Genomic DNA, 144,179 nt, shown 5'->3' with positions numbered 1-144,179 from the left:
CTACATAATGGAACATTATTTTTGTTTCCCAAATGAGTCAAACTTTTTCTAGACATGGGCCTATGCATATGCTAATATGTGGCTGCAAAACTCATATTTTCTACTGTCCTTTAGCCATAAAAATTCTACTTATCTTTCAAATATCAGCTCAAACTTCATTTCCTTAGACTTCTTCTCTGTATCCTGAGTCTAACCTCGACACATCCTACTATTCTTTCTCAGGGCACCCTATTATTATCAATGATGTACTTATTATTTATCAGTTATTTATTTTACATAGGAATCCCTCAGAAGACTATGAACTTAATAGTTCTTTATTATATACTTGGAAGCTATCACAGTGTCTAGTATAATGTTCCTGAAACATATCAATTTAATAAATATATGGAAAAATGACCAAAAAATTGTAAAAAATGAGTAATAAAAACTATTAAGGGTTATATGAAAATGGAAAGCTGGTACTATTGTTGGAACCATATTTCCCTTCATTTTTAAGGATGCACATATATTTGTGTGTGTGTGTGAAGGAACTCTAGGTTTGTTTTTTTTTTCTTTTGAGTTGATTTTTTTTTTAACATCTTTATTGGAGTATAATTACTTTAAAATGGTGTGTCAGTTTCTGCTTTATAACAAAGTGAATCAGCTATACCTATACATATGTTCCCATATCTCTTCCTTCTTGTGTCTCCCTCCCTCCCTCCCTCCCTATACCACCCCTCTAGGTGGTCACAAACCACCTAGCTGATCTCCCTGTGCTATGCAGCTACTTCCCACTAGCCATCTATTTTACGTTTGGTATTGTATATATGTCCATGCCACTCTCTCACTTTGTCACAGCTTACCCTTCACCCTCCCCATATCCTCAAGTCCATGCTCTAGTAGATCTGTGTCTTTATTCCCATCTTACCCCTAGGTTCTTCAATACCTTTTTTTTTTCTTAGATTCCATATATATGTGTTAGCATAGGGTATTTGTTTTTCTCTTTCTGACTTACTTCACTCTGTATGACAGACTCTAGGTCCATCCACCTCACTACAAATAACTCAATTTTGTTTCTTTTTATGGCTGAGTAATATTCCATTGTATATATGTGCCACATCTTCTTTATCCATTCATCTGTCAATGGACACTTAGGTTGCTTCCATGTCCTTACTATTGTAAATAGAACTGCAATGAACATTTTGGTACATGACCCTTTAAATTATGGTTTTCTCAGGGTATATGCCCAGTAGTGGGATTGCTAGTCATATGGTAGTTCTATTTTTAGTTTTTTAAGGAACCTCCATACTGTTCTCCATAGTGGCTGTATCAATTTACATTCCCACTAACATTGCAGAGTGTTCCCTTTTCTCCACAGCCTCTGCAGCATTTATTGTTTCTAGATTTTTTGATAATGGCCATTCTGACCGGTATGAGATGATATCTCATTGTAGTTTTGATTTGCATTTCTCTAATGATTAGTGATGTAGAACATTCTTTCATGTGTTTTTTGGCAATCTGCATATCTTCTTTGGAGAAATATCTATTTAGGTCTTCTGCCCATTTTTTGATTGAGTTGTTTATTTTTTTGTTATTGAGCGGCATGAGCTGTGTGTAAATTTTGGAGATTAATCTTTTGCCAGTGGCTTCATTTGCAAATAATTTCTCCCATTCTGAGGGTTGTCTTTTGGTCTTGTTTATGGTTTCCTTTGCTGTGCAATATATATATATATATATTTTTTTTTTTTTTTTTTTTTTTTTTTTTTGCGGTACGCAGGGCTCTCACTGTTGTGGCCTCTCCCGTTGTGGAGCACAGGCTCTGGACGCGCATGTTCAGCAGCCATGGCTTATGGGCCTAGCCACTGCATGGCGTGTGGGAACTTCCTGGACTGGGGCATGAACCCGTTTCCCCTGCATCGGCAGGTGGACTCTCAACCACTGAGCCACCAGGGAAGCACTGTGGAAAGGCTTTTAAGTTTCATTAGGTCCCATTTGTTTATTTTTATTTCCATTTCTCTAGGAGGTGGGTCAAAAAGGATATTGCTGTGATTTATGTCATAGAGCGTTCTGCCTATGTTTTCCTCTAAGAGTTTGACAGTGTCTGACCTTACATTTAGGTCTTTAATACATTTTGAGTTTTATATTTGTGTGTGCTGTTAGGGAATGTTCTAATTTCATACTTTTACATGTACTTGTCCAGTTTTCCCAGCACCACTTATTGAAGAGGCTGTCTTTTCTCCACTGTATATTCTTGCCTCCTTTATCAAAGATAAGGTGAACATATGTGTGTGGGTTTATCTCTGGGCTTTCTATCCTGTTGCATTGATCTATCTTTCTGTTTTTGTACCAGTACCATACTGTCTTGATTACTCTAGCTTTGTAGTATAGTCTGAAGTCAGGGAGCCTGATTTCTCCAGCTCCGTTTTTCGTTCTCAAGATTTCTTTGGCTATTCGGGGTCTTTTGTGTTTTCATACAAATTGTGAAATTTTTTGTTCTAGTTCTGTGAAAAATGCCAGTGGTAGTTTGATAGGGATTGCATTGAATCTGTAGATTGCTTTGGGTAGTAGAGTCATTTTCACAATGTTGATTCTTCCAATCCAAGAACATGGTATATCTCTTCATCTCTTTGTGTCATCTTTAATTTCTTTCATCAGTATCTTATAATTTTCTGCATACAGGTCTTTCATCTCCTTATGTAAGTTTATTCCTAGATGTTTTATTCTTTTTCTTGCAATGGTAAATGGGAGTGTTTTCTTGATTTCACTTTCAGATTTTTCAGCACTAGTGTATAAGAAAGCCAGAGATTTCTGTGCATTAATTTTGTATCCTGCTACTTTATCAAATTAATTGATTAGCGCTAGTAGTTTTCTGGTAGCATCTTTAGGATTCTCTATGTATAGTATCATGTCATCTGAAAATAGTGACAGCTTTACTTCTTCTTTTCTGATTTGGATTATTTTATTTCTTTTTCTTCTCTGATTTCTGTGGCTAAAACTTCCAAAACTATGTTGAATGAGAGTGGTGAGAGTGGACAACCTTGTCTTGTTCCTGATCTTAGTGGGAATGGTTTCAGTTTTTCACCATTGAGGACAATGTTGGCTGTGGGTTTGTCATATATGTCCTTTATTATGTTGAGGAAAGTTCCTTCTATGCCTACTTTCTGCAGGTTTTTTTTTAAATTTTTTTTATCATAAATGGGTGTTGAATTGTGTCAAATGTTTTCTCTGCATCTATTGAGATGATCATAAGGTTTTTCTCCTTCAATTTGTTAATATGGTGTATCACGTTGATTGATTTGCATTTATTGAGGAATCCTTGCATTCCTGGAATAAACCCCACTTGATCATGGTGTATGATCCTTTTAATGTGCTGTTGGATTCTGTTTGCTAGTATTTTGTTAAGGGTTTTTACATCTATGTTCATCAGTGATCTTGGCCTGTAGTTCTCTTTCTTTGTGACATCCTTGCCTGGTTTTGGTATCAGGGTGATGGTGGCCATGTAGAATGAGTTTCGGAGTGTTCCTCCCTCTGCTATATTTTGGAAGAGTTTGAGAAGGATAGGTGTTAGCTCTTCTCTAAGTGTTTGATAGAATTCGCCTGTGAAGCCATCTGGTCCTGGGCTTTTGTTTGTTGGAAGATTTTTAATCACAGTTTCAATTTCACTGCTTGTGATTGGTCTGTTCATATTTTCTATTTCTTCCTGATTCAGTCTCAGCAGGTTGTGCATTTCTAAGAATTTGTCCATTTATTCCAGGTTATCCATTTTACTGGCATATAGTTGCTTGTAGTTATCGCTCATGATCTTTTGTATTTCTGCAGTGTCAGTTGTTACTTCTACTTTTTCATCTAATTCTATTGATTTGAGTCTTCTCCCTTTTTTTCTTGATGAGTCTGGCTAATGGTTTATCAATTTTGTTTATATTCTCAAAGAACAAGCTTTTTATTTTATTGATCTCTGCTATCATTTCCTTCACTTCTTTTTCATTTATTTCTGATCTGATCTTTATGATTTCTTTCCTTCTGCTAACTTTGGGTTTTTTTTTGTTGTTGTTCTTCTTTCTCTAATTGCTTTAGGTGCAAGGTTAGGTTATTTGAAGTGTTTCCTGTTTCTTAAGGTAGGATTGTATTGCTCTTCCCTCTTAGAACTGCTTTTGCTGAACCCCATAGGTTTTGGGTGGTCATGTCTCCATTGTCATTTGTTTCTAGGTATTTTTTTATTTCTTCTTTGATTTCTTCAGTGACCACTTCGTTATTAAGTAGTGTATTGTTTAGCCTCCATGTGTTTGTATTTTTTACAGATCTTTTCCTGTAATTGATATCTAGTCTCATAGAGTTGTCATCGTAAAAGATACTTGATAAAATATCAATTTTATTAAATTTACCAAGGCTTGATTTGTGACCCAAATATGATCTATCCTGGAGAATGTTCCATGAGCACTTGAGACAATGTGTATTATGTTGTTTTTGGATGGAATGTCCTATAAATATCAATTAAGTCCATCTTGTTTAATGTATCATTTAAAGCTTATGTTTCCTTATTTATTTTCATTTTGGATGATCTGTCCATTAGTGAAAGTGGGGTGTTAAAGTCCCCTACTATGATTGTGTTACTTTCAATTTCCCCTCTTATGGCTGTTAGCATTTGCCTTATATATTGAGGTGCTCCTATGTTGGGTGCATAAATATTTACAATTGTTATATCTTCTTCTTGGATCGATCCCTTGATCATTATGTAGTGTCCTTCTTTGTCTCTTCTAATAGTCTTTATTTTAAAGTCTATTTTGTCTGATATGAGAATTGCTACTCCAGCTTTCTTCTGATTTCCATTTGCATGCAATATCTTTCTCCATCCCCTCACTTTCTGCCTGTATGTGTCCCTAGGTCTGAAGTTGGTCTCCTGTAATCACCACATATATGGGTCTTGTTTTTGTGTCCATTCAGACAGTCTATGTCTTTTGGTGGGAGCATTTAATCCATTTACATTTAAGGTAGATATCGATATGTATGTTCCTATTCCTATTTTCTTAATTTTTGGGGGTTTGTTATTGTAGCTCTTTTTCTTCTCTTGTGTTTCTTGCCTAGAAATGTTCCTTTCACATTTGCTGTAAAACTGGTTTGGTGGTGCTGAACTCTCTCAGCTTTTGCTTGTCTGTAAAGATTTTAATTTCTCCATCAAATCTGAATGAGATCCTTGCTGGGTAGACTAATCTTGGTTGTAGGTTTTTCTCCTTCATCACTTTAGATATGTCCTGCTACTCCCTTCTGGCTTGCAGAGTTTCTGCTGAAAGATCAGCTGTTAACCTTATGGGGATTCCCTTGTGTGTTATTTGTTGTTTTTCCCTTGCTGCTTTTAATATGCTTTCTTTGTATTTACTTTTTGATAGTTTGATTAATATGTGTCTTGTCGTGTTTCTCCTTGGATTTATCCTGTATGGGACTCTCTCTGCTTCCTGGACTTGATTAAATATTTCCTTTCCCATATTAGGGAAGTTTTCAACTATAATCTCTTCAAATATTTTCTCAGTCCCTTAATTTTTCTCTTCTTCTGGAACCCCTATAATTCGAATGTTGGTGCATTTAATGTTGTCCCAGAGGTCTCTGAGACTGTCCTCAGTTCTTTCATTCTTTTTTCTTTATTCTGCTCTGCAGTAGTTATTTCCAGTATTTTATCTTCCAGGTCACTTATCCGTTTTTCTGCCTCTGTTATTCTGCTATTGATCCCTTCAAGAGAATTTTTAATTTCATTTATTGTGTTCTTCATCATTGCTTGTTTCCTCTTTAGTTCTTCTAGGTCCTTGTTAAATGTTTCTTGCATTTTCTCTATTCTATTTCCAAGATTTTGGATCATCTTTACTATCATTATTCTGAATTCTTTTTCAGGTAGACTGCCTATTTCCTCTTCATTTGTTAGTATGGTGGGTTTTGACCTTGCTCCTTCATCTGCTGTGTGTTTTTCTGTCTTTTCATTTTTCTTATCTTACTGTGTTTGCAGTCTCCTTTTTACAGGCTGCACATTCATAGTTCCCGTTGTTTTTGGTGTCTGTCCCCAGTGGCTAAGGTTGGTTCAGTGGGTTGTGTAGGCTTCCTTGTGGAGGGGACTAGTTCCTGTGTTCTGGTGGATGAGGCTGGATCTTGTCTTTCTGGTGGGCAGGTCCACGTCTGGTGGTGTGTTTTGGGGTGTCTGTGGCCTTATTATGATTTTAGGCAGCCTCTCTGCTAATGGATGGGGCTGTGTTCCTGTCTTGCTAGTTGTTTGGCATTGCGTGTCCAGCACTGTAGTTTGCTGGTCGTTGAGTGCAGCTGGGTGTTGGTGTTGAGATGGACATCTCTGGGTGATTTTTGCTGTTGATATTACATGGAGCTTTGAGGTCTCTTGTGGACCAGTATCCTGAAGCTGGCTCTCCCACCTCAGTGGCACAGCTCTGATGCCTGGCTGGAGCACCAAGAGACTGTCCTCCACATGGCTCAGAATGAAAGAGAGAAAAAATGAAAGAAAGAAAGAAAGAAAGAAAGAAAGAAAGAAAGAAAGAAAGAAAGAAAGAAAGGAAGGAAGGAAGGAAGGAAGAAAGAAAGAAGAAAGAAAGAAAGAAAGAGGATAAAATAAAGTAAGAAAAAATAAAATAAAGTTATTAAAATAAAAAATAATTATTAAGAAAAAAATTTTAAAATGTAAAAACAAACAAACAAATGGATGGACGGAACCCTAGGAACAATGGTGAAAGCAAAGCTATACAGACAAAATCTTACACAGAAGCATACACATACACACTCACAAAAAGACGAAAAGGGGAAAAAATCATAGATATTGCTCTCAAAGTCCACCTCCTCAATTTGGGATGATTTGTTGTCTATTCATGTATTCCACAGATGCAGGGTACATCAAGTTGATTGTGGAGATTTAATCCACTGCTTCTGAGGCTGCTGGGAGAAATTTCCCTTTCTCTTCTTTGTTCGCACAGCTCCCGTGGTTCAGCTTTGGATTTGGCCCTGCCTCTGCGTGTAGGTCGCCTGAGGGTGTCTGTTCTTCGCTCAGACAGGAGGGGGTTAAAGGAGCAGCAGATTCGGGGGCTCTGGATCACACAGGCCCGGGGGAGGAAGGGGTATGGATGCAGGGCAAGCCTGTGGCAGCAGGGGCCGGCGTGACGTTGCACCAGCCTGAGGTGTGCTGTGTGTTTTCCTGGGGAAGTTGTCCCTGGATCACGGGACCCTGGCAGTGGCGGGCTGCACAGACTCCAGGGAGGGGATGTGGGGATAGTGACCTGTGCTCGCACACAGGCTTCTTGGTGGCTGCAGCAGCAGCCTTAGCGTCTCATGCCCGTCTCTGGGGTCCGCGCTGATAGCCGTGGCTCACGCCAGTCTCTGGAGCTCCTTTAAGCAGCGCTCTTAATCCCCTCTCCTCGTGCACTCGGAAACAAAGAGGGAAGAAAAAGTCTCTTGTCTCTTCGGCAGCTCTAGACTTTACCCAGACCCCCTCCCGGGTAGCCGTGGCACATTAACCCCTTCAGGCTGTGTTCACGCCACCAACCCCAGTCCTCTCCCTGGGAACCGACCTCCGAAGCCCAAGCCTCAGCTCCCAGCCCCCGCCCGTCCCAGAGGGTGAGCAGAGAAGCCTCTCGGGCTGGTGAGTGCCAGTCGGCACCGATCCTCTGTGCGAGAATCTCTCCGCTTTGCCCTCTGCACCCCTGTTGCTGTGCTCTCCTCCATGGCTCTGAAGCTTCCCTCCTCCGCCACCCGCAGTCTCCGCCCGCAAAGGGGCTTCTAGTGTGTGGAAACCTTTCCTCCTTCACAGCTCCCTCCCACTGGTGCAGGTCCCATCCCTATCCTTTTTTCTCTGTTTATTCTTTTTTTTTTTTTTTTGCCCTACCCAGGTACGTGGGGGGGTTCTTGCCTTTTGGGAGGTCTGAGGTTTTCTGCCAGTGTTCAGTAGGTGTTCTGTAGGAGTTGTTCCACGTGTAGATGTATTTCTGATGTATTTGTGGGGAGGAAGGTGATCTCCCCATCCTTCTCTTCCACCATCTGTCCTTTCTCCCCCTGAGCTCTAGGTTTTTTGTTTGGTTGTTTGTTACCAGTTTATGTTAGGGCCACACTCTCCTTTCATCTCGTATGTCCCAGCTTCTCTCCACAGCTCCTCAAAATATGTCTCTAGAAATGTCTCTGAGAAATGCTCCAACTGTTGAGGAAATAATTTTCAAAGCAAGGAAAATAATATCAAACCTGAAAAAAAAGAAAAACTTCCTCTGAACTGCCTCACTTGTCTCCTCCAAAAGGTCCCAAACAGAGTTAGTGTCTCAAAATGAATTTTTCTACTTTTGGAAAATAAAATGTCTGGTCTATGCTGGCAGGATATTTTAACCATCTTCCAAGTATTACTTTCAATAAATATACAAGAGAAAAATAAGGAAGGCTAATACGAATCTCCTTGTATATGAACATGTATCAAGGCCTCTGATACTGAAGCAGTAAGCTTGTAATAGGCTGGAATGGTGGTTTCCAGTCTTCTCCAAACAGGCCCCATTAATTGAAATTCCAGGGAAGGAGGAAGGACAAATTTTTGCAGGAAGTGAAATACTATATTCCTTGGATATCCAGAATACAGATTAGCATTTTACAAGCTTTATAAATTCTATTGTAAATGAAACCCTTTATCAATTCTAATATTTCTCAAACTTTTTTGACAAAATAATTCCCTGGCTTTGTTTCTTAGTAATAACTTTTAATAGACGATATTATTAGCTCATGTTAATAGCTCATAATTTCATAAAATAATTTGGGAATTGCTATGCTTAAGTTTTGATCCTCTTGTGCTTGTATGCAGAGTATTGATCTTAGAGTAACAATAATTTGCATAATCATGAATAATCGTAAGCTCATTTTTAATAAAAACATGTTCCTAATCTGACATCAATGGATTTATCAGAAATTTTGTTCTTTTGTGCACTAGTAAAGCTGCCATGATATTTAGGATACTAATATTCTGGTAGGTTGACAGAAACACCTTGCTGAAGGCCTATATTGTTCATCTTACCCCCACTATGTATTTTTCATTGCACCTTATAGTGAAGTTATATTGTAAAACATCTGTCACTTGGAAATTCTTTGTAAAGAAGATTCTATTTGTGAGAGAAAAACAATACCCCATATTTTCTCAGAACTTACAAACTTAACTATAGCTAAGATAGAATATTCCAGGTGCAGTTTTTCACCTGGTTGGTTTCTACTAGAGTGACATTTTTCCTTTCACTGTCTAATATGTATGTGATATTTTAGGTAACATATAAAGGTATAAATATTAAGAAGTCCCTGGGTTGTCTTCTTATGATAAGGTCAATTTTTTAAAACTTGCTTAAGGCCTATTTTGTTATTGAAGGTAATATTTTCTGTCAAATGTGGCACAAAATTTTCAAGTATGTATCATGCATTCATTAGCACATCTCAAATATGAAACAATTTTAAGGGAAATATGTAAAAATTGCCTAATAAGCAATGCACAATGTATTTAAGACATTTTGTTGGATAGTTTCATGGCAAGGTATTGGAACCATGATAGTTTTTAATAAAGTGTGAATAGTTTTAAAACTGTCATTATCGAAAATTACCATTATTATTTTCACACCATTCACTACCTCAGTGATATACAGCTTGTCAAAAGCTCCCCATTTAGGTTAAATTTAGTTGCATATCAATTGAAGAACTTCAGAGAAATTAGGATAAATGTACCCTATTATATAAAAGCACAAACCGTCCTTTTTTAGTAATAAGGTATTTTTATTCTTTATCTTGGCATAAAAATCTTATTTAAATAATGAATACTTTAGAAGATGATATAACATAACAATTGGGCTCCAAATCTATAATAAAAATGTTAGTTTAGTACTGAAAAATCTAGAAATTGTTTTGATTTTGAAATTTCCCTGAAACTATATATATTGTTGATAAAAAATATATATAGTAGAAAGCAAGAACTGAGGAAGGTCCCTCAGGTGGCTCAGAGAGGCCAAAAATCTTTCTTGAAGGGAGCCAGCCATGATCAAATGATGACAAATGCCCTGTTTTATAAAGAAGGCATTGGAAGATTCTAGAGTAAACCAGTTAGAATAATTTTGATCTAAGATAGTGATACTCTCCTTTTAATTCTGAATTTAAGTTTTTTGCTTCCAGTAATAGGAGCCCAAATCCACTACTAGGAAAATTTTGAAAAGGTATAATTTTATATATATATATATATATATATATATATATATAATCTTTTTGAAGGTATTGGGAGCAAACAAGAAAGTATTGATGATGTATCGGAAATAAGCCTTAGGAAAGGCAGCAATTTAGCAATAAATCATCTTAGTCCCTGATATTGGATTAAGGTTACCCTTGATTCCAGGAATCTACAAGCAGCAAATATATACCTTCATTGAAAGAAGCCATTATCCTAGCTAGCAACCTTTTTAATTCTTTTTTTACTAACAATTTGGCATTAATAATTTCTGGCAAACAAGCAAGCAAACAAGTCAGTCACATGAAAAGTGAAGATAATATGAGGTAATAATAAAAGAAGCAAAGTAACAGAAGCAGATGCACAGGAGTCTTGCCAGTAATCAATCAGTTTTATCAGTCTTTTCAAAAGAGTCAACTTTAGGCTACATTAGTCCCTTCAGTATTATATTGGCTTTTTATTTCATTAATTTCTGCTTTTTATTAATTCCATTTTTCTAAATTTTTGTATTTAATTTGTTCTAAATTAAATTGTTTTGTATTTACTTTGTTTAATGTTCTAAAGTCTATTGTCCACAGGAATATTGGAGATACTAGACAGAGACATTAAAATAACTATGAATAAGACCTTTAGCAGATAACTAAAAATTCAAAAATAGAGGTAGCAAATATATCTTAGAGCTAAAAATTAAAATCCTCCAAATTAAGAATTTAGTGTATGATCTAGATGTAGATTAGAGAAAACTGAAGAATTATTGAACTGAAAATTAGATAAAGTAAAAGAGAGAAATTTAGTAAGAGAGTATGAGAGACATAAAGTATATGAAAAGAAGATTTAAGAAAAGTAAAATTGAAGTCCCAGAAGGAAAGGAGAGATGGTACAAAAGCAATATTCACACTGATATGGACTTGGAAATTTACAAATGAGCAATACATTAAACTGTGCATTTCAGGAGTCTTAGGAATTCTAAATAATGAAAACAAGGAACTCTTTCTAAACATATCAGTACAAATGCTGAAAACCAAATAAAGGTAAGAATCTTAAAAGTAGTAAGAGAAATAAAGACTAATTTTTTTCAAAGAAACAAGGATGACAGCTAAATTCTACAGAAACAATGGAAATCAGAAACCTGTATCTTTACATGCTAGAAGAATATACTTAACAAACTGGAATCCTATATCCAGTCAATATTTCCAGCAGCAAAAAAAGTGAAATAAAATCAACCTCAGAAAAACAAAACTAAGAGAATTCATTACTTTGAGATTGGTAAAAAATAAAATTAAAATGGATGATCTCTTGGCAAGAGGAAAATATCTCAGATTGAAAATAAATCTAACTGAACATTGAACGTAAACATTATTTTACTTACAAGACTTCCCTGGTGGTCCAGTGGTTAAGACCCCACACTCCCAAAGCAGGGGTCCCAGGTTCAAGGCCTGGTCAGGGAACTATTACAGATTCTGCATGCTGCAACTAAGAGCCCATATGCCACAGCTAAAGATCCCACATACCTCAACCAAAGAGCCTGCATGCTGCAACAAATGTCCCACATACTGTAACTAAGACCTGGTGCAACCAAATAAATAAATACAAATAAATAAATATTTAAAACAATATTTTGTTTACTATTTATATGATTGATATATGAAACAAAAGTGCTATATAATTTGTGAGGTAAGATAAAAACAGTTATCATTTATAAAATGACCATGTGCTAGTCCATCAAGAAACTCTTAACAAATAGCAAAGGATGGAATCATACAAATGGCTTTCTCTGATCACAACACATTGAAGGCACAAATCAATTTAAAAAAATTAGATAATACTCATATATTTTAAAATAAATAATGTGTAGGTCTAAATAAGTTGTAAGTAACCAATCATAGACTTTAGAAAACATATCAGATGAAACACAAATAAATTAAAAGAAAGAAAATAATAAAAAGCAGAAGTTAATGAAATAGAAAAGCAATATAATATTAAAAGGAACAACTTAACACAGAGTTGGTTCTTTGAAAAATATAATAAAATTGGTTAATTGCTGGCAAGAAGAATCCATAAAAAAGAGAGGACAACAATAATCATTATAAGTAATATATATATATATATCTTTTAGAGATTTTAAAAGGATCGTAAAGATAATTTAAGTATCACAAACAACTTTATTCCAGTAAGTTTGATTATTAAACATAACAGACAAATTCTTAGAGAAATGAAACATAACAAAACAGACACAAGAGATATGGGAACATATGTATATGTATAACTGATTCACTTTGTTATAAAGCAGAAACTAACACACCATTGTAAAGCAATTATACTCCAATAAAGAAGTTTAAAAAAAAAAAGAAAACCTGATTTTTCTTATAACTATGTAATAAACAAAATCTGTAATCAAAATCTTTTCCTTGAGAAAACTCCAGGCCTCGATGGCTGGCTATCCCAGTGAATTCCACCAACAGTTAAGGAAAATATTTATACAAACTCTTCAGGAGGAAAGAAAAAGAGTAATAAGTATCCGAAAATTTATTCTGTGAGTCAAGTATAACCATGATATCAAAAATTTAAGAAGAATGTTAGGAGAATGAAAAAACTATAGGTTTTCCACACTTAGGAACATGGGTACAAAACCCATTAAAAAGCTAACAAGGCACTTCCCTGGTGGTCCAGTGGTTAAGAACCCACCTACCAATGCAGGGGACATGGGTTCGACCCCTGGTTGGGGAACTAAGATGCCACATGCCACAGGGAAACTAAGCCCGCTTGCCACAACTACTGAGTCCACACTCTTTGGAGCCTGAGTGCCAAACTAGAGGGCCCGCACATGCACTGCAACTACTGAATCCATGCTCTCTGGAGTCCACACACCACAACTAGAGAGAAGTGCATGCGCTGCAACGAAAGATCCACGTGCTGCAATGAAGACCCCACATGCCGCAACTAAGACCCAACACAGCCAAAAAAAAAAAAAAAGGGAGCCAACAAGATTAATGTGGAATATATAAAAATGATAATACATCACAGACAAGCTGTTCCAGTAATTTACATCCTACCAGATTACATTTGTAATATTTCAATGCACCATTTCTTATGAAGTGTGGAAAACATGGCAGAAAAGATTTGGAACACAAGTAACTTTTTAAAACTGTTCACACTTAGATTAAGGAAAATTGATAAGAAGAAGCTCCCAGGTGTTCTTGATATTAGTGACTCATTAATTAATTTCTTATTATGCTGTTAATCTCTAAATCTTATTGTAAGGTATTAAATGCACTGTTGAGTTTTCTAATAAAAATGTTTGGAATTATCAAGGGAGTTCAATTATTCTCCTACTTTGGCATAAAATTATGCAATATAAAGGATATTAAATTGACCAAAAAGTCTATCCTCTTGTCACCTGACATATGGAAAATTTCCATTCATAACATAATGAGTAATTTCTTTATACCCATACTTCTTTCTTGGGCCCTAGCTGTGTGCTTATTCAATCAACAAATAATAATTGAGTGAATTATGATTTTTTTCTCTTGAAACTACTCTAGTCTTGATAGGAAGCATGTGAAAATACAAAAATAACAGTAATAGATAATAGAAAATGAGAAGTGCCATTAGAAGGGAACAGCGAAAGGAAGAAATGTGTTCAAGCAATGAGACATTTCCTCTGGTAAAGGGATGAGTCAGGGTTTGTTAAGAACACTATGTTTAGCATATATTTCATATTTCATTTACAATTTTTGTACTGCTCAATGAAAGTGGGAACAAGATAGTCTTAATCAACTTATGTAATGTGTCTTTTCCTTGATCTGCTTTATTTAATAATTTATTTTCTCTCAGATAAATATAAGTATATTCCACTAGACAAAATGTATGTGTTTCAGAAAGTTCATATATAGAATACAGTTTCATTACTTTATAACTTGAATGTTTTTAAAATGTTCTCAGTCTTTTAGGATCATTTGGCATGACCTCAGGGACCATCTTCAGTGGGCAAGAGGGAAGTACTATGTCTTCAGGGCTCCAGGCTGCTCCCTTCACACAAGAAACCTACTCAACTTTCATCTCTTTAATATATCAATAGTCTTCATAAGATTTCATTTCATTTTGGACAAAGGTTCCCATCAAAAAAGAAAGAAAAAAGAATTGCATTAACTTGCCACTTGAAGCAGATGTAATGAATATCCTGGTTACCCAGAAAATTGACACATTGTATTCAATGTGCTTTTTCTGTTTCACCTGTGAGTTCTACTTGAATTCCAATACTTGGAAACCTGCTTGACCTTCCCAGCATTAGTGAAATATCTATCAGTAGTCTCCCACTTCCAGCACGTACACATTTCATTATTCAATTATTCATTCAACAAAAAGTTTATTCCTACTTTGTGGCAGGTACAGAAAATACATTGATGGGGGAAAAAGACACCCTCCTTTGTCTTAACTTTCTCCCTGGTTTCAAACATTTGTTTTCACACTAAAACTGATCTTTGCCTCTGGCCGTACCTGGCTATGACTTTGTACCTTGTTTTTCTTGCCTTATTATGTCTTTTTTTTTTTTAACCTCACCCTTCTCACTTCAGCCTTCTCACTGCCTGTGATTGACATTTTCTGTGCTCCAGGCACACAAAATCTTATTACTCTCCCATTTCTTAAGGTGTTTTAACTAGTTCAAGCTTACACTGCCCTCCCCCCCAACCCAATAATCTGCTTCTGCCTCACCTGCCATTAAAATTTTTTTGAAAGACATGTCAGGATTGTCTGGTTCAACATCCTCATTTTCCTTTATTTCTTCAATCCACTTTAATCAGATGTCACTAAATCACTTTGGTCAAATATGCCAGTTCCATCTTGAGAAACCCAGCTGTGAAGAATTAGTTAACTTCTCTGTGACATTTTCACCGTTTATCACTCTTTTTCCTTAAGAGACTTTCTTCAGTTTCCTTTTGGGACAGTGCAATCTTTACATGATATTCCTACTTTGCTATCCATGTTCAGTGTCCTTTACTGGATGGATACTCCTCAATATTGCAATGTTGGAGTCTCAGTGCTCAGTCCTATTCTTATACCACTGTCTACCTGCACAAAATGTGCTGTGATCTCCTCCAGTCTCATGGATTTAATATCACTGATCACTCACAAATTTACATGTCTGAGCGTGATATTTCCACTGAGAAACAGACCGATACATGGAACTGTCTGCTGGATATCGCCTCATAAACTGATGTCTAAAACTTAGTATGTTCAAGACAAAATTTTCATTCTCTCATCTACACCACACATGTAAACAAACACACATGTACATACACACAATCATGCATATTCCTGATTCTTTTTACTGAAAGATTCTGTGTCAGAGTAAGTGATACCATTTCACTCAGTTCGCATGCTAAGACCTAATGGTCATTCTTGATTTCTCTTTTCTCATGGAGGTCTCTTCAGAGCTGCCTTAAATAGCCCCTCTCCTCGTCTTTTGTCTCACTCTACTCATTTATTTTGATTTATCATTATAACATGTCATTATCTGAAATGATATTACATATTTAACAGTTTACTGATTTATTTTCTGTCTCTGCTACTGGAATATAAAAAGAATGAAAGCAGGGACATTGTTTATGATTTCCAAATGGGTTCTCAGAACCTAGTTCTGGCACACTATAGGAACTAAAGAAGTATTCATTGAATGAATACATGGGTGGACAATAGATTGGATATAAGCCTGTAACTTTGTTGTTACTATCCATTCTGCTGGTAATGTTCTCCTTAACTTCTCCCATTTAAAGAGTAAAATATTGCTTCATCTTTGGTACTAAAATTGCTTCTTCTGAAGCTTTTCTTGATTTTTCCAGGAGGATTTACCCTGCTTACCCTGCTAGGCTTCCATAAAAGCCCTGTACAAATCTCAACTGCAGCAGTGTCAGGATATGTTACAGTTTTGTGATTCTATATCTTTATCACCACTAGCTTATATGTTCTTGCAGGGTAGAAGTTTGGTTTTTGTTTTGTTTTGTTTTTTTATTTTCCTGGCATATAAAAGACCCTGATGGATATATGTGGTGAACAGATAAAATTTAAATATTTTTCATTAAGATTTATTAGAGGGACACATCAGAATCTCACTCCATACAGAGGTTACTTCTAAAGGTTTTTATTTCCTCTCAGTAGGCTCTGATGGCCATATATTATTTGGCTCTGAAACAAGGGTTCAACATTCCAGTAAAGGCTTGTTCCATACTCTGTTGACAGAGGGACATCTTCATACTTTCTAAGTGTTAGTTTCTGTCTAGATATGATTGTAAATAGGATAAATAGTGTACTTTGGGGGAAAGCAATATAATAAGAGCTCTACTGTCTGAAAATAAGAATAGAGTTGTCCAGTGGGTTGGTCTATTCTCCCAACATCGTACCCCTAATCTACATGTGTAATGTTCATTGATAATTCATCCATAGCTTAATAGGTATTTAGCAATACTATAGGAACAATTATAATATTTGCAATATTGCATATGCAATATTTTATAAAAAATGCATGAGTATATTTCCTTGTTATAAAATACAGAATGTAGAAATCTCTATCGAATGATGTGAAAGTTTCAGTTGTAGTGTAACAGAAGGGAAATTTCAAACAAGATTTTAGGAAAAGGGTGACAATTATTACTTCATTCCTTATATTTCTATTGAAGGATGTGTATTTTACTATACTTAGTGAATGCCTTCATTCTCTTCTACAGTCTTTCTTTCCCCTAAAAAAGAATGAGTGAGTTACCGAATAGGTAACAATGAGTTTAAAAAAACAAAACAAAACTATATACATTTAGGTCAAACGATTGGCTCAATCTTGCATATCTTGCATACTACATTGACCAGTAAAGGGACATTTACCCTCACATGATAAACATAGTTGTAACTGAACCCAGATCTGCCCCTCAAGACAAGACTGAAATGTTATTTCCTTCTTGTAATCTTATTTTCAGACCTGATAAGGTTTGAGACTGGCAGTTGGTACTCTATCATTCCCCAAAAGATTCTGCAGACCCATTTCACTTAGATGTGGGAGTCAAGGTCTATTTTGTATGAAAAGTGAGTAGGTGGCTGGAAAAAGAATAGAAAGTTCAAGTTTTGGTTATGATCCATACTGATTTCCCTATTCCGATACTTACCACTAATAAAGTGGAAACATTATTTTAATGCTTATTTGTCTTCTTATTGTCTCCTCTTATCCAACATTGTCCAGGAAACATATATGAAGATCATGATCTGAAGCCATGTTTGGTTACTGGGATTCTAAATAAAGAAAATTCCATTTACCAGATTAGGAGAAGACAGTCATAGCTGTGGGATAATTAAGATAAAAGAGCAGATTGCAAAAGCCAGAAATGTTCCAACACCTGTGAGGTAGTCTAACACTGATGTCTACAGCTCCATTTTTGCAAAGGGGACACACTTGGTGGAGAACACACCTAGAACCAGAAACGAAACACTAGAACAAATCCAGAACATCTTCCACTCCTTCCCCTCCCCAAGTATAACTATGTTTCTAACTTTGAACACCATAGAGTAGGTTTTCTGTTGTTTGTGTTTTGCTTTGTTTTGTTTTGGCTTACACTTACTTTTCTCTTTAGCATCTTAGAAATGTTCCCTTGAAAGGGACAGTTATGTGAATATATTTCCCATCCTTCTTTGGTTAAACTGACTCTGTTCAATGGATACAAATTAACTACCTTGGATTTTTGGGTTGCAGAGCTTGCTCAGGTTTGTTAGAAAAAAAAATATTTGAATAATATTAAAGAGATATCTTGAAATATTAGAAATATATCCTGGGACATATTTGCTTTAAAAAGATAATATGGTGTAACAGAAAAAAAAAAAAGCATTACAAATGAAGTTTGTGAACTGTTGGTCAGATTACTTAATCTCTGAATTTTGGTTTCTCATCTGTAAAATGGATTTAATGATACAAAAAGAAATAAGAGATTATTGTGAGAAATAAATAAGAAAACCCATGTGAAATCTCCTTGATTACTTGATTTATTCAGGGAGATTTATTTGAACCTAAATGTTATTTGAATAATGTTGATGGCTCCCATAAATTTTGTGATGCATATTGAGAGAATGGTTGTAGAATAAATTATAGCTTCATGTATGAATTTGGTTGAATTTAACCATTTTCCTAAAATTGTTAATATTCTTCACTAGAGAAAGATTTTTTGATGCTAAACTACATCAATTTAAATAAGTTTCTCTTGGTTTCCACAGAGTATAAATTTTAAAAGTACAAACAATTCTCTAGGTTTTTCATTTAAAGCTTTGTCTTCTGAAGTCCTTTGATGAATATTGTATTTATAGCCTCTGATGCCAGCTGCTTTAAAATACAAGGCTTTTATAACTGCTTCTTTCATCTGTGGCATTAGAGATGTTCAGAGGACAGGCAGCACAAAATAGCATGATTTGCATTCAATGCAGAATCTGTACAGTTAAACTTTCAAGTCTTAATGAAAGGTCATAAAATCTTACAGTACTGACCAAATAGATTTCCTAGAACATTAAATCCCCCATGAATCCTCCTGTACCACTTTTAAACACAAGTTAAAATTGCAAATCATAAATACTGAATGCTTTCTTTCCTAATGTAAGTTCACTATTATAACCTTGTCTGGCAGAGATGCTCCACTTAAAGGTCTGTAACATTTTCATTATCAGCTCTATCTCTGAGGGGTTGACAATGCAGCTGTTTCTGTTTGTAATGGGTTGAAAATGCTTATACTGATTTTTTCTTTAAGTCAGCTGCTAATGTATCTCTTTTTGGGTCCTGAGTTAAAACAAATGGAATTTCTTTAATTTTCAAACTGCTTTTCCTATTATTGTCCAGTTAAAAATATAGTTCTGTAATAGAATATATATTTTTATGGATATATTATATCCAGAGCTTTAGTTTTCTTCTAACATATGGGTTGCCTCATTGTGTGCATGTGCATGTGTTTGTGTGTATGTGTATAGGCATATATATATGTATATGTAAGAACAAATAGTATTTTCTCAAAACTTAATATTCTTTGTGGTAGAAGAGATGCAAAGAAAAGAAATCCCATTAAGATGCATGAGAATACCTCCACAAATTAAGTTCTGTACTTGAGTGGGAAGAGTAGACTCCTACTAGTATAAAGTGTATTTGAAGCATACAAAAGATTAAAATGTTCTAAATTATACTGCATTTCATAAAAGCAATGTCTCCACTTGTCAATGAGAATATATGAAATATATTTTTGAATGAAGTGAAATGTTAATAAGAAATCAGTTTCCTTTCTGTATCATGTGCAGGTGTTTGCTAAAATGCATTAAGTTTTAGCAATGTCACAGAAGACCACGCTGCAGCTCATATCTAGGAAACCTAAACCACCATGGTTGCCAAGATATTTTGAGACATTGACCTGCTTATTGACAGATATGCAACAGGAAAGAGATGTTGAATGGTACAGAAAGGGACTCACTGGATGGATGAGTAGTCCCTGATTTCATCTCTGAAATTTCATGTTTGTGTAAATATCCTTGTTATTAGTGATAAGATCCATCATTCCATTTTCCCTGGCCCCTTAAGTTACTGGAGTAATTTACTTAGAAGACAGAGTAAAATCTGACTCTCAGAAACTTAGAAGGTTTTATTGAACACTTGAAATTCACCAAGCCATGAGAGTCAGGGAATGACCTGGCCTAAAACACAGAAAGGGGGTCTCAGTGATATTACAATATGTTCTTTAGTCATATCCCAATTCCACTCACAGCTATCAACATATAACATACGGGTTAGGAAAAGTCATTCTTGATATTAACTTGTCCAGACACTATCCCATCCTTTGATATTCTGAGATTTACAACAGCACAGAATAAGTCATAGTCAGAGACTTGGGGCATCATACCACCCCTTTACATTCAATTTATGTGACTTTTACATACTATATAAGAAGCCTATAAAATATTGTATCCTTGTTCAACTAATGGTAGGCATTTTACCAGACCTAAGTAGACATTTCATTAGTGGTTTGGGAATAGAAATACATATGTAGCCTCACACCATAAATTACAGAAAATAAATGCCTATTTTAGACAGTTTTACTTTGAGACGATATCAGGTTTCTATCAGGATTGAGCTGTGAAAGATTCCAAATTTTCCATCCAGCTTAATTTACTTCAATTATGTTTGAATAACTGATGCACTTATTACTCTTAGGCAGGCCTCCTTACTGTGTATATATATATTTGAACTTGCAACTAAAAGGAAATAGCTCTTGTGCTTTCCTTGGAAGACATTCTGCAATCTGATGCCACTTGCAATCTTTCCCTTCCTTTATCAAGTAACAACTTAATTATTATTTTTATTTCTTTCACTGAAATACTTGAAACTCTAATAGATTCTGTCTTATCAATTCAGAGGGAGTTGTACCCACGGTACTGAGTCAGAAAAGAAGCAAATGGATTTATCAGGTGTTCTTTTAAGACCTTTATTGACACACAGGGTAAGTGAGAAAGATCCTCACTGGGTCCCTTTAGTCCCATCTCCCTCCCCAACTTTGTCATTGGGATGCTAACTCTCTGACCCTGCTGCCCACTTGAGCAGCTTAGATAAGTTATTTCATTTGTGTTCTCTATTTCCAGGTTGCCCTATGCCAGTGATTCATGCTCTGGTCAAGGATGTGCTTCCCTGCCCTTTTTTACCTGAGCTGGAAGTGCTAGATGCTTGTGATCACTCCTGTCTTTATGGTTATGGTGGTGATTTGCTTTGGGGCTGGCTACTATGCCAGTCTTGAGGGCCTACTATACTCAGCCATGGATAGAAGCTAGAGATTATGGGGCTATTATAAAGGGTTCAGCCTTCAAAAAGGAGCCTTGATCATGAAAATATATTTTTCTAGGATAAGATTGGAATCTTTTGCCATTATAAGCTGTATGTGAGTGTGCATGTGTGTATATGTGGCACACCTTCTTTAATGAATTGTAAGTCTATGATACGTAGGGTATATTAAAATAAGGGAGGTGATTTCACTGACCTCTCTCACCACTTTACCATCTTTATTTGACAATGTGTTACCTTATTACAGAGATTCAGAAGCCTTCTACTAAGAATGTCTTCTGTCAGGCCCTTCTACTGGTCAATATTTTTGACCAGTAGATTTTGTTCTAAGCTTCTATTTTCTGTTCACCATGACACTATCAAACCTTGCCTTACCTAAGTGCTCAGTAGGAATAATTTAATCAAACAATTCAGTAAAAATGTTAACTACTCATAATATTGATAAAATTAAATATCAAAACATGCTTATATATGACTTAATATGTATTAGTTACCAAAGATAATGCAAGAAATTATACTCAGGTGGGAGAAAGATATCACTATTCAAAGAATTAAGGGAAAAAAAAAGTTTAAGCCATTGATTTAAGTCAACTGTATGCAATTGGTTTACCTACATCCTCCTGGTATAATTACCTTCCCTCCCCATTCTTTTTCTTTAACATCTTTATTGGAATAAAATTGCTTTCAAATGGTGTGTTAGTTTATGCTTTATAACAAAGTGAATCAGCTATACATATACATATATCCCCATATCTCCTCCCTCTTGTGTCTCCCTCCCACCCCCCCTATCCCACCCCTCTAGGTGGTCACAAAGCATTGAGCTGATCTCCCTGTGCTATGTGGCTACTTCCCACTAGCTATCTGTTTTAGATTTGGTAGTGTATATATGTCCATGCTACTCTCTACTCCGTCCCAGCTTACCCTTCACCCTCCCTGTGTCCTCAAGTCCATTCTCTATGTCTGGGGCTTTATTCCTCTCCTGCCCGTAGATTCTTCAGAACCATTTTTGTTTTTTGTTTTTTTTTAGATTCCATATACTTGTGTTAGCATATGGTATTTATTTTTCTCTTTCTGACTTACTTCACTCTGTATGACAGTCTCTAGGTCCATCTACCTCACTACAAATAACTCAATTTCATTTCTTTTTATGGCTCAGTAATATTTCATTGTATATATGTGCCACATCTTCTTTATCCATTCATCTGTCAATGGACACTTAGGTTGCTTCCATGTCCTTACTATTGTAAATAGAGCTGCAATGAACATTGTGGTACATGACTCTTTTTGAATTATGGTTTTCTCAGGGTGTATGCCCAGTAGTGGGATTGCTGGGTCATATGGTAGTTCTATTTTAGTTTTTAAAGGAACCTCCATACTGTTCTCCATAGTGGCTATATCAATTTACATTCCCACCAACAGTGCAAAAGGGTACCCTTTTCTCCATACCCTCTCCAGCATTTATTGTTTATAGGTTTTTTGATGATGGCCATTCTGACTGGTATGAGGTGATACCTCATTGTAGTTTTGATTTGCATTTCTCTAATGATTAATGATGTTGAGCATCCTTTCATGTGTTTGTTGACATTCTCTATATCTTCTTTGGAGAAATGTCTATTTATGTCTTCTGTCCTTTTTGGATTGGGTTGTTTGTTTTTTTGATATTGAGCTGCATGAGCTGCTTGTAAATTTTGGAGATTAATCCTTTGTCAGTTGCTTCACTTGCAAATATTTTCTCCCATTCTGAAGGTTGTCTTTTTGTCTTGTTTATGTTTTCTTTGCTGTTCCAAAGCTTTAAAGTTTCATTAGGTCTCATTTGTTTATTTTTGTTTTTATTTCCTTTTCTCAAGGATGAGTCAAAAAGGATCTTGCTGTGATTTATGTCATAGAGTGTTCTTCCAACATTTATCTCTAATAGTTTTAGAGTGTCTGACCTTACATTTAGGTCTTTAATCCATTTTGAGATTTTTTTTTTGTACGGTGTTAGGGAGTGTTGTAATTGTATTATTATTAATTTTGTGTGTGTGTGTGGTACGCGGGCCTCTCACTGTTGTGGCCTCTCCTGCAGCGGAGCACAGGCTTCGGACATGCAGGCTCAGTGGCCAGGGCTCATGGTCCCAGCTGCTTCACAGCATGTGGGATCTTCCCAGGCTGGGGCACAAATCCATGTCCATTTCATCGGCAGGTGGACTTTCATCCACTGCGCCAACAGGGAAGCCCTTTAGTTGCATTATTTTACACGTAGGTGTCCAGTTTTCCCAGCACCACTTATTGAAGTGGCTGTCTTATCTCCATTGTATATTCTTGCCTCCTTTATCAAAAATAAGTGAAATATGTGTGTGGGTTTATCTCTGGGCTTTCTATGCTGTTCCATTGATCTATATTGCTGTTTTTATGCCAGGATCATACTGTCTTTATTACTGTAGCTTTGTAGTATAGTCTGAAGTCTGGGAGCCTGATTCTTCCAGCTCTGTTTTTCTTTCTCAAGATTACTTCAGCTATTCGGGGTCTTTTGTATTTCCATACAAATTGTGAAATGTTTTGTTCTAGTTAGGTGAAAACTGTCATTAGAAGTTTGATAGGGATTGCATTCAATCTGTAGATTGCTTTGGGTAGTATAGTCATTTTCACAATGTTGATTCTTCCAGTCCAAGAATATAGTTTATCTCTCCAACTGTTTGTATCACCTTTAATTTCTTTCATCACTGTCTTATAGTTTTCTGCATTCAGCTCTTTTGTTTTAGGTAGGTTTATCCTTGGTATTTTGTTTTTTTGTTGCAATGGTAAATGAGAGTGTTTCCTTAATTTCTCTTTCAGATTGTTCATCATTAGTGCATAGAAATGCAAAAGATTTCTGTGCATTAATTTTGTGTGCTGCTTTACTAAATTCATTAATTAACTCTAGTAGTTTTCTGGTAGCACTTTTAGGATACTCTGTGTATAGTATCATGTCAACTACAAACAGTGACATCTATACTTCTTCTTTTCCGATTTGGATTCCTTTTATTTCTTTTTCTTCTCTAATTACTGTGGCTAAACTATTATTCTAAAATTATGTTGAATAATAGTGGTGAGAGTGGACAACCTTGTCTTGTTCCTGATCTTAGAGGAAATAATTTCAGTTTTTCACCATTTGAATGATGTTGGCTGTGGGTTTGTCATATATAGCCTTTATTATGTTGAGGTAAGTTTTCTCTATGCCTACTTTCTGCAGGGTTTTTTATCATAAATGAGTGTTGAATTTTGTTGAAAGCTTTTTCTGCATCTATTGAGATGATCATATGGTTTTTCTCCTTTAATTTGTTACTATGGTTTATCACATTGATTGGTTTATGTATAATGAAGAATCCTTGCATCCTGAGATAAGCCCCACTTGATCATGGAGTATGATCCTTTTAATGTGCAGTTGGATTCTGTTTGCTAGTATTTTGTAGAGGATTTTTGCATCTATATTCATCTGTGATATTGGCCTGTAGTTTTCTTTCTTTGTGACATCTTTCTCTGGTTTTGGTATCAGGGTGATCATGGCCTCATAGAATGAGTTTGGGAGTGTTCCTCACCCTGCTATACTTTGGAAGAGTTTGAGAAGGATAGGTGTTAGCTCATCTCTAAATGTTTAGCAGAATTCCCCTGTGAAGCCATCTGGTCCTGGGCTTTTTTTGTTGGAAAATTTTTAATCACAGTTTCAATTTCAGTGCTTGTGATTGGTCTGTTTATATTTTCTATTTCTTCCTGATTCAGTCTCAGAAGATTTTGCTTTTCTAAGAATTTTTCCATCCCTTCCAGGTTGTCCATTTTATTGGTATAGTGTTGCTTATAGTAATCTCTCATGATCCTTTGTATTTTTGCAGGGTCAGTTGTTACTTCTTTTTTGTCATTTCTATTTCTATTGATTTGAATCTTCTCCCTTTTTTTTCTTGATGAGTCTGGCTAATGGTTGATCAATTTTGTTTATCTTCTCAAAGAACCAGCTTTTAGTTTTATTGATCTTTGCTATTGTCTCCTTCATTTCTTTTTCATTTATTTCTGATCTCATCTTTATGATATCTTTCCTTCTGTTAACTTTGGTGTTTCTTGTTCTTCTTTCTCTAATTGCATTAGGTGTAAGGTTAGGTTGTTTATTTGACATGTTTCTTGTTTCTAGAAGGAAGTTTGTATTGCTATAAACTTCCTTCTTAGAACTGCTCTTGCTGCATCTCAAGGTTTTGGTTCATCATGTTTTCATTGTCATTTGTTTCTAGATATATTTTTATTTCCTCTTTGATTTCTTCAGTGATCTCTTGGTTATTAAGTAGTGTATTATTTAGTCTTCATATGTTTGTATTTTTTACAGATTTTTTCCTGTAATTGATATGTAATCTCATAGCACTTGTTTGGAAAAACTACTTGATATGATTTCAATTTTCTTAAATTTACCAAGGCTTGATTTGTGACCCAAGATATGATCTATCCTGGAGAATGTTCCATGAGCTCTTGAGAAGAAGGTGTATTCTGTTGTTTTTGGATGGAATGTCCTATAAATATCAATTAAGTCCATCTTGTTTAATGTATCATTTAAAGCCTGTGTTTCCTTATTTATTTTCATTTTGGGTGATCTGTCCATTGGTGAAAGTGGGGTATTAAAGTCTCCTACTATGATTGTGTTAATGTTGATTTCCCCTTTTATGGCTGTTAGCATTTGCCTTATGTATTGACATGCTCTTATGTTGGGTACATAAATATTTACAATTATTATATCCTCTTCTTGGATTGATCCCTTGATCATTATGTAGTGTCCTTCTTTGTCTCTTGTAATAGTCTTTATTGTAATGTCTATTTTGTCAGATATGAGAATTGCTACTCCAGCTTTCTTTTGATTTCCATTTCCATGGAATATCTTTTTCCATCCCCTCACTTTCAGTCTGTATGTGTCCCTAGGTCTGAAGTGGGTCTCCTGTAGACAGCACATATATGGGTCTTGTTTTTGTGTCCATTCAGACAGTCTATGTCTTTTGGTGGGAGCATTTAGTCTATTTACATTTAAGGTAGATATCAATATGTATTTTCCTATTACCATTTTCTTAATTGCTGTGGGTTTGTTATTGTAGGTCTTTTCTTTCTCTTGTGTTTCCTGCCTAGAGAAGTTCCTTTGATGTTATGTGGAGCTGGGGGGTCTCTGTTGTACCAATGTCCTGAAATCGGCTATCCCACCTCAGAGGCACAAGCCTGACACCCGTTTGGAGCACCAAGACACTATCAGTCACACAGCTCAGACACTATCAGTCACACAGCTCAGTTAAAAAGTAATTAAAAAAAAGACAAAAGAATGAAAGAAGAGAGTAACCAGACCGAAAAACAAGTCCACCAATGATAACAAGTGCTAAAAACTATACTAAAAAATGAAACAAAACAAAACAAAAAAATTGACAGAGAGAATCCTAGGACATATGGTAAAAGCTAAGCTATACAGACAATATCACACAAAGCAGCATACACATACATACTCACAAAAAGAGAAAAGGGAAAAAATGTATATATCTATATCTATCTATCTATCTATCTATCTATCTATCTATCTATATATATATATATATATATATATAAAAGGAAGACAGCAACCAAATCTATAAACAAATCTACCAATGATAATAAACTCTAAATACTAAGCTAAGATAAACATAGAACCAGAAACCAGTCAGTCGCATACAGCAAACCCCAAGTCTGCAGTTTCTCCCAAAGTCCATCGCCTCAATTTTGGGATGATTCATTGTCTATTCAGATATTCTACAGATGCAGTGTATGTCAAGTTGATTGTGGAGATTTAATCCGCTGCTCCTGAGGCTGCTGGGAGAAATTCCCCTTTCTCTTCTTTGTTCACACAACTCCTGGGTTTCAGGTTTGGATTTGTCCCTGCCTCTGCATATAGGTCACCCTCTGGCATCTGTTCTTTATCCAGACAGGAGGGGGTTAAAATAGCAGCTGATTAGGGGGCTATGCCTCTCTCAGTCCAGGGGGAGGGAGGGGTATAGATGCGGGATGAGCCTGCGGTGGCAGAGGCCAGCGTGACGTTGCACCAGCCTGAGGCATACTATGTGTTCTCCAGCAGAAGCTGTCCCTGGATCACGGCACCCTGGCAGTGGCAGGCTGCACAGGTGCCCAGGAGGGGAGGTGTGGATAATGAACCGTGCTTGCGTACAGGATTCTTGGTGGCTGCAGCAGCAGTGTTAGTGTTTCATACCCTTCTCTGGCGTCCACACTGATAGCTGCGGCTTGCTCCTGTCTCTGGAGCTCGTTTAAGAGGTGCTCTCAATCCCCTCTTCTCGCACACCCCGAAACAATGGTCATTTGCCCCTTAGGCAGTTCCAGACATTTTCCTGGGCTCCCCCCCGGCTAGCTGTGGCACACTTAGCCCCCTTCTGGCTGTGTTCACACAGCCAACCTCAGTCCTCTCCCTGGGATCTGATCTCTGAAGCCCGAGCCTCAGTTCCCAGCCCACACCTGTCCCAACGGGTGAGCAGATAAGCATCTCAGGCTGGTGAGCTCTGGTCAGCAGTGATCCTCTGTGCAGATATCTCTCTGCTTTGCCCTCTGCAGCCCTTTTGCTGTGCTCTCCTCCATGCCTCCAAAGCTCACCCCCTGCACAGCTGCCATCTCTGCCAGTGAAGGGGCTTCCTAGTGTATGGAAACTTTTCCTCCTTCACAGCTCCCCTCCAGAGGTGCAGGTCCCATACCTATTCTTTTGTCTCTGTTTTTTTCTTTTATCTTTTGCCAGGTACGTGGGGGAGTTCCTTGTCTTTTGGGAAGTCTGAGGTCTTCTGCCAGCATTCAGTAAGTGTTCTGTAGGAGTTGTTCCACATGTAGATGTATTTCTGATGTATTTGTAGGGAGGAAGATGATCTCCACATCTTACTCCTCTGCCATCTTGAAGGTCTCCTCCACTATTTCTTTACTTCAACTCACAATTGACCATTATCTTTGTATTACTGGCAAACAAAGTTTAGGAATTCTTAGCTTTGGATTTATTTATATACTACCTAATGTCATGTTAAATACTTCGTAAGGTATGCCTGGCACAATTTAAGAAACTCTTCTGTATTTCTAATACGGTCTCTTGGTTTTCCAGGGAAACCCAGGAACCTGGAAAAAGGGATTTACAAGAGGATATTAAATAAACCCTAGCTATATATATATAATTATAATTATAAATAGGAATAAGAGAGCAGACAAATAACAGAAAAATCCATTTTTATAACTCAGAATAAATCATCAGAGTATAAATAGAGAGCAAGAAACCAGTACAGAGTAACATCACTGAGCTAAGATGAAAGAATATTTTAAAGGTAGTATGGTCAATCATTCCAAGCAACAATTACAAATGAATGACAGCATTTCATAGTGTTTAATATTATGGACTTTGGCATCAAAGAGATTGCACAGACAGATAAAGGGTTATAAGACTGAAATGAACCACTGGGTCTGGTGTTAACTTGATGGTTGGCCATATTCCAGAACCTGTGTGAAGGAGAATAATGTACGAGTAAACCTTGAGTAAAAATAGACAAGAGTGATATGTCACTTGACTAATAAAAAGGGGGAATAATGACAGTTTAAACCACTACCAGTTCCAAGGATATCTGCACTTTTGAAGGTGCAGTTTCAAACATCTTAGAAAAGTATGTTAGATCATTGTATTTTGACATCTATCAGTTTTCAAATCACATTTCCTAGGCAGACTCTAAGTTAGTATGGTGTTGGTTATAATTAACCTCTATCAATGTGGTGCTGTGCAACAGAACCATGTGGAGGATTTAGTAAAACACAGATTGCTGGGACCCCCGCACAGGGTTTATTATTCTAAAAGTCTGGGGTGACAACTGAGAATTTGCTTTTCTAATTCCCAAGTGATGCTGTTACTGATGGTTCATGAACATCACTTTATATATATTCAAAAATGCAGTTATAAAATGACAGAGTTTTTCCACTGTAATAGGTAAAAATACAGATTAGCTTAAATTCATTTCAAACAAGAGAAAAAAAGTAGGAAAGGACCATTCAAATTATTGTGGTGATAGAATGGACTGAAAATAAATATGATCTCATCTAATATTGAAGTATTGCCAACAATGCTGTGATAGTTATTGTATAATCACTCATATTTATGTGAAAAACTCTGCTGACTGGACAATATTCTTGTCGCCAGATCCTCCTGCTGAGGTTTTCTTTTCTAGATACATAGACTTTGAAGCTCATGATTGCTCATGATTGTCTCTTTATATTTACTTAAGAAGATAGCAACTTGGATTTCAATAAATAGCAATTAAAACATATAAATATATTTAAACCATTTTCTGAAATGTGAGAGAGTAGTTCATAGTAGTTATATATTGATATTATATAGTGATTTACTATGCCTTTAGTTTATACCAGAGTTCTTTGTTCTATTTATCTTAAATCAAGACTTCTTCACAATGTAACTCTATCATTTTTTATCTTTGATGACACACACACACAAAAACCTGGATTGGATTTATTTTGTCTTTAGACTGATTAAAAGTGATTAGTGGAAAATCCAACAAAATGATAACATTTTGATTATCCAGAGGTGAATTATACAGTTTCTGGAAAAAAAAATACCTCCACCAAATATATTCTGATATGTTTACAAGTTTTGGGCCATATCGTTAGTTAATAACTCATTAAATGAATATGCAGAAGAAGAGAAAAAATAGTTTGAGAAATGAACTTCAGGAAGTCCTCTGTAAACATGGTGATGGTAAATGGATATTAATTTTATTGAGCTTATCTGCACCTCACATATATAGTATAAATATTTTAGTATGTTTTCATGTTTAAAAATTAAGAGTAAAATTCATAATGCTTCTGCTTTAATGAGTGTTAAAAAATAAACCAAAATAGCCATTATTTTCAGATATAAAAGATCTAAAGATTTGAATCCTATTTCAGTGCCCTTTCCTTACTATATATAAGTTCATTAATTTTTTGAACTCACTAAATGACCTTGGGTAAATCATTTGCTTGATTAATGCCTCCTTTTCTTTGTAAAGTGAAGGTTAGACTAGATTTCCTTTACATTCTTCTCAAAGATAACATACTATGATTTTCTGATTTCTTTATATCTAAACTTGAGCAGTTGTCATAAAGAAAAACTGAAAAATTTTACAACAATATTATAAAGCTCCCATTGTATGCTTTTGAGTAAGACAAGTCCTTAATTTCCTTTTTTTTTCTTTTTTTTTTTAATTCTAACTCCTAGAATATTTTCAGGCACCATATTTTTCCCATTACATTTCTATCATTATGCTCATATAATAAGTATTTCTAAAAAGTTACACCTTTTCTATTTTAAAAAATATTTATTTATTTTATTTATTTATTTTCTTTATTTTATATTTTTTATTTTTTTTTTGGCTGCATCAGGTTTTAGTTGAAGCACACAGGATCTTTGTTAAGGCATGCAGGATCTTCTCATTACAGCACCCCACCTGTTCAGGTTTCTCTCTAGTTGTGCCTTTGGGTTTTCCTCTCTGTAGTTGTGGTGCACAGCTGCAGAGCGCTGGGGCTCTGTAGTTTGTGGCACGTGGGCTTAGCTGCTCTGCAACATGTGGGATCTTAGTTCCCCAACCAGGGATCAAACCCAGGTCCCCTGCTTTGGAAGGTGGATTCTTTACCACTAGACCGCCAGGGAAGTCCCAATGTTACACCTTTTCTTAAAGCAGATAGAAAATCTGACCTAATCAAGAAAGAAAGCATGATGTCAAGGTGCCTGAAGTCCCTTCTTCAAATTCCCCTAATAATGTAGGAAACTGTTGATGCCAAATTACATATTTTAAATGAGGTAAATACTTTTTATTTTCAGGAAAAATGTTCATGGAAATACATGTAATCAAAAGAAGAAGTAAGAGAACTAACATTTATCATATGTTTATTAAACTCTGGGAACTTTGAGAGATAATTTTTTTAATAGAAAAGATACTGTAATGATAAAATATAAATAAAGTTTGTGCCCTGAAGAGAGATATAGTGGTGCTTTAAACCTATTAAAAAAATGGAAATTTAATTTAATAGAGAAATGTCTCTGTTTGAATCTTCAGAGAAATATATATACTATATAAAATATATAATATAAAATAAGATGTAAGTAATATTAATAAAATATTATCTACCTGTCTATCATAGATAGATAAGGAAAGAGATTCAGAGAGATTGAGAGTCATTTCTTAGAAGTTATCAATTGCTCCACACAGAGAAGTTTGACTTAGGACTAGAAGATGGAGGAGATGAAATTTTACTCTGTGCTCAAATAATTGTTCCCCATTAGTTTACATTGGAACTTCTATGGATATATTTAAGAATATTACCTTTTAAGTAGATTGTAAGCTTCCTGCAAGCATACGTTATTATTATTATTCTATTGATGGGTTTTGTTTATGTGTTTGATTTATTCCAGAAAAGTGACAGATTTGAGTAGAGGAGATAGGTGAGTGTCAATAAAGCTTGATATCTATTCCCCCTCCCCGTGCTTGACATGTCTTTATCCTAATTGTGTTGTCCTAACTTTACCAATGATACAAATAAATTAACAATGTTCAACATCTCAAACTTGATTTCACATTTTTTAGTGAGTTCTGTGAAATTTCCATGCTTCATCATTTACAGCTACTCACAAAAAGTATGTGTGAAATAACTGTGAAGGCAGAGAAGCAAAACATGAAGTTGTAATAATTCATCCGTTAAAAACAAAAGTCTATACGGTGTACGAGCACTGACAGGACTTTTTTTAAATTTGATATTAAATTCCAACACCATAGAATTCTGCATCTGTCTAAGAAACAGGAAAAATGAATATTATAGTGCTGCCAAAACTAGGTGACACTGTAATTATCAGGACTTTTTAAACTTCCCCATTTCCAGATGCTGACAGTGGCTTAAGCTTAAGCATGGTATAATCATGTCTTATCCAATTGAATTATGTGTTTTTCCCCCTTTAATTGAGATTTTTTAGCAATCTTTTGTTAAGCTTCAGTTGCAAAATAATTTTAAAATCTTATAATTTATCACTTTCTACATCTTTATGCCTAGCTTACTGACAAATATTAGGTATGCAACTGCAGACACAGTTTTCAAAAAAAGTATAATTGTCATAGTTACTTATAAGTTTTCCTATTACATAACTCACACTCCCCTTACTGTAACAAACAATACAGTGGCAATAATTCCTTTTTTTCCATATGCTTCTATTCATATAAGAATGTTATCATGCATCAGTTGCATTTATAGAATACTACTCTCAATGTGAAAAGACTAAAGGCTTGATTGTTACTATTAATGTAAATTTTCTCCATTCACTGTCTGTTAAAGGAATTTCAATTCATCAGGAACTAATCACATTTCATTTTCAATTTTTTTATTTTTCTCATGGTCAACACAGAGCAGTTGAGGTGTATGATAATCAAAGGATTGTTCATGGTTGAATCAACTTAATACTCTTGCTTCACCAGTGCAGCATATTAAAAAGTGCCCTGGAATATTTAGCTTGACTGGTTAAGTATTGTGCTGAATTTCTGGTATTACAAATTTCAAATACAATATGGGTGGGGCGAGGAATTGCTTTTATCTATCTCTTATATGACATGGAAACTGGATGAAAGAAGTTTCTTTTCAAAAAGAAACAAATAAATTAATAAAACTGTTATCCAATCTTTGCCATGTTAGTGGAGAAATAAACATTAATTTTCTTTTTATAAATGGGAGAGTATCATAAATATCTCAAGATATTGGGACTGCAAAAACAATCCAGTATTGTAATACAAGGTGAAGTAAGTATTTGTATTCTTGGAAATCTAAAAAAAAAAAAAAAAGCCTTTCTAGCCTAGTGTCAACAGATTGGTTATAAAGGTCTAATTTAATATGCATTTTACACATTATCTGCTCCCATGTCTCTTTGTGGAGTTATATAAATGCATATGCTATATTCATTCTAATTTCCTACTCCCTCCCTCCATATTGTTCATGTTTTCTCAACTTTCATGTTTAATACACACACAGCTACATTTAAAAAGTACTTTTATTGTCTTATTAAAAATGAACAACCACAATAACCCAGACAGGAAATACTTATTCTCCCATATGTAAACTTCTTATAACTATTATTCATGTAGTTTACATTATTCTATTCTTTCTTCTGGATTAGAATTCCTTAGGGAAAAGGAACCAAGTATTTTACGTCTTTGATTCTCCAGTGTTTAGTATGATGTTTGACATATAGTAACCAAAAGAAAGGCTTGTTTTCTTTTAAATTATGTTCACAGAGGAGTATTTGTCCTCTCTCTCTGTCCTGCCCTCCAGTCTCTTATTAAAGTAGAATGAAATATGAAAAATAGTTTATATAATTCTGTCTTCAAATCAGAACCAACAAGCTGACATTTGCTGTCTCAAGTAAGAAAAAAATAAATGTGACAATCTAATAAATATTGTTCAAAGTATACACATAGATGAATATTAAAAGTAGAACATGAATTTCAATGAAAAGTTCTAGGTATAATATGTGGTATAATGTAATGCCAAAATAAGTACTTGGTAGTTATAATTATAGTAAAGAAAAAGAAGACAAGTCAAAATATCTTTTTTCAATTCCCTTCACCTGGTAGTTTAGTGTAAATACTGGTTTATAAACTGTATTGAAAACAAAGACACACATTTTTTCAATCAAGGGTTAATAAAGTCTTCATAAAAATTTTAAGATAATAGCATATTTGATGGTTAAGAAACTTGGAATAAAGAGTAAGGCAAGGATAGTGAGCATAGATATTAAATTCTGTAGATATTTTTGTGAAATAACATTAACATTTAAACTCATGTTGTAACCATAATTATTTTAGGGATCCAATTGGTAACGCAATTGTTTTTTGTCCTGTATCTAGAGGTTAATCTAGATGACTTACTTATGTGTCTCTTAGGTAAATATAAAGGTGTTAAATAGCTTTTGAAATGTTAGCCACCAAGTAGTATTAAACTAGTATATTTAAATATGATATTTAATACATTAATCTTAAAAAGACAGTGAAAATAAAGTTTAATAATGTATAATCTGTTCTACTAATTATACTGAGAATTTAGTAGTGCAGGCTTAGATGTGTGTGTGATATTGATCTGTCACCTCAGGAAAAGCTAATGACATCACGCATACTTCCCTGGGAAATAAGCAGAAGGCACACAAGAATGGATATAACATTGGTTCAAAGCTGATTTTATTACAATCTGTGCATTTAAAAGTTATTAAAATGATGTAGAAAGGCAACTGGAAATCATTTGACTCTTCCTCTCTAATTAAACCTGCCTGATATGGATTAGTGATCCATGAAATAGGGACAAGCTTAGTCTTGATATTATGAATCTTGACCATTTAATTGGTCCCCAGCATCTTGTTAATGATGCTGTTTTCTAAAAGATCACATCTTTCTACCATGCGACAGTTTTATTTTTTTTTAAACTTATTTATTTATTTTAGTTTGGCTCATTTTGTGTGTATTACTTTTAAAATCAGGACTGATTCTCTTATAGCTAAAAATCTTCAAGATATACCCATTTTTGTTTTTCTGTCCACAAAACCCCCAATGGAGAACTGGTCATATTGCACAATAACAGAATGGCCTTATAAAACTGTCAGTGTTCCCCGACTGAGCCATATAATGAAGAAAGCACATGGTAGTGAATGGTAAAAACTTTGGAATCAGGCTGAAGACAGCTTGAATCTAGGCTACCAGTTATTAAGTGGTTGATTTTGGACAGTTTGCTGACTTATCTTGCTCAGTCTCAGTTTTCTTATTTATCAAATGTGGATAAAATAACTACCTCATATGGTTGTTGTGTAGATTAGATAAGGCAGGTAAAATATTTGGCCCAGTACTTTATAGCTGGTAGGTTATTATTTTAATTCATAATGTGTTTTATTGTTAATAATAGGGATAATAACAATAAACCATTTGAGGACCCCCACTGTAATCTATGACTGTAGTTTGTTTGCTCTAATTTCAACTGTACTTATTCAGCCAGTGATAAATTCCAAAGCCTCAATTTTTCATTCTGAGAAAATGTGTCTAACAAGAAGGAGAGGAGAAACACTATCTCCCACTAGTATTTATGGAATTTATTTTTTTAATTTTACAAATATTTATATAGTGGTTAATATGTACTAGGTATTAAGCACTTAAAATATTACCTAATTTAATTCTCAAAAAGACCCTATGAGGGGGGCTCTCTTTTTCTCCCCATGTTACAGATGAGACATCTGCGGCACAATGACATTACATAACTTGCCTGAGGTCAGTTTGTAGCAGAAAGTGGTAGAGCAGGGATTTCACACCAGGTGGTGCTTGGGTTTAAAAACTATGCTATCTGCTTCTCTCTTACATGGCTCTACAGCACCAGGTTTAATGAGGCTGTTTCAGGCATCACTTCCCTCCGGAGATGCTCGTGGTGTTGCCAGCTCCTGAACTGCTGTCACCCTGGCTTTTGCTCCCTTTTACTGCCACTTTTGCTGACTAGCCAATGGTCCTCTTCCCTGCTGCTTCCAGCTTCCAGCTGCTCTGAAGAAAGACACAGTTCTTTTCACCTTGAAACAAAATAAATTTTCATTTTATGAGTGTTAGCAAAGATAAACACTCTTCTGTATAAATCCTAACATATTTTTGCCTTCATTTCCATTGGTCAGGTTCCTAAATTTTGGATTAATGGATTCAAGAATATGCACATTTTGAATATTATTAATAGATGTTGACAGATTATTTTCCATAAAGGCAATGCCAAATCCACCTATCACCAATAATGTGTGGCAGTGCCTATTTTACCATGTAATTACTGAAAAATTGGATGCTATCGATGTTTTTAAATGTTTTGTCAGTTGAATAGGTTGAAAATTTGTATCTTATTATTAGAGTTTGCAGTAAGGTTGAGTGTCTTATGTTTACTGGTCATTTTCTCTTTTCTAAATCAATACATATGATTAACTATTATGAACTACATTACTGCATGCTTGTCATGTGCCTGACTCTGTGCTAAGAATTTTTTATGAGTTCTCTTACTTAGTCCTCAAAAAATTCCTGTATGGTATGTAGGATTTTTATTCCCATTTTAACGATGATTTGTAGAAATTTTACGTAGTAGCATCCTCCAAGCCAGACAACCAGTAAGGGTTGAAGCCAGACACAGACTCATATTTATATCCCAGCTACATAAATGACTACACTTTCTAAGCTCTAACCATGTACTTTGTATCTATCATCCATTTTCTTGTGGGATCATGTGTCCTTTACTTATCATTAAGGAATGTGTGTGTTTATTCAACAAGGGAGAGTTTGGGAAGGAAACTTTAGTTAGAAAGAGTTTCTCCAGCAGTCATTAAGTTCAACAACTGGGGTCAGCAATGATCACATACATTGAGAATAAAAACTCCTCTCCCTACACGGATCAACAGGAAACCAGAGCATGGGAACTGTGACCACACTTTTTTTAGACCTTCTTCCCCATTCTTCAGGAATACAGGAGAAACCCACCCATCCCTATACCCCAATATTCATAATCCAGTCATTACTATCCCCTTGGATTCTCTGGGATTAACCCCATTATGTGCTTTACTGTTGTTTGTATCTGCTACAACAAGAATCTGTAGGCCCATCTTTCCAGAGGTCATGAAATCCTTCCACTGTGCACTAGGGAATTCATGGCTCATTATAAGTAAAGTATGCTATATTCTGAAACAATTTCTGAAAATTCTCATCACTGATTGGAGCTAGAGGAAAACTAACTCTGCAGTAGAGACAAGCGTTCTCTGAAACCTGTTAGGTGGTGGCTTTTTTACAAGCCATTTACTTGTGTGCTGAAAGGAGGTAGATGTCTCTGATCCCCATTTTGACTTTCAGAGTATTCTTCACACTCTCCATCTTTATGTTTGGTGTCATCATATTATATCACACACTATTCCTCATATTAGCTGTTATCCCAGGTTCATTCCCTTTCTCTTCTCTATAATATTATCTTTTTATTCACAGCCACTTTTTCTAAGACTACTCCATCTGAGTCTTTGGTAATTTTAACACGTATGCAAATGATTCTTCAACACCTTAGCATTTTAGTCCTTGAAAATCCTTCTCCCATTAACAATCTTGGGACTTCCCTAGTGGCGCAGTGGTTAAGAATCCACCTGCCAATGCAGGGGACATGGGTTTGATCCCTGGTCCAGGAAAATCCCACATATTGAGGAGCAACTAAGCCCGTGCTCCGCAACCACTGAGCCTGCACTCTAGAGACCACGAGCCACAACTACTGAAGCCACTGCCATGAGAAGCCTGCACACTGCAACCAAGAGTAGCCCCCACTCGCCACAACTAGAGAAAGGCCGCGCACAGCAATGAAGACCCAATGCAGCCAAAAATAAATAAATAAATATATTAAAAAATAATAAAATAAACATTAAAAAAAAACCCAGTCTTACCTTCCACCTTACCTCAGGTGGAACTGCATCACTTCCGTAATCTTAATTTAATATTCCCTTCCTGAGGACCACTTCTTTCATACGAGCTTGCCTGATCCACTCTGCTAAATCTCCAATCCACTGGGCATACAACATTTTCATTGTTCCTCATTCACTTAATATCTTGACTCTCTTCCTAACCCAGATTAAATTCTGTGGTTAATCATTAAAATCAACTGCTTGCAGAGTCTCTCAATTTTCTTGCACCCTTCTCTTACTGAGACATTGAATTTAGTAGAGTGTCACTCCCATATATAACGAACTACCAGACTCTGTACCCACATACTTTCCCTCTCTTTCTCTTACCATAGGTTAGAATTTCTCAACCTTGGCACTATTGACATTTTGGACTGGATAATACTTTGTTGTGGGAGCTGTCCTGTGCATTGTCAGATGTTTAGCAGCATCCATGGCCTCTACCCATTAACTGCTAGTGAAAATCCCCCTCCCCTTCTTTTACCCCTGCCAGAGAACATTGCCAAATGTTCTCTGGCAGAGGTAAGCAGATAAACGGATTGTCTCTCTTTCTGAAAACCACTGTCATAGATTAATTTGTTTAGCCCCATCTAAAGCCAATTCCTCCTTTGTTCTCATCCCTGTTTATTTAGTTAAGGACATGGCTCCAAAAGTTTAATTAACCCTTCTCTTTTGTATGTCATCTATTTTTCACTCTCATTTTTATAAACGTGCAAACATGTACTTATTTCTCCCATTTGAAGAAAACGAAAAAAAAGATTCTTACAATTCCAATTTCTTCTCCATTTCTCTATTTTTTTCTACTTTGGAGATGTCAGAGAAAAAGGAGAAACTCATAGACAAACTCATACTAAAGTATGTGTAAAAATGTCCACCTTTTCAGGAGAATTGGATCACAGGGAAAAAAAAAAGCAACATTTATTGTTCAAAATTTATATCATAAATAATTCTTTTTGGATAATATTTGGGTCAGTTTTGTTTTAAAAATAGATTTTCCTGTTTTTAATGGAGGAAAATAACCAAATTGTTTCTATTTCTCATGGCTTATCCCTGAAAGAATTTCAAATATCCTTCTTGGTCATGGCTATCTAGGAATGCAAAGCTTTCAGGAATGTGAAACTTTTCCATAATATGTGTCTGAGACTAAGGAGAAGTCATATATATATATATATATATATTTTTTTTTTTTTCTTGAAGATAAGACTTCCAAAGAGCTGTCTATATTCACTGTGTCTAATTCCTCTCCTTTCTTAGCCTCATTGCAATCCGGCTTTCGTCACTACCAATCCACTTAAACAGCTTTTGTTATGCACTGACAACATCCAATGGCTAAATTCATCTGTCAGTCCTCTTCTTACTACATCTATGAGCAGCAGCTCTGGGCACAGTAGATCCTCTGTGATACATTTTCTTTATATGGTTTCCATTATATCAAATTCACTGGAGTTGTTTTTCCTACATTATTGGTTTTTCTCTGTCAGACTCCTTTGCAGGCTATTCCTCATTTTCCTGAGATTTAGATACTAAAATACACCAAGACTTACCACTTACCACTTTTTTTCTTTTTTCTGTCTACACTTATTATCTCGGTGTTCTCAAATTTGAATTTTAATTTCAGCTGTTGGTCTGTGACTCCCAAATGTATTTCTCTAACACAGATCTCTCTCAAAAACTCCTGATGTCTGTATTCAGTTCTTTTCTTGATATCTCTACTTGAATATCTAATACATTACTTGAAGTTATCGCATCTAAATCCAAATCCTTGATTTTTTACCACTCTACCTATAGTCTTCCTCATTTCAGTTACTGGCATCTCAAGTCTTCCAATTGTTCAGTAGAAAACCTGGAGTTATCCTTAACAATGCTCCTTCTAATATATGGAGTACTACTAAGTCTTTCAAGAAACTAGCACATCTTTCAACCTCCACTAGTACTATCACCTGGTTTGAGCCAGCATAATCACTCTCTTGGATTGTATCAGTAGCCATCTATTAAATTGTGAGAGATGGTATTATTTTTATTCCTAATTATGTACATATTTATTGCCCTTTTTATTTCAGAGTACTATTCAAACCTGCCCATTTCCATGTAACTTGCAGTCAGGGCCAACTTCAGGCGTTTGTGATCTTCATTTGGTTTAATGCTCTGCTATCACCATCTTAAAATGCATGATAATTTTTGAACAAGAGATCTCACATTTTAATTTCGCACTGGGGTCTTCAAATTATGTAGCCAATATTTCGTATAGTGCCACTTCTTATTAAAAAAGCATTGGCTAATGAAATGCCTGGGAATACCATGTGGTCTTCCTTGGGGAAGCTTAAAGTGCTGCCATGTCTTTTTTTCCTTCTGCAAGGAGAATGGCATGTCCCAGGTATGTGATGCTCCTTTATCCTAGATCCTAAAATGAACAAGACTCAGGGAAACAGAGCCATAGCTGATCCTAGCCAACATGTAACATGTGAGCAATAAATATTTCTTGGGTAAGCACTGAGATTTGGGTTTTTTTGCTATCTTAGAGTAAGCTAGTGAAAACTGACTAAAATACAAATTTCTTTGTTTCATCCCCTTGCCTCTACAGTTTTTTCTCAACTCAGTAGTCAAACTGATCCTTCTAATAGTGAGGTTAAATCATATCATTGTTCTGCTCAAGATGATGCAATGACTGCACAAGTTACTCAAATGAAAAGCCACAGTCCTTGCAATGGCAAGCATGATTTTCTTCCACCACCACTCTTACTTCTTTAGCCTCATCTCTTGCTGTGGTCCCACATTTTTATGATATGTATGATCAGGCCACCCAAGATGGCTGCTCTCTTGCTCTCTGTACATCCCATCTCTGACCAGTCCTGCCTCACCTACACCCTACTCACCTGACTGACCTTCCCTCTTCATCATAGAGCCTAATCAGTAAATGCCATCAATATACAGCCTAATTAGTAAATGCCTATGTACTTCCCCGGGCCCCAAAAAGTGACTGTTCTAATCTTTAGGTCATAACTCTCTCCACTATGATAGCTTATCAAAGGGGCAGTGAGGAGCCTGTTCCTCTGCTGGTTTCCCTGGCAACTGCTTAACCAAACTGAAGTCAATTCCCACCTTTCTCTTCCCCTCGTAGTGAAGACTGATGCCAAGACTGATGCCATGTCCTGCCCAACGTCCGCTGCACATGGTGGGATGTTGCTCCAGGATCTTGCTTCAGATGTGTAAGATCCCCTATCCATTAAATCATTAATGTCTCTGTTGTTGACTCTGGGCTCTTTCTTTAATCTTGAGGCTGGGCAAATACAGGGTTTGCAGGCCTGCAAAGTTCAATCTAAGCCATAATTTCCTCCTTGCCATTTCTTGAATATGCCAGGCACACTTCAGATTTTAGCCCTTTTTTACAGCAGTCACATTTTTAGAATGCCCTTCCTCCAGCTATTTGCCATGCTAACGCCCTCTCTCCTTCAAGTCTTTGCTCAAATCTTACTTTGCCAGTGATGCAAACCTCGACCATTCTAAATTAGGCACTGCATCCTCCCATTCAGCATATGTGATCCTTGCTTTTTTTCTTCTTCTTTTTTTCTGATAGCATTTATTTTCTATTAACACATTTTATTATTTATTATATTTTTTCATATAACATAGTTGATGTTCCATAATCATTTACTGAATAACTAGAGATTGAAAGAGGCTTATGTATGGATACATTATTTAAAATAATCTCTGCTCATATACCTTTAAGTCTTTTGCTTCTCTCTTTTCTCACCATACTCCTTTGGCAAAATCCTAACTCTGTTAAATTTGGACTCTGACTGCTCAGTGACTGTACGTAGTAGCTAAATGCTGCTGAAGTAAAACAAACAGGTATATTGAGTTGTCTTACGTGAAGTTCAGGACCACCAAACTTGATGGGGCCCCTAATTCAGCATTTTCCTGTTCCACTCACTCTCCCTTTCCCACATGAAAATCTTATGCCCTTTGCTTTTTTTTTTTTTTTAAACATCCAACTCCTCATCTTTTATTCTCTTACTGAAATTCTTACTTTCAAATTCCACTAAAAAAAAACAAAATCAAAAACAGAGGATCTCAGAAGAGAACTTCCATAAGCTCCACAATTATAAACCCCAACGTTCCTGCACTTTTGCCCACATACTATTCCATTTCTTCAGTTATGTTAGATAAACTCTCCACTCTCATATTGAAGGCCAGTTCTTCCAATCATGTAGTGGATATTATCTTTCTTTGCTTATTCAAGAACATCATCTTGGCAACATTTCCTTATCTCCAGTAGATAAGTTTTTCAGTCTCTAGAGGATAATTTTCATCAGCATACACAAAAATCACAATTCTCCCATTTTACAAAAGAAAAATTAACCTATAACTGAAACTGAGTGGGACCCTGTGGGGCTCCCAGGCACTGAAACTGAGTGGGACTTGGGCACGGAAGCCTCCTTTTGTCCATCATTTCTCACAGGCAAGACTCCAGCCTCCATGACCTCTCTTGAGTTCCAAAGGGCAGATTATGGAACAGTTGCTAATCAAGGGAGGAACAGCCAAGAACCACCTGAGACTAAGGAGGGGGCAAGCCCTGCTCAATCCTAATCTTGTCAGAGACCCCACCTTTGAACCACTGTTATAAAACTCACATCAATTTCTCTGGGGTTGGGACACATAATTTTTCGAGGCAGAAGTCTGGTGTGTCTCCCTTTGCCTGGCAAAGTAATAAAGCTATCCTTTTCTACTTCACCCAGAGCTCTGTCTGGGATTTGATTCAGCACAGGTGTACAGAGACGCCAAGCTTTTGGTAACATAACCTCAACCAGTTACTGTATCAGTTTTCTCCTTTTCTTTATAATGAGGCTCCTTAGGAAGGCTGTCTATCCTTGCTGTCCCCAACTCCTCTCCAGCTGGGGTTTGCTTTACTGCTCTGCTATTATGCTCTTCACAAATCACCAGTGACGTCCATATTGCTCTATACAATGGTTGGCTTTCAAACTGTAATGAACTTAACTTCCCATCAATATTTGACACAGCTAAAATTCCTCCCAGAAACACTTTCTGCAGGTGGCTTCCAGCACACCACGTTCTGCTGTTTTTCTCCTGCCTCTTTAACCACTCCATTTCAAGCTCCTTTCCTGTTTTCTATTCTTCAAACTAACCTCTTGACTTTTCTGTTTGTACATGGTCTTTGGTAATTGCAAAGAGTCTTATGGATTAAATGTCATCTCTATTCTAATGCCACTCTGACTTGTATTTCAAAATCTTCATTTTTGAAATGCAGACTCACAAATCCAACTCCCTTCTCTCCGTCTCCTACTGAATTTTCAATAGGCATTTTTATTTCAACAAGTCCTAAACTAAACTTCTGATCTTCCCCTTTCCCCTTCCAAACATATCATGTAGCTTTTCCCTTTGCAGTTAGCGGCAATTCCATTCTTCAAATCGCACAGGGCAACCACAGAGTTATATTTGATGTCTTCCATTTTCTTACTTCCATAACCAATTCTTTATCAAATCATTTTAGTTATTTCTTCAAAATGTATCAAGAAACCTGTCTACTTTTTATTTTCCACGCAGCAAACATGATGGGCTATATTGCTATTATATCAATATGGTATTATGTACATGACCTTCTAATTGATCCCCCTGCTAATTCATTTACCGCCTTAGAATCTAGTCTTATCAAAGTTGACTCAGTGATTCATTTAAAATGTATTGTAGCTCAAATCATTTTATGCCCCTGCTTCAAAGCTCTCCAATCATTTACAGCTGAAGTAAAGACAAAACCCTTAGATAGTATTTAAAAGGCTCTACAGTTGCTAGCTCTCTCTTATCTCCTGCTTTTTGCCCCTTTCTCACTTGGTCTCAACATCATTGGCTATCTTGCTTTTCTTGAAACACACCAGATTTGCACTTGCCTGAGGGATTTTACACAAGGTCAACTCTCTGCCTGAGATATATTCTTTTCATACATCCTCACAGTTCTGCCTCACTTTCTCTAGATTTTGTTTTTTGTTTTTTTGGTTTTTTTTTCTTTTTGCGGTACGCGAGCCTCTCACTGTCGTGGCCTCTCCCGTTGCGGAGCACAGGCTCCAGACGCGCAGGCTCAGCATCCATGGCTCACGGGCCTAGCCGCTCCGCGGCATGTGGGATCCTCCCGGACCGGGGCACGAATCCGTGTCCCCTGCATCAGCAGGCGGACTCTCAACCACTGCGCCACCAGGGAAGCCCTGTCTAGATTTTAACTTAAGGAACAGGTTTATTGTGAACCTGTGACTAATGCTCTATTTAAAATCACACTATTTTCTTGTATCTCCTACCCACTTCCATGGTTTATTTTTCTTCCTAGCAGTTATCACTTTCTGACCTATTGTATTACTATATATAGTATTAACTTAAATGGAAGGCAAGTTTCAGGAAATCAGCGCATTTTGTCTATTATATTTAATGTTGTATCGCTAGTAGCAATAAGCTGTAATGGTATCTAAAAAATACTGAGATATATAAATACAAATATAAAATATACATGTATAATCAATGAATGAGTGGTTGAAAAATAATATAGACTATAACTAAAGAATTCCAACATAAAAAAAATGGAATACACACACACACACACACACACACACACAATGTTTTTTTTTTTTTTTTTAACTGGGAGAGTGACATCAGCAACACGGAGGACCAGGAAGATCCAGGACCTTGTTCCTTCAGGGAAACATTAACAAATAACTAGAGACTGACTAAACAAGTTTACAGGAGCTCTGGGAATCAGCCAAACAGCTCCAGCAACTTAAGTGGATGCTTAATCAAGAAAAAAAAAACATATTCAAAAGGAAATTGGGGGTGGGGGGTACTCATTCTTGCCCCACTTCCTCCCTGTTACATATGGTCTTGGTGTGGTCTGTAGGAAGTGGCAGTTCTGTCCTCAGTTACTTTCTGTGAACCAGAGAGAGCAGAACAGACTTAATTTGCAACATGATAACTTACCTGGTGGCTATCTAAGGGATTGGTCTCTGTGGGGGTCTAAGTGGGAGTTTGTTCCTCCAAAAGCAGCGCAGCTCAGATCACAGGCTAAGAAAAGGCTCATGAGGCTATACAAAGCCTACAGACTAACAGGTGGCTGGAGCAATAAATTACTGATCGAGGGATACAATATAACAGCTAAGACCACTAGAAGAAGCAGGGGATGGAAATTAACACACGGAAAACCAGCAGTCTATACAGAATAGGACATACACAGGCCTAGGGAAGACACATGCCCAGAAAGGTCATAAGAGGACCGTAAGTCCTTTTTTTTTTTTTTTAAATATATTTATTTATTTATTTTTTGCTGCATTGGATCTTTGCTGCTAAGCATGAGCTTTCTCTAGTTTCGGTGAGCAGGGGCTACTCTTCATTGCAGTGCGCGGACTTCTCATTGCAGTGGCTTCTCTTGTTGCGGAGCACAGGCTCTAGGCATGTGGGCTTCAGTGGTTGCAGCACGCGGGCTCTCTAGAGCGCAGGCTCAGTAGTTGTGCTCTCGGGCTTAGTTGCTCTACAGTATGTGGGATCTTCCTGGAACAGGGCTTGAACCTGTGTCCCCTGCATTGGCAGGCGGATTCTTAACCACTGCACCACCAGGAAGTCCAAGGACCATTAAGTCTTAATGCCAAGCTGATTCTGATGCTCAAACATGTCCTGCTATTTAGTGAAAATCTTCTCTGTCATAGAGCCAGTCTTCCAAGACTGGGAGAGGTAGCTTGTTTTTCAAATTCTCAATTTTCAACAAAAGATTACAAGGCACACAAAGAAACAGAAAAATATGGCTATTCAAAGGAACAAATACATTTCCAGAGACCATTTTTGAAAAACGCAGAAATTGAACCTACTAGACAAAGACTTTAAAACATCTGTCTTGAATATGCTGAAAGAGCTAAAGGAAAATATGGGCAAAGAACTAGAAATAGAGGGAAACTACCTCAATATAATAAAAGCTATACATGTAAAATCCACATCTAACATTATACACAATGGTAAAAGACTGCTCTTTTTTCCTCTAAGATTAGCAACAAGACAAGGATGTTGATTTTCAACACTTCTATTCACCATAGTACTGGAAGTCTTAGCCAGAAAAATTAGGACAGGAAAAGAGCAAAAGACATCCAAATTAGAAAGGAGGAAGCAAAATTATATGTATTCAAGGCATAATTTATATCAAGAAAACCCTAAAGATTCTGTACACAGATACAAAAAAATGTTTAAAACTAAGAAAAGAATTCAGCAAGTTTTCAGGTTACAAAAGCAATGCTCAACAAACAATCTGAAAAACAATGTACTGACAACAAACTGTCTGAAAAAATTTGATAATTTTATTCACAAATAATAAATTACTTAGGAATAAACATAACCAAGGAGTCCAAAGACTTGTACAGTGTAACTTACAAAACATTGCTGAAAGAAAGTAGATAACAATAAATGGAAAAACATTCCGTGTTCATGGTTCAGAAGGTATAATATTGTTAAGATGTCAATACTACCCAAAACTATTTACAAAGTCAATGTAATTCTTATCAAAATCCCAATGATTTTTTTTTCAGAAATAGAACAATGCATCCTAAAATTAATATGGAATCTCAAGGGACCCTGAACAGCTAAAATAATCTTGAAAAAGAAGAACAAAGTTGGAGGTCTCACATATTCTGATTTCAAAATACAACAAAGCCACAGTAATTAAGAGTACAGTGCTGGTATAAAAATAGAAATATAGAACAATGGATAAGATAGAGACACCAGAAATAAATCATCACATATATGTTACAATTATTTATGAAAAGGGTACCAAGACTATTGGAGAATGATAAGACTTTTTAGTAAATAGTCTGAATATACTTGGGAAAATTGTATATCCACATGCAAAAGAATAAATTTGGCTCTTTGTTAGACTCTATACAAACATTTAAAAATAGATCAAAGAGCTAAATGAAAGAGATAAAATTATAAAACTCTTAGAATAAAACATAACAGGAAAGCTTTATGACATTGTGTTTGGTGATGATATCTTGGATATGACACCAAAAACACAAACAGCTAAGGAAAAATAGACAATTTGTCCTACATCAAAATTAAAAACTTTGTGCATAAAAGACACTGTAAACAAGGTGAAAAGGCAACCTATGGAATGGGAGAAAATATTTGCAAATCCTATATTAAATAAGGAGTTAATATCCATAATATATAAAGAACGTCTGCAATTCCACAACAACAACAATAACAACAACAAAAAACAGCCTATTTAGAAAATGCGCAAAGAATATTAATAAATATTTCTCCAAAGAAGATATAAAAATGGCAGAGAAGTACATGAAAAGAGGTCAATATCACTAATCATTTGAGAAAATTAATCAAAACCACAATGAGATACCACTCCATACACGTTCAGATAGTTATTATCAAAACCAAAACAAAATAATAATATTTAAAAAAAACCACACACACAGAAAATGACAAGTGTTGGTGAGGATGTAGAGAAATTAGAATCCTCGTGCATTTTAAGTGGGAATTTGAATTGGTGCAGCCACTAGGGAAAACTCTATGGCCATTTCTCAGAAAAATTTAAAACAGAATTATTATATGATTCAGCAATTTACTTCTCTGTATATACCCACGGGAATTAAAAGAAGGAACTTGAAGAGATATTTGTAAAACCATGCTCACAGAAGCACTATTTACAATATCCAAAAGGTGGAAGCAACTCAAATGTCCATCAATGAATGAGTGGATAAACAAAAAAGCAGTGTGTGCATATATATATATATATATATATATATATATATATGCACACACACACACATACAATGCAATATTATTTATCCCTAAAATGGAAAGACATTTTGACAAACACTACAACAGTGATTAGCCTTGAAAACATTATGCTAAGTGAAATAAACCAGTCACAAAAGGACAAACGTATGTTTCCATTTTTATGAGATATCCATAGTAGTTGAAATCCATTATTTTTTCAGAAACCTGTAAATTAGAGGAGTTCATTAACTTTCTAAAGTTCATTAACTTTCTAAAGTGTACACAGCTGATATAGCAGAATCAATCTTCCATTTCAGATTAGACTTTATTTTCTGGGGAGTGCTACCTGACTTCTTAAACCTAGATCGAGGACATCTCCCATATTACCCCATGTTTAACATTGTTATTTACCTTCTCACTCTGTATTTAATCACTTATTTAATAAACTGTAAATTTTTCAAGGGCGAGGGTAGTGTCTTTTCTTATTTCACAATTAAATTCCCAGATTTTATTAAAATTCTGTTTCTATCCCATAAGTCCTCCTCCCATTTCTTTGATTCTATCTCTATTATTAAAAACAACTTCTTTTATTTTGCTCTCACTAGTATACCAGCACCAGGCTGGGCTCTCATACATATTAACTCTTTTACACTTCACCATATGTCCTGTGAAATAGTATCATTCTTACCTTATAATGAATCTATAGGCCCATCCTTTATTTAGAGTCATGGCCTATTACAGTCCCTAATATCTGACTAAAATGTTCTCGTACATGCTCAAATAATCCCTAGGTATCTGACTGTCTTCTTTCTGTTAGAGTTCAGTAGTTTTTCTCCAAATAGACCATAAGGACAGGTATCAGGCAATATTTCAAGGGAGAGCAGCATCCAAGGTGCTTTCAAGGCACAAAAATGAAGGTAGTACCTATGGCTCCTCCTCTAGAGGAAGCTATATTCACACTTTTCTTTTGGAAGCAGATTTACTTCTTCTTTTCACCTTGTTCTTTTCCTCAGTTACTCTTTTCTGAAAAAGAAAATCTACAGGATGATAATATATAAAACATATTCAGTAAATGAAAATAATATTTCATTCTTTTGAATTTTGATTCATAGGATGTGTAATGGAGGACAAATATGGGTTAAATTTTTTAAATGAATGAAAATATTAAAAGATTAATATTCATTGATAATCATAGAATTATAGAATGAAGTATCAGCAGAAATTTGAAATTGCTTCCCCAAATTTGAAACCCATAGACTTTCCTTTATTTTGTACTTCTTGCACACTGCAGAGTTTGTGACTTATTTTAAAATGCTGCATAAAAATTTGAGCTTTAAATTCAAGCTTTAACCTACATCTCTAAGTATTTGGAAAATTTATAGAATATTAATATAATATTAGAAAAAATAGATAATTGTATATTCACAATATCCTGCCTTGTTTCTTTCTTTCTCTACAGGAAAGAGTGAACCAAAGTATTAAATACATATATTTGGATAAAGTACACACACGTATCTCACTTTATGTGAATAGTATTAGCTAGGTATGCATATGAGCATTTTGTTCTGATAGGGAAAAAAAAGACAAAAGCAATTCCATATAACAAAATTCTTTTTTCTAAATTCTTCAGTATAATCTCAGAAATTCTTGCTCAGTCAGCTGTTAACTGGCATTTGGATGTTTACACTTAGAATTCTATGGACTTCAGCATCTTATTTGATTTTGCAATCACTGCTGCTGACCCAGAAATGTTTGCTTATGTGACTTCTTGTGAAGTGTTCAAATTGCACTGAGTAGGCCAGGGAAATACATTACTTTGGAGTACAGTGTTCTATAATTGAATACAGGACTTTAGTAAATCATAGTTTGAATGAAAGGAAAGGTGAATTGGACCTTACAAGATTGGTTTAGTTTATTATAGTATCATAGGATCTTAGAATTGAGGGAACCCAAGGGATCATTCAACTTAACCTCATTATTTTACAAGTGTGGATTCTGAAAAGCACTAAGGGGAAGTGACTTTACTAAGACTCACAACTAATTGCAGTCTGGTCTAAGAATCTTTGTAATATGATGCCTATTCTAGGAATATGTCCTTATCAAGAAGTAGTGTTGATTAATTAACAACCTGGACGATGCATGAAGCTGAGTTAGGTTCACATTCTAGCTCTGACACTTACTTGACTTCTGGAAATCAGAAATCAAACTTCTAAGCCTCAGTTTATTCATCTGTAAAATGTGTGCTAAAACTGTACTGGCCTATTGTGAGATACAGATGAGATAATGCATATAAATACTCAACAGTAACAGACACATGCTAAACACTCAGGAAAAGTTTGTTTTCTTAGTCAACCTTATGGGTTCTGTTTGTTCAATAAACATTTTATCTTTACTTACTCTAGTTGTTAGTGTCTATACCAGAAATATTAAGGGCAGGCAAAGGTGTGTTTATTTAAGAAGATAAAAATGCATAGCTATTTATTGGTTCAGTTATAAAGCATAAGAATCATTATTATATGTTTATATACACCTGTTCATGGGTTAAAAGAGCAGTATGCATTTCCTTTGGGAAACACCTAATTCCTTTCATACTATTGTTATTTGCTATGAAATTTTTAAAAATCCTCCATTACAGGAATGTGTAAGAAGTAGTGAATGCTGAATTATAAATATTAAAGACATAGGTGTAGCTTTTGAAAACTGAGAGTAATCTAGTTTAAAATGGGAGATTAAATAGTGGAACAACTAATAAATTTCAGGCATGCCTCTTTGCACTCTTAGGTTATTAGAAGGAAGGAAATCTGTAATGAATTCTACAATTTCTGATCCTGATAGTGATATTGAACTGACAATTACAAAAGGCAGCTTGAGGGGATGGAGTGATGCGTTGGCATTGAAACTAGGGCATCTGTTCTGCTTCTAGTACCCGTACTGTTTAAGCAAATATCAAGGGTCTAACAGCTTGATAAGTATTCATGGCCCAGAACCCTCCAATTATACCATGTGTCATGACATTGTTGCAAATGCTATCCTCAACCATTTGAGAGGAAAAAAATGTTTAAAAAAATATACTATTGTGGGAGTGCATTAACCTGCTCTCAGCTGCTCGGCAAGAGACAATATAAGTGTGCTTCAGTTAAGGATGACACAAACCTTTGCCTTTGAGCTAAAAGGGCTATTAAGTTAAACACAGCTCTTATAAAAAGGTATTTATTGTTGGTTTGAAGACTATTACTATGTCATTACATTCAGTAATACATTTTGTTATTTTAATAATAACTTGGGAGTGCAGAATTATTTCCTGCAGGTTCTGAACTTTAGAAAAGCAACATTTCAAACTTTTGAGTTCCCTCAGTGTATTCTGATTCCTCTAGGTTTATGCTTCATCATAGTATAATATCTCCATTTGGTGGATCTGGAAATGAGAAAGGACTTGCTCAAAGGTCATAACCAGAAGGAAGGAGGTGTTTTTGCTCTCCTGTGAATGCCAGCTTGCTTAAAGTGTGCTTTGCTCTCCACTTATAGGCTTATAATTATGTTTAATAATAACTTTTTAAAACATAAACTCTTGAAAATCAAAGAAACATTTCAAAAAACAGCTGTGCCCTAATAGTAGACTGATTAATATTTGATTCTCTTTAACATAACTAACTGAGACAACTTGGCTCCATTTCAGCTGAAAATGCATTTCTTCTAACACTAAGTTGGCATTTATCTAATGACTATAATGAAGGCAAATGTTACATGTTAATATTTCTGTAAAACGGAAGAAGCTTAAGAAAATCAAAGGCACTTTTATTTACTTTGAAGAAACAAAATTGTTTTGAAGGCTTCCATGGAGCTTTAAGATGATCCAAACCTACTGTCTCTGTTTTACCATTGTAGTGGCTTGTGTTGGAATAAATCTCCATTTGATAGAACAAAAGCAGAGCAGAGTTGCCGTATTATAAGAGGCCATTGTCTCATCTGGTCTGAATTCCTGCCTGTAGCCAATTAATATTCTTTTACATCATGCCTGTATTACAATCCCATGACTTTTGCTGGACTTTAAGTCCCTATGATATAATTTTCCTGCACAGGTGGTGGTAGGAATTGGGCATTCACCAATGGAAAAACTGGTTTGTGCCACCAAAAATAAAAATTTTTGTTTAATAATCCTGGGATGTAGAAAAGGTGGATAGCTCTTGGTTGGGAACAAAATCAGATTTCCTTCATGTACAAGTACTTTCTGCAGTGTTTTATATTATTCATATAAATTAGAGTTTTGAGGTTGTGTAAAACAACAGTCAAGGACTTGGTTGTTTCTTTTTAAAGTTCATATTCAATATCATGATGATTGTCAGGATAGTTATAGCTAGACCTAACTTTTATGAACATTGGATCTTCACATTGACATTGACGATGTAGTGAGGGGTGTTGGCACTTTAATTTCTAGGACATTACTCATCACTGATACGGTATTTAAGTAAGAAAAAAATTCATCTAAGATAAAAATTTTAAAAACCTAGTTCAAGTTCTATAACTTTGCATAAAAATTATTAGTGAGTCAAATTCAGCTTCACATATTGAAGATTTTTCTAAAATATTTTTTACTTAAAATCACCTGTAACTAATACTTCCCTAAATAATTTTTGGAGATCTTATGCAAGGACCACACAGTTCATAAGAGAAATCACAATTATGAATTTGGAGATTCTGTGTGTCTATAATTCTCTAGGCTTTTAATTTTCTTATCTGTAAATAAGTGAACTGCACTAGATGTTTTTAGGTGACCTTATACACAAAGACCCTAGACTATAACTCCTCCTTATTATCATGAGCATGAAATCTGTGATTGCTATACTTTTGATTTCTTTCATCCCATTATACGTATTTTTCCTGTATCAGAAGCTTAAAAAAATTACATTTTTTCAGCCCATCATATTTTAGTTTTTATACTAATTAATTAATTATTTAATTTCAGAGACAATCCTTTATAGTTGAGAGTTAGTTTGTCAAAAATTTATGGTGTAGTGGTGTCAAAGTGCAAAGCATTTACTCTCATCCTATTTAGCCAAATAAATCATAAAGACTTGGTGTTAATATTTTACCTTTTCATGTATAGCCCTCTAAACCTCATTTTTTTTCATATGAAAATGGGGTAAGTATGTATAACCCATAGTGCAGTTGTGAAATGAGAAAATGCATTTCAGGGGTTTTATATAATGCTTAAAATATATTTGTTTTAAAATATTATGAACATTAATATGTGAGCAGCATTTTCACTACTAAGTACGTCATTTTAATTTATTTTCCAAAATGTAAATTTCCCAGTAGGAAGAAAAGAAAAATACTGATATAGTAATTATGTTATTTACTGAGCTCAGAAGCTGTTTTTTATGCACCCAAGTCCATATTCTTTGAGTCTCTGTTACTTAGGCTGGATATAGTTTTATGGATAATTTAATGTTTAATATCTTAATTTACTTGAACTGGTATTTTAGTAAATGCACTCATTTGTGAGTGAACTCACTTTTCAGTTCTCTTCATATTGAAGAAGAGAAGTTTTTCTTCATATTGAAAAGCTTTCAATATGAGGGTTTGTGTATGTTTGATATTGTTATTTGCCAGTAAAATGTAAATATTCTGGATTCTCAAAGATAAATTTTATTCAACATTTACATGCCTCTCCTAAAGGAGCTGATGGACTTGGAAAAGTAATATCTGTTTATTCTTTCATCATCCATCCATCTATCCACACATCCATTTATTTTTCTCTGCCATATTCCTTAGTGAGTAAAGCTATTTCTTTTTCATTTTTGAATTTCCTATAGCTTATTTTCACTGTTGCTAGATTCTTCATAAGCTTTGTTCAAATTTGATCTCTAGGAAGTCTCTCTCATCTACTATAGCTGACATGATTTTATTTTTCTTTGAAAAAACAAAGCCTATAATGTATAGATTTGCCTGGTAATTAGTCATACATTGCCTTTTAATATCTTTTGAACTGATATTAATCTGTTGTGTGCTTATTTGTTTTCAAACATGTAAGTTCAATTTCTACATTTTAAAATTCTTAAAATTACAAGCTTTAAATTATGCTTCTTTATATTATTTTACTTGTAGAAACACAATAAGTATTTCTTGATTAGTTTATTCTGTAAGCAAAGGCTACATATGTAGACATGCCATTAGTGTCACAACTGAAAGCACTAATGCTATTAAATACAAACTGGGACTTAATAGCTCCCAGGAGTATTGATTCTTCGCTTTTCAATTTGGCCAGAAAATGCCAGATTCTACTTTCTTGCTCACAGAGGAGGAACAAAAATAAATGGCTGGCCTAAGCATGACTTAACAAAACATGATTTGTTACTAGAAAACTTAGTTTACCTCTAGAAAAAAAATATTCATGAGCTAGTTTAAATCTCAGTTTAAATACTAATAACTACTCTAAAACATGTTTTAAACAAAAAACACTTTTCTTAGCCTAAATTTGACTTTGCAGGCTGTGTCTCATTTCTCTGTACCTCTCTTCATATTTTTCTGCAGCTGCTGAAATCTATAGGGAATATCTCTCCATGGAGACAGAGCCAGACAGCCCAAGACTCTTCTCTGTTCTTGAGTTCCTGTTTTCAAGTAATGATTCGGATAAACTAGAGACCAGTTTTCTTTCATGCAACTCTGGCAGCTGAATTAATTCTCCAAAGACTCCACTTTGGAGGCAAGCAGATGGTACACATGCACGTGTTTTAGTTTTGATTGTACCAGTTCTGAATAATTTAAAGTTCCAAATCTCTATAAAACTACTGTATTCCCATTTCCCAATACAATTTTTTTTCTTTTGCCTCAGAAATTCCTTCCTTATATTTTGACATTTGGCTGAAACTTCATTCATTTTGTACTGGCTTCATTGTCACACACCTCCTGCTGTTCTTTGTTACAATTTTAGATAAGTATGGCTTTATAAAACTAAGATGCTTTTAGAAACTATTTTGCTGGTGATTTTCCCCTTACCATTTGCAAAGCATTTTGTATACATAAACAGCACATTAGCCAAATGATGTTGTTATCACAGTTCCTGTTGGTCTGCACTTGGCTCTCGCTTTAGAATTACCCCAAATAGGTTTGCAGAGTTTTATAGTTGCATTATGAGGCACTCAATAATATATATGAACTTAGGCATTTTATTTTCCCCCTGACATTTCGTTTGAGAAACAGATTGTCCTTTCTCTGTTGAAGATTCACTGCTGTTCCAGTAGAACATAAGAAGGGAATGTTCAGAACAATCTCTAAGTAGTTTCCCCCATATTAAATTGAGAAGACTTACGAAATGTAGTTCAAAATTTTCTGTGCGGTCTAGTGATTTGTGAAGTTAATGGGAGCTGTATTTGCACACTCACACACATATATGCACACACATTGAAGCTACCCCACTCAATCAGAAAGCTCTGCTACTGTAGGCACTAAAGTTATGATTCAATTCTGGTTGAGTTTCACTAGGTTTTACTGCCAGTGCCCTCTTCTCTTACTATGGCTAAGACACAAGAATAACTATGAGATAGAACGTGTTGTATTAGCACAAGTCAAGAAACTTAACCATATAGTCAATTTAGAATGAGATGGTAATCTCAACTGTGAAGATAACTACAATATATAATTAACCTTTACCAAATGATGTTTTCATATTGTTTTGTGGTTCATTCAACCCTTATAAAAATTACATCATTTTTGAGTACCATATTATGAATTCAGAACTTAAGCCTCAGAGAGACTTAGTGGCTTGAGTATAAACAATAATACATTGAAGCAAGGATACAAACTTCAGGTACTATAATACCAAATTCCATTTTTTCCCCACATAAGGTAGAACAAGATAAAGAGCATAGCATTTATAGAACACCCAAACACATTTTGTCTAGAATAACTTTGCATCATTACTAAAATATAATTACGTAGAAAATAGGATAAAAAACACAATTTTTTTTGTTGTTATCTGTATACAAAGTTCAGAAAACAAACTCAGAACAACTGAAGAGATCCTCAGAAATTTCATCTATTTGATAGAACACTTCCCTTAGGGACCATAACAATTGCTATGCAGAATCAACAAATAAGTAACTTTCAGTAGTGTTTTGTCTCCCTTGATTTCAACCATTCAAGTGATGTGACTTCTACCATTTCCCTTGAGGGATAATTCCATAATCCAGCAGTTTAACTGTCAGGAAGTTTTTCATGTATTCCATCCAAAACGTCTTTTCTTTAACTTCATTCCATTCTCATAGCTATACCATATCTGAGCATATCACTAAATGATTTCTCATTCGCAGTGAGGGTTACACTTCGAAGGTGGCCTGATATTTTCTTCTTATTTCTCACTTTCCAAGAGTTACATATTTACCTCCAACAAAATTCCTTCTTCGGTCGGTCCCTTTACTGGCTTCATCAATTTTAAATTCTTCCCTAACAGCCATTTGTTTGCTAAACGTTTTGAAGTCAGGTATAGGAAGATTATGTCTCTTCACTAAAAAGCTATATTCTAAACATAAGATTCAAAACATTACCAACATTTATGCTTTGCAATTCAAACAAACACAAAAAAACAAACAAAAGAAGCCAGAATGCACGTCCCAAATAATTAAAATAAATGACAGAATAAGATTTTCACCTGACCCCTTGAGAATATCATAGACTAATGATTAGTTTTAGTGTTTGCCTTCCCTTCCTTAAACTCTAGTTCCAAGTTTTATTTTTCTCATTTTTTTACTATTTAAGATTTCTAAAGTGTGTTTCCATGGTCTTCGTTCACTGTGTCTCTAAGATTTCTATTTTTTAAATAACACTTTGATTATCTTAAACTGGCAGTGCTTATATTGTGACTAATCATGATTTACATATATTTGTTTTACAATATAGCTTAAGGAGTGCCATGTTTTGTATATGGTTACATATTACAAAACTCAATAGAGCCTATCTTGGCAGAAAATTGTTTTCACTTTTAAGTTGGTCTAAAATATATTTTGTTCAGAAAGCAATTATTAGATATCTATGATGTTCAGGCAAAGTGTTATGTTCTAGTTATTTACACTTCTTGTCTATATCTAGTGTGCGGGAAATTTGTAATTAAATTTTAGTTATGTATTTAAAATTAGATAATAGCAATCCATACAGGGTACACTGAGGCATAGCAGAAAGAGATCTCAAGCCTATGAATGAGGGTCAAGGTGGGGATGGGAAAGGCTTTTAAGGTAATGCTTCATCTGAATGTTCAATAAGAATAGCTTTTTACCAAATACCTGGGAGAAGTTACCAGGTGATGGAGCACTGTGAGGTCACAAACAGAACAATCTGATATGTTTAAAGAAGTATTAAAAGCTTTGAATTCCTAGAGCATAGGAGACATTGAAATTTAGAGAAAAAAGACATTTGAGATAAAGCCAAAGAATTGGGAAGGGAAAATATATATATTATTTTAAAAATTTGGATTTTAACTCAGAGTTGCATTAAATTATGGCCCTCATATCAAATCTAACCTCACCTCTTTTTGTAAAGAAAAGTTTACGGAGACACAGCCATACTAATTGTTTACATATTGTCTATGACTGCTTTTATGCTACAACGGCAGAGTTGAGTAGTTCTAGCAGAGACCATGTATCTTGCAAAGCTGAAAATATTTACTATTGAAGTCTTTACAGGAAAAGTTTTCTGACCTCTTTTATGGGCAACGTTAAGCCACTGAAAGATCTGAGTGAAGAGGTAGCATGATTGGTTTTTCCTTTGGTAAGTTAGGTTTGGTAACAGTTGGACAATAGATGGGAGATGTCACAAAAATTACAGTCTGGCCTATGATGAGTGCTTTCTCTCTGTTGTGTCTAGTTTGTTTCCTGTCTTTTTCCTTTCTATTTTCACCATAAACTCTATTTACACTGATGCTAACTGATACTTTGGCCTCTTGCTCATTATATTAATTACTAAATATTTTACTTTAAAGATTTAGCAGGAAAACAGTAGTTTCATAAGAGCTGTTTCAAAAGTAATTCAAAATACATGGTTTATAAAACCTGAATGTCTATTTTTGGTTATAAACATTTCCTATTTTTATACAAAAGCAGAAGCACCAATAAACATTTAGTGTGCATACACTGTATATAAAGGATTTTTCTAGGTTCAAACTTAGTATAATGGGAGTTCTTCATGATGAAGGGCAAGGTAATTGATCAAAATATTGTTCAACTAAACGTTACTCTAGCTCCAGGTTTCTCAATGCAGCACTATTGACATTTGGTTTTGTTAAATTTATTTTTGGCTGCATTGGGTCTTCGTTGCTGTGCACGGGCTTTTTATAGTTGTGGCAAGTGGGGGTTACTCTTCATTGTGGTACGCGGGCTTCTCATTGAAGTGGCTTCTCATTGAAGTGGCTTCTCTTGTTGCAGAGCACGGGCTCTAGGCACAAGGGCTTCAGTAGTTGTGGCATGCGGGCTCAGCAGCTGTGGCTCGTAGGCTTCAGAGCGCAGGCTCAGTAGTTGTGGCACACGGGCTTAGTTGCTCCGCAGCATGTGGGATCTTCCCGGACCGGGGCTTGAACCCATGTCTCTTGCATTGGCAGGCGGATTCTTAACCACTGCACCACCAGGGAAGCCCACTATTGACATTTTGAGGCAGAAAATCCTTTGTTGTAGAGAGCTGTTTTGTACATCATAAGATATTTAGCAGCATACCTGACCTCTCCCCACTAGATGCCAACAGCACCTCCTACCTCAATTGTGACAATCAAAAATGTCTCCACATATCACCAGATGCCTAATGCCTCCTGAGGGAACAAAATCTGTGCTGGTCGAAAACCACTGAATTTTGTTCCTTTCTCTTCTATGTTCTCACAGAATATATCTTTGCTAAAAATAACAAAAGACACACACACACACACAAAAAAAAAACACTGCATTTTTTTCAAGACAGGGAGCTCTTTAATCAGAAAGTTGAGATCACAGGCTAATGGTATGGTGAGGATGGATTCAGTCTGTGCTGTGTCCCAGTCTTTTCTGAAAATTGACTTCATGTTGTGACATTTTCAATTTTTGCAAAATTCTTTGTCACAAAAACGAGGTATCAGATTTCAATTGTCTCATTTTTACATTCCTCTGCTGTAGTTTGTTGACCTTTTCAGTATTCTAAGCAAGATTTGTCAAGAGTTGACCATTCCCTGCTCTTCCTGTTAAGAAGTACAGTAAGCTCTTGTGGACTCTAAGCCAACTGAGATGAAGAATTTAGAAATGTTGAAATGGTTCAGCATGCCATATATTTCACAGGATTTGTAAAGCATTTTAAATCTGTTTTAACTATTTAAAAAAAATAAAATCCAATCCAAAGGTTAAAGAAAATTATAGTATGTCTTGATTAATGCTCTTCCTAATGTTAGTCTAACTTGTTACATAGCTTTTGCCTTGTGGTCATCTTAGGGAATTAAGATTGATATAACCCCACCTCAGAATAATAATTTTTGAAACTGCTAGGCAACTCTTTGTAGTCTTCCTGAGCCCTGGGAATACTTACATCTCTGAGTTTACTCAGCTTTACAGAATTTCCAGACAAAAAAAGGTAAAACTAATTCAAATAAGAGACATTAAATTTTCTGCTTCTTCAGCAACACTGTAAGAATTTTCATTTAACAAAGTGTCAGCATCAGCAATACCATTATCAATGGACATCTGGTTTTCATTCTCATATACATAGGCAGCAAATTTAAGGTCCAGTTTAGCATATTCAGTGAAGTAAATGTGTTTAGGAGGGGTATTGGGGAAGGTAGATGTGTTTCTGTACTCCTTTTGAATCAGAAAGGAATTTGAAATTACTTAGATATCAAAAAGACAAATGTGTTAGAACAGAACGCTTGTACTAGCATAGGGACTTTAAAATACAATATTTGTGACATATGTAAATGACATGAATTCTTGAATACAACAGTCATGTAAAATTGTGTCTATTCTCTTTGTATTTAGTACCTGGAAGTATCAAGGGACACAGCTGCTGCTTGAATACTCAACAAATACTGAATTGAAACAAAGGGTAGCAGTTGGATAACAAAATGTATTTTCTACTTGTAGTTTGTGAAATCAATTTACAGGTGTCTTGGGAACTGAGGGAGAGGAGTGGCAAGCATAATGTAAACTAAAGCAAAAATTGTCTTAACACACTTTTAGTTATATGTAAAGGGAAATGACTTGTCCCTTACATTCAACATTAAAAGTTTTAATAATAATGTTATTTTCGACCTTCGAGTCAACATATTACATCTCCTAAGGCTGAAATTTCAGAGAAGCGAATATGGTCAGTGCATGTTTTCTGTGGGGGGAGCATACAGAGTCTCGTCCTTGAAAATAATTAAAGGTAAGAGTCACAAAACCTGGTTTTAAATTTAGGCTGGGGACTTCCGGGAAGATGGCGGAAGAGTAAGACGCGGAGATCACCTTCCTCCCCACAGATACACCAGAAATACATCTACGCGTGGAACAACTCCTACGGAGCACCTACTGAACGCTGGCAGAAGACCTCATACCTCCCAAAAGGCAAGGAACCCCCCACGTACCTGGTTAGGGCAAAAGAAAAAACTAAACAGAGACAAAAGGATAGGGACGGGTCCTGCACCAGCGGGAGAGAGCTGTGAAGGAGGAAAAGTGTCCACACACTAGGAAGCCCCTTCGCGGGTGGAGACTTCGGGAGGCGGAGTGGGGGAGCTTGGGAGCCGCAGAGGAGAGCACAGCAGCATGGGTGCGGAGGGCAAAGCGGACAGATTCCAGCACAGAGGATCGGGCCGACCGGAACTCGCCAGCCGAGAGGCTTGTCTGCTCGCCCGCCGGGGCGGGCGGGACTGGGAGCTGAGGCTCCGGCTTTTGTCGGAGCGCCGGGAGAGGACTGGGGTTGGCGGCGTGAACACAGCCTGCAGGGCGTTAGTGCACCGCGAGAGAGTCCGGGGAAAAGTCTGGACCTGCCGAAGAGGCAAGAGACTTTTACGTCCCTCTTTGTTTCCTGGTGCACGAGGAGAGGGGATTAAGAACGCTGCTTGAGAGAGCTCCAGGGACGGGCGCTAGCCGCGGCTAGAAGTGCGGAGCCCAGAGACAGACATGAGACGCTAGGGCCGCTGCTGCCGCCACCAGGAGGCCTGTGTGCGAACACAGGTCACTAGCCACACGCCCTTCCGGGGAGCCTGTGCAGCCCGCCACTGCCGGGGTCCCGGGATCCAGGGACAACTCCCCCGGGAGAACTCACGGCGCGCCTCAGGCTGCAACGTCACGCCGGCCTCTGCCGCCGCAGGCCCGCCCCACACTCCGTGACCCTCCCTACCCCCCGGCCTGAGTGAGCCAGAGCCTCCGAATCAGCGGCTCCTTTAACCCCGTCCTGTCTGAGCAAAGAACAGACGCCCTCCGGCGACCTACACGCACAGGCGGGGCCAAATCCAAAGCTGAGCCCCTGGGAACTGTGAGAACAAAGAAGAGAAAGGGAACTCTCTCCCAGCAGCCTCAGAAGCAGCGGATTAAAGCTCCACAATCAACTTGATATACCCTGCATCTGTGGAATACCTGAATAGACAACGAATCATCCCAAATTAAGAAGCCCTGTGGATGAAAGGCTCTTAGGGCTGCAGCCAGGAGTCAGTGCTGTGCCTCTGAGGTGGGAGAACCAACTTCAGGACACTGGTCCACAAGAGGCCTCCCAGCTGCACATAATATCAAACAGCAAAAATCTCCGAGAGATCTCCATCTCAACGCCAGCACCCAGCTTCACTCAACGACCAGCAAGCCACAGGGCTGGACATCCTATGCCAAACAACTAGCAAGACAGGAACACAACCCCACCCATTAGCAGAGAGGCTGCCCAAAATCATAATAAGTCTACAGACACCCCAAAACACATCACCAGACGTGGACCTGCCCACCAGAAAGACAAGATCCAGCCTCATCCACCAGAACACAGGCCCTAGTCCCCTCCACCAGGAAGCCTACACAACCCACTGAACCAACCTTAGCCACTGGGGACAGACACAAAAAACAACAGGAACTACGAACCTTCAGCCTGCAAAAAAGGAGACCCCAAACACAGTAAGATAAGCAAAATGAAAAGACAGAAAAACACACCGCAGATGAAGGAGCAAGATAAAAACCCACCAGACCTAACAAATGAAGAGGAAATAGGCAGTCTACCTGAAAAAGAATTCAGAATAATGATAGTAAGGTTGATCCGAAATCTTGGAGATAGAATGGACAATAGAATGGACAAAATGCAAGAATCAGTTAACAAGGACCTAGAAGAACTAAAGATGAAACAAGCAATTATGAACAACACAATAAATGAAATTAAAAGTACTCTAGATGGGATCAATAGCAGAATAACTGAGGCAGAAGAATGGATAAGTGACCTGGAAGATAAAATAGTGGAAATAATTAATGCAGAGCAGAATAAAGAAAAAAGAATGAAAAGAACTGAGGACAGTCTCAGAGACCTCTGGGACAACATTAACGCACCAACATTCGAATTATAGGGGTTCCAGAAGAAGAAGAGAAAAAGAAAGGGACTGAGAAAATATTTGAAGAGATTATAGTTGAAAACTTCCCTAATATGGGAAAGGAAATAGTTAATCAAGTCCAGGAAGCACAGAGAGTCCCATACAGGATAAATCCAAGGAGAAATACGCCAAGACACATATTAATCAAACTGTCAAAAATTAAATACAAAGAAAACATATTAAAAGCAGCAAAGGAAAAACAACAAATAACACATAAGGGAATCCCCATAAGGTTAACAGCTGATCTCTCAGCAGAAACCCTACAAGCCAGAAGGGAGTGGCAGGACATACTGAAAGTGATGAAGGAGAAAAACCTGCAACCAAGACTACTCTACCCAGCAAGGATCTCATTCAGATTTGATGGAGAAATTAAAACCTTTACAGACAAGCAAAAGCTGAGAGAGTTCAGCACCACCAAACCAGCTTTACAACAAATGCTAAAGGATCTTCTCTAGGCAAGAAACACAAGAGAAGGAAAAGACCTATAATAACGAACCCAAAACAATTTAGAAAATGGGAATAGGAACATATATATCGATAATTACCTTAAATGTAAATGGACTAAATGCTCCCACCAAAAGACACAGATTAGCTGAATGGATACAAAAACAAGACCCTTATATATGCTGTCTACAAGAGACCCACTTCAGACCTAGAGACACATACAGACTGAAAGTAAGGGGATGGAAAAAGATATTCCATGCAAATGGAAACCAAAAGAAAGCTGGAGTAGCAATTCTCATATCAGACAAAATAGACTTTAAAATAAGGACTATTAAAAGAGACAAAGAAGGACACTACATAATGATCAAGGGATCGATCCAAGAAGAAGATATAACAATTGTAAATATTTATGCACCCAACATAGGAGCACCTCAATACATAAGGCAAATACTAACAGCCATAAAAGGGGAAATCGACAGTAACACATTCATAGTAGGGGACTTAAACACCCCACTTTCACCCATGGACAGATCATCCAAAATGAAAATAAATAAGGAAACACAAGCTTTAAATGATACATTAAACAAGATGGACTTAATTGATATTTATAGGACACTCCATCCAAAAACAACAGAATACACATTTTTCTCAAGTGCCCATGGAACATTCTCCAGGATAGATCATATCTTAGGTCACAAATCAAGCCTTGGTAAATTTAAGAAAATTGAAATTGTATCAAGTATCTTTTCTGACCACAACGCCATGAGACTAGATATCAATTACAGGAAAAGATCTGTAAAAAATACAAACACATGGAGGCTAAACAATACACTACTTAATAATGAAGTGATCACTGAAGAAATCAAAGAGGAAATCAAAAAATACCTAGAAACAAATGACAATGGAGACACAACGACCCAAAACCTGTGGGATGCAGCAAAAGCAGTTCTAAGGGGGAAGTTTATAGCAATACAAGCCCACCTTAAGAAGCAGGAAACATCTCGAATAAACAACCTAACCTTGCACCTCAAGCAATTAGAGAAAGAAGAACAAAAAAACCCCAAAGTTAGCAGAAGGAAAGAGATGATAAAAATCAGACCAGAAATAAATAAAAAAGAAATGAAGGAAACTATAGCAAAGATCAATAAAACTAAAAGCTGGTTCTTTGAAAGGATAAACAAAATTGATAAACCATTAGCTAGACTCATCAAGAAAAAAAGGGAGAAGACTCAAATCAATAGAATTAGAAATGAAAAAGGAGAAGTAACAACTGACACTGCAGAAATACAAAAGATCATGAGAGATTACTACAAGCAACTCTATGCCAATAAAATGGACAACCTGGAAGAAATGGACAAATTCTTAGAAAGGCACAACCTGCCAAGACTGAATCAGGAAGAAATAGAAAATATGAACAGACCAATCACAAGCACTGAAATTGAAACTGTGATTAAAAATCTTCCAACAAGCAAAAGCCCAGGACCAGATGGCTTCACAGGCGAATTCTATCAAACATTTAGAGAAGAGCTAACACCTATCCTTCTCAGACTCTTCCAAAATATAGCAGAGGGAGGAACACTCCCAAACTCAGTCTACGAGGCCACCATCACCCTGATACCAAAACCAGACAAGGATGTCACAAAGAAAGAAAACTACAGGCCAATATCACTGATGAACATAGATGCAAAGATCCTCAACAAAATACTAGCAAACAGAATCCAACAGCACATTAAACGGATCATACACCATGATCAAGTGGGGTTTATTCCAGGAATGCAAGGATTCTTCAATATACGCAAATCAATCAACGTGATACACCATATTAACAAATTGAAGGAGAAAAAACATATGATCATCTCAATAGATGCAGAGAAAGCTTTCGACAAAATTCAACACCCATTTATGATAAAAACCCTGCAGAAAGTAGGCATAGAGGGAACTTTCCTCAACATAATAAAGGCCATATATGACAAACCCACAGCCAACATCGTCCTCAATGGTGAAAAACTGAAAGCATTTCCACTAAGATCAGGAACAAGACAAGGTTGCCCACTCTCACCACTCTTATTCAACATAGTTTTGGAAGTTTTAGCCACATCAATCAGAGAAGAAAAGGAAATAAAAGGAATCCAAATCAGAAAAGAAGAAGTAAAGCTGTCACTGTTTGCAGATGACATGATCCTATACATAGAGAATCCTAAAGATGCTACCAGAAAACTACTAGAGCTAATCAATGAATTTGGTAAAGTAGCAGGATACAAAATTAATGCACAGAAATCTCTGGCATTCCTATACACTAATGATGAAAAATCTGAAAGAGAAATCAAGAAAACACTTCCATTTACCATTGCAACAAAAAGAATAAAATATCTAGGAATAAACCTACCTAAGGAGACAAAAGACCTGTATGCAGAAAATTATAAGACACTGATGAAAGAAATTAAAGATGATACAAATAGATGGAGAGATATACCATGTTCTTGGATTGGAAGAATCAACATTGTGAAAATGACTCTACTACCCAAAGCAATCTACAGATTCAATGCAATCCCTATGAAACTACCACTGGCATTTTTCACAGAACTAGAACAAAAAATTTCACAATTTGTATGGAAACACAAAAGACCCCGAATAGCCAAAGCAATCTTGAGAACGAAAAATGGAGCTGGAGGAATCAGGCTCCCTGACTTAAGACTATACTACAAAGCTACAGTAATCAAGACAGTATGGTACTGGCACAAAAACAGAAATATAGATCAATGGAACAGGATAGAAAGCCCAGAGATAAACCCACGCACATATGGTCACCTTATCTTTGACAAAGGAGGCAGAAATGTACAGTGGAGAAAGGACAGCCTATTCAATAAGTGGTGCTGGGAAAACTGGACAGCTACATGTAAAAGTATGAGATTAGATCACTCCCTAACACCATACACAAAAATAAGCTCAAAATGGATTAAAGACCTAAATGTAAGGCCAGAAACTATCAAACTCTTAGAGGAAAACATAGGCAGAACACTCTATGACATAAATCACAGCAAGGTCCTTTTTGACCCACCTCCTAGAGAAATGGAAATAAAAACAAAAGTAAACAAATGTAACCTAATGAAACTTAAAAGCTTTTGCACAGCAAAGGAAACCATAAAGAAGACAAAAAGACAACCCTCAGAATGGGAGAAAATATTTGCAAATGAAGCAACTGACAAAGGATTAATCTCCAAAATTTACAAGCAGCTCATGCAGCTTAATAACTAAAAAACAAACAACCCAATCCAAAAATGGGCAGAAGACCTAAATAGACATTTCTCCAAAGAAGATATACAGAGTGCCAACAAACACATGAAAGAATGCTCAACATCACTAATCATTAGAGAAATGCAAATCAAAACGACAATGAGATATCATCTCACACCAGTCAGAATGGCCATCATCAAAAAATCTAGAAACAATAAATGCTGGAGAGGGTGTGGAGAAAAGGGAACCCTCTTACACTGTGGGTGGAAATGTAAATTGATACAGCCACTGTGGAGAACAGTATGGAGGTTCCTTAAAAAGCTACAAATAGAACTACCATATGACCCAGCAATCCCACTACTGGGCATATACCCTGAGAAAACCATAATTCAAAAAGAGTCATGTACCAAAATATTCATTGCAGCTCTATTTACAATAGCCCAGAGATGGAAACAACCTAAGTGTCCATCATCGGATGAATGGATAAAGAAGATGTGGCACATATATACAATGGAATATTACTCAGCCATAAAAAGAGATGAAATTGAGCTATTTGTAATGAGGTGGATAGACCTAGAGTCTGTCATACAGAGTGAAGTAAGTCAGAAAGAGAGAGACAAATACCATATGCTAACACATATATATGGAATTTAAGAAAAAAAAATGTCATGAAAAACCTAGGGGTGAAACAGGAATAAAGACACAGACTTACTAGAGAATGGACTTGAGGCTATGGGGAGGGGGAAGGGTAAACGGTGACAAAGCGATAAAGAGGCATGGACATATATACACTACCAAACGTAAGGTAGATAGCTAGTGGGAAGCAGCCGCATAGCACAGGGAGATCAGCTCGGTGCTTTGTGACCGCCTGGAGGGGTGGGATAGGGAGGGTGTGAGGGAGGGAGATGCAAGCGGGAAGAGATATGGGAACATATGTGTATATATAACTGATTCATTTTGTTGTGAAGCTGAAACTAACATACCATTGTAAAGCAATTATACTCCAATAAAGATGTTTAAAAAAATAAAAAAAATAAAGACAATCTAAATAAAAAAATAAAAAATAAAATAAAATAAAATAAAATATTACCTAGCAGTTCAACTCCTAGGTTTATAAGAAGAGAATTGAAAACACATGTGCACACAAAAATGTGTACATGAATGTTCATAACAGCCAAAAAGTAGAAACAACCCAAATGTTCATCAGCTGATGAATAAATATACAAAATGTGGTCTGTCCATACAATGGAATATTTAGGCATGAAAAGAGTGGAGCACTGTCATGTGCTAGAACATGGATGACCTTTGAAAACATTATGCTAAATGAAAGAAATCAGTCACAAAAAGCCACATCTTGTATGATTCCATTGATTTGAACTGTCCAGAATAAGCAAATCCATGCAGACAGCAGATGATTGCTTGCCTAGGGATTGGAAACGTGGTGGTAGGCAATGGGGGAGGATTGGGAGTGACTGCCAACCAGTCCCAGACTCTTTTTGGGGTGATAAAATTTCCTGGATTTAGATAGAGGTATGGTTGCACAATATTGTGAGTATACTTAAATCATGAATTATACACCATAAGATGGGTGAATTTGTTATGTGAACTATATCTCAATAAAAATATTGTAAAAAATAAAAATAAATAAATAAATAAATAAATAAATTTAGGCTGTGTGTGGTTTTTGCTCATGAATTTAGGTATATATTGTACTTCTTGGAAGATTTTCTTCAGTAAAATGATGTTAATAAAGCTACGTTACATAACTTAAAAGGGGGCTGTTGAGAAGCTATATTAAGTTAATAAGTTTATTTCATATTATATACTTGGTATCATCTAGGGATACAAGTGCTCGACATATAGTCACTCATTAAAAAATACTTTGCTTAACAAGTCCATGTGCCAAATTGAGAGGGGGACAGAAAATGTACAATAGATTGTCTCTGCCTTGAAGAAGTATACTTTCTAAAAGAGTACTTACGACAAAATAGAAATACCTTGATGAGTAAAGTGTTTTACACTTTTTAAAAACAATATTCAGTTATTCAAATCTGATCAATAAATGTTTGATTCTAATTATTAGCTAGATACTCTGGTTGACCTGGAAACACTGAAAAATTATCTTTGATTTTGAGTAGTTTATATTCTAATTAGGGAGTATGGAATTTCCAAGTAGTGTAAATGTAGTATAGTGGTAAAGATGTAACAAGGGTGTCACAAGGTGCACAAAGAATAGACTGGTATAACTATAACTAAAGTCAGATGTGAAAAGGTAATTCCACAACTGTTAAGCGATTGCTTGTGGTCACAAATTGGAAGATCCATTATTCAAATTCACATCTTCTGTTTCCCAATCCAAAACTCTTTGAGAACCACTATCTTTTAAGATATATTTACAGAGCAACCAGTATTGGACCATTCAAAACAAAGTCTTTCTGCGAGTGCTCTATCAGTAGTTTTTTCTCTTAAAACCTCCTTATCAAACTAAAAACAAAACTGATTCCTGGCTATCAACTTTACGAAAACTGAAGCTTCGAGGAAGCACTCTCAATACTTGTTTCTATGATATCTCTTAGGGTCCATCCACAGAATGGAAGAAGTCGGGGAGAAGAGCAACGGGGAATCAGCCTATTGTTCGGAGAAGCGCAGGACCATCAAGCACCACAGGGTGCTTGGGAGCTGTGGGAGGTGAAGTGAAAACCCAGCACAGTTTTATCTATGGGGACCTTCAAGATGGCGGAGGAGTAAGATGTGTAGATCATCTTCCTCCCTACAAATACATCAGAAATACATCTACATGTGGAACAACTCCTACAGAACACCTACTGAAAGCTGACAGAAGACCTCAGACTTCCCAAAAGGCAAGTAACTCCCTACGTACCTAGGTAGGGCAAAGGAAAAAAGAAAAAAACAGAGACAAAAGAATAGGGATGAGGGCTTCCTTGGTGGCGCAGTGGTTGAGAGTCCCTGGTGGCGCAGTGGTTGAGAGTCCACCTGCCGATGCAGGAGACACGGGTTCATGCCCCGGTCCGGGAAGATCCCACATGCCACGGAGCGGCTAGGCTCGTGAGCCATGGCCGCTGAGCCTGCGCGTCTGGAGCCTGTGCTCCGCAATGGGAGAGGCCACAACAGTGAGAGGCCCTCATAACGCAAAAAAAAAAAAAAAAGGAGGGAGCTGTGAAGGAAGAAAATCTTCCACAGGCTAGGAAGCTCCTTCAATGGCAGAGACAGGGGCCGGGGGATGGGGGGAAGATTTGGAGCCACGGAAGAGAGCGCAGCAACAGGAGTGCAAAAGGCAAAGTGGAGAGATTCCCGCACAGAGGATCAGTGCTGACCAGCACTCACCAGCCTGAGAGGCTTGTCTGCTCACCCACTGGGGTGGGTGAGGGCTTGGAGCTGAAGCTCTGTCTTCGGTGGTCAGATCCCAAGGAGAGGACTGGGGTTGGTTTTGTGAACAAAGCCTGAAGGGGGCTAGTGCGCCACAGCTAGCTGGGAGGGAGTCCGGGAAAAAGTCTGGATCTGCCTAAGAGGCAAGAGACCATTGTTTTGGGGTGTGCAAGGAGAGGGGATTCAGAGTGCCGCCTAAATGAAACCCAGAGACGGTCGCGAGCCACGGCTATCAGTGCACACACCAGAGACAGGCATGAAATGCTAACGCTGCTGTTGCAGCTACCAAGATTCCTGTGTGCAAGCACAGGTCACTATCCACACGCCCCCTGGGAGCCTGTGCAGCCTGCCACTGCCAGGGTCCTCTGATCCAAGGACAACTTCCCTGGGAGAACACACCGCATGCGCCAGGCTGTTGCAACGTCTCATTGGCCTCTGCCGCCACAGGCTCGCCCTGCATTCCATACCCCTAGCTCACCCCAGCCTGAGTGAGCCAGAGACCCCTAATCAGGTGCTCCTTTAACCCCCTCCTGTCTGGGCAAAGAACAGACACCAGCGGGTGACCTACATGCAGAGGTGGGGCCAAATCCAAAGCTGAACCCCAGGAGCTGTGCGAACACAGAAGAGAAAGGGAAATTTCTCCAGGCAATCTCAGTAGCAGCAGATTAAATCTCCACAGTCAAATTGATGTACTCTGCATGTGTGGAATACCTGATAAGACAATGAATCACCCCAAAATTGAGTCAGTAGATTTTGGGAGAAACTCTGGATTTGGGGAATGCTTTTTGCATCTAATTTGTTTCTGGTTTTCTGTTTACCGTAGTTCTGTCTTTAGAGATTATTATCACTGGCAGATTTGTTTATTGATTTGATTGCTCTCTTCCTCTCTCTCTCTCTTATATATATATATATTTGTCTTTATCTCTTTTTGTGAGTGTGTACGTGTATCCTTCTTTGGGTGATTTTGTCAGTATATGTTTGCTTTTACCATTTGTCCAAGGTTCTGTCTGTTATTATTATTTATTTTAATTTAGTGCAGTTTTTAGCACTTGTTAACATTGGTGGATTTTTTTATTGGTCTGGTTGCTTTCTTCATTCCTTTTTTTTAAACTTACTTTTATTTTTTTTATTTTACTAATTAAAAAATTTATTTTAAAAATTTTATTTTATCTTTTTTTTCCTTCTTTCTTTTTCTTTTCCTACTTTTTCTTCTTTTTTTTTTTTTGGTAGGCAAATGAGCTAGTTTTTTTATTAAACTACAGTTGATTTACAATATTGTGTTAGTTTCTGCTGTACAGCAAAGCAAATCAGTTATTTGTATATATATTCCTTTTCATATTCTTTTCTATTATGTTTTTTGTATTTTGCTTTTTACATCTTTATTGGAGTATAATTGCTTTACAATGGTGTGTTAGTTACTCTTTTATAACAAAGTGAATCAGTTATACATATACATATGTTCCCATATCTCTTTCCTCTTGTGTCTCCCTCCCTCCCACCCTCCCTATCCCACACCTCTAGGTGGTCAAAAATCACCTAGCTGATCTCCCTGTGCTATGCGGCTGCTTCCCACTAGCTATTTTACATTTGGTAATGTATATATGTCCATGCCACTCTCTCGCTTTGTCACAGCTTACCCTTCCCCCTCTGCATATGCTCAAGTCCATTCTCTAGTAGATCTGTGTCTTTATTCCTGTCTTACCCCTAGGTTCTTCATGACATTTTTTTTTTCCTTAAATTCCATATATATGTGTTAGCATACGGTATTTGTCTTTCTCTTTCTGACTTACTTCACTCTGTATGACAGACTCTGGGTCCATCCACCTCATTACAAATAGCTCAATTTCATTTCTTTTTATGGCTGAGTAATATTCCATTGTATATATGTGCCATATCTTCTTTATCCATTCATCCAATGATGGACACTTAGGTTGTTTCCATCTCCTGGCTATTGTAAATAGAGCTGCAATGAACACTGTGGTACATGACTCATTTTGAATTATGGTTTTCTCAGGGTATATGCCCAGTAGTGGGATTGCTGGGTCATACGGTACTTCTATTTGTAGGCTTTTAAGGAACCTCCATACTGTTCTCCATAGTGGTTGTACCAATTCACATTCCCACCAGCAGTGCAAGAGTGTTCCCTTTTCTCCACACCCTCTCCAGCATTTATTGTTTGTAGATATTTTGATGATGGCCATTCTGACTGGTGTGAGACGATATCTCATCGTAGTTTGATTTACATTTCTCTAATGATTAATGATGTTGAGCATTCTTTCATGTGTTTGTTGGCAGTCTGTATATCTTCTTTGGAGAAATGTCTATTTAAGTCTTCTGCCCATTTTTGGATTGGGTTGTTTGTTTCTTTGTTATTGAGCTGCATGAGCTGCTTATAAATTTTGGAGATTAATCCTTTGTTAGTTGCTTCATTTGCAAATATTTTCTCCCATTCTGAGGGTTGTCTTTTCATCTTGTTTATGGTTTCCTTTGCTGTGCAAAAGCTTTGAAGTTTCATTAGGTCCCATTTGTTTATTTTGGGGTTTTTTTTTCCATTTCTCTAGGAGGTGGATCAAAAAGTATCTTGCTGTGATTTATGTCATAGAGTGTTCTGCCTATGTTTTCCTCTAAGAGTTTGACAGTTTCTGGCCTTACATTTAGGCCTTTAATCCATTTTGAGCTTATTTTTGTGTATGGTGTTAGGGAGTGATCTAATCTCATACTTTTACATGTACCTGTCCAGTTTTCCCAGCACCACTTATTGAAGAGGCTGTCTTTTCTCCACTGTACATTCCTGCCTCCTTTATCAATGATAAGGTGACCATATGTGTGTGGGTTTATCTCTGGGCTTTCTATCCTGTTCCATTTTTCTATCTTTCTGTTTTTGTGCCAGTACCATACTGTCTTGATTACTGTAGCTTTGTAGTATAGTCTTAAGTCAGGGAGCCTGATTCCTCCAGCTCCGTTTTTCATTCTCAAGATTGCTTTAGCTATTCAGGGTCTTTTGTGTTTCCATACAAATTGTGAAATTTTTTGTTCTAGTTCTGTGAAAAATGCCAGTGGTAGTTTCATAGGGATTGCATTGAATCCGTAGATTGCTTTGGGTAGTAGAGTCATTTTCACAATGTTAATTCTTCCAATCCAAGAACATGGTATATCTCTCCATCTATTTGTATCATCTTTAATTTCTTTCATCAGTGTCTTATAATTTTCTGCATACAGGTCTTTTGTCTCCTTAGGTAGGTTTATTCCTAGATATTTTATTCTTTTTGTTGCAATGGTAAATGGAAGTGTTTTCTTGATTTCTCTTTCAGAGTTTTCATCATTAGTGTATAGGAATGCTAGAGATTTCTGTGCATTAATTTTGTATCCTGCTACTTTACCAAATTCATTGATTAGCTCTAGTAGTTTTCAGGTAGCATCTTTAGGATTCTCTATGTATAGTATCATGTCATCTGCAAGCGGTGACAGCTTTACTTCTTCTTTTCTGATTTGGATTCTTTTTATTTCCTTCTCTTCTCTGATTGCTGTGGCTAAAACTTCCAAAACTATGTTGAATAAGAGTGGTGAGAGTGGGCAACCTTGTCTTGTTCCTGATCTTAGTGGAAATGCTTTCAGTTTTTCACCATTGAGGACGATGTTGGCTGTGGGTTTGTCATATATGGCCTTTATTATGTAGAGGAAAGTTCCCTCTATGCCTACTTTCTGCAGGGTTTTCATCATAAATGGGTGTTGAATTTTGTCGAAAGCTTTCTCTGCATCTATTGAGATGATCATATGGTTTTTCTCCTTCAATTTGTTAATATGGTTTATCATGTTGATTGGTTTGCATATATTGAAGAATCCTTGCATTCCTGGAATAAACCCCACTTGATCATGGTGTATGATCCTTTTAATGTGCTGTTGGATTCTGTTTGCTAGTATTTTGTTGAAGATTTTTGCATCTATGTTCATCAGTGATATTGGCCTGTAGTTTTCTTTCTTAGTGACATCCTTGTCTGCTTTTTATATCAAGGTGATGGTGGCCTTGTAGACTGAGTTTGGGAGTGTTCCTCCCTCTGTTATTTTTTGGAAGAGTTTGAGAATGATAGGTGTTTGCTCTTCTGTAAATGTTTGATAGAACTCACCTGTGAAGACTTCTGGTCCTGGGCTTTTGTTTTTTGGAAGATTTTTAATCACAGTTTCAATTTCAGTGCTTGTGATTGGCCTGTTCATATTTACTATTTCTTCCTGATTCAATCTAGGCAGGTTGTGCATTTCTAAGAATTTATCCATTTATTCCAGGTTATCCATTTTATTGGCATAGAGTTGCTTGTAGTTATCTCTCATGATCTTTCATATTTCTGCAGTGTCAGTTTTTACTTCTCCTTTTTCTTTTCTAATTCTATTGATTTGAGTCTTCTGTCTTTTTTTCTTGATGAGTCTGGCTAATGGTTTATCAATTTTGTTTAGCTTTTCAAGCAACCAGCTTTTAGTTTTACTGATCTTTGCTATCGTTTCCTTCATTTCTTTTTCATGTAGTTCTGATCTGATTTTTATGGTTTCTTTCCTTCTGCTAACTTTGGGATTCTTTTGTTCTTCTTTCTCTAATTGCTTTACGTGTAAGGTTACATTGTTTGTTCGAGATGTTTACTTTTTCTTAAGGTAGGATTGTATTGCTATAAACCTCCCTCTTAGAACTGCTTTTGCTGCATCCCATAGATTTTGGGTCATCATGTCTCCATTGTCAATTTTGCTAGGTATTTTTTTTATTTCCTCTTTGATTTCTTCAGTGATCACTACGTTATTAAGTAGTGTATTGTTTAGCCTCCATGTGTTTGTATTTTTTGCAGATCTTTTCCTCTAATTGATATCTAGCCTCATAGTGTTGTGGTCGTAAAAGATACTTGATACAGTTTCAATTTTCTTAAATTTACCTAGGCTTGATTTGTGACCCAATATATGATCTATCCTGGAGAATGTTCCATGAGCATCTGAGAAAAATGTGTAATCTGTTGTTTTTGGATGGAGTGTCCTATAAATATCAATTAAGTCCATCTTGTTTAATGTATCATTTAAAGCTAGTGTTTCCTTATTTATTTTCATTTTGGATGATCTGTCCATTGGTGAAAGTGGGGTGTTAAAGTCCCCTACTATGATTGTGTTACTGTCGATTTCCCCTTTTATGGCTGTTAGTATTTGCCTTATGTATTGAGGTGCTCCTATGTTGGGTGCATAAATATTTACAATTATTATATCTTCTTCTTGGATCAATCCCTTGATCATTATGTAGTATCCTTCTTTGTCTCTTCTAATAGTCTTTGTTTTAAAGTCTATTTTGTCTGATATGAGAATTGCTACTCCAGCTTTCTTCTGATTTCCATTTGCATGCAATATATTTTTCCATCCCCTTATTTTCAATCTGTATGTGTCTCTAGGTCCAAAGTGGGTCTCTTGTAGACAGCATATATATGGGTGTTTTCTATCCATTCAGCCAATCTGTGTCTTTTGTTGGCAGCATTTAGTCCATTTACATTTAAGGTAATTATCGATATGTATGTTCCTATTCCCATTTTCTTAATTGTTTTGTGTTCGTTATTGTAGGTCTTTTCCTTCTCTTGTGTTTTTTGCCTAGAGAAGTTCCTTTAACATTTGTTGTAAAGCTGGTTTAGTGGTGCTGAATTCTCTCAGCTTTTGCTTGTCTGTAAAGTTTTTAATTTCTCCATCTAATCTGAATGAGATCCTTCCTGGGTAGAGTAATCTTGTTTGCATGTTTTTCTCCTTCATCACTTTAAATATGTCCTGCCAGTCCCTTCTGGTTTGCAGAGTTTCTGCTGAAAGTTCAGCTGTTAACCTTATGGGAATTCCCTTGTGTGTTATTTGTTGTTTTTCCCTTATTGCTTTTAATATGTTTTCTTTGTATTTAGTTTTTGACAGTTTGATTAATATGTGTCTTGGAGTATTTCTCCTTGGATTTTTCCTGTATGGGACTCACTGTGCTTCCTGGACTTGATTAAATTTTTCTTTTCCCATATTAGGGAAGTTTTCAACTATAATCTCTTCAAATATTTTCTCAGTCCCTTAATTTTTCTCTTCTTCTGTAAATGCTGTAATTCAAATATTGGTGCATTTAATATTGTCCCAGAGGTTTCTGAGACTGTCCTCAGTTCTTTGTATTCTTTTTTTCTTTATTCTTCTCTGCAGTAGTTATTTCCACTATTTTATCTTCCAGGTCACTTATTCGTTCTTCTGCCTCAGTTATTCGCTACTGATCCCACCTAGAGTATTTTTAATTTCATTTATTGAGTTGTTCATCATTTTTTTTTAATCTTTAGTTCTTCTAGGTCCTTGTTAAATGTTTCTTGCATTTTGTCTATTCTATTTCCAAGATATTGGATCATCTTTACTATCATTATTCTGAATTCTTTTTCAGGTAGACTGCCTATTTCCTCTTCATTTGTTAGTATGGTGGGTTTTGACCTTGCTCCTTCATCTGCTATGTGTTTTTCTGTCTTTTCATTTTTTTAATCTTACTGTGTTTGGGGTCTCCATTGTGCAGGCTGCAGATTTGTACTTCCCGTTGTTTTTGATTTCTGTCCCCAGTGGCTAAAGTTGGTTCAGTGGGTTGTGTAGACTTCCTGGTGGAGGGGACTAGTGCCTGTGTTCTGGTGGATGAGGCTGGATCTTGTCTTTCTGGTGGGCATGTCCATGTCTGGTGGTGTGTTTTGGGGTGTCTGTGGACTTATTATGATTTTAGGCAGACTCTCTGCTAATGGGTGGGGTTGTGTTCCTGTCTTGCTAGTTGTTTGGCATAGGGTGTCCAGCACTGTAGCTTGCTGGTCGTTGAGTGAAGTTGGGTGCTGGTGTTGAGATGGAGATGTCTGGGAGATTTTTGCCGTTTGATATTATGTGGACCTGTGAAGTCTCTTGTTGACCAGTGTCCTGAAGTTGGCTCTCCCACCTCAGAGGCACAGCACTGACTCCTGGCTGCAGCACCAAAAGCCTTTCATATACACGGCTCAAAATAAAAGGGAGAAAATGTAGAAAGAAAGAAAAAAAGAAAGAAAGAAAGAAAGAAAGAAAGAAAGAAAGAAAGAAAGAAAGAAAGAAAGCAGGGAGGGAGGGAGAGAGGGAAGGAGGGAGGGAGGGAGGGAGAGAGGGAGGGAGGAAGGAAGCAAGGAGGGAGGGAAGGAAGGACAGAAAGAAAGAAAGAAGATAAAATGAAATAAAATAAAGTTATTAAAATACAAAATAATTATTAAGAAAAAAAATTTTTTTAAAAAAAGAAAAAAAATCCAAAAAACAGAACGATAGAACCCTAGGACAAATGGTGGAAGCAAAGCTATACAGACAAAATCTCACACAGAAGCATACACATACACACTCACAAAAAGAGGAAAAAACACAAATCTTGCTCTCAAAGTACACCTCCTCAATTTGGGATGATTCGTTGTCTATTCATGTATTCCACAGATGCAGAGTACATCAAGTTGATTGTGGAGCTTTAATCCACTGCTTCTGAGGCTGCTGGGAGGGATTTCCCTTTCTCTTCTTTGTTCTCACAACTCCCGGGGGCTCAGCTTTGGATTTGACCCCGCCTCTGTGTGTAGGTCACCGGAGGGCGTCTGTTCTTTTCTCAGACAGGACGGGGTTAAAGGAGCAGCTGCTTCGGGGACTCTGGCTCACTCAGTCCAGGGGGAGAGAGGGCTATAGAGTGCAGTGTGAACCTGCAGCAGCAGAGGCCGGCGTGATTTTGCACCAGCCTGAGGCGTGACATGCATTCTCCGGGGGAAGTTGTCCCTGGATCCCAGGACCCTGACAGTGGCGGGCTGCACAGTCTCCCCGGAAGGGAGGTTTGGATAGTGACCTGTATTCACACACAGGCTTCTTGGTGGTGGCAGCAGCAGCCTTAGCGTTTCATGCCCGTTTCGGGTACTCACTTTTAGCCGTGGCTCACGGCCATCTCTGGAGCTCCTTTAAGCAGGGCTAATCCCCTCTCCTCGCTCACCAGGAAACAAAGAGGGAAGAAAAAGTCTCTTGCCTCTTCAGCAGGTCCAAACTTTTCCCCGAACTCCCTTCCGACTAGCCGAGTCCTCTCCCTGTGCTCCGAACCAAAGCCGGAGCCTCACCTCTCAGCCCCGCCCACCCCAGCAAGTGAGCAGACAAGCCTCTCAGGCTGGTGAGTGCCAGTCGGCACCGATCCTCTGTGCAGGAATCTCTCCACTTTGCCCTCCGCACCCCTATTGCTGTGCTCTCCTCCGCGGCTCCGAAGCTTTCCCCCTCCGCAACCTGCAGTCTCTGCCCATGAAGGGGCTTCCCTAATGTGTGGAAACCTTGCCTCCTTCACAGCTCCCTCCCACTGGTGCAGGTCCCATCCCTATCCTTTTGTCTCTGTTTATTCTTTTTTCTTTTGCCCTACCCAGGTACATGGCGACTTTCTTGCCTTTTGGGAGGTCTGAGGTCTTCTGCCAGCATTCAGTAGGTGTTCTGTAGGAGTTGTTCCACGTGTAGAAGTATTTCTGGTGTATCTGTGGGGAGGAAGATGATCTCTGTGTCTTACTCTTCTGCCATCTTCCCCTCGTCCCTTCTCCCTTTTCTTCTGAGCCGTGTGGCTGACACGTTCTTGGTGCTCCAGGCAGGTATCAGGCCTGAGACCCTGATGTAGGATAGCTGAGTTCAGGACATTGGACAACCAGAGACCTCCAAGCCCCACATAATTTCAATCAGTGAGAGCTATCCCAGAAATCTTTGTCTCAATGATAAGACACTGCTCCACTCAGCGACCAGCAAGCTCTAGTGCTGGACACCCCATGCCAAACAACTAGCAAGACAGGAACACCATGCCACCCATTAGCAAAGAGGCTACCTAAAATCATAATAAGGTCACAAACACCCCAAAATAAACCACTGGACACAGTTCTGCCCACCAAAAAGACAAGATCCAGCCTCATCCACCAGAACACAGGCATCACTCCCCTCCACCAGGAAGCCTACACAACCAACTGAACCAACATTACCCACTGGGGGCAAACAGCAAAAACAATGGGAACTATGAACGTGCAGCCTGCTAAAAGGAGACCCCAAACACAGTAAGTTGAGCAAAATGAGAAGACAAAGAAACACACAGCAGATGAAGGAACAAGGTAAAAACCCACCAGACCAAGCAAACAAAGAGGAATAGGCAGTTACCTGAACAGAATTCAGAGTAATGATAGTAAAAATGATCCAAAATCTTGGAAATAGAATGGAGAAAGTACAAGAAAGTTTTAATGAGGACCAAGAATAACTAAAGAGCATACAAACAATGAAGAACAACACAATAAATGAAATTAAAAATTCTGTAGAAGGAATCAAGAGCAGAATAACTGAGGTAGAAGAACGGATAAGTGACCTGGAAGATAAAATTGTGGAAATAACTACCTCAGAGCAGAATAAAGAACAAAGAATGAAAAGAACTGAGGACAAAATCAGAGACCTCTGGGACAACACTAAATGCACCAACATTTGAATTATAGGGGCTCCAGAAAAGAAGAGAAAAAGAAAGGGACTGTGAAAATATTTGAAAAGATTATAGTTGAAAACTTCCCTAATATGGGAAAGGAAATAGTCAAATCCAGGAAGGGCAGAGAGTCCCATACAGGATAAAACCAAGGAAAAATATGTGAAGACAAATATTAATCAAACTATCAAAGATTAAATACAAAGAGAAATATTAAAAGCAACAAGGGAAAAGCAACAAATAACATACAAGGGAATCCCCATAAGTTTAATAGCTGATCTTTCAGCAGAAAAAATCTTCAAGCCAGAAGGGTATGGCAGGACAAATTTAAAGTGATGAAAGGGAAAAATCTACAACCAAGTTTACCCAGCAAGGATCTCATTCAGATTTGATGGAGAAATTAAAACCTTAACAACAAAGGAAAAGTTAAGAGAATTCAGCACCACCAAACCAGCTTTACAGCAAGTGCTAAAGGAATTTCTCTAGGCAAAGGAACTTCTCTAGGCATGAAACACAAGAGAAGGAAAAGACCTACAATAATAAACCCAAAACAATTAAGAAAATTGTAATAGGAACATACATATTGATAATTACCTTAAATTAACTGGATTAAATGCTCCAACCAAAAGACATAGACAGACTTAATGGGTACAAATACAAGAACTGTATATGCTTTCTACAAAAGACCCACTTCAGACCTAGGGACACATACAGACTGAAAGCGAGGGGATGGAAAAAGATACTCCAAGCAAATGAAAATCAAAGGAAAGCTGGAGTAGCAGTTCTCTTATTAGACAAAGTAAACTTTAAAATAAAGACTATTACAAGAGAAAGAAGGGCAATACATAATGAATAAGGGATCAATCCAAGAAGAAGATATAACAATTGTAAATATTTATGCACCCAACATAGGAGCATGTCAATACATAAAACAAATGTTAACAACCATAAAGGGGGAAATAGACAGTAACACAATCATAGTGTGGGACGTTAACACCCTACTTTCAATAATAGACAGATCATCCAAAATGAAAATAAATAAGGAAATACAAGCTTTAAATGACACATTAAACAAGATGGACTTAATTGATATTTACAGGACATTCCATCCAAACACAACAGAATACAGTTTCTTCTCAAGTGCTCATGGACCATTCTCCAGGATAGACCATATCACGGGTCACAAATCAAGCCCTGGTAAATTTAAGAAAATTGAAATTGTATCAAGTATCTTTTCTGACCACAATGCTATGAAACTAGATATCAAATACAGGAAAAAATCTGTAAAAAATACAAACACATGGAGGCTAAACAGTACTGTACTAAATAAGCAAGACATCACTGAAGGCACCAAAGAGGAAGTCAAAAGATACCTAGAAACAAATAACAATGAAAACACGATGACCCAAAACCTATGGAATGCAGCAAAAGCAGTTCTAAGAGGGAAGTTTATAGCAATACAATCCTACCTCAGGAAACATCTCAAATAAACAACCTAACCTTACATATAAAGCAATTATAGAAAGAAGAACAAAAAAACCTCCAAAGTTAGCAGAAGAAAAGAAATCATAAAGATCAGATCAGAAATAAATGAAAAAAAATAATGAAGGAAAAGATAGCAAAGATCAATAAAACTAAAAGCGAGTTCTTTGAGAAGATAAATAAAATTGGTAAAACATTAGCCAGACTCATTAAGAAAAAAAAGGAGAAGACTCAGGTCAATAGAATTAGAAATGAAAAAGGAGAAGTAACAAGTGACACTGCATAAATACAAAGAACCATGAGAGGTTACTACAAGCAACTCTATGTCAATAAAATGGACAATCTGGAAGAATTGGACAAATTCTTAGAAAAGCACAACCTCCCGATACTGAACCAGGAAGATATAGAAAATATAAACAGACCAATCACAAGTAAAGAAATTGAAACTGTGATTAAAAATCTTCCCACAAACAATAGTCCAGGACCCGATGGCTTCACAGGTGAATTCTACAAAACATTTAGAGAGGAGCTAACACCTATCCTTCTCAAACTCTTCCAAAATATAGTAAAGGGAGGAACATTCCCAAACTCATTCCGGGAGGCTGCAAAAATCCTCCACAAAATACTAACAAACAGAATCCAACAGCACATTAAAAGGATCATACACCGTGATCAAGTGTGATTTATCCCAGGAATGCAAGGATTCTTCAGTATAGGCAAATCAGTGAGTGTAATAACCATATTAACAAACTGCAGGAGAAAAACCATATGATCATCTCAATAGATGCAGAAAAAGCTTTTGATAAAATTCAACACCCATTTATGATAAAAACCCTCCAGAAAGTAGGCATAGAGGGAACTTACCACAACATAATAAAGGCTATATATGAAAAACCCACAGCCAATATCATTCCCAATGGTGAAAAACTGAAACCATTTCCTTTAAGATCAGGAACAAGACAAGGTTGCCCACTCTCACCACAATTACTGAACATATTTTGGAAAGTTAAGCCACAGCAGTTAGAGAAGAAACAGAAATAAAATGAATCCAAATCAGAAAAGAAGAAGTAAGACTGTCACTGTTTGCACATTACATGATACTATACACAGAGAATCCTAAAGATGCTACCAGAAAACTGCTAGACCTAATCAATTAATTTGGTAAATTAGCAGGATACAAAATTAATGCACAGAAATCTCTTGCATTCCTATACACTAATGATGAAAAACCTGAAAGAGAAATTAAGGAAACACTCCCACTTACCACTGCAACAAAAGGAATAAAATACCTAGGAATAAACCTACCTAAGGAGATAAAAGACTTGCATGCCAAAATCTATAAGACACTGATGAAAGAAATTAAAGATGATACAAACAGATGAAGAGATATATCATGTTCTTGGATTGGAAGAATCAACATTGTGAAAATGACTCTACTACCCAAAGCAATCTACAGATACAATGCAATCGCTATCAAACTACCAATGGCATTTTTTACAGAACTAGAACAAAAAATTTCATAATTTACATGGTAACACAAAAGACCCTGAATAGCCAAAGCAATCTTGAGAAAATAAAATGGAGCTCTAGGAATCAGGCTCCTAGACTTCAGACTATACTACAAAGCTACAGTAATCAAGGCAATATGATACTGGCACGAAAACAGACATATAGATCAATGCAACAGGATAGAAAGCCCAGAGATAAACCCACACAAGTATGGTCACCTTATCTTTGATAAAGAAGGCAAGAATATACAATGGGGAAAAGACAGCCTCTTCAATAAGTGGTGCTGGGAAAACTGGAGAGCTACATGTAAAAGAATGAAATTAGAACACTCCCTAACACCATACACAAAAATAAACTCAAAATGGATTAAAGACCTAAATGTAAGGCCAGACACTCTAAAACTCTTAGAGGAAAACATAAGCAGAACACTCTATGTGATAAGTCACAGCAAGATCCTTTTTGACCCACCTCCTAGAGATATGGAAATAAAATCAAAAATAAACAAATGGGACCTAATGAAACTTCAAAGCTTTTGCACAACAAAGGAAACCCTAAACAATATGAAAAGACAGCCCTCAGAGTGGGAGAAAATATTTGCAAACAAAGCAACTGACAAATGTTTAATCTCCAAAATTTGCAAGCAGTTCATGCAGCTCAATATCAAAAAAACAAACTACCTAATTCAAAAATGGGCAGAAGACCTAAATAGACATTTCTCCAAAGAAGATATACAGATTGCCAACAAACACATGAAAGGATGTTCAACATCACTAATCATTAGAGAAATACAAATCAAAACTACAATGAGGTATCACCTCACACCAATCAGAATGGGCATCATCAGAAAATCTACAAACAACAAATGCTGGAGAGTGTGTGGAGAAAAGACCCTCTTGCACCATTGATGGGAATGTAAGTTGATACAGCCACTATGGAGAACAGTATGGAGGTTTCTTTAAAAATTAAAAATAGAAGTACCATACGACGCAGCAATCCCACTACTGGGCATATACCCTGAGAAAACCATAATTCAAAAAGACTCATGTACCACAGTGTTCATTGCAGCTCTGTTTACAATAGCCAGGTCACGGAAGCAACCTGTCAATCAACAGATGAATGGATAAAGAAGATGTGGCACACATATACGATGGAATATTTCTCAGCCATAAAAAGAAGCGAAATTGAGTCATTTGTAGTAAGGTGGATGGACCTAGAGACTGTCATACAGAGTGGAGTAAGTCAGAAAGAGAAAATTAAATGCCATATGCTAAAACCTATAGATGGAATCTAAGAAAAAAAATACGTTTCTGAAGAACCTAGGGGCAGGGCAGGAATAAAGATGCAGATGTAGAGAATGGACTTGAGGACACGGGGAGGGGGAAGGGTAATCTGGGATGAAGTGAGAGAGTGGCATGGATATATATACACTACCAAATGTAAAATAGACAGCTAGTAGGAAGCAGCTGCATAGCACGGGGAGATCAGCTCCATGCTTTGAGTCCTCCTAGAGGAGTGGGATAGGGAGGGTGGGAGGGAGACGCAAGACGGAGGTGATATAGGGATAAATGTATACGTATAGCTGATTCACTTTGTTATACAGCAGAAACTAACACACCATTGTAAAGCAACTATACTCCAATAACAATGTTAAACAATAAATAAATAAATAATAAATAAAATAAAATAAAGTAAAATATAATATATTTACAAATAATTAGGATGCAAGCCAGAAATACATGAGTAAAAACAACAGATACAGAACACAATGGCTATTAAAAAATGCAAAAAAACCCCCAATGCTTTTAAAACTAAAAAAACAGCAAATTCTCACTTATAGCATGGTGCATGGCAGTAATAGATACCAGTATTTCTCAAACTTTTCAAGACTATCTATGTATATATGTTTATGTATTTACATGTGTGAGCATGCATGTATATGTATACACATATATGTTTTAATCTTACTCCTGATGATAACTCATGAAAGTAATTGTACTTTGTATACAGAGGCTCATTACTATATCCATACATCCAATATCCCTTATTTGACTAAGTGCATATGCATATGTGGATTCAGGCACCTACTGCAGTATTCCTAAATCCCCCCAAGGCTTGATAAATGCTTTGAAATAAATAATACAAAAAATAACACATTGCATCATAGGCTATTACCAAACAATTATACCAATATATTATTGGTGTAATTATTTTTGCAATTTCATTATGTAAAATAAATCAGCCACTAGTTGAATCACTTATTTTTTAAGTAATGCAAACCAAAAAATGTGCTAAATAAATATCAATATCCAATTAAGTAATACTGTACTTACATGATAAAATTTTCTTTAAAGATTTTTTTGTGAGTTCCTGCAGTCTGAAAACATTCCTGCAATTAGAGTTTATGACTCAGAGAGCTGTGTTGAAAACACTAGACTGGACTTCAGGTGACTTGGAGATCAGTCTCTCTAAAATTCATGAATCTTCAGTTGAGTCACTTTCAGGCTTGGTTATCTTATCTGCAAAACAAGGATATTGAACTACTTCTATCTCTAATATTCAATAACTTCATGATGATTTTGTGCAATTAGCCTCCCTCCCCCCCACACACACAGATTTATCATAATTACTAAATGTTCTTTCCAAGTTTACTTAGTAGACCTCAAAAGTCTCAGCACATTTCAATATCTTATCAAACAAATCACATTTTTGTGTCATAATGCAATAAATTTGGTATCAACAACAAAAATAGCAAATAGAAAACATGTTAAAGTAAAAAAAAAGAACTCAGCAAGATTGAGTTCAAACAATATTTTAGGAAGTATTATCCTTTGTGGTAGACACATTTTTTAATTTACTTTATATAGTTCATTTTCACTTTATTTCCTCTCTGAATTTCAAATAAACTTCAAAGCAAAACTATATCTAGAGCACCCAAGTTTGTCAATTATACCATGTGGTATCTGCTGATATTTAAACTTAGAAAAAGAATCACTAGGTTTCTTAGGGGAAATTATAACAGGCAGATATTCTCTCTCTCTCTCTCTCTCTCTCTCTCTCTCTCTCAGAAAGAGAAAAAGAAAATCTGTATTTATTTCCACTTAAAAACTTAATTGCTTTTCCTTCTTCTCTATACAAGATTCCTCTTTTCAATTTACTCTCTGTCCACTCAGCAATATGCTCTATCGTTAAATAATATTTCATGTGATTTTTGTCTGCTCAAATGATGTATACAAACTCTATAAATTATGAGTATATAGTGTAAAGGTGTATCATGTGAATCAATTAAATATGACTTTAATAATTCTATCTAAAATACTAGACACTGGGCACATTGTCAAGAAGTCAATCTTTTATTATAATGTAATTGGAAATTTTATTTCAACTTACTCAACAGTACCTTCTTTGAAATATATATCTTAATAAGACCTGCATGTGTCATATTTAAAATAAAATTGAGAAATGATTTAATACTTTCAATCAGAATGATGCTATCATAATCCAATATGAATCCAGATTTTTCATGAATCCCTGGGTCATCTTTTTAAAAAGCTGATTAGTTACTCACTTTTGGCCTACCATACTAATTAACCATATAATAAATAATTTAAAGAACCTTAAAATAATTACTGAGCAAAGCATTTACATAATTGCTTACAATTTATAGATAGTAATTACAATACTTTGATATTTCATAATATCTTAATCTATTCAGTACAAGTAACTAAAATGAGCCAAGTCCTATCATGTAATCCCTCTAGTCACAGAAAATAGTCTATGAAATCTGGGAGGAATATTCTTTCTTTCAGGCCACAGGGATACTATTTAATAATCTGCCACTCCAATGTGCTAAATAATGCCCAAATGGATTGAAAGAGAAGACCTGCTTCCAAAACTCTAATTTGCACTGTTGGAGCATTTTATTCTCTGGACAAGTGCTGCCCTAATGTGTCATATTCTGAAGTGCCAGCAAATTTATACAAGTATAGTTGATGGCAAATTAAAGCTACAAAATACTTTTTTTTCTTCATTCACTTCCAAACATTAGGTCCCCAATTCACCAGGGAATGATTTTACAAAGCAGACATTTTATTATGGCACAGGGACTTCATGTTGACATTATAATTTAACAGTTCTTTTCAGGATATATTATGTGATATGACTCAGACTTTTTTATTTTTATTTTTTATCAGTTCAGGTGTTGTCACTTAATACAAATTTTCTAACAAGTCATTCTCTTTTTTTCCAGACTTGAAATTGTATAATTTTTTTATGTTTATATAACTTTTGCATGATGAATATTTTACAGAATAGAGAAAGTGTGACACATTAAAAAAACAATGCAGAGTCTAGTGGAAAAAATTCTAAGAACATATTTTGTTTTAAAAAAGACCTTTAGAAAGTATTTTAGACTTTGCCAAAATGGTGACAAGTGTTGGACCATTAAAACTGTTCCAGCTCTATGGAGAAGAAGTGCCATTAGTATCAATTTCATAATGTGCCTGATAAGGCATTTTAATGTAATATTAAATATTCTCTTTGACACATTCTTTTGGGACCATTTTAGAAAATGCAAATGAGAGCATCCAATGAAAGATATAATAAGTAACTCTGGTCAAGGCTGTTCAAAAGTTTGGGTTTGTCCAAAGGGATGAGTGAAAAGGAAGTGTGCTATTCAGATGGGAATTGAAGGGAGGGCTGGAAAGGTTGATGGTGAATTCCTTTTGCTTTCCTTTAACTTTGTCTTAAAGTCTTTTTTGTTGTTGTTTGTTTGTTTTGTTTTGTTTATATATATATATATATAACTCCACAAAACTTCTCTATATGCAGAATGCTATGCAATTTATAGTATTCAGCTGAATCATACTATCAATATTTTAAAGATATAAAAGAACTTTAAAAGCACCTGATTACAATCCCTTCTAATTAGAGGTGAAGAAACTGAATCAAAGAGAAGAACAGTGGTAAATTTTATATGGTTAGATAATAGCAGAGCCAGATTAGAACCAGGACTTTCTTCTTTGTTTTCCCCCTTGAATCAAACTATATTTTAAAATAATAATAGTTCAAACTTTTGCATGATGTAGTTTAAAATCATGAGGAAAAATTGAAAAGAAATTTTTATTTTTCTACTTGAAAAGATCCTATATTTTATATTTGATAAACCTGGTAACTCTTTCAAGGACATAATGACATTTTACCCTGTTTCTTCTGTTTTCTTTAGTAGTGCTTTGGAAATATGCACTTTGGAATATAATGGGATGTTACTAAACAAATTTTTCAATAAATCTTCATTTAATGGGAATTATATTTTGAAACAGGAAGCTAACATTTCTATTTAGAGCATTCAGTCCCTACTTGCCTATGATAAAAGCAAAAATGGACCAACTTAACCATTTAGTGACTAAAAACCAACTGTAGCAACAATTCAGAATCTGATAAAGAGGAAGGACTGCCTACAAGGCATGGAGGAAATCCTCTCCTTTTGTTCTATGTATTGTGTTCTGAGAATGAATTAGGTATGCGGAAACAAGAAGATCTAAATATATGTCCTGTATTCTTCTCTTTGGGTAAAATACTATAGTTGGAAAGCACAATGTTTAGGTTGAGGAGACACTTTAAGGAGGAATAATCTATATCTATCTATCTAGTGATCTGAGAATAGACTGTTGTGGAGAGTGGCCACATGCCAACCTAGGTGTGAAAAAAACAGCAGTAATAAAAGGAAGTGTTTGTGGATAAGCCTGAAGTAATCTCCTGGTTCTCCCCTTTATGCATGTTGCATTCAAGGGATCCAGAGAGTCACATGTCCAGGTGAGGGAGTAGGTAGGAAACCAGAGAGCAGAAGGGCCAGCAAAGGGGCAGTGGTCACAGCAAATAGACCATATTATCCATGGAATTAAACTAGAAGTAAATGTTGAGGATGATAGTCTCCAGATGTGGCTACCAGCATAGCATTAGCAAAGGCCAGTTATAACATATAACACTGAACCTGTCACTAGTTCAGAGACTGAAAGATGCATGTTTATATCCATAAGACAATTTAAACACTATGTGTTCCTCTCTCTACTGCTGCTACAGAAATTCTTACACTTACACCCAAATCTTTAGTAACCTGAAGAGAAGGGGGAGTGGGAAGGGGAGCATGGAAAATTTACCCAAAAGAGAATATTTAACCTGCAAAATACTTGTATTTAACTTAAATTTAAAGCATTCTATTTTTTTTTTTCATTTTTAAAAATGTATTCCATGTACTTCTCAATGGACAGTAAACTCATGAAAACAATCTTATTATTTACAGCTGTTAAAGAAACTACATTTTCTTTATATTTTCTTTGAAACACAGTGGAGTATAATGTTCAGTGTTGCAATACAGTATAGAATACAGATGAGATGAAAATAGGTCAGAGACATATTCATAAGAATAGCTATTTTAGAATAGGATGGAAGATGGAGAACATACAGCTACCCTTGTACAGTCTGCAAATCCCTGAAAATGATAGAACAAGCATTTGAAAAGCAGAAAGTTCATCTGTTGACCAAATAGTTTGTCAAATCCCTGAAAAATAGAAACCATATAATATTGAAAAATTTCAGAGGAACTATCAACTTGACAAAACAAACAAATAAACATGCAAACAAAGAGAGAGGCAGAGGGGATCCAGGAATTAGAATGACTCATGAGGCAACTGGATTCAGAAAAACAATATAAACAGCCTCCTCCTCTCTCTCCCACTAATACTGTTATCCCTGGGCCAAGGAAAAGTACTAGGATCAGAGAAGGAGTTCACTGTCCCAGCTACTGATGATCCTTCAAGGAGGATTAGAATATTCATATGTAGATGATTAGCCATCTATACACTCCCAATATCCCTAATGGCTAAACATCTTACAGACCACAGAAACATAGTCATAGACTGTTTTTGAGAGTTCAGTCATGGATTGTTAAGCAGAATTTTTCAATTAAAGAGATATAAATATACACCAAGTGTTTGAAGGTAAACAACATCCTGAAAATGGGTCATTAAAGATGGCGACAGATGATCTAACAATTTAAAACATAATAAGCCAGATATAGGCCCCTTTAAATATAGTCAACTGATCTTTGACAAAGGAGCAAAAGCAATACAATGTAGTAAAGATAATTTTTTTCAGCAAATGATGCTGGAAAATATGGACATCCACATGCAAAAAAATGAATCCAGACATTTCCATATGAATCCGTATCTAGAAGATAACATAGGAGAAAATCTAGATGACCTGGGGTTTGGTGATGACTTTTTAGACAACATCAAAGGCATAATGAATGAAACAAATAATTGATAAGCTGAACTTCATTAAAAACTGTTGCTTTGCAAAAGAAACTGTCAAGAGAATGAGAAGATACAGATTGAGAGAAACAATTTGCAAAAGACATACCTGATAAAGGATTATTATCTAAAACATACAATGAACACTTAAAACTCAACAAAAGAGGGCTTCCCTGGTGGCACAGTGATTGAGAGTCAGCCTGCCGATGCAGGGGACATGGGTTCGTGCCCCGGTCTGGGAGGATCCCACGTGCCGTGGAGTGGCTGGGCCCATGAGCCATGGCCGCTGAGCCTGCGCGTCCGGAGCCTGTGTTCCATAACAGGAGAGGCCACGGCAGTGAGAGGCCCGTGTACCAAAAAAAAATAAAAAAAAAATAACTCAACAAAAGAAAACAAGGAACACAATTGGAAAATGAGCCAAAGACCTGAACAGGCACTTGACCAAAGAAGGCAAGTAAGCAGTTGGCAAGTAAGCAATGAAAAGATGCTCCAGGTAATAAATTGTCAGGGAAATGCACATTAAAATAACAATGAGATACCATTAGACACACCCATCAGAATGCCCCAAAGCTGGAACACTGAAAACATGTTGGTGAGGATGTGGAGCAACAGGAACTCTCATTCATTGCTGAAAGGAATGCAAAATGGTACAGCCATTTTGTAAGACAATTTGGCGGTTTCCTAGTAAGCTAAACATTCTCTTACATACAATCTGGAAATCATGCTCCTTGGTATTTACCCAGAGGAGCTGAAAACTCATGTCTACACAAAAATTTCCACATGGAGTTTAAGCAACTTTATTATATAGTTGTCAAAACTTGAAAGAAACTAAGATGTCTTTCAGTAGGTGAATGGATAAATAAAATGTAGTACATCCAGACAATGTAATATTACTGAGTGCTAAAAAGAAATGAGCTACCAAAGCCATTAAAAGACATGGAAGAAACTTAAATATATATTACTTAAGGGAAAGAAGCCAATTTGCAAAGGCTACATACTATATGATTCTAACTATGTGACATTCTGGAAAGTCAAAACTATAGAGAAAGTAAAGGATCAGTGGTTGTTGGGGATTAAGGGGAGGGTGGGTGAATAGGTAGAGCACAGAGGATTTTTAGGGTAGTGACAATATTCTGTATGATATTATAATGGTGAGTGCATGTCATTATACATTCAAACCCATAGAATGTACCAAAGAGTAAAGTCTAATGTAAATTATCGACTTTGTGTTATAGTGATGTGTCAACGTAGAATCATCAGTTGTAACAAATTTACAACTCTGGTGGGGGATGTTGATAACAGAGGAGGCTGTGCATGTGAAGGGGGAGGAGATAGGTTAGAAATCTCTGTACCTCTTCTCAATACTATTTTGAACATAAAATGCTCTAAAAATAAAGCTAATAATAATAGTAATAATAATAAAAGTAGCAAAACCAAAAATACCTTGAATTTAGTATAATTAACTTAGAATGACTTGGGAGGATATTAAAGCCATAAAATGAAAGAATGCTATAATAAAAGAAAAACAACTACAAAATCTTGGAAATTAAACATAGGATATAAAAATTTAAACAGATGAGCTAAAAGAATGAGTGCAACTGAAGTACAAATTATTATGTCTCGATAATTAAGCTAAAGAATCCTCTCAGGATGTTTGGCAAATGAACAAAGGAATACTTCCCTTCTAATACTAAGACAGACTAGATTTTCTGAAATTACATTTCATTTTTATACATCCAAGTGAACAATAAATTACAATAACATTAAAAAATATATGTTGAGCTGAGAAGAAAAATAAGAAAATCCCTTGTGTAGAAGATAATAAAAAGTGTTATAGTAACACCAGAGGGGTTAAAAAATAGTGTGAGGGTTTCCTAGGACACTGTCGCCAACCCTAGGAAATTATAGCCTTGGGATTTAACATTTGTGTGGTGGCCAAAAGAAGAGGCCTTGGTCAATTTAAAGGGAGAAAGCTGAATTTGGCATAAAAACATAAATCTGGAACATGCAAAACAGCCATTTCCTTAGAATAATCTGGAAACAAATAAGCAGGACTATAAGTGGAAACAAAGCAAACCACTGAGGGTACCTGTCTTTCTATGGCATGTCTAGGTGGAATGATAAAAATAATTGTTTACAATGGGAATTTGAAACACTAAACCTGTGCTCACACTGTAATATGATTCTGAGCTATATTATTCATATAGCCTAAAAACATCATGTTGAGAATTTGAATTATTTTAAAGTTGGTAGCACCTATCTGGAGCTCAACAAAAGCAAATGTAAATGTTTTCTGGAGTGAAGAATCCCTAGTTCAGGTCTCTCAAGATTTCTCAGAATTAAAATTTGTAAAATATGAGCACATAATAGAACATTACCAAACACAAGAAGGAAATTGCCCCCGTGAGATGAAGACAATAAATAACATACTTATACTCTCAATGACTTGAAAATTGCAAAGACCATTTACAGAACACAAAGTAACTATGCATGCAATAAAAAATAAATTTCTCCTTATCATTTGTAACTTCCAATATATAGGTTTGTGGTCCAAAATCACATTATATGTATTATCTGGAAAATTTCATGTCAGAATTTATTTTAATTTCTGTTAGTATTGCCCTAGTAGCTTGATAAATGCTAACACAAATTCTCCACACAAATGAACTTTCTAATACAAACTTACAAAACTCTGTTTGATGAAGATTGGAAGAAATGAGAACTCAGTTAAAATACCCCACATATGCATGTGTGATCTCACACTCACACACACCTATACACACACACACACTCATACACCCTCAGACAACCACAAAGAAATAAGACATCATGACTGAGAATTAACAGGAAAAAATATATCCATGATAGTCATTTTTCCTAAGATTTTAAATATAGGAGTCGTCAAAGGCAAATTAACATAAATATATTATTCAATAAATGAATAAGGAAGTAGAAATAAATAGGAAAAATGGTCTTTTAAGAAACAAGATCCAGTGGATTTAAAAATAAATAAAACTTTCAAAAATGTAAAATATAATCATTCACTCATTGTTTGATTACATACTAGTGTATATTCATGTGTGTGTTGGGGTAGAAGGGCAAAAATAAGCAAAGAAAAACAAAACAAAAGACAGATAAAATATGTAATTAGATATAGATATAATATTGAAAAGTAACAAGTTCCATGGTGAAAAATATGAGAGAGGAACAGTAGACTGTATTTAAGGAGAGAAGAAATGCAAATATACATAGGTTGTTTAGGAAAAAAACCTTTAAAATGATGTCATCTGACCAAAGATTGGGAAAGAGGTGAAAGGTGAGGGAGCAAGATATATGACTATATAGAGTGGTGGTCTGCAAACTACTGCAGGAAGGCCAACCTGGGCCTGTGGCATTCTTCTGTATGGCCTGGAAGATAAGAAGATTATTTTCCTTTTTGTACTTGTTTGTTTAGAAGTTGAAAAAATAAAAAAAGAATTGTGACAAAGTTTATAGATGGCCTAGAAAACCTAAAATATTTACTATCTCTTTTTCTATAGAAAATGTTTTCTGACTCTGATCTGGAGGAAGAACAATTTCATAAAAGGAAAAAAAAATATGAAGAAAGGATTATTTGTAGATGGTACGAGAAAAATAATTTAATGAGAAAATAATGAAATTTGGTCCATATCTCACACCATACAGAGAAATCAGTTTTAATGGGTAAATACTGAAATGTGAAAGGTTAAACTTTAATACTTCTACTAGAGAATTTAGGAAAATATATTCATTAATTCAGGGTAGAAAAGGATTTCTTAAACTAAAGCAAAAAGTGCTAGCTATAAAACTATTCATAAGAACGATGACTATATTAAAATTAAGAACTTATTTTATCAAACTGTATCGAAAAGACATGTCAGAGAAATTTTGAAAAGAAAAATATGTATAACACACATAAGACAATGAAGAATTAGTATACTGACTATATAAAGAACTTGAAACAATTCATAAGAATAAAACAAGCAACTAAGCATAAACTAGGCAAAAGACAGAAACAGGCATTTGTTCTGATGAGAAAACAAGATTAGCATATAAATACATGGGAAGATAGTTATCCTCATTTATAATACAAGAAAACAAATTAATTCCACAATGAGATATTATTTTTCACAAACCAGGTTGAAAGAATTAAGGCATTTTGCTTGAGGATGTGAACCAATGAGACCACTACACACTGATAATGGAAGTGTGAATTAATACAAATATTTTCAGAAGCTATTTAGCTCTTGTTTGTGAAATGGGGCATCTGTGTGATCTACATCACTGAAATTAGAGTCTTTGATATGTCTTAGTTTAACTTTCTCTGGAAGCTGACTCAGTCAAAGATTTCAGGAGACACCATTCTTCTGAGAGGAGTGTGAAACTGAGACAGAGATGGGAAGAAAGTCAGTAAAAAATGAACAAACCAAACCAAACAAAAATGAACACATAGTTATAGAGAACAGAGCAGTGGTTACCAGAGATGAAGAAGGTAGGAGGGAAGGCAAAATGGGTAAAGGGGGTCAACTGTACGTTGATGGATGGAAACTAAACTTTTGGTGTTGAGCATGCTGTAGCATACACAAGAGTCAAAATATAATGTTGTACACATTAAACTTATATAATGTTATAAACCAATGTTACCTCAATTAAAAACATATTTAAAAACTTAGATTATAAAGCAAGTTACCACTGCAGGCAACTGGAGTGTTATGCTAGTAAATTCTGTGAGGCAACACATGGCTCTAGGGTTATCCCACATGTGGTGAAGTGAGGGTGAAGCAACAGGGTATATTTATGCACCAACTTCCATCAGTCATTGAGTTCTGCTCCTCATAGCCATTAGTTGCCCAAGATTTCTGACCTACTGAGAGGCAAAGCATGCTTCAAAAGCCAGAAAAGTCCGCAGGCAAAGGTATGCATCAGCAAAGGTATGAAAAGCATGCTTCAAAAGCCAGAGAAGTCCCAAGGCAAAGATATGCATCAGATGGCAATTAGATTCCCATGGATAAAGGTGAAGGCAGAGGCATAAAGGGGAAGGACTGGCAGCTTCTGCTACAGTATATATATTAATATTACAGAATATTTTGTTTGCACATAGGTAAGAATGTAGCAGAATGCTCATAGAAACATTGCTCATGGTAGTTAACACACACAAAGAATTCTCAAATCAGACTCAATAAATTAGAGATTTTACACCGTATCCAGTTTTACTAGTATTTCCAAGGATATAATAGATTAAGAGAGTAAGATGAAGCAGGTTGAGGTCTGGGACATTGATAGCAACTCTCCGGGCCCCCCAGTGATTTTTGGAAAAACAAAGTCACATAACAAGGGACTTAGGGCAGTATCTAGTGGGTAAAAGGCACACATTGTTTTGTTTTTTAATTAGATGGATATTATATTACGCTAACTTTTAAGTAATCCAAAAAACAGCAAACCTAAAACAAATCACATCTCTGAAGCTCCTTAATCGTATGAAATAATTAAATAATCAATTTCTGTAAAAACACTATTAATTAGAGTTATGGTAAAATGGATCTTTGCTTTAACATTTAAAGGATAAATTAAAATCAATATGAAGGCATATTTCAGTTTTGATTTTTAGTTTACTTCAAAAATTAAATATTGCAATTTGCATGATTCCAAGTATTCAAAGTACCTTATATTTGTATAACACTGACCATTTTTAAACCATTTAAAAAATGGAAAATGCATATTCTCTGTTAAGCTGTTGAGTATTTCACCTGAAATTAGTGCTTTTCTCCATCTCAAATACAGTTAGATTGAATAACCTAATTCCTGGATCATTATATTGCAAAAATTTCCTTTCTTCCAGTCTTGAGGCTATTCAATAATATTGGTCATTCTACCTATAGCATAAAATAATCAATTTTGTAGAGATTATATGCTCTTGATTTTGGTCAACATTGAAATTGGGTTTTTGGCTTTTCTGTGTCTATAGCAGTATATTCTGAAATCAATTCAGCAAGTGCTGGTGAGAAAATTTGACTTTACTACCTTTTATATATTGCAAAGTATTACTCAAATAAATTTTAACAAAGAAACTGAGCCTGTGGTCAAAAAGATAAAGGCTAAAACAAAGTAAACTATGATTTTTTCATTTATTTTTGAGTTTCCAAATACAAGAGATAGCAGCCCTGTTCCTCTCTGCTTCATGGCGCATTGTGTTTAGTTTTCATTGTTTTCATCATACTTGTTTCAGTTTCTTTCATGACTTTTTGACATAGAGCATTAGAGTAATCTATACCCAGTGAAGACTCTTCAGAGCAAAGCCATTTCTGTTGAATGAGGTGCCACATAAAGAAAAAGGAATTCCAAAGCTTAGCTGAAAGTCCAAGGTGGTTCATGTTGGAAACTCTTCAATAGAACAAGTCTTCAATCTCAACAGATCTGGAAATCCCTCTGAGGGAGACTTGCCTGGAGATAATTTATATACTCTTTAGGTGTCCTGTCTGAAAGTTGATGTCTTTTGCTCCTTTTCCTCTCTCTCAAAACTTGGTGTAATCCTTCCCCCCCACCACAGACTCTTAACTTGATTAGGTTTAAGGCCACTCATTCTCATTTCTTCATATATCATGAATGCTTATATTTTGCTTTGGAAATGATATTTTGCTGTCCTCAGTCATAATGGAACAGTGAAAACCATTGTAAATTTAGAATGTTTCCAACCAAGTGCAGCAAAATTTATGGAAGTAAAGAGTAGTCTCCTTTTTTTTTTTTTTTTTTTTTTTTAATGAGTACATCTAGTTTAGGAAACCTTATATAGATACTTCAAACCTCTTAAGAGAAATATTCCCCCACCCCTTAACTATTTCTGTTGTTTCCTAAACAACTAAAGACTTCCATTTGTTTGTTTCTTTTAGTTGCTATTTATTCTATAGCTTGCTAGAATATTAAAGTTATGAGTTCTATTTGAATATTCCCATATCCAAACTTACCAAATATGTTCATAAATCCAGGACAACCAGAAAGTCAAATAATCCATGGTCTTAGAGACCTTTTACATTTTGTTAAGAATTTTAAAACATCAGAAAATGTTATTCCTCAACTGCTGCATCATGGACTTTGTGGTCTAATAATGGTTTTTAAATGAGTACAATATTGCAGTACATTTTTCACTTGCTCTGGTATAGCTAATTCCTTAGCAAGCTACATATTCAACACTTAGCAGCACATAAAATAGAGTAACCTGTTTCCTTCAATATGATTTCCAATTATAACTCAGAATATTCTTTGGAATCATTATATTCTATAATCCTGCCAATTTGCATTATTTACAGTTTTACTTTCCCTTTGGAAGACACAATTCTTTACAAATTCACACTTCATTTTTTGTTTGTAGAAAACAACCATACTGCCAGTAGTATTTTCTGAATTCCTTCTGTAAACTGCTACTTAAATATTGGCGTGACCAAATGTGCATGGCTTTGGGCAAAGTCAAGAAGCATAATATATAGCCTAGTGCAAAGTTAAATTAAAATTGTTGTATTTATTTTGTATTTACGTATCTCAGGTGCTGAATCGGTTTCTTACTGAAAAAAACCCCTCTGATTCTTATTATGAATTGTAAAAAATTCTGTATATCTATAGTATTTCAATGTGAATACAGATCATAGAAATATTTGATTGAATTAACTAAGATCAATCCAAGTAATAAAAATGTCTGGATTGTAATTGTAATTTATATCATATAACATCATAACTGAATGAGTATAATATACTACTCAATATTGCATATGTTAAAATGAATCTTTATTACAAAATTTTTATAATCCAGCCATGTTGATTTAACGAGTACTAAACAGCATTTTAAATTTGGTGCTGACACATATACCAATTTCTCTAGTTTAAGGTAAAATTTAATTAACATTATAATAGACTGGAAAGAAAAAATTTAAAGCTGTTGACAAGAAATATATTTTAATGTTACTTTCAAATTGCACTCATAACCCTTTCTGTTTTTATTAATTCAATATCATGTCTATAAAAATAATCAAATAGAAATAAATGCTTAATAAATGTATTTAAACAAAATTGTTATAAAACCTGGCATAGAGAACATAGTATGAAAATTAGAGTAAGCAATATTTTCCTTCATGTATTTAAAAGTTAATGTCATTGTTTATACTTTTATTCATATGTATATAATTACTCTCAATGAAAATATTTTAAAGACCCATTTGGGAGGATTCATTTTAAAAGTCAAACAGTATGTCACAGTATATATCTTCTATAGGAAAACTAAAAATTTACATGGTATCTATCAAATGGTACCTATCACCTAACAAGGTTTTTAGTTTCTGGTGTGCCAATAAAAAATATATATATGTATATATATATTTTTATCTCCTCTTTCCCTTCTCTCCTTCCCTTTTTCCTCTCTCATCTTTTTCTTCTCTTCTCTTTCAACCTGTATAAGGATCTCCCCCTGACCTCTGCTTCTGGATGCCTATGGGTAAGCATTTGTGCTGGTGTGGGTGCATGCGAGAGCACATACACACACACACACGCACACGCACATGCACACATACACAGTATAGAGCAGGGGTCCCCAACCTCTGGGCTGTGTACGTGTACCGGTCTGTGACCTTTTAGGAACAAGGCCACACAGCAGGAGGGGAGCTGTGGCTAGCGAAGCTTCATCTGCAGCTCCCCATCCCCCGCCATTGCTCACATTACTGCCTGACCATCCCCCAGTCCAGTTCGTGGAAAAATTTTCTTCCACAAAACTGGTCTCTGGTGCCAGAAATGTTGGGGACTGCTGGTATAGAGATTAAAAACAGATTTTTTTTTTTCGTGGTCTAGAAACACAAAGGCCCAAGTTAATTGTTCATGAATTATTACAAATCAAAGGGAAAGAACAGGAAAGTACATTTTTTTTTAATTTTTTAATTTAATTTTATTTATTTTTTTATATTCTTATTAGTCATCCATTTTATACACATCAGTGTATACATGTCAATCCCAATCACCAATTCATCACACCACCATCCCCACCCCACCCCTGGCTTTCCCCACTTGGTGTCCATGTGTTTGTTCTCTACATCTGTGTCTCAACTTCTCCCCTGCAAACCAGTTCATCTGTACCATTTTCTAAGTTCCACATATATGCGTTAACATACGATATTTGTTTTTCTCCTTCTGACTTACTTCACTCTGTATGACAGTCTCTAGATCCATCCACATCTCAACAAGTGACTCAATTTTGTTCCTTTTTATGGCTGAGTAATATTCCATTGTATATATGTACCACACTTCTTTATCCATTCATCTGTTGATGGGCATTTAGGTTGCTTCCATGACCCGGCTATTGTAAATAGTGCTGCAATGAACATTGGGGTGCATGTGTCCTTTTGAATTTTGGTTTTCTCTGGGTATATGCCCAGTAGTGGGATTGCTGGATCATATGGTAATTCTAATTTTAGTTTTTTAAGGAACCTCCATACTGTTCTCCATAATGGCTGTATCAATTTACATTCCCACCAACAATGCAAGAGGGTTCCCTTTTCTCCACACCCTCTCCAGCATTTGTTGTTTGTAGATTTTCTGATGATGCCCATTCTAACTGGTGTGAGGTGATAACTCATTGTACTTTTCATTTGCATTTCCCTAATAATTAGTGATGTTGAGCAGCTTTTCATGTGCTTCATGGCCATCTGTATATCTTCTTTGGAGAAATGTCTACTTAGGTCTTCTGCCATTTTGGGATTGAGTTGTTTGTTTTTTTAATATTGAGTTTCATGAGCTGTTTATATATTTTGGAGATTAATCCTTTGTCCATTGATTCATTTGCAAATATTTTCTCCCATTCTGAGGGTTGTGTTTTTGTCTTGTTTATGGTTTCCTTTCCTGTGCAAAAGATTTGAAGTTTAATTGGGTTCCATTTGTTTATTTTTGTTTTTATTTCCATTACTCTAGGAGGTGAATCAAAAAAGATCTTGCTGTGATTTATGTCAGAGTGTTCTTCCTATGTTTTCCACTATGAGTTTTAGAGTGTCTGGCCTTACATTTAGGTCTTGAATCCATTTTGAGTTTATTTATGTGTATGGTGTTAGGGAGTATTCTAATTTCATTCTTTTACATGTAGCTCTCCAGTTTTCCCAGCACCACTTATTGAAGAGACTGTCTTTTCCCCATTGTATATCCTTGCCTCCTTTGTCATAGATAAGTTGACCATAGGTGCATGGGTTTATCTCTGGGCTTTCTATCTTGTTCCATTGATCTATGTTTCCGTTTTTGTGCCAGTACCATATTTTCTTGGTTACTGTAGCTTTGTAGTATAGTCTGAAGTCAGGGAGTCTAATTCCTGTAGCTTCATTTTTTTCCATCAGGACTAATTTGGCTCTTTGGGATCTTTTGTTTCTCAATACAAATTTTAATATATTTTGTTCATGTTCCATAAAAACTGCCACTGGTAATTTGATAGGGATTGGATTGAATCTGTAGATTGCTTTGGGTAGTATAGTCATTTTCACAAGATTGATTCTTCCAATCCAAGAACATGGTATATCTCTCCATCTGTTGGTATCATCTTTAATTTCTTTCATCAGTGCCTTATAATTTTCTGCATACAGGTTTTTTGTCTTCCTAGGTAACTTTATTCCTAGGTGTTTTATTCTTTTTGTTGCAATGGTAAATGGGAGTGTTTCTTTAATTTCTCTTTCAGATTTTTCATCATTAGTGTATAGGAATGGAAGAGATTTCTGTGCATTAATTTTGTATCCTGGAACTTTACCAAATTCACTGATTAACTCTAGTACTTTTGTGGTAACATTTTTAGGATTCTCTATGTATAGTATCATGTCATCTGCAAACAGTGACAGTTTTATTTCGTCTTATCCAATTTGGATTCCTTTTATTTTTCTTCTCTGATTGCTGAGGCTAGGACGTCCAAAACTATGTTGAATAATAGTGGCGAGAGTGGACATCCTTGTCTTGTTCCTGACCTTAGTGGAAATGTTTTCAGTTTGTCACCATTGAGAATGATGTTTGCTGTGGGTTTGTCATATACGACCTTTATTATGTTGAGGTAGGTTCCCTCTATGCCCACTTTCTGGAGAGTTTTTATCATAAATATGTGTTGAATTTTGTCAAAATCTTTTTCTGCATTTATTGAGATGATCATATGGTTTTTATTCTTCAATTTGTTAATGTGGTGTATCACATTGATTGATTTGTGTATATTGAAGAATCCTTGCATCCTGGGGATAAATCCCACTTGATCATGGTATATGATCCGTTAAATTTGTTGTTGGATTCTGTTTGCTAGTATCTTTTTGAGGATTTTGCATCTATATTCATCAGTGATATTGGTCTCTAATTTTCTTTTTTTGTAGTGTCTTTGTCGGGTTTTGGTATCAAGGTGATGGTGGCCTCATAGAATGAGTTTGAGAGTGTTCCTTCCACTACAATTTTTTGGAAGAGTTTGAGAAGAATGTGTGTTAGTTCTTCTCTAAATGTTTGATAGAAGTCACCTGTGAAGCCATCTGGTCCTGGACTTTTGTTTGTTGAAAGATTTTCAATCACAGTTTCAATTTCATTACTTATGATTGGTCTGTTCATATTTTCTGTTTCTTCCTGGTTCAGTCTTGGAAGGTTATACCTTTCTAAGAATTTGTCCAATTCTTCCAGGTTGTCCATTTTCATTTAATTGACATAGAGTTGCTTGCAGCAGTCTCTTAGGATGCTTTGTATTTCTGTGGTTTCTATTGTAACTTCTCCTTTTTCATTTCTAATTTTATTGATTTGAGTCCTCTCCTTCATTCTCTTGATGAGTCTGGCTAATGCTTTATCAATTTTGTTTATCTTCTCAAAGAACCAGCTTTTAGGTTTTTTGATCTTTGCTATTGTTTTCTTTGTTTGTATTTCATTTATTTCTGCTCGGATCTTTATGATTTTTTTCCTTCTGCTAAATTTGGGTTTTGTTTGTTCTTCTTTCTCTAGTTCCTTTAGGTGTAAGGTTAGATTGTTTATATGAGATTTTTCTTGTTTCTTGAGATAGACTTGTATAGCTATAAACTTCTCTCTTAGAACTGCTTTTGCTGCATCCCATAGGTTTTGGATCTTCGTGTTTTCATTGTCATTTTTCTCTAGGTATTTTTTTGATTTTCTCTTTGATTTCTTCAGTGATCTCTTGGTTATTTAGTAACATATCATTTAGCCTACATGTGTTTGTGTTTTTTACACTTTTTTTTCCCCATAATTCATTTCTATTCTCGTAGTGTTGTGGTCAGAAAAGTTGCTTGATATGATTTCAATTTTCATAAATTTACTGAGGCTTGATTTGTGACCCAAGATGTGATCTATCCTGGAGAATGTTCCATGCACACTTGAGAAGAAAGTGTAATCTGCTGTTTTTGGATGGAATGTCCTATAAATATCAATTAAATCTATCTGGTCTATTTTGTCATGTAAAGCTTCTGTTTCCTTAATTATTTTCATTTTGGATGATCTGTCCATTGGGGTAAGGAGGTGTTAAAGTTCCCCACTATTATTGTGTTATGTCAGTTTCCTCTTTTACAGCTCTTAGCAGTTACCCTATGTATTGAGGTGCTCCTATGTTGGGTGTATATATATTTATAATTGTTATATTTTCTTCCTAGATTGATCGCTTGATCATTATGTAGTGTCCTTTCTTGTCTTTTGTAACATTCTTTATTTTAAAGTCTATTTTATCTTATATGAGTATTGCTACTCCAGCTTTCTTTTGATTTCCATTTGCATGGAATATCTTTTTCCATCCCCTCACTTTCAGTCTGAATGTGTCCCTAGGTCTGAACTGGGTCTGTTGTAGACAGCATATAGATGGGTCTTGTTTTTGTATCCATTCAGCAATCCTGTGTCTTTTGGTTGGAGCATTTAATCCATTCATGTTTAGGGTAATTATCCATACAGATTTTTTTTTTGATTTTTTAAAGTAAACTTTTTATTTTGCAGTAATTTTAAATATATATGTTTCCATTACCATTTTCTTAATTGTTTTGGGGTTTTTTTTGTAGGCCCTTTACTTCTCTTTTGTTTCCCACTTAGAAAAGTTCCTTTCGCATTTGTTGTAGAGCTGGTTTGGTGGTGATGAATTCTCTTAGCTTTTGCTTGTCTGTAAAGCTTTTGATTTCTCCATCGAATCTGAATGAGATCTTTGCTGGGTAGAGTAATTTTGCTTGTAGGTTCTTCTCTTTCATCATTTTAAGTATATCATGCCACTCCCTTCTGGCTTGTAGAGTTTCTGCTGAGAAATCAGCTGTTAACCTTATGGGAGTCCCCTTGTATGTTATTTGTCATTTTTCCCTTGCTGCTTTCAATAATTTTTCTTTGTCTTTAATTTTTGCCAATTTGATTTCTATGTGTCTCGGCATGTTTCTCCTTGGGTTTATCCTGTATGGGACTCTCTGTGCTTCCTGGACTTGGGTGGCCATTTCCTTTGCTATGTTAAGGAAGTTTTTGACTATAATCTCTTCAAATATTTTCTCTGGTCCTTTATCTCTTCTCCTTATGGGACCCCTATAATGCGAATGTTGTTGTATTTAATGTTGTCCCAGAAGTCTCTTAGGCTGTTTTCATTTCTTTTCATTCTTTTTTCTTTATTCTGTTCTGTGGCAGTGAATTCTACCATTCTGTCTTCCAGGTCACTTATCCATTCTTCTGCCTCAGTTATTCTGCTATTGATTCTTTCTAGTGTAGTTTCCATTTCAATTATTGTATTGTTCATCTCTGTTTGTTCTTTAATTCTTCTAGGTCTTTGTTATACATTTCTTGCATCTTCTTGATCTTCGCCTCCATTCTTTTTCTGAGGTCCTGGATCATCTTCACTATCATTATTCTGAATTCTTTTTCTGGAAGGTTGCCTATCTCCACTTCATTTAGTTGTTTTTCTGGGGTTTTATCTTGTTCCTCATCTGGTACATAGCTCTCTGCCTTTTCATCTTGTCTATCTTTCTGTGAATTCTGTGGTTTTTGTTCCACAGGCTGCAGGATTGTTTTTCTTCTTGCTTCTGCTGTCTGCCACCATTATGTTTTAAAGAAGATAATTTATGTCCATTAGCCATTCTAAAATGGAGTTTATTATTAGCAGAGTATAGAGGATGCAGTTTATTGAAGTACACTTTTAGTGCTTCTTTGGGTTCCATGTCCCTGCTCTAGATACTCTGGTCACAAAAATGAACCAGAAATGTTCACGTGTTATATACTTCTTAGCAATACAGAATATGAAGAAAGAACTATACTATAGTGTAATAAATGTTGTGGTAGAGATATTTCCTCAAGTAGTAGTGGTATACTGATGATGAAGATTATATTTGTGGGTGGAGTAAGAGTGACAGAAAGGAAACCTGGAAAGAAAAAACAACATCTCAGTTAGGTTTAGGATGAGTAAACCTTCCCCAGTGAGAAGCAATCCTTTTTTTTTTTTTAATTTTTATTTTATATTGAAGTATAGTTGATTTACAATGTTGTGTTAGTTTCAGGTGTACAGCAAAGTTATTCCTATATATATATATATATATATATATATATATGAATAACTATATTCTTTTCCCATTTAGGTTATTACAGAATATTGAGTAGAGTTCCTTGTGCTATACAGTAGGTCCTTGTTGATTACCTATTTTATATATAGTAGTGTGTATATGTTAATCCCAAACTCCTAATTTATCTCCCATCCCCAACTTTGCCCTTTGGTCACCACAAGCTTATTTTCTAATTCTGGAAGTCTGCTTCTGGTTTTGTAAATAAGTTCATTTATATCATTTTTTTTTTAGATTCCACATACAAGTGGCATCACATGATATATGTCTTTGTCTAACTTCACTTAGTGTGATAATCTCTAGGTCCATCCATGTTGCCACAAATGGCATTATTTTATTCTTTTTTTATGGCTGAGTAATATCCCATTGTATATATGTACCACATCTTCTTTATCCATTCGTTGATGGACATTTAGTGTGCTTCCATGTCTTAGCCATTGTAAACAATGCTGCAGTGAACACTAGGGTGCATGTGTCTTGTTAAATTATGGTTTTCTCTGAATGTATGCCCAGTAGTGGGATTGCTGGGTCATATGGTAGCTCTATTTGTAGTTTTTTAAGGAACCTCCATACTGTTCTCCTTAGTGGTTGCATCAATTTACATTACCACCAACAGTGTAGGAGGGTTTCATTTTCTCCACACCCTCTCCAGCATTTATCATTTGTAGACTTTTTCATGAAGGCCATTCTGACCAGTGTGATGTGATACCTCATTGTAGTTTTGATTTGCCTTTCTCTAATATTTAGTGATGTGGATCATCTTTTCATGTGCTTTTTGGCCATCTGTATGTGTTCTTTGGAGACACATCTATTTAGATCTTCTGCCTATTTTTTAATTTTATTATTATTATTGTTTTGATATTCAGCTGCATGAGCTGTTTGTATATTTTGGTGATAATCCCTTGTTAGTCATATCACTTGCAAATACTTTCTCCCATTCTGTAGGTTGTCTTTTTGTTTGTTTATGGTTTCCTTTGCTCTGCAAAAGTTTTTAAGTTTAATTTGGTCCCATTTGTTTTTTTTTTTTTAATTTTCATTACTCTAGGAGGTGGATCCAAAAAGATATTGCTGCAATTTATGTCAAATCGTGTTCTGCCTATGTTTTCCTCTAGGAGTTTTATACTGTCAAAGAAGAAAAAGAAATAAAAGGAATCCAAATTGGAAAAGAAGAAGTAAAACTGTCACTGTCACTGTTTACAGATGACATGATACTATACATAGAAAATCCCAAAGATGTTACTAGAAAACTACTAGAACTCGTCAATTTTTTTCCCTATATTAGAAATTTTAAAATATTTTGCCCAGTAACTTTCACAGAGCCATAAAATTTGCTTATATTAAAACCCAAGTTCTTACTATAAAACCATTCCAAGATCTTATTTCTATTTCACAAGAACTGGAAAGAATTCCATGAAAAATATTCTTCCAGTGATCTTGATATAGTTAGAATGACTACGCAGAGAAACAATTCTAAGAAAGTCACTACTATTCTGGGAGTTTATTATCTAACTTCTGTATTATCATCAACAAAGAGGTAAAACTCAGAATCCATCAAAAATACTAAATTAGGCTCACCATTGAATTTTTTCTCACCCAGTACTAAATCCAGCCAGTTTTACCTTGTAAATACATCTTCAGTTTGTCTTTTTTTCTTTGTCCTCAAAACTCTAATACCTGCTTCTCTATCTGAATAAAATAGAAGCAATCAGAAAGTAATTTTTGTAAATTGCAATCAACACAAGTTACTCTTCTGTAGCTGTGCTTTCTCTCTCATTATCACAGATATATGACCTCTTTCTCTATTTGAGGCCAAAACATGCCAGGTACACTGGATCCCATCCACTCTTGTTTACCCATTAGCACAGTTACTGCATTTTTGCCTGTCTTCCTTCATCCTCATTTCTTATTTCTCCGTTGGTCATTTTTATCAGCACACCAAATGCCTGTTATTTCTCCCATCTTAAAAAAAAAAAAAAAAAAAAACTCTTGGGAGTTCATATAACTCATCAATTACTTGTTATCTACACTCATCAAAAAGAAACCTCCTCAAAAGTCAAATCTATATTTGTTGATTTTCACTTTGCTCCTCCCACTATTTTGATAGTTTGGGGTCTAATTGATATAAACTAAAATGTTCATTTCTTAAGTACAGGTTTGATGAGCTTGACGAATTAATATACCCATGTAGCAAGTATTCACAACAAGATCTAGAACAATTCCATCACACTAGAAAATTATCTCAAGTTCCAATCAAGTCAGTCTCCTGGCAGAAATGATGTAAAACATTATGCATAGGCGAGTAGTAATTCTTACACTGAAAAATGGAATCAAGAATTGGTTAGATGTTACAATGCCGAAAGTGCCTAGGCAGAACTCCAGACTCTAGCACATATGTGAGAACTTGAAGAGTGAATGCCCACATTTACATTTCTGAGATAGAAAAATAAGAGCTACTCATACACAGGGAAAATATTGGTGTGAAAAATGGATTTTTAAATTCAAGTCAAAACCCAGTACTGTGAGTATGGGTAAAAGCAAGGAAGCCAAAATGAATATGAGGTTAGTCTATAGTAAATCTTACAGGTAATGATTCTTTGTCTTGCTGTTCTCATTAAAGGCCTAGGCTTTGTATCTACATGTGTGCTTCTACCAGTCCTACAGGTGTATTTGCTTGAATTTTATTAAAGTTACATAAATACAGTTTCTGGAGAAAAGATATAAGAATTTGGGAAAGGGGTTCTAGTTCAAAGTAAACAATATTGTTCTTCAATTAAAATTAGAATATTTTCTAATTACTTTTTTCTTGCTGTAGGCATGCATGTATATTCATCAGTCAGATGAAAAATGTACTTTTACATGACAATGTGTTCTCCTTACAAAGCAGAAAATAGGTCATAAATCTCTTCCACAAATCAAAATTCAGATATCTTCTCTCTGATTATAACTGTATATTAGAGTCCTTGGGCACATTTGAAATTACACAAGCCATGTGATATATACAAGACAGATATTTTTAACATCTGCAGATATACTTCTATGTTTAAAATTGATAAACTTTTGTGAACATTTACCTTTCTGTTTTATGGAATGTTATAGACAATCCTAATGCTATTTGTCTAAGCTGAAAATGCTGGTTTTCCTTTGATCATTATAAATCACATTCTGATATTTGGGGTGGGCAAAGGTTAATATTCCTGTGGGTCAATTTAATTTTTTATATATGTATAGCTTTTAACTAATATTTTCAGGAAAAAAACCATAAAGTTCCATGTAGAGATATTAATGAAAATGGACCATTCAAAACCATATGTGCCAAATAATACCAAATTTAATTCTGCAATGTGAAATGTAATAAAGTTAAAAACTCAAGATTTGAGAAGACAACTAAAATATTATGACATTAAAATAAATCAATGAAATATAGAGTAAAATACAACCAGATATTGTTATTATTTGAAAAACTAAATAAGAAGACAGTATATCACACTGCTGGAAAAGTTTTAAAAATAGAATGAGAAAATTCACAGATATAATGCTTCAATTACTTAAAATAAGTAAAAAAAAAGAGATTAAACTCATATAACTTAAGAAGCTTGAAATTTAAAAAAGTCCAAGAAAACTATAAAATATAGAAATAATGATAGAGGGGAGATTTTTCAATAAACTGAAAAAAAATTATATATTAGCCAAGAATTGATTGTTAGAAATAAATAAAATAGTTATAGATTTCAAGGCTTACCATAATTCTGAAGTAATCAGGGCATTGCAGTATGGAGATAAGGATAGATATATAGATCAATGAAATGGAATAGAAAACCTTGAAATAAACTTATATGGTCCACGTATTTTCAATGTAGGGGCAACACAATACATTGGAGGAAAGGATAGGCTTTACAAAAAATGATTATTTAATAATTGAATATGTCTATTCAGAAAAATATGAAGCAAAAAAAAAAATTTAAACCTTAACACATACCACTTAGAAAAATTAATTGAAAATTGATCTACTTTTAAACTGTAACATTTATTTAAAACTCAGTAACAATACATTTGAAAGTTTGATGATATGAAACATATTATATATATTTTCAAAACTAATTCAAGAAGACTGAAAAGCTGTTGAACAATAATCCTGGGAGACAATGCTAAAGAAGAATTTAATCATGTGTCCAACAGTGTGCCAAACTGAAAAAAAAGTCTGACAACAACACAGATTTGTTTGCCTCACATAATTGGAACCCATAAATCTGTACGGGACTATGAGTATAACCATGGCCTTGGGGCTCTGTAACTCTCTTTCTGCTTCTTGCCTCTTCTTTTTATTTGGGTGTCATCAGCTACATTTTTTCCTTCTTGTTTCTATGGCCTGGAACCATGGCTTTTCCATACGCCCATTTCTTCAGAGCATCAGTGCATCTTTCCAAGCACAACTTTTGGATAATTGCCAGAACCTGATACAACAACATTGGGTAACATGCCCATCCCAAAACCAGTGCCTGAGTCTAGGAATATGACTTCTATGATCTTGCTGGTAACTGTTGTTTACTTAGGAGGAAGTGGTCTCTTTCATCAGAAGAATGGTAAAGTTACATACGTACGATAATCATTACACTGGTCCAAATAAATTTTATAGGTAATTTCTTTAAAATAACTAAGGAAGGTGTCCTTTCTCTTGGTCTCTTAGTAACTGAGTCCTTTTGTAAATTATGTATCTTAGAGAAAGATAAACACACATTTCACTAACGTAAAGAAAAAGTCAGAAACATTTTCCCAACCTTTCTTTTTTCTTTTTTTTTCTTTTTGGCGATATGTGGGCCTCTCACTGTTGTGGCCTCTCCCGTTGCGGAGCACAGGCTCCGGACGCACAGGCTCAGCGGCCATGGCTCATGGGCCCAGCCGCTCTGCGGCATGTGGGAATCTTCCCAGACCGGGGCACGAACCTGTGTGCCCCGCATCGGCAGGCAGACTCTCAACCACTGCGCCACCAGGGAACCCCCGCCCCCAATCTTTTCTTAATTCAAGGACTCAGACACTTAAAGTAGGCTGCACCAGTCAGATCTTCCCACCAGACTAGAATTGAAAGTTGTCTACTGGAAGTTGTTCCTGGGCATAGGAGAAAGGCCCTCTGGTGGCCATTTCAGAGAGATATGGAGACTCCAGAGAAAAAAAAGGGCTATGGTCAAAATCCTTTGTTTAGTGCTGCAAGTGAAGGTGGTAGTGAAAGATAGAAGGACCCAGTGTTTGCAGTTTGTAGCAGAGATCTAGTAACTGAAACGTCTACTGTATGATTTTGAAAATTGTTCCTAGCTTTTCAATTAAAACCCTATTTCTCTAATTCTCCCTGAGATTACTGAACTGCCCAATGGTTTTTATTAACTACACTTAAATGGTAAAATATTTAGATACTTAAAAAGTTAGTTTCTGTTACTTGCAAATATATAATTTCATTGATACTGGGCATATGTTCTCTAAATTAGTTCAACATTTCCAGTGTGTGTGAGTGTGTGTCTGTGTGTGTGTTTAAGCTGTGACACACCTGCTATTAAAACTCATCTATCCTAAACACACACAAACATGTATGATCAATAATAAAGATGTTAAATGTCAATTTAAATACTAGTAAACTGATCATACTAGTTATTAAATAATGAATATGCTTTGACCAAGTAGAATTTATTCTACAAATACACTGATTGTTAATGGAATATATATTAATATATGTCAACATAATAATAGCTAAAAAGTAAAGAACATTATAGATTTACAGCTATCCTTGTGAAAAATGGATTTAAAGAAATAGGAATATCTAATAAGGGAAAAATGTTCTTAAAGAAATACATGATGAAAGGCATTTTTAATTTAATAAAAAAAAACTATCTCAAGCAAAGATCCATCATTATGGATTAATGACAAAATAATGAAATTCTTTCTAAAACCAAGGAAAATTCAAGATGTGTGCTGTAATCATGATTTTTAACATTTTTCTTTGAATCGAAACCAATATGATAAAATAAGAAATGGGAAGTATTACTATAACAAAGGAAAATAAATTATCATCATTAGTAATAGAAGCTTTTATTGTCTATCTTTGTTATTATTATTATTATAAGATTATTATATTTTGGAAAATCAAGAGAAACAATTCATAACATTTCAGACAATTAGAAAACAGTGGTCAGTTAAAAATATACTAAAATCAATAATATTTTCAAGGAAAAAACATAAAACAGACTTGTGGCGGTTGATGGATAGAGCTGAAGAGAATGAGCTTCTATACCTTTCTAAGCTTTAGAAATTCTGGATGAAATATATAGAACATATTTTTAAATTAATTGATAAAGTTGTAAAGAAAAATAAATTCTAAAAACTCAGAAATAAATTAAAATAAGAATGGTAAGGAAAATCTGATGCTTTGTTATCCCAAAGTAGATTCAGATCAGATTTAGCTCAGAGGATTATGGACTAGGAGATGTTTACACATTAGGCATGGCAGCCAGAGTCAGGAACATTAGAGATTTTTACCCTCTAACAGATGGAACAAAATAAATCCTACCCAGTAACCTTCAGAGGCAGCAAGAAACCTTAACCTTTATAACGCATTTTGAGTAGAGGACAAAAAAATGTGTAAACCAAAACCAAACAAAAACAATATTTATTCACACAAAGAAAATAAATTGCAGAAAAAATTAAAAATGCCTGCATAACATGAAATCCATAAACTATACAATTATATAAAAAAGAATCTAGAGCTACTAAAAACCTAAGTGTCAGTTGATATAGTATGAAGCACTTTTACAACTTAAGACATATAGAACGCACATAGAATAGCCCATTCCTGCTCACAATTAAAGAAAACTAAAAACATGCATGGAAACCAATAACCATGAAGAAGAATCAATTAATAGAAAATATGAAAAAAATAAGTGCCCCCAAAACATAGACTAATAGAGCGTTATGAAAGGCAATTTTAAAATAATTAAGCTTAAAATAAAGTGATAAAAATGACATAACAAAAGAAGAGGATAATTTGATATAACAAAAAGGAAAATTTTAAAAGATCCAAGTAGGACTTCTCACAATGAAAAAAATAAGTGCAGAAATAAACTATTTAATGAATGGGATAAAAAGTATATTAGACACAATAAAGATTAAGTAAGTATGTAGAAAAGAGATATGAGGAATGAGCCAGTATGTGTCACAAAGAGCTAAAAATATTTATACTATGAAGAATTGCTCAAGAGACATAGGAGATATACCAGAATCTTCAAATTCATTTTAATAGGAATAAAAAGATGAAAGAATAAATGGAATAATAATATATAATTATACAAGATTAGATGACAAATTTTCAGAAGTGATTAAAGATTTGAATCTTCAGATTCAGAAAGCATTACAAATCAAAAGTGGAATAAAGGACTTCCCTGGTGGTGCAATGGTTGAGAGTCCACCTGCCGATGCAGGGAACATGAGTTCGTGCCCCAGTCTGGGAAGATCCCACATGCCGCAGAGTGGCTGGGCCCATGGGCCATGGCTGCTGAGCCTGTGCATCCGTAGCCTGTGCTCTGCAATGGGAGAAGCCACAGCGGTGACAGGCCCGTGTACTGCAAAAAAAAAACAAAAACAAAAACAAACAAACAAAAAAAAGTGGAATAAAGACAACTGAAGACAGAGAGATATGGAGAAACTGCATATTCCATAAAAACAAAAAGAATATATAAATATATGTGTATTTACTTATATGTTTGTATACACAATCTTTCTGTCTCCTTCTCTCTGTCTCTCACTCTCACTCCCACTCTTTCTTATAGTTCTAGACTATATAGTTCTGGATTGCATATTTATGTTCTCCCAAAATTCACATGCCACAGAGCAACTAAGCCCATGCCCTGCAACTACTGAGCCTGTGTGCCACAACTACTGAAGCCCCTGTGCCTAGAGCCCATGCTCCGCAGCAAGAGAAGCCACTGCAGTGAGAAGCCCAAGCATTGCAATGAAGAGTAGACCCCACACGCCACAACAAGCGAAAGCCCACGTGCAGCAGCAAAGACCCAACACAGCCAAAAAATAAATAAATAAATTTATTAAAATAAATAAAATAAATATAAGCCATTTTAATCTAGTGAGAAAATGTGGAAATCTGAATACAATGAATGGTGGTTATGAATATGGACACTGGGATAAGAATGTTGGGGTTCAAACTCAAGCCCTACCTATTACTAGCAATAGTAATAATAGACCTGGTTACCACCAGCAATAGACCTGGTTACCTCAATTTCCTCATCTGTAAAATAGTATTAATGATAATATTTACCTCATAGGATTACTGGAAAATTAAATGTTAATAGAATTAAATGTGTTAACATATTAAATGCATTAAGGACAGAGTCTGATTCATAGTATGTGTTCAGTAAATGTTAGCTATTATTATATTTATAGATTCATAGATTTGCCCATTTATTATGTATCACTAAAACATATTTCCCACAATTATCACATGATATTTATAGAATTTTAATTTCTATCATTTCAAATATGAAAAAAGTATACCAACTTGAAGACATTTATTGCAATAAATTCATTATACCAGGGTATTAGTCAGTACCATTCTTGCAATCTATTAGTTTAAACAAAGCTATAGATTTTATTAGGAGGCAGTTGGTAATGTACAGCATCTCAAGAAGAAAAGCTGTACAACTAGAACCATGAATGTTTGGATGAGGGACTACAACCTTCCAGGAATTTAGAAACTATTCTCTCTCCATTTCCCTACTTGAGTCTACAATATTATATTTCCTTTCTACTCCTCTATTCTTATTTTTTTCTCTCTACAAACTAGCTTTCTCCCTCTTCTTCCTTATATACATTCTTGCCTCTGAATTCTTAAATTTACATCAATTTAGTTCCAGCTATGAAAGGAAACTACAACTTGGTCCAGAATCCAAATTCCTAGGACAGATAATTGAATAGTCCAAACTTGGATTAGGAAACTGATTTTCTGCAACCAATTATCAGAAGTTTTGGGTTAGAAATTACAAACAACCAATGGTAGATGCTCACAATAGGAGTCACCGTGGCCTATGAAGTAATCACAATACCATTTGCTACAATCAGTACCTTTCCTACCAGTCTTAAAAGATACACTACAGTGTTTTACTTTATAACACCATAGAATAATTACTAACAAATTTAGTTGGTGAGAATCCATGCTGTTTTAGAAAATTACAACTGTAGAAACAACTGAATTAAGTGTCTAGTAACTATCCTGGCCAATAAATACAGCATGATTATGAAACAGTGTTTTTTTTTTAATCATTGTTATGTACCCTTTTTAATATTAAGATACCATAAACTTAAATTTAATCATTATGTGTCCTTGGGAATCTTTTCCAAGTAAAAATGCATCAGCAATTTAGTTCTGATTATCTAGATTAAAGGGAAACTAGCTACAACATCTATAAGTTCAGTGAACACCAGGCTAAGATATGCAAACTTGCCTTCCTACAAAAGTCTTACATACTCACTATTGCAAACATATATCAATAGGCTTCATTTGTTGGCCGAAGAGAATATATGTTAATATTATTCAATTTTATTCATATATCAAAATATGTTTGTTATGGAAAAAAGCTCACTATTTTATGGAACTTACACTGTTCCCAGCACCATCTAAGTGTTTTACATACATTAAGTCATTCAAACCTCTTTACAATTATGTGAGATAGGTTTTATCATAACCTCTGTTTGAAAGATGAGAAAACTCATAAACAGTCATAAAGTAATTTGCCCATGTCTAGCAATAACCAGAGCTAGTGTTCAAAGGCAAGCAGTCTTGCTTCAAAATCTGTTTTTAGAGAAGTAGGAAGAACTACAGTCCTGTAGCCTGTGGAACAAAAACCACACTCACAGAAAGATAGACAAGATGAAAAGGTAGAGGGCTATGTACCAGATGAAGGAACAAGATAAAACCCCAGAAAAACAACTAAATGAAGTGGAGATAAGCAACCTTCCAGAAAAAGAATTCAGAATCATGATAGTGAAGATGATCCAAGACCTCAGAAAAAGAATGGAGGCAAAGATCGAGAAGATGCAAGAAATGTATAACAAAGACCTAGAAGAATTAAAGAACAAACAGAGATGAACAATACAATAATTGAAATGGAAACTACACTAGAAGGAATCAATAGCAGAATAACTGAGGCAGAAGAACAGATAAGTGACCTGGGAGACAGAATGGTAGAATTCACTGCCACAGAACAGAATAAAGAAAAAAGAATGACAAGAAATGAAAACAGCCTAAGAGTCCTCTGGGACAACATTAAATGCAACAACATTTGCATTATAGGGGTCCCAGAAGGGGAAGAGAGAGAGAAATGTCCAGAGAAAATATTTGAAGAGATTATAGTCGAAAACTTCCTTAACATAGCAAAGGAAATGGCCACCCAAGTCCAGGAAGCGCAGAGAGTCCCATACAGGATAAACCCAAGGAGAAACATGACAAGACACATAGTAATCAAATTGGCAAAAATTAAAGACATAGAAAAATTATTGAAAGCAGCAAGGGAAAAACAACAAATAACATACAAGGGAACTCCCATAATGTTGACAGCTGATTTCTCAGCAGAAACTCTATAAGCCAGAAGGGAGTGGCATGATATACTTAAAGTGGTGAAAGGGAAGAAGCTACAACCAAGATTACTGTACCAGGCAAGGACCTCATTCAGATTCGATGGAGAAATCAAAAGCTTTACAGACAAGCAAAAGCTAAGAGAATTCATCACCACCAAACCAGCTCTACAACAAATGCTAAAGGAACTTCTCTAAGTGGGAAAAACTAGAGAAGTAAAGGACCTACAAAAACAAATCCAAAACAATTAATAAAATGGTAATAGGAACATACATATGGATAATTACCCTATACGTGAATGGATTAAATGCTCCAACCAAAAGACACAGGATTGCTGAATGGATACAAAAACAAGACCCATATATATGCTGTCTACAACAGACCCAGTTCAGACCTAGGGACACATTCAGACTGAAAGTGAGGGGATGGAAATAGATATTCCATGCAAATGGAAATCAAAAGAAAGCTGAAGTAGCAATACCCAAAAAAGTAGTTTTGGGTATCTTGCTACCTATTAAAGGTGCTAAATTTTTATCTCCCTGAAAATTATCCTCTAATTTTACTCCACGAATCAGATAAATCCCTAAACAATTTTTCTTTTTATTGGATAACTTGAAGTCTTCTGTCCTTAGCTTAATATAGAGAATATTGTTTTTAAGGCAAAGTGAGATTGTAGCTGTAATCTTCTTTTTGGGTAAATATGTTTCTAAAATGAGCCTTAAACAAAACTACTTCCTAAAGAAACCCAACTTCTAACCTGTTTAAATAAGGCTATTGTTGTGTGTATGTGTGTGTAACTCTGCTTTAAAAAACAAAACAAAACAAAACACTCTGGGTATCAAGCTTTACATTACCTATAAGGGAAATCAGTCTCCTTCTTTGTGAAATAAGCAGCTGTTGCCATGGTGAGACTGACTGAGATACAGGTTGCTGTTACGTATAATATTTCAAAATCCTTAATTCAGTGTCTATGTGACCAGGGTGTTTGAACACTCTCAAGGGATTTACTAGCAGCATAAATACATTCTGTGTTTAAAGTAACCATACACTATTTAACAGATGATCAGTATTCAAAAGGTATCTATTAAAATTTTATCATAAGTATGAAACTATGCCAAGTTCCTTTGGATAGATACAAAGTAAAATAACCCCACAAGGAACATACATTCCAGTTGAAGAGATTACATACAGCCATTAAAATTTGAACTGAGAATTAAATAAAACATGATACATAGTTCAAGAGAGGTTACAAAAACTGTGAGGTATTCAAGGAATGGTAAAGATGATTAGGACTGAGTGCAAACAACAGCAACAAAATCTCTTAGATAAGTAGGTAAGGTGTTTTTTTTTTTTTAATGGTTTTCAGTAGTCAATGGCATTTAGATATTAAAGAAGAGGTAAGATTTGGAAGAGCTACATGAAACAAAGCATATATTATCTTCTGGGAATAAATGCAGAGTATCCTAGGAAGCCTGGGGATTGCAGATTGCAAAGATCAGAATTTTTACATGGAGCAACAAAATAGCAACCCAAATAATAGAACTTTGGAACAAGGCTGATACATTCAAGGCCAAGCAGAAGTCCCACTGTGAAAACTTAGGTACAAACTGGAGCAAAATAAGGAACCTTATTAAATTTATATGGCCAGTGTATGTATCTTTGACATTCTCATTCAGAGGCCTTATTTAATCTACAAAGTGACCCTTTCCTGATTCAAAGTCACTAACTGCTGCCAAAGCAGGTAAAAGAAACTTGTGTAAGTAATCTTTTTCCAGGGACTATACCAGATATTTTAACAGGTAACTGTCAAAAAGCAGCCTCATAATTATTAAAGAGAGCCAACTGAGGCTCAGGGTCTCCCAGATAGGGTGCCAATCTCTCTGCTTTTCTACTACCATGCACTCCATAATCCCACTTCACAAAATGCTGGTAAAGTGATTACTGGCTAATCGTAGTTTGTCCTTTTTATCCCCATCCATGGATTCAACCAACTGCTACTCAAAAATTTGAAAAAAATTCCAGAAAGTTCCAAAAGCAAAATTAGAAATTTCCGTGCACCAGCAAATATTTACATAGCACTTACATTGTACTTACAACTATTTGCATAGCATTTATATTGTATTAGGTATTAAAAGTAATCAAGAGGTGATTTAAAGTAAATGGGAGGATGTGCATAGTTTATATGCAGATATTATGTCATTTTATATAAGGGATTTATGTACCTGCAGATTTTGGTATCTGAAGGGTTTTCTGGAACCGATACCCACGGATTCTGGAAGACAACTGCAACCTTCTTTAAGTTTTTCTGGATGAGTCATGTTCATTATTAGACTGAATCTCAATTTTCTTTTACTCCATCTTCCTATTCTGTCTATTCAGAAAAACTCAAACATTTTATCACAATTACTACATTCACCTCATTACCAACCACCCCTTCAAAATCAGAAATTTCATTTATTTGGGTCAACAGAGATTTCTTACTTATTCACCTCAATGTACATTTCTCAACTCTAGGATCTAGCAGCATCTCTGCAGCATTCAGCATTGCTGACATGCCCTTTGTTTGGAAAAACTCTTTTTTTTCTTTCCACAGCAACAATGGTTTATGCTAATTCTCCTCATGCCTGTGTGATCCTTCACCTTTGCCTCCTTATGGCTTCTACTTTATGTCACCATCAGCATTTGGAACTGCTTCAAATTTTCTTCTTAAATTCTAACACACACATTCTCCCTGGTCAGTTTCCTCTAGCAAAATTATTTTAACTACACACATGTGCTCATGACTCAAAACTTCATATATCCTATTACCTGCTGAACGCTTTGACTTGAATGTTGTCACCTATGCCTGAAATTCAGTTCCCTGCCCTAAATCCTACTCTTAGGTTGTATTTCAGTTATAGAAACAGTATCTATCTGTTCACCCAAGTGAAAACTTGATAGACAAACTTGACTCATCCATTTCTTCAGCCTCCAAGTACTAAGTCAAGTCTTATAGCTTGCTTCCAGACATTTCTCTAATCCATTCTGCCCAGCAGTGTGTTGTAAATGCTTAGCAACCAGTTCTTTGGGAAAAAATGTAAAGCTTGATTTTTGGCATTTGACAATTATCTTTGGGTAGATAACATCCACCACAGCAGATTTCAAGCCATCAAAGTGATGTAACTGAACACATAGTTGGGAAGATATGCACACTCATTCAACTCTCATGAGTCAGCTGATATTTACACTACTGATTTTCTGCCTCATTTTCTACAACTGTTTGTCCTTTATTCAAGTCCTAAATGATTACCTGATATGCTATTTTACTATGCTACTTCAACAGCATCCTAACAAGCATCCCTGCCTCTGCTGTTGTCCCTTAATAATTCATCTTCTATCATGCTTTTGCAGAAATTTTTCTAATACATAAACTTGATCTTTTCACTTTCTTGTCTAAATCACGTCAGTGGCTTCCCACTAACACATTCACATAGTCCAGAAAACAAGAAAGGAATATAAGGTATTTCATGGTTTGGTAGGTGTTGTCTCAGAAGCAAATCTTTACGACTACCTACATTACACTTTTGTGGTTCCCCGTATACACTAAGCAGTTCCTTCCCTTTATGCAATCTGCCACTTCTGCTTGGAATGAGCTTCCCATTCTACTCACCTTCACACACTTGATATGCCTGGCTACCTCCTATTTTAATGTTTAAGATATATTAAAATTCTTTTAATTCTAAGGAAGTATCGAAAGATGTTCTGCACACTCCCTCCCTGTCCCAGCCTCCCAGTAAGCTAACCTCCCCATTTTCATAGCTATTTGCATTGTTTTATTATTACTTGACCATGTTAAATAATTGCCTAAATGTTTACCTTGTGGCAGCATATACTGTGTTCTCTAAAACAAATAAACAAAAAGCTCTTGCTATATTCCTGATTTTATGAACAAGGAAGAACAAAGTACCAATATAGTAGGAAACCAATTAATGTTGAATGAATAATGTACTACTATTGAATGAAAAAAAATATTTAGCTTGTAGAGGAGGTGGTATCTTTGTATTTCCATATTTTTTTCCATATTTGGAAGAATTAAGCATCAGCCAGATCTTGTGACTAATGTATTCAAGAAAATTGGCATTACAATGTAGAATGTTCATAGAGATTTAGAATATATAAAAATATCAAATAGAAACTATAGGTATGAACAACTCAATAAACAAATTTAGAGGTCAATAGGTAGGCTTAATAGCAGTTTGGGCACAGCAAAAGAAATATATAGTGAATTGTAAGTAGGTGATTACATAGTATCCAGAATGAAGTACAGAGTCCAAAACAGATGGAAGAATAGAGAAAACTCTATATGGAAAATGTTGATAGAGTAAAGGATTTTAAATATATGTAATGGTTGACCTAGGAAGAGACATGGAATGGATAAGATGCAAAATTTGAAGATACATTGACAGAAGTTTTCAAAACATATGAAAAATTCCAAGCACAGTTTTAAAAATCCTTATGAATCTGAAGCAAAATAATTTCAATGAGAAGTACATCTAGATATTTTATAATCAAACTATTGAAAGCCAAAAACAAAGGGAAAACCTAAAAGCAGCCATTCAAAAAAAAAAAGACATATTTTGTTCAGATGATCAATAAGTGTGAATTCTGAATTTTCAATAGACTCTCTAGAGTCCAGAAGACAATATGGCATCTCAAATGCACTGAGAGAAAATAAAGTCTAACCTCAAAATCTATACCAAAAAAAAGTATCCTTTGAAAGTGAAGTGGGGGGACTTTCCTGGTGGTCCAGTGGGTAAGACTCCGCACTCTCAGTGTAAGGGGCCCAGGTTCCATCCCTGGTCGGAGAACTAGATCCTGCATGCATGCCGCAACTAAGAAGTCCGCATGCTTCAACTAAAAGATTCCGCTTTCCACAATGAAAATCCCTCATACCACAAATAATATCTGGTGCAGTCAAAATAAATAAATATTAAAAATTAAAAAGGAAGTGAAGGGGTAAACACTTATTCAAATTAAGAGAGAGACAGAGATTTTTTTTTTCCCACCATGCATGCTCTTGGAGAAATATTAATAGGAGACCTTTGGGTAGGAAGGGAATACATCCAGAGAGAAACATAGAAATGCTAGAAAGAATAAAGAACCACAGAAATGATGAAGAAGTCACTAAATTTTAAATGAATATTCTGGGGCTTAAAGTGATCAAAAAATTAAAATGCAAGAAAATGCAAAATTTAAGCTGGATCAAGTGGAGTTAAACATTTCTAGATAGCTTTGTCTGGGAAGTAATGAAAGCACTAATATATATTAGGATATACAAAGTGTAGAGGTATGTTTTCATTTCTAGTATAACCCCCCACAAATTATTTTTACAAAAAATAAACTTTACAAAATAAAAGGGAGAAATAGAATAATAAAATAAGTCTGAGTAGTCCAAAAATAGAAGAAAGGAAAGAAAGGGTACATAAAACAGGTAGGATAAACAGAAACAGAAAATACGCTATTAGATATGAAATAAATTTTGTCAGTATTTGTATAAAATATATTTGAAATCTATATAAAAAAGAAAGATTGTTATGGAAAGTAAATAAAGCAATATCCTTCTTACAAGAAAAAAATATTTCAAATAAGTGCATAGATTTCCAATTAAAAATGTGGAAAGATACATTCTGCAAACAGTCACCCTACTTCTCTTCCCCTCTTCACAAACACACAAAATCTGGTATGTCTATAAAAATGTCAGACAAAATAAACTTTAAGGAAAAAATTGACTGAGCAATACAAGGGACCTTTCATTATGATTAAAATAGAGTATTTAACAATGTCAAATCTGTATGCATGTAATAATATAATTTCAGAAATTAAAACATTTACAATATTGAAAGATGAGAGAAACATATATTTAACCATAGTAGGAACTTTAACATATTTTCTCAATAACTGATAGAAAAAGCAGACAGCAAATCATCAAGCATACAGAAGATCTGAGCAGCAAATACAATAAAATTGATACAATTGGGATCTATGGAACAGCACCTCCAATGTTAACAATATATACATTCTTTTAAGTGTACATGAAACACTTACGGAAGCTGATCATCTGCTGTGCCACAGAGCAAGTCTAATCTTGTTTACAAATGGGGACCTAGAATGAAATCCAACCTCTGTCAATAGTAACTGAGACAAATCTATAAAGATTAACTATCCCTTTGCTGAAATCAAGTTATATATACTCATGTTACAAAAGTAGTATAGAAATGCCCTTTCTAGGATATGACCATTGGATTCTAGAAAAATACAGAAGAAAAGAAGGGAAATTTGTTTCAGTAGCTGACAACAGGATGAGGTAGGAAATGGGAGAGATCTTTATGTATCTCAATTTCTATCAGGTCATATCTTGTCTCCTTTCATTCTGTCATGCAACTTTAGCTTAGGTAAAAGCCTCAGACCAAGATGTTCAGACTGGCAAGATTTTAAAAATCTCCTCAATGCATTGTTGTTGAGGAAGGAAATAGAGTTGAACATCAGAGATGTTTCTGGTGTTTATATTATATTAGGGGAAATAGATATTTCTATGTATTAATTAAGGAAAGAAAATAAAAATTTTCCATTAAACTGTCTAGTCAGAAGATTTGTTTTAATAATTATTTTTTAATTAATTGATTTTTTCTGCTTTTTCTTTCTGGCTGCGTCGGATCTTAGCTGGGCCATGCAGGATCTATCATTGCAGCACACGGGCTCTTTGTTGCGGTGCATGGGCTTCTCTCCAGTTGTGGTGTGTGGGTTTTCTCACTCTAGTTGTGGAGTGTGGGCTCCAGAGTACGTGGGCTCTGTAGCTTGTGGCACGCGGGCTCTCTGGTTGAGGTGTGCGGGCTTAGTTGCCCCGCAGAATGTGGGATCTTAGTTCCCTGACCAGGGATCGAACCCACATCCCCTGCATTGGAAGACAGATTCTTTACCACTGGACACCCAGGGAAGGCCCTGGTCAGAAGATCATGATAAAGAGTTGAATCAATTATGAATACTCTGAGTATATTTTAATTAGGAGCTGTTATCATTTGAAGAAAATATTTCATTTATCAGTTAGTTATAGTCACAAGACATAATCTATATTCCTCAATATTAGAATCTTGTGAATAGGGTAGAAGAGATAGATATGAAAGCATATAATCATTACCTAATATAAGTAAAGCCATAGAAACATTGTTTTTTATTATAATCACTGTCTTATTTTTCTCTCACTCTAATGTTTGCACCATATCTAGTATATGTAAAGTCCTAAACAAATATTTGTTAATTTATTGAACTGAACAGAATCCCATGAAAACAAAACAGTGAAGTATCTACACAGTGTGGAGAAATTTGTTTAATTATTTGTCCTAGAGATTCTTCATCTATAAATACAGATTTATTATCAAATATTGGCATAGCACAGTGAAGTTTTTGGAAATACATGTGGTCACATTAACTGTCCATAATAATGATTAGCTTTAAAAAGAGTTACAGGGTGTCTTGGAGAGTGTAGAATCTGGGTATTAGAAGAGCAGACACTAACTGACACTATAACTCTAAGGATGCCTTTTTATTTTATGCACCCTGATTCTTCCAACTGAACAGTGAGGTCATTTGTTTTTGATGCCATTCAAAATCATTTTGAAAGTAAAAGGCAAGTAGATCAAGAAAAATCATAATTAGAAAATATATCTCTGTGTGTATTTATCATGTACTATGTATTCATAACAGAAATATAAATAGTTAATAACTTCTGAATTAAAATCATGGATTATAACCAACACACACATGCATACCAAGTATACCATGCAATTATTTCGATATGCCAAAGTCAACCAAGGGAACTTGTTAGTCAGCTTTTTTTTTCCCCCCACACTTATGATAACCAATATTAGCTTTTCTCTTACTGGGGATAAAAGTACCATTGTAGTAACCCCATCTCTCACAGATTTTAAAGGAGTTAATATGTATATTTCTGACTATAACGTACTTAAATTTTTTAAAGTTTCCCAGGGCATAATAACTAAATGATCTCATTCTCTCACAAAGTAAGAGCAACCATAGAGATTTTTTTCATATTATTCTTGTCTATGAAGTTAATCCTCACTGAGCTCTCATAAAGACTTCCTTAAGCCTCTCAGTTGACGGAGAAGCAGCCCTAATGAGCATGAATCAGTGGCATTTGATCCCCACCATAGTTAAATGCCGACACAGATATAATCTTTTGCTCTTCCAAAGGCTTTTAACTCTGAGAATAAAGAACTCAAAATCTCCAATATCAGCAAGTCTTTAAACTAGTTCCTTCTTCTATCCAACAGCTTACCCTCCATTATTTTGCAAAAATAAAACAAGTGTTTTATGGTTTTCATTTGGAGAGAATGTGGGAATTGTAGTAGAAAAGGGACCCATATTCCTTCTATTAGAGTTCCTTGTTTCTTCCATTTGATCAGGGAAACTTTCCCTTCCAGAGCATATTGAGCCAAGTTGGCAAATAGAAAGAAATGAGTTTATACCATGTGTCAGTGAAGTTACCACATAAGTGTAGATTTATATAAGAAATATTTTAGATGAATTAAGTGTTCCTTTGGGAAATATCTGGAAAAGATACAGCACAGATAAGGCAAATAGAAACAGCGACCATAAATTAAGTACATTCTCATTACATCTTCACACGTCCTGACTGCAAAAAATAACCTCTCCCCTAATAAATACACAGTCTCAGAGAAAAAGATTAGTATACCCACAGGGCAAAGCAAACAGATACATCTTGTGATATGTTCGAACAATCGTAAAGCTGTACCTCTGGCAGATAATGGGTTGAAGTGAATTAGAGAGGTCTAGGTGAATTATAGAGGTGGGAATCTTTCATCAAGGAGGCCCAGCTGTCTGCTCAAGGTGCTTGACCCTGGCAACAGACATCAGGACCAGCCATGCAAATGACAGCTATTGCTGAGGGATAAAAGGAGATAAGTGAGATTCTCATAATTGGGCCTAGGGATGGTAGAGAAGTATATTCTGGATTAATCTCCAAAATTTATAAGCAGCTCATGCAGCTCAATATCAAAAAAACAAACAACCCAATCAAAAAATGGGCAGGGCCTTCCCTGGTGGTGCAGTGGTTGAGAGTCCGCCTGCCAACGCAGGGGATACGGGTTCATGCCCCAGTCTGGGAAGATCCCACATGCTGCGGAGCAGCTAAGCCCATGAGCCATGGCCGCTGAGCCTGCACATCTGGAGCCTGTGCTCCGCAACGGGAGAGGCCACAACAGTGAGAGGCCCACATACCGCAAAAAAAAAAAAAAAAAATGGGCAGAAGACCTAAATAGACATTTCTCCAAAGAAGATATACAGATTGCCAATAAACACATGAAAGAATGTTCAACATCACTAATCATTAGAGAAATGGAAATGAAAACTACAATGAGGTATCACCTCACACAAGTCAGAATGGCCATCATCAAAAAATCTACAAACAATAAATGCTGGAGAGGGTGTGGAGAAAAGAGAAGCCTCTTGCACTGTTGGTGAGAATGTAAACTGATACAGCCATTATGGAGAACAGTTTGGAGTCTCCTTAAAAAACTAAAATAGAACTACCATATGACAGCAATCCCACTAGTAGGCGTACACCCTGAGAAAACCATAATTCAAAAAGAGTCATGTACCACAATGTTCATTGCAGCTCTATTTACAATAGCCAGGACATGGAAGCAACCTAATTGTTCATTGACAGATGAATGGATAAAGAAGATGTGGCATATATATACAGTGGGATATTACGCATCCATAACAAGAGATGAAACTGAGTTATTTGTAGTGAGGTAGATGGACCTAGAATCTGTCATACAGAGTAAGTCAGAAAGAGAAAAACAAATACCGTATGCTAACACATATATATGGAATCTGAAAAAAAAAAAAGTGGTTCTGAAGAACCTAAGGAAAGGACAGGAATAAAGATGCAGATGTAGAGAATGGACTTGAGGACACGGGGAAGGGTAAGGGTAAGATGGGATGAAGTGAGAGAGTGGCATGGACATATATACACTACCAAATGTAAAACAGATAGCTAGTGGGAAGGAGTCACATAGCACAGGGAGATCAGCTCAGTGCTTTGTGACCATCTAGAAGGGTGGGATAGGGAGGGTGGGAGGGAGATGCAAGAGGGAGGAGATATGGGGATATATATATATGTATAGCTGATTCACTTTGTTATAAAGCAGAAACTAACACGCCACCATAAAGCAATTATACTCCAATAAAGATGTTAAAAAAAACTATATATATATATATATATATATATATATATAGTTCTCTATCACACACACAAAAATCATAGTATTATTAAACTGAGTCTGGAATTGCATTTATACTGTATTACACACACATACACTCATATATACACAATATACACACATATACTCACATACATATATAATACTAAATGGTAATTAGTATTGATACTGGATCTTTAACTGTTTTTTCCCATCTTAAAAAAAGAAAAAAGCTAACAGCCAAAAGAAAGCACAAGTAATTATATCAGAGTATCTCAACAAAGCTGAAGATTTATCTCTGACACACTTGGTTCTTGATGTTTTCTGTGGCTGCTCTCAGTAAATTTTATTCTACACAAAACCTGAATGAAAGTCTGTGCAATGTAAGGGAACAATAATTCGCTTTTGCAAGAAAAAGATTTATAGAGAAAATCACTTGTATCTGACAGTCATTGACATCATTCTTCAGTTCATGAAAAGTGACAAGGGCCTGATAGATCCTTCTCCAGGTCATCATAAAGCAACTTTTTCTTGTCTCAGCAACGAATGGCAAATGAATCATGATCCCATTGATGTGTGGGAAAGAGTGTCATTTTATAACTAGAGAAAACTTTTTACAAATTCAACACTGAATCATTAAAAAAATGCAGATTAGACACATTTCACAGAATAACACCCTTCCTTTTTCTTTTTTTTTTTTAAAGAAAATGTGTACTTAAAAACAGATTTTAAGTACATACATTTAAAAATAAAATTAGCTACTAAAGTATTCCAGAAAAACTATTAGGAAAAAATTTTACTTCTTAGGAAAATAGGTCACTGATATTTGATTTTACTATGTAAACCAAATGTGCAATACTTAATAGTTCAATTAATTTCTTATCACTAATAGTTTGTCTCTTTAAGTAGAAGCAGAAGCCGCCCCTTTGATTGAACTACTTGATTAGTAGCAAACTTTGTTGGTCAGTGAATTACACCTCTAGTATGAACTTGTCGCTTGACCAGATTAGGGAGAGCTCTAAATAGTCTCAATGATTTAATATGTTCCTTAAATACAAATTATTTTCCCATAGGCCTCTATTATTGCCCAGAATTCTATCAGACATAGTTTTACACTGTCTCTATTGGTGACAAAAAACTACTGTGTTCCTATTTGTGTAGTAAAGGGATTTTATAGTAAAGAATTATGTTTTGTGATAAGATAATTGTGTTCAATTCAAAGAACAGGGGCTATAGCCTTGGTAATGTTCTTAGAATCCAGATTCTCTGGATTCTATCTGGAGATAGAGTTCATGATTTAAGATGATATAAGGAATTAGCAGCAGCATTTGGCTAGAAAAACTGCCTCATTGAGTAACCACAAATGGGAATCATCAATATGGCTCCATCACTGTCAAAACTGGGACTTCTTCCAAGGACTGATACATAATGGAGCCTGGCCTTGACTATTCCTTAAAACACACTTCCAGGGGCTTCCCTGGTGGCTCAGTGGTTGAGAGTCTGCCTGCCGATGCATTGGACACGGGTTCGTGCCCCGGTCCGGGAGGATCCCGCATGCCGCGGAGTGGCTGGGCCCGTGAGCCATGGCCGCTGAGCCTGCGCGTCCAGAGCCTGTACTCTGCAATGAGGTGGGGGCGGGCACAGCAGTGAGAGGCCTGCGTACTGCAAAAAACAAAACAAAACAAAACAAAAAAAACACATTTCCAGTGAGAGAAGCTGAACAGCTAAGGGAAACATGTAAAGAGTACAACTCAAAAGAAAATAGCAAGCTATGTTATCAATACAAGCTGCAGCAGAAGCATTGGAACAGAAAAATTAAAATATAAAACAAATTATAAATACCTTTAGAGATGTAAAGAATATAAATCATTTCAAAGTAGAATAAGATAATAGCATTTGGATATATTAAGTATGAAAATGATAGTTAAAAAAAAACAATAGGTAAAGATTAATCATAGAATGAATAAAGACAAATAATAAAAGATCAGAGTGAGCATCTCCTACAGGAGACAACAGGAAAGAAATGACTGAAAATACTTTTTTTAAAAAAATAACATAAATCTGACCTAAAAGTTGAAGTTCAAAATTCTAGATAATAGGAATCTCAGAAGAAGAAAATGCAAATAAAAATGGAGAAATACTTGAAGAAGAATTGATATAAATTTCCAGGAGTATAGACAGAAAAACATGTATAGAGTGTCAAATATTACGAATTACAAATAAAATTAAACACATTATAGTAAAATTTGAGGAACAATTGGACATGAGTTTTATCAACATAAACACTGGAAGTAGGAAGACAATTGAATAGCAATTTTAGTGTTTTGATTTGAAAGGATGTTGAACTTATAATTTATATCCAGAAAATTATTTAATTTAATGTAATATTACAATAAAACATTATCAAAATACAATTATCAGAGATTTGCCACCAAGATACATAATTAAAATACTTTTAGAAGAGGTACTCAGATAACTAGAGAGATAAATCCAGATGATGGCACAGACATGTTAGGGTAAGAATTGTGCAATATCTTGTTAGAGTCTAGGATGAGGAAAATGAAAAGAAAGCATTTCCACTCTAAACTTGAACTAAAATTATGGACAATATTAACGTAATGCAGTAAGGACAGAACTTATATTCATGGGAGGGCTTATGTAGAGGTAGCATTTTGTGTAAATATATATTAGGATGGATCTTAAGCTAAAAATCTAAGATAGAAAAAGAACTTTTAAATAAGCAGAAGAAATCTTATTCAATTTAAATCAATAAAAGAGAAGAAAATAAAAAGAGACAACAGTAAAAGGAAAATAATATAATAGGAGAATCAAATCTTAACATATTGAATGCAGGAATACATGAACTAAAAGCACTGAGTTATCGGTAAACATTTGTAGCCAGAGTAATTCACATTGAAACAAGGAAATTTCACTTTAGATTTATTAGATTAAAATTATAAAGTGAGATAATGTCAAGCACCAGCAAGAAGGTGGGGATATAAAATCTCTCATCCTCTCTAAGAGGGACAGTAGATTAGGGCATCCATCAAGAAGTCATTCTGGCACAATTTATTCAAATTAAATAAAACATACACTATGAACCAACAGTTACAGTCCTGGGCACTTACCCCAGGGAAATCTTATAGGTTTATTAGGAGTCATGTTCCAGAATGTTCATTGGCACATTAACTGCAGTCAAAAGTTGGAGATAATATCTGTAACTATAACATACCAAATAAATATACAAAATGTGATATGTATACCACATGTTCTTATGGAACAGCAACAAAAAAAAGTACAAATAAAAAATAAGTTGTAAATTTACTAATATGAATGGATTTTGAAAACAATGCTTACTTTTAAAAAATGAGACAGACTTTAATACAGAACATAATGCTGTTTATGTAAATAAAATAGACACAAAACACTGGCATATATTTTTCAAAAACATTTAAACATAAAAAATATAAGAAACATATTAGAAATATTATTGGAGAGACAGATTTGGAGTGGGTTGGAGGAATGGAGCTTTAAATAAGCAAACCAAGATGAGTAGACAGGTCAATAGTGTAGAAGGGCTTTGAACTTCAGGAATATAATTAAATCAATTTTGCTCCTAAACTAAAAAGGGAATAAATACGAAAAGCAGAGGAATTAAGCATATGGAGATACAAATTACCTTCATAACAGTTAAAGATGATTTTGGAAAATATGACTTTAAGATAGTAAAGTGGGATTCCTAATACTTCACACTCAAATTCAATTCACAGTCATTGACAGTGCTGAGCATATATGGGTTGACACTATGGGGATCTGAACTTATATGGAATGCAGATGCAGTGTAGATGTGTGTTTCCTGTAGTTAAGTGTATATCAAAAGGAAGAAAAAAGAGTAGCTGATCCAAGCATGTTATGCTCCTCTTCAGCTAAGTTCTTAGAAAGATGGCAAGTGTGAGTTGCCTTATTGATGATCCTCCATAAATAGTGGAGAACATGCCCCTCTCAGGCAGCTATAAATATCAACTTGTCCTTCAGATCTGTCCTCTGAGAAGTGAAGCAGCCACTACCCAAATAGCTACTGATAGTGACAATTTGAATTCTGCCACCCTATGTTATTAAATGCTACATCAGAATAGACCATCCAAATATGTGCCAAAAAGGAAAAGTTATGACAACATTGGGTCGGTAAAAATTCTGCAAACTAAAGGAAAGAGAACTTTGTCTTGAAGACACAAATGGAGACCATAAATTTGAAAATAATTTACATAACAAATAATAATTTAGAGGATAATCGGAGTCATTAAAATAGATTCTATTGTGAGGAACAGATATGAATGGGCTGAGATTAAAGCACAGATGAAAATAGACTGGTTAAAATAAGTAAAAACAATGACAACACAAATTCTTCACTGAAGACAGCTAACCACAAAAGATAATAATAAAGAATATCAAGTGAATAGTGATGAAAAATACTACCCAAATGTAGAAGAGGTTAAAAGTAAGAGGAGGCTTATGAATTTGAAAAAAATGTGACACAATGACAAAACATTGCTATCTTTAAACATGTAAAGTATGCCCATAAAGCATTAAAAATATTAGCTGAAACATTGAAAAGAAAAATACAGACCAGTCTCAAAATTAGAAATGTAGTATATTACAATAATAAAAATATTACAATAAATACACAAAATTTAACTTTATATATAAACAAAGTAAATGAAATTAATATGAAGTACAAAATTTACCCATAAAATAAAGAAGGCTTTTAAAATAATAATCAAGTAGAGTAAGAGTTTTGTTCATTTGTAAATATCAGTTTATATTAATACACATTTTCTGAATTGCAATTTGATTCTATTTTTTAAAAACCACTAAGATTTATGTTCTTTGATCATTTATGTGTAGGGATCTTATGATAAAGTTACAATTGGTGAAAAACTATACATGTATAAAGATGCTTACTGCAGCATAATGTATAAAGTAAGGAATAGTAACACCAATATATTCAGAAATAGCTTATTGATGTGATAAATTATTATGCACTCATTTAAAAAATATATCCAAAAACTATTAAGTGGTATGAAATTTTTCACAATGAAAAAATATAATGGAAATAAAGTATAATGTATATGTTTTTATCTCAATCTCCTATAGTAATTTTGTAAGATATTGTAACATGTGATATTAATTGATAAATGAGCATAAAAAGATGTGTAAAAAGTGATTCCTGCTAAGTGATGAAATCAATGGTGATTTATATTTCATCTTTATGGTTTTGTTATTCTCACATCATCTTCCTTGACCTTATTTTTATTAATGAGAAAAAGTCCATTGAATGTAAAGGTAAAGATTATAGAATACAAGTTAGAGAGTTTCCTTGAACGTGTTGATTTTGAGTTGCATAAAGAATTCCAGAAAATATATTTACTTGGAATTTAGAAACGTTAGTTTGAGTTATAGAGGTCTAGAAGGATTCATTTATCAGTAATCCACATCAAGGGTAGCTGAAACACTGAGAGTGAGAGTGATAATATTAAGGGAGTTTATAGACAATGACAGAAGTTGAATATGTATGCACCCTGGGGAATCCCAACTTATAATGAAAAGTAAATTAGCAAATATCACTAGATTTCACTGTTAGAAATTGTCTCCTTTTGTTTTTTTCTCACCATTATACTTTTTATACAAATAAAGCAAAAACTGTTAAATCTAAATGGTTAAAATGGGAAGTAAAAAAGGAGGCCAATTCTCTGGACAAGAAATGGAAATACACTGAGAAGCTGTAAAGGTTTTTGCAAATAAGCACAGGTTTTCAGCAACATGTAAATCTTCTCATGCTCAAAGTTGCAGATTGCATCCATTATTTCCATTCAGGTCCTTAACTAGGAGCATTCAAATACAAATTTTTAATATTGCCTTGTAGAATGCTCTCAAGTAGCATTTTATAAATGCACAGTAGTGAGAGAAGAAATTATCAACAAATATTTAGCTCTATTAAAGGATATGAAGACCAATAATAATGCCTTTAATTCCATTCCACGCAATAATAATTGCACTGGTTACAAAAACCTTCCATCCTTATGGCACTTATATTTGTATCAGCTGATTATGGAGTCTCAAACCTTCAATCTTTACTACAGACATGTGTAACAAGTTGTTAATAAAACTAACTCAGGTAAATTCAGAGATTTAGGTTTGCTCCTACATTTATCTTTATATCACTTCCAAACAGTTAAAATCCAATAATTGTCAATGCCCAGGAAGCTATTTATGTGTTGGAGAAGGGAAAGTCATAGTGAAGGAAAATGACATTTATAGAATGTCTCATATGTTACAGACAAACCAAGAAGTTATTTATCATCATTATCTCATTAATCCAGAAAAGTCCTTTGTGAATTTGATAATATTATTTCTCTTTTATAAATGTAGAAGATGGATAGATTTGATAGATTCCCTGACAACCAGCACAACAGAGCTAATAAGTGCTGGAGCTTACTTAAGGATTTGACAATTTCCCAGAGATTAAATTTTTTGTAAAAACTGAGAAACTAATTCTAAAATTTAATTAGAAATGGGAATAGAATAGTCAAAACAACTTTGTAAAATAAATTTAGAAATTTTAATGTACCTAATTTCATGAGTTAATCTATAACAATCAAGAGAATGTGGTTTTGGCCTAGGGACAGACATATAGATCAATGGAACAGAATGTAAAGTTCAGAAACAGACCCACAGACAATGATTTTCAACAAAGAACAAAATAGTTTAATAATAAACAGGGTAATCTTTAAAATGGATTTTGCTAAAATCATTAGATTGCTATATGGAAAAACTAAACCTCACATTTTACCTCACGCCATAGAAATTACTTTGAAATGAATAATAGACTTAAACCTAAGAGCTAAAACTATTTAAAAAATCTAGGAAAAAAAAAAGGAGAAAATTTTTGTGTCCTTGGATTAGGCAAAAATTTCCTAGGGCACAAGAAGTCTGAACCTTTAACAACAACAGCTGTAGATAGATTATAGATACATAGATACATAGATAAAATTTGAAAGTCATCCATATTTAAAAATTTGCTCATCAAATGACATGTTAAGAAAATGAAAAGGCAAGCTACAGACTGGGAGAAAATATTTGCAAAACATATTTCATAAAGAACTTATCTAGAATGTTAGAAATGAATGCTTACAACTCAATAGTAACTGAATAAAATATTAATATTAAAAACTGAGCAAAAGATTTGAAGAGTCACTTCACCAAAAAGTGACAAATAAGCATGTGAAAGAACTCTTGACATCATTTGTTACAGGAAAATTCAAATAAAAACATCAATGAGATACAACTACACAGTGTTGTAAAGGCTAAAATTTTAAAAGATTGACAGTATATGAGTTGGCAAGAAAGTGGAGCAACTGCAACTTTCATATGTTGCTGATGGAAATGCAAAATGGCACACCTACTTTAGAACAGTTTGGTGGTTTCACAAAAAATTAAACACATACTCACTATGCAACCCAGAAACCTCACTCTTAGGATTATACATAGAAAAATGAAAATATATGTCCACACAGAGAATTAAACACAAATCTTCATAGAAGCTTCATTCATAGTAACTAAAACTTGGAACAGTTAAAATGCTTATCAATTCTGAATTAATAACCAAATATGGGTATATCCAGGTAATGGAATATACCACTATTACTTAGTAATAAAATGGAACAAACTAGTTATTTATACAAAAACATGCATGGATCGCAAAAACAAAGGAACATAGACATAAAGGAACACTTAATGTTTCTATTTAAAATGTTTCTATAACATTTTAAAAAGGCAGCACAATTAGGACAGGAATCAGATCTGTGGTTTCAAAGGACCAGGATTAGAGGAAGAGATTAATTGCACAGTGGCATGAGGAAACAAATGTTCTATATGTCAATGGTCAAGGTAGTTACGTAAATAAACACATTTGTCAAAACTCATTGACTTGAGAACTTAAGATCAATGGATTATGTTGCATGTCAATTATACCACAGCAAAGTTGATTTTACAAGAATTGGATTTGGCAAGTTCTGGAATCCATACTCTATGTATGTTAATAATCCTAATATAGTCATATCATTAGTCATGTCCTAAAATGTGTGAAAAATATTTTCTGTTTAATTTTAGTAACTGGGGCTTGTCTATTGACACACTACCTATAGATTTACTTAGAATATGAATGGCTTTATGTGTATTTTGCAAGCACAGATGTTTCATGAGTCTGATCTACCTGGCATATCTTTTAAATTAGCAAGTGTGGTGGTTTAAAACTGTTTTTTATTTTTATTATTATTATTGTTTCAGCCACAGGTAATCTTTGTAGTTACATGAGTCTTGGGATATAATGGTGACAATCGTTCCAAGCTTGATTTTGTCCATGTCACACATCTGTCTAACTATGAATTAAACTTTATGGAAAACGTTAAAATTACTGGACTGCAGTTTATTGCTTTGACTGATAATTGGAATTGCTTTAGGCTACTTGAAAACTGAATCTATTATGACTGATGAGTAATACCTGGATAAATATCAAATAATGTATTAGTTTATAATTTTTATTTTTATGAATTCATATAAGGATATCAGAGAAGAAAGTATTGAAAATAATGAATTTTAAAGAATATTTACAATTTAAGACTCAGTTAACAAAACATCTAAATTTAATTAAATGGAATTCACATTTTAATAAATACATGTATAATTTAGTACCTGTGGTATTCAGAAAAAAAAGATGGCTATGCCCTGTTTTAAATGTATATACGGCCCAGCAATCCCACTATTGGGCATATACCCTGAGAAAACCATAATTCAAAAAGAGTCATGTACCAAAATGTTCATTGCAGCTCTATTTACAATAGCCAGGACATGGAAGCAACCTAAGTGTCCATCAAAAGAAGAATGGATAAAGAAGATGTGGCACATATATACAATGGAATATTACTCAGCCATAAAAAGAAACAAAATAGAGTTATTTGTAGTGAGGTGGATGGACCTAGAGTCTGTCATACAGAGTGAAGTAAGTCAGAAAGAGAAAAACAAATACCGTATGCTAACACATATATATGGAATCTAAGAAAAAAAAAAAAAAGGTCATGAAGAACCTAGGGGCAAGACGGGAATAAAGACACAGACCTACTAGAGAATGGGCTTGAGCATATGGGGAGGGGGAAGGGTAAGCTGTGACAAAGTGAGAGAGTGGCATGGACATATATACCCTACCAAACATAAAATAGATAGCTAGTGGGAAGCAGCCGCATAGCACAGGGAGATCAGCTTGGTGGTTTGTGACCACCTAGAGGGGTGGGATAGGGAGGGTGGGAGGGAGGGAGACACAAAAGGGAAGAGATATGGGAACATATGTATATGTATAACGGATTCACTTTGTTATAAAGCAGAAACTAACACACCATTGTAAAGCAATTATACTCCAATAAAGATGTTAAAAATAAATAAATAACTGTATATAGAAACTGCTATCTGACTTTGCTAAAAGATGAAGAACAAAAATGAACTAATACTTACTTAGTGCCTTTTATGTGCCAGTTGTTTTCAGTTCTAGTCATTCATTTATTCATTCAGCAAGCCCTCACTAATTATAAAAGATTATGATGGATGCTGTGCCTTCAGTGATCTTCAAAATTGACATTACATTTTCTGGTCCAAGATAGTAGACTGAGCATGTGCTTAACTGTTTACAGAAGGACTGCAATAGACAACAATATTTGACCTAAAAGCCCTGTAAATAAGAAGGTACAAATAAGAGTATTTACCAGAGACTGCTAGATCTCACCTACTGTCCCATCATTCTTCTAATTGTTAGTAGGTCCACTGTTGCACAGAATCAGGGCTACATTTATCAGTTCTGCTTGCAGTCAGTTATAACTATTTGGCAAAATTTTGCTAATGGGCCTGTAAGCCAGCTTCTTGGAAATGTCTTCATAGTGTCCTTTTCGATGACTGGAACAATAGAAGTAGCCCAATGCCACCCTTTTTATGTAGCACAAATGTGAGAGTATTTTAGACGTTCAACCTCAATACTGCACTGATTTCCCATCTGTGAGTGACTTTCTCCATAGTTCCCTCAGCCCCTACTCCTGTTTGTATACTCAATAACCTATTCTTGCTGAGGTTCCCTAAGCCTAGTAGGCAACTAATGGTGTTTAGCCATGCTACCCCCAAATATTTCAACTTAAGAAGTTCTCTCCCTGACCTTCCCCTGTCCTTCTCCCTTGAAGCATGTCATGAAACCTTCACACAAGAGTTGCCCTCTCTGTACCCAGAGGAAAGGTACATCCATGTTTCCAAGACAGCTGGACATTGAGAAGCATCCAAACAAACAGGCCTTGCTAAGTTTCCCCAGTTTATGAGACTTAACTCATACTCTTTGTCCTATCATATCTTTCTGTGGTTTTCTACTCTTCATCAAATCTAGCATAAAACACACAGGATTAACCTCTTTTTCTCTTTATATTCACTTCCTTAGAAAAGCTTTCGTGTCATGTAAAACTTCTATTAAACATGTATATTCCTTCTTCCTGTTTATCTGTCTTTAATCTTCAGAACTGCCAACAACCATAGAGGGTAGGGGAAAACTTTATTTTTCCTTACAGTTTCCCCTTATGCCACCCTCTTGGTTAGGTTCTATCAAGGCCAATAGAAACTTCTCTGACTCCACCTGGAACTGAGGAAACATAATATAATCAATACAGATATTAGGATTCCAGGCTGTGTCATTACCGTTCACTCTCCTTCCCTGAATTTATGGCCAGAATGATTCAGGCAGACAGCAATGTCTATGTTCATGTGTACTTCTGATTAAAAAGGACACATCAGATTTTTTAGGAATACTTTCACACACTTTTATTGCTCTTCTAATGATACATTAAACATCCAGCTGGAAAGCAAGAGACCAGCATCCCTTCTTTGCGGGCTCCTCAAATATCTATGTTTTGTTTTGTTTTAGTCTACTCAGTGGTATCCTGGAGGCAGCTTGTATTGACTACAGGGAGCAGATTCACTGTATCTCTTCCCAACAACACATTCTGTGATGTTAAGTTGATAGCTTGAAAAACCTGCCACAGTGTAAGTATTTATACCAAAGATATTTGCAAATACTCAAAAAGGTCTTTTTTTGTGAGACAGTTTACTAACACAATACTCAGTCTACACATTCAGTTTGTGGTGGAGAGGCCCTAGCTCTTCAAAATAAGATGATAAAACACTTACATGGTTCTTTATTTCTATAAACTCTGGTATTCTGATCATACATACTGGTTGGAAAAAGTGATGGGGTAAGAGTCAGAAGGCAAACATGGGCATCTTTTAGATGGCTCTGTACTTGATATCTGTCAACTCTTCTAGCATAAAAGGAAAATGTCCAGTTTATGTATTGCTACAATTAGAGAAACTATTATGGCTATGAAAGAGAGTGTATACATTACTAATTTTTTAATTAAAAAAACAGTTATCAAAACTTTGGAGGTTTATGGAGAAGAATAAGAGAAATATATGTTTAGGTTCTTGATTTTCCTGAGGAATCAAAAGATTGGTCTACAGATTCTGGACCACAAAAAACAACAATGATGAAAAAGCTGAAAAAATAAAAATCTGAGTATATTATTGAAAGTTACAAAGATATTATAATTTTAAGTATAAATGTAAATTGAGACAGAGGAGAAGTTAGGCCAAGTTAAATTTTGATCTATTATTGTGAGAAGACATTTGCTAATGTCTTTTAAACAGCTCAAGAAACAATGACATAAGATCATTATATACAGTTATGAGGTTATGAGGCTTTCTCCTAGAAAATATAAACAGTCTAAATAGTTCAATGTAATTTCCTTTGAGAGGTAAGATTGGATGTTGGGAATTTGGGAACAGGTTATATTATGAGCATATTTGTATTATTAGATATTTTAAATAATTCATGTATTACTTTGGAAAAATGTTTCTTTAAAGAGAGATTTATCCCTCCTATGTTGTTAGCAGTATGTTGAGAAAGATGTGCAATTAAATCAGAAATTTAAATATTACAAAAAAAGAGCTACGTGAATGAAGAATAACATGGATGGAAGACTAACCTGAGTTAAATGGTCAGGAATGGTTGCATAAAGGAAGTGATGTTTAAGCTCAAACTTCAACACTAGATAGAACTTAAGTAAAATAGGAAAAAAAAATCATTTTTTAATGGCTGAGTAGTATTGCATTGTATATATACACCACATCTTCTTCATCCATTCATCTGTTGATGAACACGTAGGTTGCTTCCATGTCTTGGTAATTGTAAATAATGCTACTATGAACATTGGGGTGCATGTATCTTTTTGAATTAGTGTTTTTGTTTTGTTTCATTTCTGATACACACCCAGGAGTGGAATTGCTGGGTTATATGGTAGTTTTATTTTTAGTTTTTTTTGAGAAACCTCCATATTCTTTTCCACAGTGGCTGCACCAATTTACACTCCTGCCAACAGTGAAGGAGGGTTCTCTTTTCTGTCCATCCTCGCCAGCATCTGTAATTTGTGTTCTTTTTGATGATAGCCTTTCTGACCGGTGTGAGGTGATATCTCATTGTGATTTTGATTTGCATCTCCCTGATTATTAGTGGTGTTGAACATCTTTTCATGTGCCTGTTGGCCATCTAAATTTCCTCTTTGGAAAACTGTCTATTCAGTTCTTCAGCCCATTTTTTAATGGTGTCGTTAGATCTTTTTGATGTTGAGTTGTATGATATCTTTATATATATTGGATATTAACCCGTTATTGGTCATATTATTTGCAAATATTTTCTCCCATTCAGTAGGTTGTCTTTTCATTTTGTTGATGGTTCCTTTGATTTCAAAAGCTTTTAAGTTTAATTAGGTCCCATTTGTTTATTTTTGATTTTATTTCCTTTACTTTAGGAGAGAAATCTAAACAAATATTGCTGTGAAAATGCTCTGCCTATGTTTTCCTCTAGGAGTTTTATAGTATCCGGTCTTACATTTAGGTCTTTAATCTATTTTATAAACTATTGGGTACAAGAAAGGCTCAAGGATGAACTGTACAGCACAACTGGGAATATAGCCAGTATTTTTTAATAACTGTAAATGGAAACTAACCTTTAAAAACTGTATAAAAGATGAATTAAAAATGTTGAAAAACATAGAGCATAGAGAAGAAAAGTATTCAAGAAGCCGTTTTGAAGACAGTCAAAAGCATTTATGATTTGATTGCAATAGATAAGTTATGGGTTGAAAGAGTCAAAGTTTTGTCACTCTGGAGAGTAGGAGATGGAGAACTAGGGAAGAGCACAATGATTGGGAGACTTGAGATGAAAAAAAATTACTTTATACTTGTATAAATCTGAGAAATTCTGAGATTTTTTTCTGTGGGGCTAAGCTGGCACAACACTATAACAAGAGTCCTGAGAATGTTCTTAATGAAGCATTGGCCACAATGAACCATGGTGAACTGGAGAGAGAAGGGAGTAATTGTTTGTAGAAAGAAGTGAAAAAGTAGAGAGGAGAAGGGCCTGGAAATCTCTGTATGATCAAAGCAACACATGGGTGAAAAAAAAGTGAAATTAAAAAATGAGAGTTTCAAGTTATTATGTTAAAGGAAAAACAATTTCAGATAACTATAAGAAACAAGAAGTAGATGAATTTACAGAAAAGATGACAATCTCAGAAAATGAAGAGGCCAAGCAATTGATGCCAAGAAATTGAATGGATACTGAAGATACCTAGAAATGGTGAGAATTAAGGGTGAAGAAGTAAGAAAAAAATTGAGAGAAAGGAATCAAAAGTGGACCGAGGGGACAATAGATATTAGCAATGCCAAGAGTTGGAGAATGATAGAGGCAGATGACAGAAATACAGATTTTACAGAGAGGTGTCAGCTGAATGAAAGCATTAGTGGAAGCAAAAAGGATAATTAGCCTGCCCACCAATACTTTTTAGTTCATTAATCCATTCATTTACTCATTCATTTATCATTTCTTTATGCTTTCATTCATTTTGTACACTTATTTGTTCATTAAGAAACTTTCATTCATCACTTACTAGGCACCAAGTTCTGAGAAAATTCTTAAAGTTAAATGCATACTCTCTGCTCTTGTTTTCCTAATCTAGTTGAGTAGAAACATGTAGAAAGAGAATGGCACATCAGCATAAGTGTTATAACAAAGAACTTTGCCAAATGCTCTAGGGAAACAAGAAGGTATTATATGAGTATCAAAAGGACCCAGTCAGTCATAAGAACTCCATGGAGTATATAGAAGAGTTGTATTTTAATTGAATATTACTTCTGAGTAGGATTTTACCATGTGAAGTAGAGAAAGCTATAAGGACATAAGAAAGATATATGAAGAATTCATTTAGAAAAGGCTTTCAGTAAATTTAAGAAATAGCAATGGCCATGAGGTAGTCTCCACAGCATAAAAACCCATATTATTTTCTTGAAAAAGTAGACCTTGATTTCAGTAGAATAGCATTACTAGCAATTACTGAAGTATAATGAAGTAGTACGTCTTGCCAGGTGCACTGAATTTAGCCTCTTTATCCATGACCAAGTGGAGTCCAGTGATCTGCAGGTTACTTACCTGCAGATTTTTAATTTAACTTTCATTGTAATCAAGTGTCTAATTTATGTTTGAACCAGGATGGATATTAACACATTCTGATCTAATCATCCTTGTGCTTAATGTTTTTTTTTCCCTTAAGTTCTAATTAAATCCATTCCTCTTCTTCCATTGTTAAAAAATCCCAAAGAACATGGCTTAACAAGATATTTGTATACTGATCTTGTGTTGAATCTTTTCTTTTAGGTGTATATGGGAAGATTTTAAACATTCTCTGAAACTTTTTCATTCATCCACAAGGAAAAATGTACTGGGCACTTTGTTACTTGACAGAATTAGTTGTTCTAAGTCTAATGTGCCAGTTAAAATAAGAATGCATAGTTCCCACTTTTCAAGGCTAGGATTAGCAATTTTAATTTGAACTGTTACATTCATAGGCCTTCAACTGGCAGAAGACAAGCTGCAGAATAGATGACAGAAGTTAGTACATCTTTGAAGATATAGTTTAAAGACATTTAACAACTGAAGAAAATATTGTTATGAATAAGGAAACCGTATTTCTTGTAGTTATTTTTCTGATTTAAAGATCAGTTTTCTATTGAAAGTTAGAAGATATAGAAAAAAACCTTTACTGCATAGTCCCAAGGTTAATCAAAATAGGATTCAAAGTGTTACCTGAACATGGATTCAAAGTTCTATTCTTCACCCATAATATAACACTAGTTGGAGAGTAGATTTTATTCAAGTTATTTATTACAGTTATTAATTTTTTTAAATATATCTACCCATAGAAAATTTGAGTCCGTCTTGAGGGCACCTAATCTGCTGCAAATAAAGTCCTGTAAATTATTTAACTTCAAAAAAAAAAAAAGATCAGTTTTTCTCTTCATAAATTTTTAAATAAAGTAATAGTAAAAGTAAAGAAATTTTCTATTGTCCTCACACTTTTAGTTGTTAGACCTGTGATATAACCCAGACAAAACCATTGTCCTTTCACTGCATACATTAACATCACTCACTCAATTATGTATTTAACAAATATTTCTAGGTTCAGAAGCTACTGTGCTCATAGTTAGTAAAAACCGACTGGATAAGAAATCTTTATTATATCTCTATTTTCTTTTTCTGGTTAATATGGAGAACTTTTTCTATCAAAGTCTTAATGTGTGAGAAAAACACTTATTTGTTCATTTTTAATCCTAGGGATTCATTTTAATCTAAAACTGTTAATAAAATACAATTCTGAACCAGAAAATCCAGTTTTCAGAAATGAAACCACAGTAACTATTGTCTATTTCATCATTTTATCAAAGCCACAATTTCAAGACTCCCTTTGGGCCACATACAACCATAGACTAGATGCTCCATTGTTGTCATGCTCCTCAAGTTTTACATGAAATATGTTTCTACCCCAATGCCTTGGCTTAAGTTTTCCTTTCTTCCTACCATACGCAATACTCTCTTCCTTTCCTCTCATCATATACCTTTCTCTATCTGGAATATACAAAATTATTCTTCCTTTAAAGTCACCTCCTTTGTGAAACTTTTCTTGATCCATACACACTACCCTTACTATTAGGCAATATTTCCTTAGCCATCATTCACATTTCACATAACTAATCTCTATTAGCAGACCTACCAAGTTTAATTTTACTGTATTCACGATGTCTTGATAGATTATTAACTGGGGAAACTTGAAAGGTTCAGTTAACCTTTCTGAACTTTAGTACCTTCTGTTAGAGAGGATACATAAGATTATTAGTAATTCCTAACTTGACAACTTGCTATACTCATAAAAATACTCACAGTAATGTTCTTATAATAAAGATTCTGTAAATGTGTCCATAAATGTTTTTGTTATTGTGGTGGTGGTAGTGTTGTTCTTGTTGTCATTACCACTAGTAGTAGCTGTAGTAGTAGTAGTACTTATACTAGTAATTTTACATCTGTGAAGACAGGAACAGAGTCCTATTCATTTTTTTAACCCAGTACCTAGTCCACTCTTAGAGTAGATTAAAAAAAAAAAAAAAGACCCAGTAAATGCATGATTAAATTTAAGAAACTTATGCTGGGTGACTTTCTCAAGGTCATTTTCTACCCAAAATGTTATACTGTTATGATCTGAAATTAACATATATAGACAAATGACTAAAAAAAAATAATAAAAGTTACATTAGAGTTAGTAAAAGTTCAGCATAAACGTCAGCAGGAAGTACCCCCAAATTTTGCCTTGGGTATAAAAAAGATCTGGAAAAGTGACATTTACTCTGTAGCCCTGATAAATCAGCATCTCTCAGAATGAGATTTAGGAGTGATCTCCATTTTCTTCTTTTCTTTATTGATGTTTAACTGACATATAACTTTATTTTAGTCTCAGGTATACAACGATTCAATATTTGTATACATTGTGAAATGTTCTGCACAATAAGTCTAGTTACCATACATCAGCATACATAGTAACACATTTCTTTTTTTCTGTGTTGAAGACTTTTAAAATTTATTCTTTTAGCAACTTTCCAATATACAATAGTGTATTATTAACTATAGTCACCATGCTGTACATTACCTTCCCATGACTTACTTATTTTATAATTGGAAGTTTGTACCTTTTGAAGCCCCCCCTCCCTTTGCCCATTTTGCCCATCCCCAAGCTCCCTCCCCTCTGGCAATCTGCTCTCTGTATCTGTATGCTTCTTGTTTCTTTGTTTGTTTTTTTGTTTTCTGGATTCCATATGTAAGGGAGATCATATAATCTTTCACTCTCTGACTTATTTCACTTAACATAATGCCCTCAAGGTCATTCCATGTTGTTACAAATGGCAAATTTGTAAGGCTTAATAATAATCTTATATATATATATATATATATATATATATATATATATATATATATCACATATTCTTTATGCATTCATCCATCGATGCACATTTAGGTTGTTTCCACAACTTGGCTATTGTAAATAATGCTGCCACGAACATGGAGGTGCAGATTATTTCCATTTTTAAATAAACTATCCAATAAATCATATGTAACTAACATTTGGGAACCATGACTATAAAAACAATAGGAAATTATTTAAAACAGTGTAGAAGAAACATTACTGAGATAAATTCTTAAAAAATAGATTAAAAGACAAAAAGGATGTCTACTACATGATAAATGATCACCTAAAAAAGCACATCATTATTTTAACAATTTTTGTGTGAAATTGAACTCATTAATAACAGATCATATAGTATTGTTAGTTTCACATATTTTAGAGCATTTTTTCAATCAATTTATGATTTATAGTATCTTTATCACAAAATAAATAAAAACGGCTGACCTATTGAAAAATAGTCTATAAAACATGATTGTTAAGTCCCTAGTGAATATACAGAATATAAAAATGGTGATTAATTAGGAATTTTCCTGTTATTTGCAAAATTAATAAGGAAAAATTGAGATGGGGATGAAGAGTTTCCATTGGATTCAGTGGGATTTATCCTGATAAGAGATTTAGAATAGAATTTTAGTCAGAGCTGGCATATTATAGACAGACCTATAATTAACTGGAAACAAACATGCTGAATGGGATATATAATTTTATAGAAAACCTTTCCTGTGAAGTGGTAATCTTTTGCCCTTCTTAGAAAAGAGCACAACACTGTTCTTAATAAGCTTGTGAGCTAAAATCATACATAAAATATTAAAGCTAAAGAATCTCTTAAGTTTGAGTAAGGTTGATACTTAAAGTCTTGAATATTGACCTTTCATGCTACATCCTTGCCTGCATCAGATATTGTCATATTTTCCATTTATTATACCTTATTTGTGGCTCTTTTCTTTGAATTTAATTTGCATTTCCTAATGACTAACACAATTAAGGAACTTTTTGTATTCTTATTGGTCATTTGGCTACCTTATATTTGAAATATCTGTTTTTCAGCCCTTTTTACTTTAGGTGTCCTGAACACACTTTGTAAGATAGAGCTATTGCAATACCTTCTCTCACTCTGTGGACTACTGTACTCCTTTAATTGTGTCACCTGGTGAAAAGAAGTCCTTAATCTTAATATTGTCCAACTTATCCTATTTTTCATTTATATCACTTCAGAAAGTTCTTTTGTGCCTCTTTGATTCCAGTCACCTCCCTATGTCCAGTTTCTGGTGACCACTGATCTGAATTCTGTTACCATAATTTTGCCTTTTTCAGAGTGTCATACAAATTGGAATGTGTACTTTCTAGCCTTTCCTTTCTTGATTCTTTGCCTTTTCTACTCTCTTTCCATGCAACTCTAAAGTTCAATAAACTCTTTATATTTTTCTAATTTTTTATACTAAGTAAAATTGCTGATCTTTAGCCCAAATGAATTTTTTGTCCAAATTTACTTAAACGTTATAAAAGTATGAAACACTGTTTATAATGTAAATAAATATTCTTGGAAGGAAAATGTACATGTACAGTCTTACCTACTGGAATGACATATAAAATATTTAACAACATAGCATAGGATTGATAAACCGAAAGCCATGGGCAGTCAGTTAAAATTGGCCCTGATCAATGAGGATAGGCACCAACTGAAACAGCATACTAGTGCATGTGGGGTGATTATTGGCTCTGCCTATTTATATTTGTACCCATCCATACCTAATACATTTATTTAATGTCAATATTTTACTCAAAATCAGGAAAAAATCTTTGATCAAATTATTAGTAATCTACAGTTTGTAAAGTCAAAATATTCGGCTAGCCAGCCACTGAATCTGGTACCCTTACTATTTAATAACAACAATGGCTAAAGATATTTACTTCAGGTATGTCTATAAAAAAGGGCCTGGGAGGAGGGGATCAGAAAAATACTATATAGGTGATCATTAACCTATGATGGTTTGACGTATAATTTTTCAACTTTAAATGATGCACAAGAAGTACAGATTCAGTAGAGACCCTATTTCAAATTTTGAATTTTGATTTTTTTACCCTGGCTAGTGATATGTAGTACTATACTCACTCATGATGCTAGGCAGCAGGAGGGAGGCACAGCTCCTAGCCAGTCATGGAATCTCCAGGGTAAACACAACCATTCTCTAGCCATAAAACCATTCTGTTTTTCACTTTCAGTACAGTATTCTCTAAATGCATGAGATATTCAACACTTCATTATAAAATAGATGTTGTAGTAGATGATTTTGCTCAACTGTAGGCTAATATAATTGTCCTGAACATACTTAAGGTGGACCAGGTGGAGTTATGATGTTTGGTAGGTTAGGTGTATTAAACACATTTTCTCCCTAAGATATTTTCAATTTACAATCGGTTTATAGAAATATCATCCCATTTCAAGTCAAGAAAGATCTGTAATCTGTTTGTTGTCACTCATCTCAAGATTGAAAGAAGCTCCTCAAAAAGGAGACAGTATAGCTGCACCTGACAGACAGATACATGATTTAGATGCTGATA

The sequence above is a fragment of the Globicephala melas genome, chromosome 1 (genome assembly GCF_963455315.2).
Source record: "Globicephala melas chromosome 1, mGloMel1.2, whole genome shotgun sequence".
Taxonomy (NCBI): Eukaryota; Metazoa; Chordata; class Mammalia; order Artiodactyla; family Delphinidae; genus Globicephala; species Globicephala melas.
The sequence above is the reverse complement of the archived record's forward strand: the minus strand, read 5'-3'. Positions refer to the sequence as shown.